General features: G+C 40.8%; 4 protein-coding genes and 1 long non-coding RNA gene across 55 annotated transcripts; 3 read left to right on the forward strand and 2 right to left on the reverse strand.

Annotated features, from left to right (window-relative positions):
* Window positions 1-334: 334 nt before the first annotated feature.
* On the forward strand, window positions 335-20,472 carry TRMT10B (tRNA methyltransferase 10B). Of its 6 annotated transcripts, none has more exons than XM_026506207.4 (9): window positions 335-411; window positions 11,037-11,239; window positions 11,669-11,777; window positions 12,374-12,498; window positions 13,799-13,951; window positions 15,088-15,166; window positions 15,805-15,872; window positions 19,273-19,396; window positions 19,974-20,472. In XM_026506207.4, exons 2-9 carry the CDS (start codon window positions 11,054-11,056, stop codon window positions 20,126-20,128), a joined length of 999 nt encoding a protein of 332 aa, XP_026361992.2. In that variant the 5' UTR covers window positions 335-411; window positions 11,037-11,053; the 3' UTR covers window positions 20,129-20,472. The 6 variants fall into 6 exon arrangements, with proteins under 6 accessions (XP_026361992.2, XP_048079105.1, XP_026361994.2 ...); XM_026506209.4 differs by having other exon boundaries at window positions 347-411; window positions 11,042-11,239; XM_026506208.4 differs by having other exon boundaries at window positions 383-760.
* A 1,460-nt stretch (window positions 20,473-21,932) lies between these two features.
* On the reverse strand, window positions 21,933-27,832 carry EXOSC3 (exosome component 3). Its single transcript, XM_026506213.4, has 4 exons — window positions 27,081-27,832; window positions 26,188-26,337; window positions 23,489-23,640; window positions 21,933-22,382 (listed from the first exon to the last, which is right to left on the reverse strand). The coding sequence occupies exons 1-4, from the start codon at window positions 27,402-27,404 to the stop codon at window positions 22,181-22,183; spliced, it is 828 nt and encodes a 275-aa protein (XP_026361998.1). The 5' UTR covers window positions 27,405-27,832; the 3' UTR covers window positions 21,933-22,180.
* An 8,505-nt stretch (window positions 27,833-36,337) lies between these two features.
* Window positions 36,338-44,310, forward strand: LOC130544035 (uncharacterized). The gene is made up of 2 exons (XR_008959915.1): window positions 36,338-36,852; window positions 41,531-44,310. It is a non-coding gene; the product is annotated as an uncharacterized LOC130544035 (long non-coding RNA).
* Window positions 44,311-46,153: 1,843 nt separating this feature from the next.
* DCAF10 (DDB1 and CUL4 associated factor 10) lies at window positions 46,154-90,238 on the forward strand. Its single transcript, XM_026506206.4, has 7 exons — window positions 46,154-46,780; window positions 57,126-57,239; window positions 68,219-68,416; window positions 77,054-77,256; window positions 79,699-79,812; window positions 82,703-82,848; window positions 83,839-90,238. The coding sequence occupies exons 1-7, from the start codon at window positions 46,230-46,232 to the stop codon at window positions 84,205-84,207; spliced, it is 1,695 nt and encodes a 564-aa protein (XP_026361991.1). The 5' UTR covers window positions 46,154-46,229; the 3' UTR covers window positions 84,208-90,238.
* Window positions 90,239-96,512: 6,274 nt separating this feature from the next.
* Window positions 96,513-114,877, reverse strand: SLC25A51 (solute carrier family 25 member 51). Of its 46 annotated transcripts, none has more exons than XR_007190927.2 (6): window positions 114,562-114,853; window positions 111,134-111,217; window positions 110,115-110,394; window positions 107,063-107,124; window positions 106,334-106,492; window positions 96,513-100,740 (listed from the first exon to the last, which is right to left on the reverse strand). XR_007190927.2 is itself a non-coding variant. In XM_044386802.3 (6 exons), exon 6 carries the CDS (start codon window positions 100,697-100,699, stop codon window positions 99,806-99,808), a length of 894 nt encoding a protein of 297 aa, XP_044242737.1. In that variant the 5' UTR covers window positions 100,700-100,740; window positions 106,334-106,492; window positions 107,063-107,124; window positions 110,243-110,394; window positions 111,134-111,217; window positions 114,562-114,670; the 3' UTR covers window positions 96,513-99,805. The 46 variants fall into 46 exon arrangements, 30 of the variants coding, with proteins under 30 accessions (XP_044242737.1, XP_057169590.1, XP_026361983.1 ...); XR_007190928.2 differs by having other exon boundaries at window positions 114,241-114,853; XR_007190931.2 differs by having other exon boundaries at window positions 106,334-106,495; window positions 110,271-110,394; window positions 114,241-114,850.
* Between the last annotated feature and the right edge of the window lie 4,203 nt (window positions 114,878-119,080).

Here is a 119,080-nt window from a genome sequence, read left to right on the forward strand (position 1 = left end):
GGCTCTGCTGCATGTAGGGGAGCCCAGGGGAGGGCAAGGCACCCAGGCTGTGAGATGAAGGGTGGTTCAAGACCGGTTTCAGCCCAGTTTCGCAATGTCCCTCGACAGCCATCAAAGTGCCCGGTTACCTGCCACAACCCCGAGAGGTCGGCAAGCGGCTGGGATTGTAATTCCCATCTCACAGCCGGGGAAACAGGCTTAGACAGGCGAAGCAATACCTGGGCGGTACGCGACTCCGTCATGCCAACGTGGGTGGAAGGCAAAGCCTCCCACTGGCCCCTGCTTGCCGAGCCGCCAGGCTGAGAACTACAACTCCCAGAATGCCATTCAGGGAGGGGGCAGGAACTGGAAGTGGTGCCGGAGGCGGGGCCCGATGTGCGCCGCCGAGGCTGCGTGAGTTGAGGGGTTCAGGTACGCCCGGGGCTAGTTGTGGGTCCGGCGTGGGGCTGGAGGGGTCTGGCTTGGGACTGCGGGCTCGTTCGGGGGCGGGACAGACGGCGGGAAGCGGCCCTCAGTCGTCGTGTGGCCTCGTGTCCTCCACCTTCTTGGTGGTTTCCCTTGCTGCCTCCCCTCACGCTAGCAGCCTGTGGGCCAGGCGGGGCCCACAGGCGGGGTACTTTCGGGCCTGGGGTCTGGGTGTTCTAGTGCTGAAGGTGCCAGAGGACTGGAGCCAGCTTCGGTGGACAAAATTTTAGAAAATGAGAGAAGCGTGCAAGCAGTGACTGGCCCATCACTTAGCGCCCAGGGATATGCTCATCAGGTGGGACTTGGGTTAGAAAACATCTGAGGCCTCTGTCAACTCAGAGGTGGGGGTGGGTGGGTGGAGAATTTATTAAATCCGCAAGTATTTATTGAGCGTCTGTTATGTACCAAGCCCTTTTCTAGACATATAGGGTAGTGGACAGAGCAGACAGAACACCTGCATTTAAGCAGGTGGAATGTAGGAATGGGGAAGTTCAGATAAAAGTAAGTAAAACATGTGCCATGTTGGATAGTGAAAATCAGAATAGAATGAGACAGGTAGTCATATAATTATCTAGGGAAAGAACACTGGAGGTAGTAATGACAGCAAGGGCCAAGGCCCCGTGGTGGGAATATCCTTGGTATGTTAGGAGCAGCAAGTAGACCAGAAAGTGCAGAGGACACTTGATGGGGGAGGGAGACCTTAATGATCAGTATAGGCCATTGTAAGGATTTCAGTTATGTGCTATAAGTGAAATGGAGAATATGGCATTGTTCTGAGCAGAAGGGTAACATAATTATCAAACATTTAAGATACTTTTATTCTGCAAGGCTCAGTACTGGGTACTGGGGGTGTGCATCTGAATTCTTTATCCTCTCTTCCCTGGAAGGGCTTATAATGTAGTGGGGAAACAGGCAGATCAGCTATCATGCAAGGCTGAGTCAGATAATTGGGGCCCTGTGAAGGCAGAATGGACATCAGTCTCAAATTCTCAGCATGTACTATTATGTTGGGTGCTTAAGTAACTGTTTGTTATATGATTAGTAATTAATTTAATAACCCCAGTATTCAGTACTGGGCCTGTAATGGAGGCTTAGAAAACATTTTTTTCTTTTTTTAAGATTTATTTATCTGTTTGAGAGAGAGAGAGAGGGAGCGTACACACACACACACACACACATACACACACACACACAAAAGCAGGGGGAAGAGGCAGAGGGAGAGAATCCCAAGCCTACTTCGAACCTGACATGGGGCTCAGTCCCAGGACCTTAAGATCATGACCTGAGCTGAAATCAAGAGTCAGCCCCTCAACCGATGGAGCCATCCAGGCGCCCCCAGAAAACACTTTTTAATGAAGAAATGAAATGCTAAATCTGGGCATAGATAACATCTCACACAGATTAAAAATATTTGTTTTTCTGTGATGCCTAATTTCACAGTTGCTTTCTGAGGATCAATGGGTGGCAAGCTTCTAATTCAATATTTACTGAGCTTCCATTTTTTGCAGACCCTTGTGCTGGCCACTAATGATACAAAGATGAAAAAGATGTGGTCCCTGCCCAATCTGCTATATTGTAGACTCTTATGGTAGTGGTTGGAATTGCCTTCATTTGATTTTCAATATTGCTATATCCCAGGTTCCTGAAAAACATCCTCAGAGATTATAGGAACTTGGAGAGATCTGAGATACAAGGAGGGGAATAGGAAGAAGGGAACGGGGGCAGTAGTGATAAAGTTCAGTTTAGTTCGACAAATATTTATTCAAACACTGCTGTTTGCAAGGTGGTACATTGTGAGCTGTTACAGTGTTTATGTAAATGTAAGTACACAGTCCCTCCTCAAAGGAATTCAGTTTGGTAGGAGAGAAAACAGGAGCACAGACCTTCGGGTGTTCTAAACAACAGTGGAAAACTCTGCAGCCCCTCCAGCTACTCCAACCCTAGCTCTCTTTTCTCCTTCTGAGCCACACTTCTCCAATGAGACATCTACATTCATTGCCTCCCAGTCATTCCCCCAAAAGGGTCTGACAAAGAGGAGGAGCTCAATGAGTATTTATTGACTGAATGAGTGGACAAACAATACAAAATGCTGTGGAGTTCAGGGGAGGGAAAGCACGTGGCTGTTAACAAACTGGCATTCATTTAACAAATTGATCCGTTTTCTTTACCCTAATAAAATGAGGTGGTTAGGTATTGGACCAGTTTATCTTAAAGTTTTTACTTTCTCTTTTTTTGAATGCCTAAATGTAGAAAAAAGTAGAAAAAAGGCACAGTAAGATTTGTGCAGTCATCTAAAGGAATGGGCATAACAGGTCTGGCTGTATTTTCTTTAAAAAAGGTATTTATAATCAACATCGCTGTTCATATGTGAACAATGCAGCACTTCTGAAATGTCTAAGAATAACTTGATATTTTCCTAGTTTCTCTAGAAATACTATATACTACTGAAGTTTGTGTATGCCATAAATTCATAGTGACACAGTGAATTGTATAAATAAATATATTAAAATTTGTACTGAGTATTAAAGAAAGGATTTCTGAGCGAAAGTAAACTTTAGCTTATATAAGAAAATGAACCAAATTTCTAATCTTTAACTTTGACAATCTAGAATGTAATTTACTTGGCCATCTTCAGGAATATATCTAGTGGTGATATGTTGTTCACATGATGTGTGATAAATACCTAAAACTGCTCAGAAGCTTACCTTTTTAGAAAAATTTAAAAAACAACACTGGAGGGGTTTAAACAACCTGTATGTCATGAGTAGTTAAATGAAATATGTCTACTTCTTTCAACAGTCCTGGGATGTAGTATTATCTCATCTCATAGAATCTGTGACCAAGAGTTAACAGTTTAGGCTCTTATCCCACTACTCACAGGTAGGAAGCTGAAAAGCATGGCTAAATCCTAAGACTGCTGTTTCCACTACAACAACCTGTCATGTCTAAATGAGAAACAAAACTAAAATTTGGCCTGATTTTGAGTGTTTGATGGAGTACAAGAAAACAGTATGAGCTCAACACTAAAAATGTTTGCTAGGAACAGGAACATCGGTCAAAACATTAGAGAACAGGGGCGCCTGGGTGGCTGTCGGTTAAGCATCCGACTCTTGGTTTAGGCTCAGGTCATGATCTCAGGGTCCTGAGATTGAGTTCCATGCTCAGTGGAGATTCTCTCCCTCTCTCTCTGCCCCTCCCCTTGCAAGCATGTGTGTGTGCATGCTCGCTCTCTCTCTCTCAAATAAAATAAATAAAAAAAAACACATTAGAGAACAAAAAATAATCTTCGGACACTACTTGGCTCTGGAGTGGGTAATATTTATACAGTTAATATAAATGCAGTTTATTGGTTTACAAATTTTAGAAATGACCAAGGGGGTAGACAAAGCCCAAAAGGATCAATTTTGGTAACACAAGGTAGAATCTCTCTTGAACATCTAAAATTAAAGCTTCAGCTTACCAAAATTGGAACATTGAAGGAAGAAGAGATATGGGGGGAAAGAAAAGGGTGTTTATGTTGAGAGCCTAACCTTGAGATTGTTGAATAAGAAGTAGAAGTTTAAAGATATTCTTTTTTTTTAAAGATTTTATTTATTTGACAGAGAGAGACAGCCAGCGAGAGAGGGAACACAAGCAGAGGGAGTGGGAGAGGAAGAAGCAGGCTCATAGCAGAGGAGCCTGATGTGGGGCTCGATCCCGGAACGCCGGGATCACGCCCTGAGCCGAAGGCAGACGCTTAACCGCTGTGCCACCCAGGCGCCCCTAAAGATATTCTTTTTTTTTTTTTTTTAATGATTTTTTATTATATTATGTTAGTCACCATACAGTACATCCCTGGTTTCCGATGTAAGGCTCAATGATTCATTAGTTGTGTATAACACCCAGTGCACCATGCAATACGTGCCCTCCTTACTACCCATCACCGGTCTATCCCATTCCCCCACCCCCTTCCCCTCTGAGGCCCTCAGTTTGTTTCTCATAGTCCGTAGTCTCTCATGTTTCATTCCCCCTTCTGATTACCCTCCTTTCTTTATCCCTTTCTTCCCCTACTGATCATCCTAGTTCTTATGTTCCATAGATGAGAGAAATCATATGATAGTTGTCTTTCTCTGCTTGACTTATTTCACTTAGCATTATCTCCTCCAGTGCCGTCCATATTGTAGCAAATGTTGAGAACTCGTTCTTTCTGATAGCTGAGTAATATTCCATTGTATATATGGACCACAACTTCTTTCTTTCTTTTCTTTCTTTCTTTCTTTCTTTCTTTCTTTCTTTCTTTCTTTCTTTCTTTCTCTCCTTCTTTTCTTTTTTCTTTTCTTTTCTTTTCTTTTCTTTTCTTTTCTTTTCTTTTCTTTTCTTTTCTTTCTTTCCACAGATAGAGACAGCCAGCGAGAGAGGGAACACAAGCAGGGGGAGTGGGAGAGGAAGAAGCAGGCTCATAGCGGAGGAGCCTGATGCGGGGCTCGATCCCATAACGCTGGGAACACGCCCTGAGCCGAAGGCAGATGCTTAACCGCTGTGCCACCCAGGTGCCCCAGGACCACAACTTCTTAATCCAGTCATCTGTTGAAGGGCATCTCGGCTCCTTCCACGATTTAGCTATTGTGGACATTGCTGCTATGAACATTGGGGTGCATATGGCCCTTCTCTTTACTACGTCTGTATCTTTGGGGTAAACACCCAGTAGTGCAATGGCTGGATCATAGGGTAGCTCAATTTTTAACTTTTTAAGGGACCTCCACACTGTTTTCCAGAGTGGCTGTACCAGCTTGCATTCCCACCAACAATGTAGGAGGGATCCCCTTTCTCCACATCCTCTCCAACAATTGTTGTTTCTTGCCTTGTCAATTTTTGCCATTCTAACTGGCATAAGGTGGTATCTCAGTGTGGTTTTGATTTGAATTTCCTTGATGGCTAATGATTTTGAACATTTTTTCATGTGTCTGTTAGCCATTTGTATGTCTTCATTGGAAAAGTGTCTGTTCATATCTTCTGTCCATTTTTTGATTTGTTTATTTGTTTCTCGTGTATTGAGTTTGAGAAGTTCTTTGTAGATCTTGGATACCAGTCCTTTATCTGTAGTGTCATTTGCAAATATATTCTCCCATTCCGTGGGCTGCCTCTTAGTTTTTCTGACTGTTTCCTTGGCTGTGCAGAAACTTTTAATCTTGATGAAGTCCCATAAATTCATTTTATCTTTTGTTTCTCTTGCCTTTGGGGATGTATCATGAAAAAGGTTGCTTTGGCCGATGTCGTAGAGGTTGCTGCCGATGTTCTCCTCTAGAATTTTGATGGATTCCTGTCTCACATCGAGGTCTTTCATCCATTTGGAGTTTATTTTTGTGTATGGTGTGAGATAGTGGTCAAGTTTCATTCTTTTGCATGTAGCTGTCCAATTTTCCCAGCACCATTTATTGAAGAGACTGTCTTTTTCCCACCGGATGTTTTTTCCTGCTTTATCAAATATTAGTTGCCCAAAGAGCCGAGGGTCCATTTCTGGGCTCTCTATTCTGTTCCATTGGTCATTGTGTCTGTTTTTGTGTCAGTACCATGCTGTCTTTGTGATCACAGCTTTGTAGTACAGCTCGAAATCTGGCATTGTGATGCCCCCAGCTTTGTTTTTCCTTTTCAGCAGTTCCTTGGAGATTCGGGGCCTTTTCTGTTTCCATACAAATTTAAGGACTATTTGTTCCAGTTCTTTGAAAAATGTCCTCAGTATTTTGATCGGGATAGCATTGAAAGTGTAGATTGCTCTGGGTAGCACGGACATTTTAACTATGTTAATTCTTCCGATCCATGAGCATGGAATATCTTTCCATCTTTTTATGTCTTCCTCAATGTCTTTCAAGAGTGATTTATAGTTTCTAGAATATAGGTCCTTTACGTCTCTGGTTAAGTTAATTCCAAGGTAACATATGGTTTTTGGTGCTATTGTAAATGGGATGGATTCCCTAATTTCTCTTTCTTCGGTCTCGTTATTTGTGTATAGAAATGCAACTGATTTCTGAGCATTGATTTTGTATCCCGCCACGTTACTGAATTGCTCTATAACTTCTAATAGTTTGGGAGTGGCTTCTTTTGGGTTTTCCATATAGAGTATCATGTCATCTGCGAAGAGAGACATTTTGACTTCTTCTTTGCCAATTTGAATACCTTTGATCCCTTTTTGTCGTCTGATTGCTGTTGCAAGGACTTCTAGTACTATGTTGAATAATAGTGGCGAGAGTGGGCATCCTTGTCGTGTTCCTGATCTTAAGGGAAAGGCTTCCAGCTTTTCCCCATTGAGAATAATATTTGCAGTAGGCTTTTCATAGATGGCTTTTATGAGATTGAGAAATGTACCTTCTATTCCTACACTCTGAAGGGTTTTAATCAGGAAAGGATGCTGTATTTTGTCAAATGCTTTTTCGGCATCGATTGAGAGGATCATATGGTTCCTGAGTCTTTTCTTGTTGATATGATGTATCACGCTGATTGATTTGCGAATATTGAACCACGCTTGCATCCCAGGTATGAATCCCACTTGATCGTGATGGATAATCCTTTTAATGTACTGTTGGATTCTATTAGCAAGTATCTTGTTGAGGATTTTGGTGTCCATATTCATTAGGGAAATCGGTCTGTAATTCTCCTTTTTGAGGGGGTCTTTGCCTGGTTTGGGGATCAAGGTAATTTGGCCTCATAGAATGAGTTTGGTAACTTTCCTTCTGTTTCTATTTTTTGAAATAGCTTTAGGAGAATAGGTATTTCTTCTTTGAATGTTTGGTAGAATTCCCCAGGAAAACCATCCGGGCCTGGAGTTTTGTTATTTGGAAGGTTGTTTATCACTGACTCAATTTCTTCATAATTAATTGGCCTGTTTAAGAAATCAGTTTCTTCCTGTTTCAATCTTGGTAGTTTATAGGTTTCCAGGAAGGATTCCATCTCTTCCAGATTGCTTAGTTTATTGGCATATAGCTGTTGATAAAAATTTCTAATAATCCTTCCAATTTCAATGGTGTTCGTCGTGACCTCTCCTTTTTCATTCATAATTTTAATAATCTGGGTCCTTTCTCTTTTCTTTTGGATAAGTCTTGCCAGTGGTCTGTCAATTTTATTGATTCTCTCAAAGAACCAGCTTCTAGTCCTGTTGATCTGCTCTACTGTACTTCTGGTTTCTGCTTGATTGATTTCAGCTCTAATTTTGGTCAACTGCTTCCTCGTGCGTGGATTAGGCCTGTCCCTCTGTTGCTGTTCCAGCTTCTTGAGGTGAGAATATAAAAACTGCATTTTAGATTTTTCTATTCTTTTGAGTGAGGCTTGGATGGCTATGTATTTCCCCCTTAGGACTGCCTTTGCAGTATCCCATAAGTTTTGGACTGTTGTATTTTCATTCTCATTGGTCTCCATAAATTGTTTAATTTGATTTTTGATTTCCTGGTTTATCGAGTCATTCCTGAGCAGGATCGTTCTTAGTCTCCAAGTGTTTGAGTTTCTTCCAAATTTTTCCTTGTGGTTGAGTTCCAATTTCAGAGCGTTGTGGTCTGAGAATATGCAGGGGATAATTTCAATCTTTTGGTATAGGTTGAGACCTGTTTTGTGTCCCAGAACATGGTCTATTCTTGAGAATGTTCCATGGGCATTAGAATAGAATGAGTATTCTTTGGTTCTGGGGTGTAGTGTTCTATATATATCTATGAGGTCCAACTCGTCGAGTATGGCATTCAAAGCCTTTGATTCTTTGCTTAGTTTTTGCCAGGGTGTTCTGTCTATTTCTGATAGTGGAGTGTTGAGGTCCCCTACTATTAATGTATTTTTATTTATATATCTCTTTATTCTGGTTAAGAGTTGTCTTGTGTTTCTTGCTGCTCCCCTGTTGGGGGCCCCTAAAGATATTCTTAAACATAGTAAAGATGTCTTCTGATAATTGTCATGACAGAGGTATGGGTATTGGACTTACGTTCCTAGGATTAAAAAAAAACAAAGCTGTAAAATTGGATTGTACGAAGAAACTGTTTTCAGGTATTGGACAATAGGCAGGACAAGACTGTTATCCTTGAGAGAAATGAGTGTGAGGTGGATTATAGGCCAAAATTATAAAGCTTCTAGAGAGGAACACAGACTATCTATGTGCTGTTAGGGTAGGCAAAGATTTCTTAGAGGACACAGAAAGCATTAACTATAAAAGAAAAGAATGATAAATTAGACAATTAAAATTTAAAATTTCTGCTCAACAAAAAGCAATGTTAAGAAAATGAATAGGCAGGCCACAGACTGGGAGAAAATATTCTCAGTACACATGTCTGAAAAAGGAGTTGTATCTAGAAATATGCTAAACTTCCACAGCTTAGTAATAAATAAAAAGATAATTTAAAGATGAGCAAAAGACTTGGTCAGAAATCTTACAAAGATATATTACAAATGACCAATAAATTGCCTGAAAAAGTGCTCAAAACCATGAACAATCAAAAAATGCAAATTAAAACACAACTAGGTTCCACTACACAAGAATGACTAAGAACTCTAACAACAGCAAATGTTGGTGATGATGCAGAGCATCTGGAAGTCTCCTTCATTGCTGACCGCACTGTGAAATGGTACAGTTACTTTGGGAAACTGATGGCAGTCTTCTATGAATTAAGTAGGCAACCATCCAATGCCCCATCAACTCTACTGTTAGGTACTTAGCCAACAGATATGAGAACATACGTCCACAAAAACACTTGTAAGAGAATGTTCATAGCAGCTTTATTCATAATAGTCCCAAATTGGAAAAATCTCCAATATTCATCAACAGGAGAATAAACATGGTGATACAGTCATACAATGGAATTCTGCTCAGCATTTAAAAGAAATAAGCTTACTAATACATGAAGCAACATGTGTGAGTCTCAAAACGTTGAGGGGGAAATGTCAACATCACTGGTTGAATCCATTTATATGATGTTTTATAATAGGCACAGTTAATCAATGGCTATAGAAAAAACAATGGTTGCTTTTGGCTGGTTGTGGGAATGGGACGGAGATTGACTTGGAAAGTGCAGAAGGCAAGGAACTTCTAGAGTGATGGAAATGTTCCATATCTTGATGAGGGTGTGAGTAACATAGGCCTATGCTTTTGTCAAAAATTCATTCGACTGGTCTATTTTCCCCTCACACACATTACTGAGCTATACCCTTAAAATCTTTGCATTTTACTATATGTAAATTATACCTCGAGAACATTTTAAAGGTCAGTGTAATTAATAGAAAAATAAAAAATAAAAGAGGTGATTTGAATTCTAGTGTTTCATAGGGAGTTGATAAAATTCAAAGTTGATTCAAGAAGTAATGGAAAGCGGGGCGCCTGGGTAGCGCAGTCGTTAAGCGTCTGCCTTCGGCTCAGGGCGTGATCCTGGCGTTCCGGGATCGAGTCCCAAATCGGGCTCCTCGGCTGGGAGCCTGCTTCTTCCTCTCCCTCTCCCCTGCTGTGTTCCCTCTCTCGCTGGCTGTCTCTCTGTCACATAAATAAATAAATAAAATCTTTAAAAAAATATATTAAAAAAAAAAAGAAGTAATGGAAAGCATATGATTTCAGGTTAAGGCGTGCATTACCAAATGAACTAAAAACACCTGGTTAATGGGTTGCCACTAGAGATGGGAAGGGTTGGAGTGAGGGTCATTACTTTTCATTATAAACAGTTTTGTTGTTTTTGTTTTTTTGTATGCATGGAATATATTACACGGATTTGCTTTTGCTGAGATCAACTTTTCCAAAGATGGCGGTAGCACACTGGACTCAGAGGAGCAGCTGCAAGCAGTGGACATAGCAGCGTCCTTTGCTGTGACACTTAGCTATAGACTAGAGCATTTTTTACTCACAGCCTTCCTGGGGATTTTGAACAGCACTTTGAAATGATGGCATTGGTTAAGTGTGCCATAGCGGTGGTTCTCCATATTTTCCTACTTCAGCACCTCTGATGGATATTAATATTCTCAATGGTGACTGTGGCTTTCAGCTGCGGTGATACTTAACTGAGTTGGGAGAAGGAATACATAGTTTGGAAAAGCAAATTGTGAAACATCACCAGCAACCTAGAAGTATTCTTGGTTGATTTTGGGTAACTGTTCACCATAGTTTTTGGCTAACTCTTACTCTCCTAGGATATTTCTAGTATTGGATTGTGCATACAGTAGGTGCTCAGTAAATGTTTGCTAGAGGAATAGTTTTGGATATAAACCGAAACGTAATGGAGGAGGTGGCTTTTGTCATTTCTGCCCAACTACTGCATGCATTTTGAAGAGCACAACAAATGGCTCGATTACCTGTGTCACTGCAGCAGTGAGTAACTGGTGATTGCTTGGAGTTGTCAGGAGTTGTGTTTGTCTTCCAAGAAGTGGATTTAGCTTCCTTAGTACTGAAACATTTCTGTGCTGACCCATTTCTCTGGAAGACGCAGATGCTTTTTTCTCCGTAAATCAGTGTTAATATTTTCCACACTTGTACTCCTTTAACAACACAGTACCACTATTTGACATTTGGACGTAGGGAAATACCTCTGTAAGGGAAATAATGTAACGTCTCACATCATTTCTCTAACCTGGGTGAAAAGGACAGAAGACTAAGCACATGGACTGGAAAGTGGAAGGGAGTGCTAAGAAAACAGACTCACGCGTGCTGCAGGAGCAAGAAGTCATCCTAGAGGATACAGGCGAAGATAGCATCTCCGAAAGCTTCCAGCTTCTACAGATCGATGTGGAATGCGAGCATCGGGAGGGAGAGACGCCGCCCACAGGTGGTGCAGTGTGGAGCTCAGTAAGTGCAGCAGGTTGCCCGGCCGTGGGCTCTGGGGTGATGCTGTGTCCCAGAGACCCCTTGTATAAGGGTAGGGCCTCATAACAAAAAGACTAGGAATGAGTTTGGTGTGTTCCAAAATTGGATGGATTTCCTGCTAACTGGTGTAAGGTTTCAGTTCCACTTGAGTTATAAGAAGAGTAAATCAAGTTCAAGAGGAATTCTTGATACACCTCAGAAGGGTCAGGAAATCTATTTTGGGCACGTTGTATCTCTTTCTTGGGGCTCCACTTTCTCTGAACATAATCCAGTCTATTTTTTTTTTTTACAGTAATATCCTTTTTCTCTCCTAACTTTAAATCTGATTTAAAAAAATAAGTAACTTTCGAATATTCGTTTTCCATTTTGGTGCTTACAAAGTTCTCAATTTTGTTTTCTGGATAACATAAGAAAAATGTCCAAAGAAAACAGAGACACTGGGAAAAGATAGTTGCAGCAAAGAAGAGCAAAAGAAAGCAAGAAAAAGAAAGAAGAAAGGCCAATCGTGTAGAAAATTCAGGTAACAATACATCAGATTGCTGGAGTAATCATAGTTATGTCTTAGTAGACTGGTACCTGCATGTTCCTAGGAGAATAGGAATATTGTTCGTAAGTAAAAACAAACATTTTGGATGTTTGTTCTATTTTGTTGGAAATCAGAGTATCAAAGAAAGCAAAATTTAAGGCTGCCTTTCACGTATCTAGTGCACCTATGTGTTTATAAGCTCAGAAGTAAAAGGAATGATAAAATTAGCTAGCATTTATTCTGTGTTTTGTGCTAGGTTCACTGCTAAGAATTTTATGTGTATTTCCCTAAAGAGTAGGTGCTTTTATTATCCCCATTTTGTAGGTAAAGAGACTGAGGCTCAGAAATTGAATAACGTGCCCAGGATCATATAGTAATAAATGAATGGACTGAACTCTGATTTAGACCCAGGAATGTGTTCCAGAGCCCACGCTCCACACCACTGTGCTGTACTCAAATGAGTGAATGCCTGGCATGAGTTTCAAGCTTCTCTTTATATGCAAAAAGTACTCACTTGGCTGGTGAGATTTCTTACTGAACGTATTCCTCTGTTTTCCCACTTTTATTCCTTTCTGATATTTCTACTCTAGGCATCTGCCCCCAGCACAGCAAACGTTTTCTGAGATCCTTAACCAAGGAGAGACTTTTGGAAGCCAAACACTCAGGACCAAGACTTTGTATTGATCTGAGTATGACCCACCACATGTCTAAGAAGGTACGACATCCATTAAGCTCTGAATTCCTGCTCATGTGAGGGAGGTCCAGAAGGGAGCAGCTTTGACAAAGAGCATGACCAGGTCCAGCCTCTGTAATTCTGTAGTAAACCAGCAAAATTGTTCAGTTTCGTACGCGTGGCTACTCAGTTCCAAGATCGTTGTTAAGAATCAGGAAGAGAATAGATATCCTCTGGTTTAGTTTGCAAAGTTTTATCTTCTGTTTCGAGCCCCACACCGTTACCTCTTGTTTATGGTGTCCGCAGTCTAGATGGGGCCTTTCATGTTCAGTTCTCCAGAGATGAAATCTGGTTTTCTACCGGGAAGAATACTTGCCTGGTTGCATGTTGTGAGGAGGTGACCTGGTGGGCCTTCTTCCGGCAACATATGTGTTTCAATCGTTTTCCTTTCACCCTCTTGTGAAGGAGGGATTCCACCCTGGGGTTCTAGGGATGGCTGAAGAATACACACTTGACATTGCATGCTAGGCAGGGCCATATGGGTTACACTGAGGAATAGAATGAACAACCAGGGACTGTGGGAGGCAGGCTTTGTAGTGTCACGAGGGTGGAGTACCCCTTGGTTCCTGCAGGAAGATGTGATTGATTTGCTGGGAATAACTCTGTGGGCTAGCAGGGAATCGAAACCCACTACTTGGGGAAAGCAGGAACTATGTTTGGTCCCTTTGATAGAAAGGATTGTTTAGGGAACCTTATCCAAGGGAGCAGAATTGGGAGAAGAACTTGCAGTTGGGTTTTTCAGGGCCCACCTGGTTTCACCAGATGTCTAGACAACACACGGTAGTGGACCTTCATTTTAGGCCTTACACCACAAAATGGATTTTTCTGTTTGCCAACATCTCTGTTGTATGTGCTGCTGTTCGCATGTTTTTCAGAGAAATTAGGAAGACTGAAGATCTGGGGTTCTTACATGGAACCTCTAAGTATAGCCCTCTGAAAAGGTTAACCAAGAATTTTCTACTGTTTATATTAATTGAGATATCAGATTAAATCAAACCCAAAGTGTTTTTTCTCTCCTGAAACAAATCAGGCCAGATTGTGAAACTACCTTTCTTTAGGGTTTGTCCCTGAATCAGGAAGGAAAGTTAAAACTTCTGACCCTAGTACATCTCCTAGAGTTAGGGAGAAGGTGCTAAGTTTATCTGATGAGTATAAAAAATGTCTGTATTCGTGAGATTTCCCAGAGTAGCACTCAGTGAACTTGCTGAGTAACCATTTGTTGATAATGAATTTAGAAGGCGTGTGCATGTTTCCAATCTAAGCTGTCCTAATTTCCTTGAAGGAACTAAGTAGACTGGCTGGACAGATCCGAAGGTTGTATGGTTCAAATAAAAAAGCCGACAGGCCATTTTGGATCTACCTCACTGGATTCACAACAGACAGTCCCCTGTATGAAGAGTGTTTGAGGATGAATGATGGATTTTCTAGTTATTTGGTAAGCCTCATTGTACATATTACTTGAAGTGTCCTTTGAAAAATATGTTGTGTGGCAGTGGTAAATTTTTTTTAACTTTTTCATATTTTGATATAAAAACATGTGAATTATTTTCACCATTGCAATCTAAAAAACTTTAGAACCTCTCATCAGTTCTTATATTTCTAAACTTTCATCCTTCCGCCACATTGGTAAACTAATATCACTAGTCTCTAGACTGTATTTTGTATCTTGTGTATTGTATGTTAGACCATATACTCTACGAGTGTTTTGGGGAAATGCCGTGACTCCTTTGTTGTTCACAGTAGTGCAGAATTAGGGAACATGAGTTGTGGGGGAAGAGAAAATCCTTATGGAAGTAATGTGGATTCAAGATGAGTTTTAGGGAATACTCACTCTTTCCCTCTTTCCCTAGGGGCTCATGAATGTAGTGATTGTAATACAGGCAACAGTCCAGATCACTTCCTAAGAAGTGCCACTAAAAATGTCCTGTGTGTTTGTGTGATGTAGCTGGGCCTGGGTGGTGTGAACTTTGCTAGGGAGGTCCACAGAGGCAGTGAGTGTGAGAGTACGCTGTGTGGTCCTGCACAATTAGTTGTGGTTGCTGTTACCGTCTTAATAGTCCGTCCTATAATACACCATTTCCAGCTTTTCTTCTCTATGTGTGTTTTATGATTCTTGTACGTGAGCCCGACAGACCCACTCTTAGGGCTATGGAGTTCCCTTGCTTTCCCATCATCATGCCTTTCTTTGGTGATTCTCCCCATTTTCAGTGCCTCCTCCTTTTGTATGTATCAGTCAATCTCACCTCTTTTCAGAAACCGAGTTCCAGCATTCCCTTCAGTAGAAGATCGTCCCTGGTATTGCCTCCCTCATCTGTTGTCCTGGGGCAGCCTTCCTGTACATCTGTTAGGGTCTCTTGTTACTCTCGGTCTCATTTTGTAGAGTTGAATGTCTGTCCTTTCTACTTGCCCTCCCCAGCTGAGCACTTTCTGAGAACAGATTGTCAGACATGTATCCCCTTGATGCACGTAGGGCCATGCCTAGTAGAGAATAGATGCCTGGTAACTAGTTGCTGCAGTGCGGGCTGCATCTTAACCTAGTTCACACTATATTGGATTATTTACATTTTTCAGCTAGACATAACAAAGGAAGACTGCTTTAGTTTATTTCCTCTGGAAACCCTTGTGTACCTGACTCCTGACTCAGAACACGGTATGTACTTTACTGCATGGATTCATGTAGCACTTTGTTCTTCGTCCTGTGTTTGATTACTCCCTGTGTTAGAACTTGTTAAAGCCATCCAAGGTGTATCAGAAAAAAAAAAAAGGGATGAACATTAATTGCACACCTCTTATGGATGGATACATCACTGTGCTTTCCATATGTGCTGCTGTGTGCACAGCTGTACAAATTTAGCGTCTCCAGCCTCGGCTGGGCCTTGTGAGCTGCCTGGCAATCTTTCCCAGTTTCCCCAGGCAGCTCCCTTCCTTGGCCTCTTGGATCAATGTTAGATACATATTTTTTCCAGAAAATCAACTATTTCACAGAATTTTCAAATTTATTGGTATCAAGTTGATCTTAGTATTCTTTTCTAATTATTTCACATTCCTCTGTCATTTTAATTTTGTCTCCTTTCTGAATCCTAATGTTGATCTGAATCAACTACCTTTTTTTCTTGATTAGATATGCCAGAGCTTTGTCTTTTCAGAGAATGAGCAAATCTGTTACCTTATGGTTTTCTATTTCATTAAATTTCTACTTTTATCATTAATAATTCTTTATTTTTACTTTCTTTGGATATAGAAATTATAAAACCAATTTCATCTCAATGGCCTTCATTTTTTCATTAGCTCTTGAAGATATTGATCTAAACAAAGTTTACATCCTTGGTGGACTTGTGGACGAAAGCATTCAGAAGGTAAATGTACATTTTAGACGTAACAACTATATTTTGAAAAGTGGGGCTTACTTTCAGAGGCAGCTGCCATATCATAATCTTATGCAAAAGGCCTAAAAACTCAGAGAATAGGAAGAAGGAGCCTATCCTGCCTAGGTTGGCCCTTCTACTTGTGAAGCTCCCTGTCCTCATCCATGTTAGCGATCCCCTGATCTGACAGTCCAGTCAGGAACTGGAATGGGGAGTGTTTGGTAATTCCATAAATAGCCATTGTTGAACTCCTTTCTTCTCTCCTCTCTTCAGTTCTGCAAGGGTGACTATGATCTTGACCAACGAAGCATTGACTCACAATTCTTACCAGCTCTTTGTTCTTTGTGAGAGAGGAGTTTGCTCCTTCTTAGGCCATCTTTTCTGCTGATGTAGGACTTATCCCATAATCTCAACATCAATAGGACTGTCCAGATTTCTTTTGTTGAATTGAAATTTTATTGGAATAATTGGAGTTTTTGAAATATGTTCCTATTATACACGTATTGAGATATTGTTTATATTACTAATTAACATATTGCCTACACAATAAATAATGATATAATAGTCAAAGTGTATAAAAAGAACTACAGTGAGGAATACGTCTCCCTCCCATCCTTGTCCTGCAGTGCCCCACACCTTGAGGTAACCACTGTTTTCTTTTTTTTTCTTTATATATATATATATATATATATATAAAATTTAAGATATTTATTTATTTGAGAAAGAGAGAGAGCGCACATAAGCAGGGGTGGGGGAGAGGGAGAAGGAGGCTCCCTGCAGGGAGCCTGTTGAGGGACTCAGTCCCAGGATCATGACCTGAGCCAAAGGTAGATGCTTAACGGACTGAGCCACCCAGGCGCCCCAACCACTGTTTTCTTGTGTATGCTTCTTGATATAGTCTGTGATCACACAAGTATTTGTTTGTGGATATATTATGTATATATATTTTTTCATATACATAAGTGTATTTTATATATTTTTTGCATATCTGTATGAGATATACACACAAATTTAATACAGATGATACTTAACTGAGCTGCACGTATTCTAAAAGGGTCAGTGTTCCACGACTCAGTAGTGATAATCTAAAAAATAGGTGGGGGGTGGAGGTAGAATTCTCTTAAGAATGCCAGCTATTAAACGAGAAATACATAATAGAATTTGAAAAATCGTTATTTTGTCACTCCCAGGGTAACCATTGATTCAGGGAACTGGTTGAATGGAAGGTTGTGGGGAACTGGCTCTTCACATGGTCTCAAAGTATCATCCCACAGATTACAAAGGCAAAAATGTACCATTACAGTGAAGCGATCTGGAGGTCACCATCTTACCAAATGTTCAAACTTAGAATCACCAGTAGTGACATTATGTGCTTCCTGATATGATGGAATCTCACTTGGGAAGTATTCTTACTGGAAAATGTTTAAACTACGTTTAATCATGAGGAAACTGAATGTGAGACATTCTGCAAGACAACTGGACTACACTTTCAAAAAAAGCCAACGTAATGAAAACTAAAATAGTTAGGGAGGCTGTTACAGATTAAAAGACATTAAAAAGACGTAACTGCCAAATGCAATCTCCCACAGCAGAGTGACTGCCCCTTTTTTGAGGCAAAGTCTAGAGGGTCAGTGAGCAGTGTATGATCAATAGATGTGCAGTTTTAACACATTGTCTCTCTCCAGCAGTATTTAAATTGAGAAATAATTGGCATAACGATTGGTATAGAACTTTTTGGTTGTTACTGGAGAGTTTGACTTTGTCACAGAAAATATGCTGAGCACATATCTTCAAGGGAAATTGTTTTATCTTTAAATGTTCAGAGAACAGAAACTAGGCTGTGAGTTCCTTCAGGGCAGCATCCAAGTCTCCTACTAACTTTGGATTCTTGTACTCCAGTTCAAAATGTTTGTAAAAGAATAGACTTTAAAAAAAAATCGTAGACCAAAAAATAAATAAAATCGTAGACCTTGTATGCAAAGGAGTGTTATCCTTCAAAGAAGTCCTTTGAGCAGCCGTACCTTTATCTTCTCTGAATTGCATCACTAACACATTTTGGAAGTTCTCTCCTGGAACTGTGTCTCACGTGAGTCTGAGCAGCAGGTAGGCCAGTGTTAGAACAGAGGTGCGAGGCCTGCTTCAGGCAGCTCCAGTTGGTTAGATCACACTAGTGGCAGTCAGTGATAGCACTGTAGCAAAGGACATCAGCAAGCTCGAACAAGTTCGGAAACGTTTGGCCTGAATGATGAAGAGACTCTAGACTAAGTTGTAGTCAAGGGAGAGGCGACAGAACTGAGACTACCGGAAGGGTGCACAGGGCATGACCACTGCTGTTGCGCACCTGAATGGCCTTCGTGTGGAAGAGCCCTTTTACTTGCTTGGTGTGGCCCTGGGGGAGATGGAACTAGGACAAATGAGTGGAACGCTCAGGGAAAACAGAAGATTTGGCTATCAAGAATTTCCATTTAACCCATACTGTCAAAATCGGAATAGGCTTCCCCAGGAAGCACGGAACTCCGTCACAAGGATTGTCCACTTAGGGACAGAGCCCACTTGGGAAGGAGGCCATGGAGGATAGACAAAGATTGGATGGATATTTGAAGTGGGATAGTTAACTGTTGAGGCCCCTTCCAAACCCAAGGATGTTAATTGTCCCAATAATCTAAACCTTTCTCTTTAATCCTGAAATTGTAAGTAGGTAGGTGATCTTTCCAAAGCTTCTTACAAGGTAGCAAATATAATTTAAACATCAGTTCGTGACTCAGGGACATCTTTAAAGGGATATTAGTTACTGTACTTCGATCCTAAATAGCCTCAGATTTTAGGGGTTTGTTGATTTCTTATGACTCCTTTCTGCAGTTTTCAGAGCCCTTCCTTTTAATTGGGCTGTGTGCTCTCACACCTCAGTGCTGTCTTGCTGCTTGTGGTGTATCTGACTTGAATCCTCTCTCGTCTCTAATTTGCTGCTGCCGAATGGCTATAAGCTGAAAACTCCATATATACAGAATTGTGACTTACTGAGTTAGGGTCAGGAGTGTTCTCCTCTGATTGATTAGACTGCTTGAACTTCTGGATACAGATTGTACCTGCCAATATGCCTCTCTTATTTCCTTCTTGGTTGTAAGTAGTAAATGGAAACTAGTGGATACATGACTCCCAAGTGAGATGTTTGCTGCACAAGCAAACGTGGAACAAGTAAATACTCTTCATTATCTGACGTTTCTTCCATTCTACCATAGGCCACTGATTTTTAATACACTTACCATTTAATTATGATTACAGATGGAAATTGGAGTGGTGGTAAATAGGGTCTGTCACAATTTATTATGCATAGTACAATGAGAATATCTTTGTCATTTTTAAAAGAAAAATCTTTAACTGTGATTCACAGAAGGTGACCTTTCAGAAAGCCCGAGAACATTCTGTCAAGACAGCCCGCTTGCCAATCCAGGAATACATGGTCAGATGCCAGAATGGGAAAAACTATCATTCAGAGATATTGGCCATCAATCAAGGTACTGCTGACATGGCCCACACTTTACATGTGTTAGTTCTGGTGCTACTTCTTTGCATTGTGTTTAAGTATAAACGGCCCTTGAAGCAGCCCCTGCCCCCCCCGCCCCGGGACTGATGTGCTCAGATTTTTTTGCGTGCCCTTTGTGACAGATACTCTGGCCTCTCAGAGGCATTTTTCATTTTCTTCTTAGATCCCAGCTATGTTAAAGATCGTGGAAATTTTTCCCTTGGCCTAAAGTGCCCTGTATTCAACCCATCATTGAACAGTGAATTCTTATTTGTCCTTCGGAATTCAGTCCAGGGGTATCTTTGCTGCTCCCTTCCACCTCTCAGCCATGTCAGGGCTCTCCTTTGTGTTCCCGTTGTACTGTTTTCCTCGCAGTGTGGCCTCACTGTCCGTTCACAGGCTCCTGTCTCTCCATGTAGGCTGAGGTCCTTGTGGGCAAGTCGGTCCATGTGTGGTGCAGAGTAGCTCTGTTGAATGAAATATTCCAGAACACCTTTTTCCTCATTAGTCCTTTACTAGTTCTTTTTCCTCACTATGGTCACTATGTTTTCTTTTTACCCTTCTAACAGTATTTGATATCCTGGCCACGTACTTTGAGACTCAAAGCTGGCCTGAAGCATTGAAGAAAGGAGTTTCTTCCAGAAAAGGCTACATTCTTCAGAACTCAGTGGATGATGGACAGCCTAAGGAGCTGCAGAAGGCAAAGGTGCTGGAGGTGCCTTGACTGAAAAGCAGAGAAGAGAGCACACACTTGCCTTTACTTGACATCTTGGATCTTCACTAGAATATAAGTTACTAATAACAGGGACCACATTTTATGCTCTTTTCTATCTCCCATAGTGCCTAGCTCACAGGAAGAGCCCAGATATATGTTGACTAAGTAAAAAGTTTACATAACAAGGAATTAGCCCTCAACTACATGGCTTTGGATGTATTAATTCATCTTTTATATACCTATTTGTGAAATACCTATTCTTTAGAGATAGCTAAAATAATTAAATAATTATTGTTGTATCAAAAGTTTAATTTTCACTCAACTGGCATCATAAAGTTGTAGCACTTTCTCCAGCCTCTTCTGATCATGTTGATTTTCCCCAACTCAGGAATACACTTTACATGTTTTGCAGGACCAGCCTGTTCTAACCTAGCCCTGCTTTAAGCCCCCATAGCACTTTGTTGCCACTTGTGGCTCCTACCCTGTCTCCCCTGCTGAGTATGGGAGTGGAGGGTTTCTCTCTTCCTTAGGGTAGCCTCCTAACAAGACACTTGGTGGGAGTATCTTTACATCCTTCTGAGCCTTGTACAAACTAGATTTTTCATATATACTTGTAACTGACAGGTCAAATTGAAAAACAAAAACAAAGTATTAAGTCTAACTTAAAAATAAGCAGAAAATACATTGCCTCTGACACAAGCATGTTGGATAACCTCTCATTACACAAATCTCAGTGATCCCTTTTCTCATATCTTAGTTACATACAGTTGTTTCAGTTGCTCTGACCAGTTTGGGTCAGTGAACTTGAAAGCTAAGCTGTTAGCAAATTCAGAAAATGTCATCTAGATCTCAAAAGAACCAAAACGTTACTTCTCTGCTCTGTCCCCTCCCCTTCAGAATTTAATCCTTCAGGAGCTATGATCACCTTACAAATTATAAGTGTCTTTTTATTAAAAGCAGCCCAGGCTTCAGGAAACATCTTTGGGAATATATAATGCTCTTTGGTCACCATATTGAATGAGTTCTATAATCTCTGTCATCCAAGAAGGGACCTCCTGTGGCTAGGCTTCAGGGGTGACTCATACTCTCAGGGAGGTCTCTACCCTCCAGAACACTCACCGAGATCATCACCTCTAAAGGCTTTGCTTAAAACCCCAAACAGCACAGAAGAATTTCCTCTCCAACTCTATCACCTCTACCATTTTCCCAAAACCTAGGCATGTAGTCTTGGACTTGGGTTCAGAGATCCTCATCAGTGTTATTTATAAAACAAAAAGCTGGACATACCCAAAATATCCTATAACATGAAAATGAAATATAACTTGCATTTTTTAATAGCAATCATGTAAGAAATACATTAAATGTTGTTTGAAGTGAACAGACTACATCACAAAGTAGTATATAAGGTGGAATCCTGTAATTCCAATTTGAAAAATACACTGTGTCTACAGTGTACTTGCTTCTTTATGTATTCTACATTTTCTGTGAACATGTTTTACTATTATCAGAAAATAACTTACTTTATTTTTTTTTTTAAAGATTTTATTTATTCGACAGGATAGAGACAGCCAGCGAGAGAGGGAACACAAGCAGGGGGAGTGGGAGAGGAAAAAGCAGGCTCATAGCGGAGGAGCCTGATGTGGGGCTCGATCCCAGAACGCCGGGATCACGCCCTGAGCCGAAGGCAGACGCTTAACTGCTGTGCCACCCAGGCGCCCCTAGAAAATAACTTACTTTAATGCTTACTTCCGGTTTATTATAAATGCTGCACTTTAGAAAAACTAAAGGAGTTAACACCAAATAAACTATAATACTTTTAGTAAACTTTATTGTAAAGAAAAAAATACATCATTATTTCATAATGATTTTTCTCACCCAGAAGAACATGGGTGGCAATTAGTAACATTTTTATAAAAATATTTTATTTAGGACTTTAATAAGACAATTTATGTACATTCACATTTTGTCTTCTGAACGTTTAATGGGGAGAGGTTCCCCTGAAAAATTTTTCCCCAGGAAACCCACTGTCTCTTGGGTCAAATGACCCGTTAAAAATTCCACCTAACTTTCTGCCAATCTGGAGAAGATCTGTTTTCTTTGATCTGCTGTCATGTGTTCACAAGCTTCTAAAATGTTTGCCAGAATTAAGGTCTGCTGAATGGTTTTTGCCTTAACCCATATTCTTCCATTCATCCCAAATACTATCTCCAGTGGGTAGAGTTTTCCCACTTCTTGTAGGATTTCACAGTCTGGAGCCAGAAGCCTGGTGAGGAGATGGAAAGTAAATTTAATAAAGTGGTAGGGTGTGACCTGACTCTCCTTTAAAAGAAGACTCCTAGTTTCTGGACAGTTCTCCATAGTTATTAAAAAACCTACCAACATCATCCAGGAACAAGGCACATGACATTTGCTGCCCCCTTTCATCCAAGCACGCTTAGCCATATACCACAGGTCACAACAGTGGGTTATATGCTCTACAAAGAAATAACTCCCTGTGTCACCAACTTTACAAAAAATGTATAAAGTTCTACCCCTTATACTGTCAGAGCACTTTATTCCTAGGCTTTAGAATCATAGTTTTTTTTTTTTGTTTTTTTTTTTATCTATGGTGGTAAAAGAACAGTTTAAGCTTATTTTCCTGACCATATAAATTATTCCCTGGTATTAAATTTAGTACTTGGAGAGAAGCATTGACTTTCAAACCACAAGGGTGCTGGTTGGTTAATAACATGTTTGTCTTCAACTAATAGTCCAAATCTGCAGAATAAGTAACAAGAGAGACATGCAACACCGAGCTCTGAGACTCAGGGGCTCTAGGAGTAAAGCTCTTTAACAGGCCACAGCTCTGGGTAGGTAAAGGTCTAAACACCTAACAGAATCTAACTCTGGAAACTATTAATTCTACCAGGACAGAATAGCAGGAGCCTTATGTGAATGTATTCATAAGCTTTTAGTGCACATCAGCCTACCTGCATTCGGCCCCCATTACTAGAAAAATCTGGTCATTTTGTACAATTGTAAATTGTATCTATATTCAAATGACTTAGAAGGAGGAAATGCCAGTTTTCATATTTGGATTTGAGTATATCAGCTACAAGGAACAGACTTTCTGGGAGAGAAGCCTAGATTCCATACATATCAACACAAAAACTACACCACCAGATACATGGTGAATTTACTGTATTCACATGAAGAGAGAATGGGACTAAATACATGAGTTTATAACTCTGCTAAAAATGGACACTGATTTTTAACTTTGAGGATATTCAGACATTGTTGCAAAGAATCCAAATCCCAGAGATGAGTCAGCTTTCCAAGAAGGTATAACTATAAAAGAAGATAGGTGAGCCAGAAGGCATCAGGACTTACTTTCTAATTAAGCCCAAAGTCACTTTAAAAAGCAGACCGTCCTGTCCGATCACCCCCATTCCACTGGCTCGTCCACAGCTGTCAATACAGACCATTTCTGGTTCCATATCTTTATTAGCAACCACAAATTGGCCATAGATGAGATCTCCAACCTAAAATGATAATTCAAAAACAGTTCATTTCAACAAATCATTCTTTTATTTTTTTAAGATTTTATTTATTTATTTTAGAGAGTGAGTGCATGAGCAGAGGGGAGAGGGAGAGGGAGAAGCAGACTCCCCACTGAGCAGGAGCCCGACGTGGGGCTCAATCCCAGGACCCTGGGATCATGACCTAAGCCAAAGGCGGACGCTTAACTGACTGAGCCACCCAGGTGCCCCTCAACAAATCATTCTATAGGTGCCTCCGGTTCTTTCTCATGGGCAGCAATGCCAGCCATCTATATTTCTGGGGCTAACAAACCAATTATCCTCCAGAATACCCACAGTCACTCTGGAGTTGAGTCTTTAAAAAGGCAACATTAAGGGACACCTGGCTGGCTCAGTCTGTTAAGCATGTGCCTTTGGCTCAGGTCATGATCATGGGGTTCTGGGATCGAGTCCCACATCGGGCTTCTCGCTCAGCAGGGAGCCTGCTTCTCCCTCTGCCTGCCACTCTTCCTGCTTGTGCTCGCTCTCTGACAAATAAAATCTTTAAAAAAAAAAAAGGCAACGTTAAGATGTGTACCCTCCTCAGACTGGGAGCTATCTCAAAGACAACATCCTCTAGGATTACACCATCTGATACACTAGCCATTACCCCCATGTAGTTATTTAAACTTAGAGTTAAATTAATTAAAGTTAGATATTTAAAATTCAGTTCCTCAATTGCAATAGCCATATTTCAAGTGGTCAACAGCTACATGTGGCTAGTGGCTACCATACTAGTCAGTGCGGATGTAAAACACCAGCATCATCACAGAAAGTTCTAGTAGACAGCACTATCCTAGGGAATTACAGAAGATTGGAAACTCTTGGCATGCAAATTATGCAAAGCAAAATGAACAATGGTACTTTACTGATACTTCATGCAAGACTTACTTAAAAACCTCAGATGGGGCACCAGTGGCTCAGTCAGTGAAATGTCCAACTCTTGATTTTGGTTCAAGTTATGATCTCAGGGTTGTGAGACTCCACCCTCAGTGTGGGGTCTGATTGAGATTCTCTTCCCCCCCCCCCAAATAAAGAAATCTTTAAAAAAAAAAAACAACTCAGAGTTGAACTTCAAAATGATGAAACAAAGGGAATGAGGAAAGAGAACTTGTTCTGTTGTGTATCTACTATTCCTTGATGACTAGCAACTAAAGAGAAACAAAAACATTCTTTGCATTTCAAGAGCATTTGGTCTTGGAGGGCAGTGGGGATGTACATATAAATAACAAAGTTCATTTAAGACTTTGTAGGTGCTAAAGTTACAAGAAAGGTGACTGTAGACGGATGGTTTGACAGAGGTGGTGGTGCTTAGCCTGGGTCTCAAAAAATGAGCATGTGTATCATAGGCTAAGGGGACAGAGCAATCCAGATAGAGGGGACAGCATGAGCAAAGATGCCAGGGCAGGGACTTATGAATTCAGTCGTACTACTGAATAGTTGGGGGGGGGGGGGGATTCAAGCATATAATTATAGATGAGGGAAGACTTCTGGAGTATAATGCCAATGAAATCTGTAGGCTCTAAAGATTTTTTTTTTTTTTTGAGAAAGGGGAGCATGTGAGGCTGTCAGCTCTCAAAAGCCCAGATGGAAGGACAAAAGTGTACAGGCAGGGATGTTAATGAGGAAGTCACTGACCAAGTCTGGTCAAAAGTAGCTAAGATCTGGGGGTGCCTGGGTGGCTCAGTCGGTTAAGCAGCTGCCTTTGGCTCAGGTCATGACCTCAGGGTCCTAGGATAGAGCCCCGCTTCGGGCTCCCGGCTCAGCAGGAAGTCTGCCTCTCCCCCTGCTCGTGCTCACACACACTCTCTCTCTGAAATAAATAAAATTAAAAAAAAAAAAGGAGGTAGCTAAGGTCTGAACTTGCAAAATGAAGATATACATGGATGAATGAGCAGAACATCTGAGATAGAAACAAACAGGATCAGTAAAGATTAAGCAACTAAAGACAAATGAAATGTTAGTGAGAAGGGGGAAAGAAACCACCAAATTTCTGGATGGACAAAGTGCGGCTACGCTACCTGAAAAGCCCAAATCGAAAACCTGAGGTAACAAGACTGCTCCTCTGTCAGCTCCAAGAAGAGATTGTTAGGAAACAGAGATGTGACTGAAGTTGTGAGATGCCAGTCCCAGGACTTAACAATCAGGCTGCATGGCTGGCTGATATGGCGATTTGCACTACTTACCCTTCCTTCCTCCCCAAACCTATGGCTTACTTCCTTGTCCAGTGGATACGGACATTACAGATAACAATAGAGAGAACAGATATAACCTTTCAACTCAGTAGAGATGAAACAGCCCCCAATATAGCAAATGTAAAGTAAGTATGTGACTCTGGCCCCAGAGCTGGAGCACTGGGAGGAACTCCTGGAGCCTGAAGTGATTACACAGATGCTGAGAGATTAACCCACCAAACTAAGAAAATAGGTCATGCTTAGGAGATTATTCAGGTAGTCTTCTGGATATTTTTATGCTTTTCTTATTTTTGAAACCAAAGGCTCCCACCATTACCTGCACATTTGGTCTGTTTCTTTTAGTTGCACCTTCAAATGCCAAGTAAGACAAAGATGCTGGCTCACTCCCTCCAACATCAACTTTGAATATATCTCCAGATTTAGCTGTCACTATGCCGATCACATGGTCTCCTTTCACTGGGACATACTACAAAAGAAAACAGAATGAAGCAATAGCCATAAATGACAATCATTTCCAAGATATCTTGGAAGATGTCTTCAGTAAGTCCTTAGTGGTTACTTTACTGTCATTAGAGTTTAGAAACTATTTTGAAATTCAAGTGTACAAATTAACACAAATCAACAAATTTGATCATATGTTACTCTCAGTAAAATAATCACATCATAAACTCTCTTTACAGCTTCTAATGGTCTGTTCATCTGAGTCAGTATCCATCCCATACATCTTGTATCCTTATCAGGAAGTCCCTAGAGCTTCTGCCGGCATAGTAAGTCCAAGGGTACAAGGGATCCTACAACCAAGGAAGGCTATTTCATTGTTAAGACAGTAAAGTCCTTACTTGTTCTAAGAAAAATTTAACTCCCTGGAACATCCACTCATTGAGCTTGGATTTCTGCCCTTTGGGACTCCAAACGATATGCCTAGTGCTCCCTGGCCTTTGAGATTTTGAAGGCAATTTAAGACTATGTCTTACAATCCTTAAACTCTCATACGTCAAGATTTCCAGTCTCCTTTCTCTCCTGGTCGCCCTTCTCAGGCCACGTTTCATTTGTTCACAGTGCTCTAAAGGGGATACAGAGGTTGGGCACAAGACTATGGTGGCTCTAGACTAGCATTAACAGAGGAGGTCCAGGGCCCCATCCCTGCCTCTTCCCAGAGCGAAGATTTCACTCTCACGGCCATATCACCTTTCCGGAGTCCCAACTCACCCGTTTCTGCTGTGAGTCCACCCAGTAAACGCCACCGCCGCTGCTGCCGCCGGGCTCCTTGTGACGGAGGCGGCCGCACTTGGTGACCAGCAGGCGGTCGCCACAGCGCCGCAAGCCCGGGCCGCACACAACGCGCCCCCGGGAGCGCGTCCCCGCATTCAGGCGCAGCGGTCGCTCCCCAGCACCTCCTGGGCCTTCAGCGTCCTCCTGCTCGGGCAGCAGCAGTTCCTCACCGGGGAGCACCACCTGATCTAGCACAGTGCGCGCCGCCCGCGCCCTGTCTCCCGCAAGGGATTCGGCCACAACACCCAACGCCTCAGCCATATCGGGAGCCACCAAACGCAATTTTCACCTTCCGCTTCCGGTTCCGCGTCCACTCGCCAGCCGGCACTAGGCTTTCCGTTTCCGGTAGTAGCGGTCTATTTGAATTGAACCTACGTCTATGAAACCTGATCACTGTGTTCTGGGGTCCTGCCAAGGTGGCTGTGATTATAACCCTCGCCCGTCACCCATCTTGCAATCTTTCTGCAGAACAGTAGGAAAAACACGGCTTAAGTCGATGGCAGATTCCTCACATTCGCTGTTTCGGGTTGCATCACAGGATACTAAGACGCTCCCACCTATGGTTCCGTGGGAACCTTGAGGACTGAGCAGAGGGGCTTCGGATTGATCCTCTCCTTCCGACTCCGCCCTCAAAGGGAAAAGTATTTTTCTTTTTCAAAATAAAACCTTTTTTGGTGGTAGCTAGAGAAGATATCTGTTCACATTGTGGGAAACAAAGAGAAGAGTACAAAGGAAATAAAACATATTAGTCTTTGGCCCCATTTGTCTCCTGCTAGGCTGTGAGCTAGTTCTCACTTTGTAGCCCAGGGTCTAGCACCTAGATAGGTAGTACCTGGTGGATGAATGCATAGTAACATTTTGGTGTGTGTTTCTTCCCTTTTCCCCCTGAAAATATACACATACACATGAGCATTTCCACATAATTGAGCTATCCCTACATGGCCTGGGGAAATCAGTAACCGCAATTAAATCCTTGCGGATACATTCCCTGAAGCACACTAGTTGCCCAGGTGAGAAGCAGCTGAATTCCAAATCCATAGCACATCAGGACTGCTCTTACTTGAAATCACTGTTTCCTCTGTACACCAGCATCTCCAGTTAGTGCTTGGTCAGATTCCCCAGAAAGGTTGGGTGCTTCTGGGGAATGGGAGGGCTTGGCTTTGCCTATCTCTTTGAGGCATTGGCTTCCAACTTGAATTTTTAGATTTGGGGGACGTTTTAAGATGGATCATCTCTAACTTACCTTCCAAATTTGGCAAAATGCTGGCGAGCCAACTGGGTAAAAGAGTCTTTTTTTTTTTTTTAATTTTACTTATTTATTTGACAGAGAGAGACAGCCAGCGAGAGAGGGAACACAAGCAGGGGGAGTGGGAGAGGAAGAAGCCAGCTCCCAGCGGAGGAGCCTGATGTGGGGCTTGATCCCAGGACTCTGGAATCACGCCCTGAGCTGAAGGCAGACGCTTAAGGACTGAGCCACCCAGGCGCCCCTGGGTAAAAGAGTCTTAAGAGGACAAATGAAATGTAGCTTTTGTTATTGTTGTTTTTAACAATTTTTAAAAGGATTTTATTTATTTATTTGAGACAGATACACAGAGAGTATGAGCAGGGGGAGAGGCAGAGAATGAGGGAGAAACAGACTCCCGGCTGCAGCAGGAGCCCAATGCGTGGCTCAATCCCAGGATGCTGGGATCATGACCTGAGCTGAAGGCAGGCGCTTAACCATCGAGCCACCCAGGCACCCCTAGCTTTTATTGTTTTGCAGTCAGATTGTTGCAGGAGTTTATCTTGATAAATTACCCCGGCAGGAAGGATGGTGCAGATTTTTTCCCCCTCCTCCCCACTCCCACCCAGCTCTAGAGGACCTGCAACCACTAGGTATTCAATGACCAAGACCGCCTGAATCGTGGCTGGCCCAAGGCCATGCCCAAAGAGTGCTCAATGGCCTCTGGTCTGGGCCAAGCAGAGAAAAGTCGGGAAATGATCCCAGGATTGTCCCTCGCGCACCACATGCTGATAGAGAAGTCTTTGGAAAAAAGTGGGCCCAAAGCTGGCTAAGGAGGCCTTTAAAGCCCACCACCTTTTGCGAGTGGCACGTGGGTACCTCCTGGCTCACTCCAAGTCGACAGAAAAAAACCAACGCCCAGGGGCGTGCAGACGCCTGAAGACCGGAAGCTGTGGCCGGAAGGGGCCGGCCTCAGCTCCTCGTGGGTGGGGCCCTCCCCAGGGGTGGGCCCAGGAGGCGGGGCGCGGGGGAAGACCTCCTTTACTTTGAGCCGCGTGCCCTCAAGTCAGTGCTTCGCCGCTTCGGTGCCCAGCGGCAGCTGGTGAGTAAAGCGCACCGCCGGGGTTGGCGTGGCGGGCAGGGCCTGGGGATTGCGGAGGTCCGCCAGCGTGCGGGTGAGTGGGGAGCCGAGGCCTCCGGCGAGTGTGTGGAGGCCTTAACGCTCCTTGCTGCGGCCATGGACTTCAGCGACATGCGGTTCAGCCTTGGGGTCAGCTTGGGTTGCGGTTATGAAGTTCGCGTTTCCAGACCGCACGTTCTGCCGTTTCTTGATGCAGAAGTGGCCGTGGGGCTGGGGAATGCAGAGGATGCTGGGCCCGGGCAGTTAATGCAGGCCTTCCTGGGTGAAGAGCAAGCTTAGCTGTCGGCCCCCCACCTCAGGGCTTCCCAGCAGGTCGGCCCAGGTGGAATAGGCCCATTCCTTGTTTGGGGGTGGCCCGCTTGGAGCCGGAGCTGTAAGGGTGGTTCTGCCCTCGATTGCTTGTGGCGTACACCTCCCCACTTCAGGATTTTCTTCCACAAAATTACCAAATTGATCTTTAGAAAGGTTGGGCCGGACCATAGCCTTCCAGATGATTTCCCAAAACTACTTCTTTAGAAATCTTGGCGACTTGAGAAGCTGGCAAAGTAGCATTTCATGGTTGCTTTTCTTTGTTGACTGGTGAAATTGGGCAGTTTTGTTTAGCTTTTGGGTCCACGCTGGGCGGTGGCTTGAACTAGATCCTGAGATCAAGACCTGAACCAAGGGTGCCTGGGTGGCTCAGTCGTTTAAGCCTCCAACTCTTGGTTGTGGCTTAGGTCATGATCTCGGGATCCTGTAATGGAACCCTGCCTAGAGCTCCCTGCTCAGCGGGGAGTCTGCTTCTCCTTCTGCCTCCCCCCACCCTGCCCTTACCCCCCTTCCCGCTAGTGCACGCTCTGTCTCTCAAATAAATAAATAAAATCTTAAAAAAAAAAAAAAAGACCTGAGTTGAGATTAAAGGTTGGGCACCCAATCTACTGAGCCACCGAGACGGGGTTGGGAGGGTTGCTTTTTCCTATCAATCAACAACTCTAGTTGAGCATTTGCTCTGAGCCAGGAAGTGAGCCGAGGAGTCAGCCGAATCATGGTCCCTGCCCTGGGGGAGTTTGCTGTCTCCACATGAAAATATCAAGGGTTAGGGTGGCTGTAGCAACCTGATTAGGGTGTCAGTCCTAAGGGTAGAGAGGATGAAATGGTTACCACTCTGTGGGGAGGAAGGCCTCAGGATAGGTGTCCCAAAGAATGTGATATTTGAGTGAACCTTTAAGATTTTTTTTAGTCTTTTTCAAATTACAAATGAATTACATGCTGATTTAGATACAGAAATTGAGAGGCCACGTAAGTATTGCTAGTGTCTTTATTCAAGTAAAGAATTTAAATGTAAATGCTTACAATTATCACTTACAAGTAAGTCTGCTTGCTACCAGTGTTTTTAATCACAAATAATCATGGCAAGTAAAAACTAAAGAGAGCTTTAAAGAGTATAAGAATAGCAGTTGTAGGGAACAGCCATGCCTAGTGGTGAGATAGCACATCTGAGGAAGTCTCTTCCTGCTGTCCAGGACTGACTGAGACCTTGTTGGAGAGGACATGGTCATGGCTCATTAAATAGTAAGAAGTCACTGGGAACCTGTGCCAGTGGAACTTGCTTAGAAATCCACCCTCCAGGGGCACCTGGGTGGCTCAGTTGATTAAGCGTGCGGCTCAGGTCATGATCTTGGGGTCCTGGGATCAGCCCCAAGTCCAGCTCTGCACTCAGCAGGGAGTCTGCTTCTCCCCTCTCTGTCTCTGCCCCTGCCCTCCCCCCCTCTTGTGCGTGCACTCTCGCTCTCTCGCTCTCTCTCTAAAATAAATAAATCTTGAAAAGAAATCCACTCTTCAGACCTTGCTGGCACTACTAGGGTTCTGGGGAAAGCTGTTCCTGGGGGAGTGTCTCCTGGAAGCCTCTGTTACAAAACTGCTTGATACGGTGCTAGGGAAAACTGCTGGCTGCTGGGTGCTTCTGGCCACCAAGATAAGCAGGAGCAGATGCTGGAGAAGCTGCCATGCTGCAGCAGCATACCAGAATGAACACTGGAACTGGTAAGCAAAACCGATTCCTCCTGAAATGCTTCTTCAGGGCCTTCTCCCTACAGAATTTGTCTTTATGTTAGATAGCAAAGAAAAAATGTTTTAAAGACCCAGATCCATTTTCTCAGAGCAGTAAGGGTGAGTTTAGAGCATTGTGTCAGTGCACTGGTAACCGGCTCATGGTCTCATGAAGTTGTGAGATCAACAGACTTGTCAGTAACAACAATAAGGTAGAGTCTGCCCAGGCCCAGATGGCTTCACTGACAAATTCTACCAAACATTTAAAGAATACCCATTCTTCAAAGATTCTTTCCAAAAAGAAAAAAAAAATAGAAGAGGAAGGAACACATACCAACTCATTCTGTATGAGGCCAGGATTACCCTGGTATCGAAACCAAAGATACCACTGGAAAAGAAAACTACAGATTAATATCCCTTATAAATATAGACACAAAATCCTCAACAAAATACAAGCAAACTGAATCCTGCCTTATATAAAAAGGATTACACACCATGACCAAATGGGATTTATTCTAGGAATAAACATTTGAAATCAATTAGCATACCATACCAAAGGACAAAAACCACATTATCATCTGAATAGATACAGAAAAAGTATTTTAAAAAGTTCAACACCCTGTCATGAGAAAACATTCAATAAACTAGGATTAGAAAGGAACCCCCTCAACCTAACAAAGAGCATCTACAAAAACCCACAGCTGACATCATACTGAGTGGTGAAAGACTGAAAGCTGTCTCCCTAAGATCAGGAAGACAAGGATGTCTGCTCTCCACTTCCGTTCAACATCGTACTGGAGGTTCTATCTGAAACAGTTCAGCAGAAAAAAAAACAAAAGGTATCCAGACTGGAAAGGAAGAAGTAAAACTATTTCTATTTGCAGGTGATATCCGGTATGTAGAAAACTGTAAGGAATCCATTAAAAAAAAGCTGTTAGAACTAACAGATGAGTTCGGCAAGGTTGCTACATTCAAGAACAATATACAAAAATCAATTGCATTTCTATATACTTGGACAACTGATATTAAGACAGTTCCATTTACAGTAGCATCAAGGAGAATAAAACATTTGGGAATAAATTTAACAAAAATACTAAACTTAAACTCTGGGAATTATAAAACATTGAAAGAAATTACATATCTTAATAATTGGAAAGGTACCTCATATTCATGGGTCAGAAGATTTAATATTGTTAGGATAATAGTACTCCCCAAATTAATATACAGATTCAAAGTAATTCCTGTCAAAATCCCTATTATCTTCATTGCAGAAATTGACAAACTGATCTTAAAATTAATATGGTATGGGCAGAAAATATGAACAGACACTTTTCCAATGAACACATACAAATGGCTAACAGACACATGAAAAAATGTTCAAAATCATTAGCCATCAGGGAAATTCAAATCAAAACCACATTGAGATACCACCTTATGCCAGTTAGAATGGCAACAATTGACAAGGCAGGAAACAACAAATGTTGGAGAGGATGTGGAGAAAGGGGATCCCTCTTACACTGTTGGTGGGAATGCAAGTTGGTACAACCACTTTGGAAAACAGTGTGAAGGTCCCTTAAAAAGTTAAAAATTGCGCTACTGGGTATTTACCCCAAAGATATAGACGTAGTGAAGAGAAGGGCCATATGCACCCCAATGTTCATAGCAGCATTGTCTACAGTAGCTAAATCATGGAAGGAGCCGAGATGCCCTTCAACAGATGACTGGATTAAGAAGACGTGGTCCATATATACAATGGAATATTACTCAGCCATCAAAAAGAACGATTTCTCAATATTTGCAGCAACATGGACGGGACTGGAGGAGATAATGCTAAGTGAAATAAGTCAAGCAGAGAAAGACATATGGTTTCACTCATTTATGGAACATAAGAAGTAGGAAGATCGGTAGGAGAAGAAAGGGAAGAAGAAAGGGGGGGGTAAACAGAAGGGGGAATGAACCATGAGAGACTATGGACTCCGGGAAACAAACTGAGGGCATCAGAGGGGAGGGTGCTGGGGGAATGGGATAGGCTGGTGATGGGTATTGAGGGGGGCATGTTTTGCATGGTGCACTGGGTGTTATACGCAAGTAATGAATCATGGAACTTTACATCAAAAACTAGGGGTGTACTGTATGGTGACTAACAATAAAAAATATTATTAAAAAAAATAAATAAAAAATAAAATAAAATTAATATGGAAATTCAAGAGATCCAGAATAGCAAAAACAAGTAAACAGACAAAAAACTTGAGAATCAGAACAAAGTTAGAGAACTTACACTTCTGATTTTAAATCCTACTATAAGGCATTTTAAATCCTACTATAAGGCTTTCAGTAATCAAGACAGTACTGGCATAAGGATAGACACAGATCAAGGAAAAAAATTCAGAACACAGATGTAAACCCTCACATTTGCGAGCAACTGATTTTTGATAAGGGTGCTGAGACAGTTCTGTGAGGAAAGAAAAATATTTCAACAAACGGTGTTGGGACAACTGGATATCCACATACATAATGATGAGTAAACTCTTAGAAGAAAACATATAAGTTTTTGTGACCTTGGATTTGGCAGTAGTTTCTTAGATATGTTACCACCAGAAGCACAAACACCCAAAGGAAAAAAAATTGGACTTTATTAACATTAGAAACTTGTGCTTCAAAGGCACCATTAAGAAAGTGAACACAGGGGCACCTGGGTGGTGCAGTTGGTTAAGTGTCCAGCTCTTGGTTTCAGCTCAGGTTGTGATTTGGGGACCTGGGATAGAGCCCCGCATTGGGCTCAGGGAGAAGTACTCGTAACTGCCTCTCGGTCTGCACCCCCAGCATGCTTCTCCCCTCACCTTAAAATAAATATTTTTTAAAAATTGAACAGAGAACCCACTGAATGGGAGAAAATATTTGAAAATAATGTATCTGATAAGGGATATGTATCTAGAATATATAAGCAACACCCGCAGCTCAATAATAGACAAGTGGCCCATTTTAAAAATGGGCAAAGGATCCAAACTGACATTTCTGCAGAGAAAATATATGAATGGCCAATAAGCACATGAAAAGGTGCTTCATGTTATTAGTCCAGGAAATGCAAACTAAAACCACAGTGATAGAGTATTTTGCCCCCACTAGGATGGCTATCATCAAAAAGATAATAACAAGTGGTGGTGGTGATGTGGAGAAATTAGAACCCTCACTGGTGGGAGTGTAAAATGATACAGGCACTTTGGAAAAGTTTGACAGCTCTTCAAAAAGTTAAACATAGAGGTACCATATAACATGACAGTTCACCACCAAGGATATACCCAAAAGAATTGAAAGCCTGTGTCTACACAAAAACTGTGTGTGAATGTTCATAGCAGAATTATTCGTAATAGCCAAAAAGCACAAAAAATGTAAATGACCATCAGCTGACAAATGGGGAAACAAAATCCCCATCTATTTAAGGGGATATTATTCAATCCCTAAAAAAGAACAAAAGGTATTGATAAGTGCTACAACTTGGTTGAACCTAGAACACAGTATGCTAACTGAAAGTAACCATGTACACTAAGGATTATATGAGTGTATGTTTTTTGTTTTATTTTTAAGTTTATATGGTAGGACCATTTCACTCCTGACTACATTGTTTTCTTTGAGTTACAGAAGGCTCCCTGACTGAAATGACACACTTACTTTCTTGGTTGTTCTCTCTGATTCTTCTTGTCAAAGCTCTGTCTCAAGTATTGGGAAACCAAGCAATCATGCCACATGGAAACTGAAACTGAGAGTTAGTCCTGGTGCTTCAGGGGACCTCTGCAGCAGGATTCTGGAAACTCTGCCATGGACAAGTCTCGGCTGCTCTTTTGTCCTTTTCTTTTTGTCTGTCTGCATCTCTCCCTACCACCAGCTTTATTCCTTACCCTCCACCCTGAATTTTTTCTCTCCCTCATGACTGCTTACTCATGATTTCTCTCTCACTCCTATGGTGTGCTCATGACCATCGTGACTCCGGCGGCCTTGCCTTGCTTCGCTTCGTACTTTTCAGCCCAAACTCTCCCTGCCAGCTAACTGACTTCTTATTTCTCAGTTCAACGCCCAAAGAGTATGAATCTATGTGTGGATAGAGCTTTTTGGCCTGGGAGCCTCATGGATCAGTGGCCCAATCCTAGTTAATGGGTGGGGGAAGCTGAAATTAAAAAGATACAAAAGCCTTTACCTTTCTCTTCAGCACGATGTACAGCGGTGAGGTGTCAGATGTGAAGGTCAGGCATGTGGGCTGCTACAGTAGACAGGACCCATCCAGGGTTCCTAAAAGGTGTGAGGGGAGTTGTCCAAAATTCTCTGTGGGTCTAGTATTGAATATGTAAGCAAATGTCAATTGATAGATTTGCAAGTGTACCCCAATATCCTTGAATCGCACCCTTATTTTAAACCTGTAACATCTCATTTAATATATAGTATATACTAAGAGCAAGGCTCTATTTTAAGAGCTTTATATGTATTAACTCATTAAATCCTTATAACAACTCTGTGAATTTGATATTCTTATTATCTATACTTTATAGATGAAGCTGGGGGACCTGCCTCTTCTCACACATTTGCTAAGTCGGGGTTGGACCCAGGCTGTCTGATTACACTATCTTTCATAGGTAACCTGACCGCACTGAGCTTTCAGAAAAGTACCCCTCTTAGAACTCTGTGTGGTAAAAGGCACGAAGGGGCTCCCCATTCAAATTTATGTGTTTGTTTCCCATTCTTCATTTAGAATATTGTTAGTTTTTGATATTTTTTAGTTAGTTTTTTTTTTCCCAAGAGACAGGACTACAAAGTAGGAAGAACACAGACTTTGGAATCAGACAGTTCTGAACTTCAATCCAGGCTCAAACATTTATCTGACCTATTATAGCAAATAATGTTACCTGGGCCACCATGCCCTCATGTTGCCTACCTACGTCAGACACTACCAGCTGATTACAGTATTGTTTCTTATTGAGCCCAGAATCCTTTTCATGATTGCTCAAGCCAGGGAGTTTGTAATCAGCGGGAATTGTGCCAGGAGGTGAAACCTATTTGCCATCTCTTTCCTTTAGGCCCAGGTGTACAGACTAGCCACCCAAGCCAGTCCTTCAGGAGCCCCCCAAACCTCTCTCTCTTTCCTTTCAGTCTCATCTTCACTTTGTGACAAATAGCTTTTGGGAAAAGTTGCCTTGGTGACCCTGAACTTGCGCCTTTATGAGATTCAGCAGGAAGAGAAGTCCAAACCCATCAGCCGTTACCCCATTCCCTACGAGAAGGACCTGCCTTTTGACATTGTAGAGCTCACAGAGGAGGTAGAAAAGAAGGTGAGATCGTCCCCTTATGCAGGGGGTCAGTCCATGCAGGCCGTGTCGGCTGCAGTGGAATCCCTGGAACTGGTTGCCCTAGTCTGCCCAAGATTTCCTGTGAACAGACCCTTCCTTTGGGGTCTCGTTGTATCCCAGTCAGAAGGACATGCTTTTTTCCTCTTAGGGACAGGCTCTTATGTTCTGGGACCCTTCCCTGTCACTCAGCCTTCTGCACACTTGTGAGGTTTGTTTCTAGTTTCCTTTAGCACTATAATATGGTGTGGAGATAGAACCACTGAGATACATGCTAGCTGCTTAAACAAGTGTGAGAGGTACCTTGCTTCTTCCTATAATTACGTGTTGGAAAATAAGAAAAATTAAGTGAGCAGAAAATTCAAAAATAATAATTATCTGATTCCACCTAGGTCAGGCAGTATAAGCATTTTGATGTGTTTTCTTCCTTATTTTCTTGTATACATATACATGTAACATTTTTTTAAGTTGATTTACTTAAGTAATCTCTACACCCAGTGTGGGCCTCGAACTCACAACCCCCAGATCAAGAGTCACATACTCTTACGACTGAGTCAGCCAGGCACCCCTATATGTGTAACTTTTTTTTTTTTAAAGATTTTATTTATTTATTTGACAGAGATAGAGACAGCCAGCGAGAGAGGGAACACAAGCAGGGGGAGTGGGAGAGGAAGAAGCAGGCTCATAGCGGAGGAGCCTGATGTGGGGCTTGATCCCAGAACGCCGGGATCACGCCCTGAGCCGAAGGCAGACGCTTAACCGCTGTGCCACCCAGGCGCCCCCATGTAACTTTTTTTTAATGAAATTGTGTTATCATGGACATTTTCCAGGTTAAAGCATCAATGTAATTAGTGACTGCGTAATATAGTATTGTATAATAGAGATATTTTAATTCATTTCAACACTCTCTCAATCTCAGACATTTAGAACTTGTAACAGATATCTGTACATTTATCTTTTTGAACATCCCTGAATTATTTCCTTGGGTACTTTCTAAAGCTGGTGCTCTAGGCTGCCAAATTATAAGACCCTTCTTTGAGCATAGACATTTGCTATAAGCTTTTGTTTTTCAAACTTGGTGGTAAACTTAAGACGATTTTTTTCCAAACAAAATCTTGAATGGAAATCCATTATATAAAAAAGATAAAAATCCAACTGCTCTGGTGGGAAAGGTTTGGAGCCCTCAGCCTCTCCCTCAGTGCCATTTTCACCTGTCCATACCTCTCCACTTCCCCACCACTTCCCTAATCCCTGCTCTTGGCTGATAGACATGGTTCTTTATGTCTTCTGGCCCAGTAATAAATTGTTAGCATCTGTTATCAGAGTGCTTTCAACTACAGGTAACAGAAAACCCAATCCAGTTCATGTAACTGTAAGGACAGTTCAGTGTCCCATATAACAGATCCAGAGACAGGGTGATTCCTGGGTTGTTTAATCCAGTGGCTAAGTGATACAACAGGATGAGGTTCTTAGCATCTTTTGGTTCTGTCTTTCTTGGTGTGATGACTCTGGGCTCACACTTGTCCCCTCCTGGTCACTAGATGGCTATAGCATCAGTAAACATCACATCCTTCCACAACTCTAGGAAGGGGTTAGGAGAGTGCACCTCTTCCTCGTATTCTTTCTGGAGAAGAAAGCCCCTAGCTGATTTCCCCTCCTTTCTTATTGGGCAGGATGGTGTCACATGACCATTCCTAGACCAATCACTAAGAATTGGAATAGAATAACCATAATTGGTTTAGACCAATCAGGATTCACCCACTAGGGTTGGAGAAGGACTTAACCTTCCCTGAAACAGGTGGCAATCTGATATCTGAACAATACCTAGGTGCTTTTGTCATGGGAGGAGGGGAGAAATGGCTGCTGGATAGCAGCCACTAGTTGTCTGCCATAACATCCCATTAGGAAATATACTGAAAACCCAAAGTCCTCTTACTTTTGGTATGGTCTTGTTCTAGTCATTCAGCCTCTCTGGGCCTTACTTTCGTTATTTGTAAACTGGGGATAGTGATATCTGCCTTAACTACCTTACAGAGTTGTGGAGAAGGATGTATGAAAGAACTTTACAAAGTACTTTACTAATATCAAGGCTTCTTCTTAATTTAATTCTTAGAAATAAATGAGCATCAGGTGCCTGGGTGGCTTAGTCGGTTAAGTGTCCGACTCTTAATCTTAACTCAGGTCTTGATCTTAGGGTCATGAGTTCAAGCCCCACGTTGGGCTCCATGCTGGGTGTGGAGCCTACTTTAAAAAAAGAAGAAGAAGGAAATGAGTACCACCAGGCCGTCTGTGTAAAGGTAGGAAATCAGTAAAACCTTAATTCTAAGAAGTGTCTTTTGATTTAGTTATAACATTCACTGTCTGAATTTCATAAAATGACTTCTCCAAAAAATTACACATACCTTTAGAAGTAACACTGTAAGTTAGTTGTAAATACCCTAAAAGGTGAAGAAGGTATGTGTGGGTTGTACTTCGACACCAAGGGTGTGGCCTTCCTATGATTGTATCTGGCATTCAGCTGACAGTATAGTGACTACCAGCTAATGATTACCTATTCCGCTTTTAATTTTCATTTTACATTTCCCTGGTGTTTCTTCTGCTCTGCAGACAGGATTTTTACCAAATGTATTTAAAGTGTTGTCTCACTGGCCATTGGAATTCAGAGCCTTCTTTGCTTATTACAATGCCATCTACACAAGGAAACAGGTAAATAGAAAAACAATGCTAAATCATTCTTGGATGGGCTCCAGATGCCTGCTTGCTAGAGTTCCTTCCCACATAGTTCGAGACTGTGGAGCTAGGGAGACGTTAAGAAAGAGTAGTTTGCTGAGACATCCTCTAGATTCTGAATTTAATTATATAATTATAGATACTGAACCGAAATAAATTAGGTAATGACCGTCGCTCATCTTTCTTACTTTGGGCTTAACAGCCCTCTGGCTCCATATAACCCCCTGAATAAAGTTCAGGGACTTCAGCCTGGCAATCATAGGTTTCTTACTTAGTATTCACGTTAGGTTGCTGTTTTCCAGACCCAAAGATACAATTGGTTTAAACGAGATATATATTTTTTCTCTTTCTCACCTAATAGTCCCCATGTGAGCTGCTAAGGGCCAGTTTAGTGTTGCTTACTGTCTGGGATTGCCCTTGCCGACGTGCTCATGCTAACTCGCCACTGCTCCCAGCAGAAAGAGAAGGAAGGGGCATTTGTGGGTACACATTCCTTTCCCTTAGGGTCATGACATGGAAGTCACACACATCACTTCTGTCTGCATCCCACTGGCCAGAATTTCATCACACTTAGCCGTAAGGGAAGCTGTGTGGCCACGTGCCTGGCTAAAATGAAGGGATTCTGGTACTGAAAAGGAGATAGGAGGTACTGGGAGACAGTGTGTCACAGCGACTCTCTTGTGGCCTGAGACCAGCCTGTCTTCCCAGCCTCATTTCCCTCAGCCCCTGTGTGTGCGTTGGAATCAAAGTGAATCAAATTTTACTCTGAAGCATTCAGGTCTCATGATTTACGCACTCTTTACCTTTGTTGTTCACCCTCTGCTATGCCCCTGAGATGCCTTTTCTCCTGTCCATGCTTTGTGAATCTGATTTTTCCTTCAAAGTCCATCTCACCTGCCTTAACTTAAAACGGACTCTTCCTCCCGTGACCTCCCACAGCATCCTTTATCCTTTTCCAGTGGCATCCAGAGTGCTGTCTGCCTTACCTTTCCACAGCTTCCACAGCTTCTCTGTCCTGGTGGGAAGAGACAGATCTCGTGTTCACATCTGAGTTGTGCCATAGGTGATGCATGTGAACAAAGTACTTAGATGTCTCAAAGCCTTGGATTCCTCACTAGTAAAATGGTATTTTTTTTAAAAAGATTTTATTTATTTATGTATTTATTTATTTGAAAGACAGAGAGAAGGAGCAGGGGGAGGGGGCGAGGGGAGAGGGAGAAGCAGGCTCCCCCACTGAGCAGGGAGCCTGATATGGGACTCAGTCCTAGAACCCTGGGATCGTGACCTGAGCTGAAGGCAGAGCTTAACCGACTGAGCCACCCAGGAGCCCCATAAAATGGTATTAACACCCACTCTGCAGTGCTGGTACAAGGTTGAAATAAGATTACATATGTAAAGTTCTCAGAATGGTACCAGGTTCCAAAATGAAATCCTTCCTCTCCTGCCTCTCCCAACGCTGTGTAGTATGTCCTCTGAGGTTAGGAAGTCTCTTTTCCCTCCTCTTTTGAAAGTGTTAGTCTAGTACCTGATGGGCCTCCGAAAATGTTTCTGGAACTTTAACTTTAGTAATATATTCAATACCTATTTTCTGAGCGACCACTGTATGTCAGGCACTCCTCTGGGGATATGATGCTGAACAAGTCAGAAAAATTTCTAGAGAGGAGAAATTTCTAGAGAGGAGACATTTTAGAGAGGAGAAAAGAACGAACAACTAAACAATAAAAGAATAGGTTAACTTCAGAAGTGTTAAGTATTATGAAGAAAATAAAATAGGGTAGTTGGTAGCAAGAGACTGGGAATGAATGCATAATGAAGGGATAGGTGAGAAGGTAGGCACCTCTGTTGCTAACGTATGGCTGAACTTGTCTTCTGAGGTTCTTCTGAGCTGCTATCCAAGGCTTATGGACAGGTCTCCTCTCTTCTTCCTCCGTAGGCCAGCTCCGCAGAGCTGCCAAGGAACTCACCATTGTGGTGACCAGCCTGGCCAACAGGTGCCCATACAGCATGGTTGTCCACAGTGCCCAGTACAGGGTCTACTCGAAGAACCCAGTGCTTTCTGACCAGGTTGGTGCCCACCTCCCCTGTGCCAATTTCAGGTTTTCTTCATACCTAAGGAAAGGGAAAGGTCCAAGCCGCTACATGGTGCAGGGAACACCTCCCTCTCCCTCTACAGCTCTTCCCATTGCTTGAGTTCCCTCCCATTCCCATCACTATGCCCACATGCTTCTGTGTGTACAAGATGTTTGGGACTAGGGGTTAGCTGAACAGCAGCTTTGTGCCACACCTGATCCTGGGTACATGGCATATATTCTCTCAAATGCATACAGCTTTCCCTCTAAGTTGAGCCTTATTAATAACCATTTTATCCTTGAGGTTCAGTCCCATTTTCAAAGCTTGCACTCTTTTCTGCTACATTATATTACTTGCATTTGCCAGTGTGACTTTAGCTACTAATTATTCATAATCGGCCCAAACCAGTTTCTTAGGTTTTCTTTTCTTTTTATTTTATTTCTTTTATTTCTTCCTTCTGGCCCCAAGCCTACACCTGTCTGCTCATTTCTAGAACTGCCTCCGTCTTCTCTTTCCCACCAAGACTGGTTGTGAAATGGGTCTCAGTCCCCCAGCCATCAGCCTACTATCTCCTTCATCCAAAGTCAGGCCCTTTGGGTGTCAGAGGTCATGGTAATTCTTCCCAGAGAAATGGATTAAGGGTAAAGACACAGCAAACACGGATTTGTCACCAACCTTACAAAGTCCTGCTGATCCCTACAGTGAAATCTCCGATCTGGGCTGGGGAACAGAAACATCCGTTCTCTGCATTTATTCCTGAGGTTGAGGGTCATCGGTCTTCCTACCCCCCAACTTACTCTCCTGATGCCACCTGAGTGGAGACCGTGCAAACTGTTCCTGAAGGGCCCCTTTTGCCACCCTTCAGGACAGGTACCTCCTCTCACCTTTGCTGTGCTGAGAGCCTCCTGCTAGTTGCCAGATCTTTGTTCATCCAAGATCATTCTCTAGGCATTGCTTCCCTGGTGGCCATAGTGTATGCTGTCACACCATGGCTTCCTGAACTGTTCTATTTTTAGGTGTTTAGTAGTTTTCAGTATTTTGCTTGAGCAAGGGTAATGATTGTAAGTATAGTCTTTGGAAGCAGATACACTTGGATTCACATCCCAGCTCTGCCACTTTCCAAATGTATGGCCTTGGGGAAGTCGCTTGACCTCTCTGAGCTTTGGTTTCTTTGCCAATAAAATGGGGGCAATAATAAAAATACTACTTCCTACGATTTTTATAAGAAATAAGATAATATGAAGCATTGAGCACATTCTTAGCCCAGAGTAATTGCTAAGTGTCAGCTATTAATTTTGCAAATATTGTGTCTCATTTGGGATTAATTGGGGACAAAGGGATAATTATCTGAGCTTCTCTTTACTCAGAAGAAGAAGTTTGGATTTGGGGTCCTTATGTACTTAGAGTCCCTTAGTTCTTGGTTCTGAGATTTTTGGTGCCATAAGTATTTAGAAGAGCAAGACGTGCTTGTAGTTGAGTGAGCAAAGAAGACTCCTTGGCAGAAGTGGGGCTCAGCCAGAGTTTCAGGTTTATAGTCCATTGGAAAGTTTATTTTGTCCTGATTTTGCCCCTTTATTCTAACCTTGGGTTTTTTTCATTTTGCTAAACCTTTTGTTTTATCAGCTATATCGTGATGAACAGAGATACTGCTTTAGACTGTTTTCTTGCAGGTCTGTGTGAACTGGAGAAAGTCTAATCTTCCTGCTTGGGAAAAGGCAATGCTGGAGTTTGCGCTTGCTATTTCCCGAGCTCATGATGTAACAGATGACTATTTCAAAAAGCTAGAGATGCATGACTTCAATCAAGAAGATGCTTGGAATATCGCTGTCATTTCAGCTTTTTTTTGCCACGTCCAACTGCCTTGCTCATTTTGTCAGTCTGGTTCCCAACAAAGATTTCTGTTTGATGGGCAAAACCAATGACGTCAAAGACATCAGGAGTCAATCTGCTGCTGCTCCCAAAGTATAAAAGCCTAAACAGAAAGGTCATTGCTTATATTTCAGGCACACTGCATTACTTGGGAAGTAATTTTTTAAGAACATCTAGTCATTGGATAGGGAAGAAAGTAAATGAATTTGCTCCCTGTCTCCTCAATGAGATAGATCCTAAAGTGTGTGGGGGGGATCCAGGGACATGTGATACCTGGGCCTAGGGGAAATGTTTGCCAATTGTTTCCTTGTGTTGTGATCTAAAAGGAACATCAGGGCAAAGAAGTTCAGAGGATGCTTTTCTGATGAACTGATATCTGTGAAGTTGAGCTGTTGAAATTGAAAATTTTTTAGCACACAATAATAGTGTTACATAGAAATTGGTCTATATAGACTGTGATTTGCAGTCAGTTCCTTGTTAACGTGACATGGTTTTATTTAAAGACTCAAAGGCAGTGGGTAAATAGGAGCAGTCACAGTTAATCTACCTTTAGTGCCTTCTCAGTGAACTTCCAGTAGATTATTTTATTTATTTATTTATTTGTTTGTTTGTTTATTTATTTATTTATTTTACTGATGGGTTGTAAAATCATGATCATCTCAATAGAATTTTAGTCCTTATGCAATTTATTATTTTAGCGTTTAGCAAAAAATATTTGATAAGTGAGGACTTACGTTTTAAATAAAAGCATAAGAAAGCAAAAAACCCTTGGCATTACTGAATGTCTTTTTCTGTGTTACAGCTGCTACTGCCTTTTTTGGTTATTTTCTCAAGAATCATTCTCATTATCTAACAGAGAGGTACATGCAAACCTACAAAATATTTTTCTTCCCATTTGGCTTCTCTAGATTCTTTAAATTGTTAGTGAACATTTCTTAATCAGTTTGGGGACTATACTGTGTTAATTTTGAATTGCCTGAACTGTGAAGTCTGATTATCTTGAGGCAGCACAAACTTTCATTGCAGAGCCTGTGTTTATCTGTTGAAATTATATATCTTAAATACCTTGGAATATGTAACCTTTTAAAATTGTTTTATTTTACCTATTAAAAATTAGTAATATTGGTGAATGGTCAGTGTTTTATAGACCGTAAAATTTTAGCCATTGGCTATAACTTAGGGGTCAAGCAGAGGGCCTCTATTAAGTATTTGTTGCAGCCAGAAGTTGGGGGTCTTTAAGGGACATTGTTTAATTACAAATTAGACCTGTACCCCTTCTGCTTTGTGGGAGCAGCATGGAGAATATCTCCAGAGGAATGGCTGCCTTATCTCTGAACTCAGGATGCTTGCTTCTTGCCCTATTTTCAATCAGCTCATGGACAAGAGAGCTGAACTACTAACTTTCCTGGTGTGAGGACCTACTGAATGTTCAGTCCTCTGAATCTCATTCCCTTACTATAGAGATCCTTCAGATATGTCCTCACAGGATAGCTCCTGCTGCAAAGACCCTCCAGGTTTATCCTCAGTTATCAAATGTGACTTTCTACAACATAGCTCTTGATCAAGGCCTAGAAGAGTTGTCAGTTCTTGTATCTACCTTTCATTATACCTCAAGCTTTCCTTTATTGAAGACTCTTTCGCTTCCCAAGAACCACCCCAGTTCCTGTTGAGTGTTTTTTACAAACGAGTTCTATATATTGATCTTTAACAGCAATGGTGAAGGCCTTGCATCTGTCATGCCCTCTGTGCCTTGCCTGGCACATATAAGCAGGATTTGACCTTGGGCTCTGGTGCTTGTAAGGTCTCCAGCTCCACTCGCTGACTCCTGCTGGATATATGCTCCTTCCTGAGGAGAAGACAACTTTAACCTTGATGAAATCTTGACCTGTTGGGCAGATATTCAGGGGGCACCAATAGACCTGGGCTTTATTTTTGCCCTTTATTTATTTATTTATTTATTTAAAGATTTTTTACTTATTTGAGAGAGAGAGAGAGCGCGCGCTCGCGAGCCTGGGGCGGGGGTAGGGCCGAGTAGGGGCAGAGAGAGAATCTAAAACCGACTCCCTGCTGAGCCCAGGGCCCAGGGAGGGGCTCTATCTCACCACCCTGAAATTGACTTCAGCTGAAATCAAGAGTCCCACACCTAACTGATTGAACCACCCAGTTGCCCCAGGCCTTGGCTTTTAGCATAATAGTGAACCTGAGTCCTTAGACTCCCAGTCTGGAGTAGGCAGTACCCCGTGCCACTTACTACGTGGGACCTGCGTATAATACGGTAATTTCTTCCCCTTTGATCTTAGCCTAAATTGGGGATAACAGTACATAATCATAGTCCACCCCTTTATTCAGGCCCACTCAGCCCCAGGCACACAGTCACGAGGACTAACAACTACCGACTGTCGCAGGGGTGCCCTGATGCTACCACTGCCCCATGCTGCCCGGGCCTTGGGTATTCTCACTTGCGCTCAAACACAATTGACAACGTTGCGGACCACGGTCCCTCCGGGATAAAGCACCCGCCGTGGGCGGTGTCCCCGCTTTCGCGGTCCCCAGCGGATGGTGGCCAAGGGCGGCGCGTGTTTCCCAGCCGGCGGGGTTAGGCGGTCGCACGCCGGAAGTGGCGGCTGGAGCGGGAGCGCTGAGGTGAAGGCCGGCGGGGCTGCGGCCGGGCGTGGGGGGCGGGTGCGTTGGTCATGTTTACCTTCGGGCCCGGTAGTCCCGAAGGGGATGGGACGGCCGGAACTGGGGCTGAAGAGCCGGCACCCCGTGCGGGGCAGGCGACAGCCGCCGGGCCGCTCCCCTCCCCGCCCGCGCCGCCGCAGCCCCGGGCTGACGCAGCCCCTCCCCCGTCGCCCTCCCGGAGCCCTCGCCGCCCCGGCGCCCCCTCGCTGCCCCTGGCCGCGCGCGCCGGGGAGCTCGGGCCGCCCGGAGCTTTGGACTCCTCGGCCTCTTCCGCCCAGGGAGAGCCGTCACCGCCCTCCCCGCCGCGCCGGCGACCCGGGCCAGACTGCAGGGCCGGGAGCCGGGGCCGCCACGGCCTCGGCGCCGGCCTGGGCGGCCCCGGCGCCCGGCTGTTCGGGTGGCTGAGAGAGCGCAGCCTGGGCCGCGGGCTGTTCGTGGACCCGGCGCGGGACAATTTCCGCACCATGACTAACCTCTATGGTTCCATCCATCCCGCGGACTCGGTGTACCTCAGCACCCGCACCCACGGCGCGGTCTTCAACCTCGAGTACTCGCCCGACGGGTAAGCGCGGCCCCTCGGAGGGCGGGTGCCCGCCTCCGCCTGCCTCTGCTGCCCGTGGGCGGCGGCCCGGGCTGGGGGCTGCCGGCACCCCGGCACTTTCTGCAGCGCTCTGTGGCTGTTGGAGCTCCCGGCCCGGCCCTTGGAGGTAGGCGGGCCCGGGGCCCATTTGTGCACCCGGGACGCGGAGCTCGCACCCGGGACGCGGAGCTCTGTGAAGCAGCAGTGCCTCGGGCCCGCCGCCCGGCACGGCTGCCGGAGCCAGGCCGGAGCTGGGGCTCTCTGGTACGCGGTACGTGCCCAGCAAATACATTTTGAGCAAGGACTCATTCTTTCCTTGTCATCGCAGGCTCGGGTTTTCTCACCGAAGCTTCTGGCAAGGGTAGGGAGCCTGCAGGCTCCATGTATTCTGCGCCTGACTTGCCTTGAGGGTCGACAGGTGTGCGTTCCGTTGCTCCTGAAGGGCACTAAGACACGGCACAGAGGTGTCTTATGATGTGGGGCATTTGTGAACTCCCCAGGCTAGACTACGTGCTTCTGTCAGGGGTGTCCAGCCTTTTTCCTGACAGAGTAAATATTTCATGTTTGGTCTCGGTTTATTTTGCTTTATGGGGAATTTTCAAAATATGTATTTTTAAAGCTTTGGTGAGTACACGAACAAGTTCAACAACAAGGGAAAAAATGTACACACAGTTCTACCCTGAGAAGACATAGTTATATAATATAACTCTTACCTGATCAAGGCCCTTGGATTCTGGTCATTTGCTTACTTGTTTATTCATTCCCTCGTTCCGCAGGTATTTGTTAAGCACTTCCTATGTTACAGATGCGGAGGTTGCAGTGGGGTGCAAAACCAGCTAAAGGCACCACTCTTATTAAGCTTGGGACTTAATTGGTTCAACTAGGTATCAATAACCATACTAAATATTTCATAATGTATATTTATAAATTGAGATAAAGGCTTGAAGGAACCGGTTGTACACTAGGGTGTTTGAGGTTTCCCTGAAGAAATGACATTTAACCAAGAACAGAAAAAATGAGAAGATGAATTAACCAAGATAGGGTGGGGGAGGGGATAGAAGTATTTCAGATGGAGGAAATGGTATATCAAAGGACCTATGGTTGAAGGGCCACTATGTCATGTTAGAGAAGCTGAAAAATGATGACTTAACAAAGCAAAATATTTTGCTAAAGAAAAGCCTAAAATATGCTGAGAAAGGAGGAAAGTAGCAGAATCTGGAATCATGGTGAGGAGATACATCATATTCAATTTCACTGATGCATATGCATCTTCCTAATTATACTTGGTGCTAGGCTCTTTGGGGTTTCTACTTATAGCAGTTGCGTGGAACCTGTAGCAATGAATGTGCACCTGAATGCAGGTAAGAGAGGAGAAACTACTGAAGTTTATTTATGTAACCTGCCCTCCCCAGTCCTCTCTCCAACAAAGCCAACAAAGCCCTGTTCCTAAAGCTTCCCCCAAATACCAAGAATCTGTTCCTCATAAACATTCGGCTCCTTTCTTCTCCATACCCCAACTCCTCTCCTCCCACCCTCCTACTTATTCTGTCAGGCTTTCAGAAATAGCTGTTTCCACTCTTCGGAAGTGAGATTTTAGGTACTTGGTGAGAGGGGTAGAATGAGTTTTGAAGAAGGAATTCCCATTGCCAGTGCTATTAGAATGAGGAATATATTACTGATAGTTCTGTTTGAATCCGGACAATATTGTCCCCTACAAACATTTTTGTAAAAAGTAGTTAGGTACTCTGGTACTTAAAATAGTTCAATAATGTAAATAATAGTAATAATAATTCAATAATGTTTAATTTGCAATTGATATATACTGATTCTAGAAAACCTTGGCAAAAAATGAGCAAAAAGAAGCTAAACATCACTTATAATCCCAGAGATTGAATGGCTATCCAAGGAATTTTTTTTGTGTGTATGTTTATTTTATTTATTTATTTATTCATATTTTAAAGGTTTTTATTTATTTTTTAAGTAATCTCTACACCCAGTGTGGGGCTCAAACTCATGATCCTGAGATCAAGTCACATGCTCTTCCAACTGACCCAGCCAGGCACCCCTGCATATGTTTATTTTAATGTAAACATGGAATCATATTATTTTGTTGCCTGCTTTTTTTCATATAATATATTGTGAATTACCTAAATGTTAGTGTATTTTTACGTTATTTAACATTTTTCATTAGTTTAAATAAAACCTCTATAAACAAAATTTTTAGATTTATGTCCTCATGATAATTCTCTAGAATGAGTGAAAGGTTATGAAGATTTTGGATACCTATTATTAAATTGCCCTCTTTGAGGATTTTACTAATTCTCATTCCTATCACACACATATGAAAGTACCTGTCTCCCCATACTTTTGCCAACATTGCACATTGCCGTTCTTTTTCATCTATGTCAAAGTGAGAGGTGAAAATAGTTAAGTGTTACAATTTTTTATTATTCTTACTACATATAATATGCTCCAGATTTTTATAGGACTTAATTTTATAGGAAAAAGACGTCTGTGTTAAATGAGATAATTTCTTATATCCTTCAGTTATATGGGTTAAATCAGCTTACTGGGTACCATTATCACTGTCATTTATAAGGACTTCTCAGTACAGAGAAGGAGAGGTGACACAGAAGGTAAGAATTAAAATTACGAATTTGGGGGCGCCTGGGTGGCTCAGTCATTAAGTGTCTGCCTTCGGCTCAGGGCGTGATCCCAGCGTTCTGGGATCGAGCCCCGTATCAGGCTCCGCTGGGAGCCTGCTTCTTCCTCTCCCACTCCCCCTGCTTGTGTTCCCTCTCTCACTGGCTGTCTCTCTCTCTCTGTCAAATAAATAAATAAAATCTTTTTAAAAAATTATGAATTTAATAGAGACCAGACTAGAAAAAATTTGGCACTAAAAAAGAAATAAAAGGATATATGGAGTAGAGGTCATTACTAAAGAATTCCAAAAATATATTACAGTAACAGCTTTCTCAAAATAAGTGTATTACCTCCTGATAACATTTTGAAAAATGAAATTTGATGTTAATAGATAAGAATATGTGGGACTTTGTCAGGCTGTCCTTTATGAAAACACATTAGGCACTGCTGTAGAGAGAAGTAGTGTATTAGAAAATAGAAATGAAGTTATCTAGAATGGAGACAAGAAAGATGCAGAGATTGAAAATATGAAGGAGGTTTAGTGACATGGAGCATAGAGAGAAAAGGCATACTATATATTTGGTCAGCTCCTGAAGAAAATGAGGTAGATAATGGGGCACAAAAAAAATTTTTTTTTGAAGAGATAGTAGCTGAGAACTTGAAGAACTGAAGAAAGTCACTAGACCATGATTTAAGATGCCCAGTAGACCCCAAGCAAGAATCCTTTCTAGACATACAGTGACTCCAGAACAACAAATATTAAAATCTTAAAAGCTAGAGAAAAAAAGATCTTAAAAGGGGTAATTATGAGAGTGATAGCCAATTAGTCATCAATAATAGTGCAAATCAGAGGAAAGTAATTATTTTCAGTACGCTGGGAAGAAAACTGCCAGTCTAGATGTCTACACGCATCAAAGATGGGTTCTTCATTTTTGTCAAGATTGAAGATGAAATAAATACATACACAAGCAAAGCCCAGTGGGTTTGCCACCAGACCTTCAATAATGGAATTCTACATTCGGAGAGAAGAGGTTTCAACTGGAAGGTCTGAGATGGTAGAAAGAATAAAGAAAGTGGGAAATATGTATGTGAAACTAGATCTAATTTTGGTTTTGTCTTTTGCAATTAACAAAGATGGAACTAAAATTGAAGAAAATAATAAATTATGAAGGGATGTTCTAAATTTGTTTTCTTCAGGTAGAATTTGACATATTAACTGTAGGTTTTAATGTTTGCATATTAAAATTTGCAAGACTAAAAGATGAGAAAGAATATATTATCTCCACCCTACTAGAGGAAAAAATAATGGAACAAGAAAAAAATATTCCAAGAGAAGAAAGGGAAAGAAAAAAAGTAGAAAAGGTATAATAAATAAAAAGCACAAAGAATGGCTGAAAATAAGTTCAAATATTACTAATTATAATAAAATAGTAATAAATGTTCAATAGGATAGACAATAATATATCAAACACATTCTAAACAAGAGCTGGTGAGCTATATTAATGTACAAACTAGGCTTTAAGGCAAAAATATTTAGAGATAGGTTACTTCATGCTGGTAAAAGTTTAATTCACGTGGAAGATAGAACAGTTTTGAACTTGAATGAGTTTTTTAGATTTAAATATATGTATCAAAAGCTGATAAGTTCAAGGAGAAAACAGACAAATTTATCATAGAGGAAGATTTTAACATACATTACAGTATGCCTCAATCAGGCAGACACAAAACAAGATAAAAACAACATCACTTAAAGTCTTGCTCTGAAGGGCAGTATACTGCATTCAGGCCTGATACTCAGCTAGTACACATTAGTTCAGCTGTACCAGTTGTTAAAATACTGATAAATGTCCATAGTGGTTACTGCTCCAAGCACGTTGAGTGTCTTCCATGGAACCTCCCAGAGGTTATATAACAACTACAGAGTTAAGAGCTGGCACTGCAAGCTGCTAACAAACATCTTACTTGACAGCTACAGCATCAGTGCTAATTGTTCCCTATCCATGCTAGACACCCTCCCCACCACAAAAATTTAGGCAAATGTCCAGTGACCATTTGGTTTCCCTTAGTGTGGGGCTGCCTGCCTTTCACAGGCACACTCCTGGTCATTCTCATATAGTCATTTGTGAGAACTGCAGCCTCTGGGGAGATCCAGAGAGATGAACAGGCAGTCAGATGAAAGTAATAACACTACTGCTGGCACCAAACATATTAATCTCTTGGCATAATGTGCACTCCCATGACAATAGAATCCACAGCAGATAAGTGGGGCCTAGAGGGATGATTTATGGATGTCCTCACTCCTGGGATGGAGATGGAGATCCCTAATTTTATCATTCCTATTGAGTTTCACCATTATTTAGTGGGATAAGTTTGCTAAAACCCACTAAATACCTGCCCATCATGGGTACAGTAATACTCATTTTATTTTTTAAGATTTTTATTTATTTATTTGTCAGAGAGAGCACAAGCAGGGGGAGCAACAGGCAGAGGGAGAAGCAGGCTCCCCACTGAGCAAGGAGCCTGATGGAGGACTCGATCCCAGGACCCTGGGATTATGACCTGAACCCAAGGCAGATGCTTAACGGACTGAGCCACCCAGGTGTGCCAACACTCATTTTATTAATGAAAATTACCACCAACATAAATCTCAGTACCAGGAACATTTAGTTGAGGAAACAGAACAGAAAGGTCATTAAACACAAAGGATTTGTACCCTGGCTTATGCTCTTAACTGCTGTATTACATGACTTCTCATCTGGGCTGAAGGATTAGGTCTGATATAATTAAACGTGATGAATCAACAGATTATTTTTGTGGCTTAATTATTAATATAATTGAATACATATTTAATATGCAAAATTAACAAGCATTATAAGTGCTAAAAAATTTTAATTATACTTACTTCAGCAAAAGCTAAAAAGAGGATTTAGCTCCATGAACAATATTATTGATGTTGAATAATTTTTTTACTTACGAAGACTCCAAGTTACTTACTGACTACCAATTAATGTGGACATTCTTGGAGGCGCTTTATGCAATTACCTATGTCTGTTCATGGTGCAGACAAGGTCATCTGAGTCAAAGAAAAGATTATGACTACTATTTCCAAAATTAATAAACAATGGAAACTAAGTTGACGAGCAACTTAATTAGAACTATCCCTTGGCGTACATAATCTGTAGGTTAGTTTATTTTGAAAGTGTTTTAAAATTTTTATTCATGTGTTAATTTATATTACTATTGAATGTTAAACATTTTTAAATATCACACTTGACTATATGTAATAGCTATCTCCTGCTTGCCTTTTTTTTCAAACAAAATGGAAGAGTTACAAAATTTTCACTTAAATGGCCACATTTCAAAAGGTTATCATGGAAGTACAGTTTCTCAGTACAATGTGATCATTTGAAATGAATTAACAAAAAGATAGCTAGAAAAACCTCATGTGTTTTGAAGTTGAGAAACATTTACAAATAACATATGGGCCAAATAAGAAATGATAATGGAAATTAGAAATATTTAACACTAAATGATAATGAAAGTACCATATGTCTCAAAACTTGTAGGATATAAGTAAAACAGTACTTACTAGGAAAATTATAGTCATTAATAAACTGGAAAGGAAGACGAGGAAAATTAATGAGCTAAATATCCGTCTCAAGAAATAGAAGAATAGTGAAGCTGTCTATAAATAATAGCAAAGTAAGTCTGAAGAAAGCAGAAGGAAGGAAATATAGTAACAAAGAGTAGAATTTCAATAAAAATACTCAACAGAGAAAATTTTGTCTTTGAAAGGACAAAAATGAAAAACATATTGATCAAGAGAATCCCCAGGGTACCTGGGTGACTCAGTCAGTTGAGTGTCCAACTCTCGATTTTGGCTCAGGTCATGATCTCGGGGTTGTGGGGAATCAAGTCCCACCTCAGGCTCTCTCGGTGCTGAATCTGCTTGTCTCTCCCCCTCTGCACTGCTCCCCACTTGCACATGCACTCTCTCTCAATACATAAAATCTTAGGGAAAAAAAAAAAAGAATCCTCAAGTAAACAATATTCAGAATGAAAAGGGGACATAACTTCAGATGCAAGAGGTAGAGATTGTAGCTTTCCCAAAGTAGTTAAGTAGGTGGTTTGGACCAACCCTTCAACAGAATAATTAGAAAAGCTAGAAAAAACATAATATATTTAATGTAAGGTATAAAAAGCTTACGTTTGACGAGATTGGAGAATTAAGGCAGTGAGTAAATTGCAGGGCCAAGATCTACAAAAGGAGAGAAGCCAGAAATGTGAGCCCACCATTTTAGCTGACTGAATTAAGCAATGTGGTAGAAATGAAAAGTGTAGAAAATAAAATAATGCAAATCGCTACATTAACATATTGGAAAAATATAGGGTAATTTCAATAAATGTTGGAAAACTGTTGTATGCAAATGAAAATATGTTAATGAAAAAACCCAGCAAATTTGAAGTAGAACTTCCTTAATCCAATAATAGGAAACTACCTCCCAAAAAAGAAAAACAAAACAAACTCCACAGCAAACATTGTACTTAATGATGAAATGGTGAATGTATTCTTGAAAATCAGGAATGAGAGGAGTGCCTGCTAATACTAACATTTCTATTTAACATTATGCTGAAAGTCCTAGCCAGTGTAGTAACAAAAAACGTATTAAAGAACAAAGCATTTGTTTGTATATGATATGATTATTGACAAAGAAAACCTAAAATAACCTACAGATAAATTATTACAATAGCAAGATTGATGGATAATGTTAAAATCAATTGCACTTCGTACACCCAACAACAAACAAAGCAAAATTTTAAAAAGGACATTTACAAAAGCATTGAAAAAGTGTCAGATACCCAGGAATAAATCTACGAAGATAGGCATGACCCAGCTGGAGAAAATCTCCATGGTAAATGGAAATACACTATGTACATAGATTGAAAGATTTTGTATTGTAATGATCTCAATTCTATGCAAACTTTTTTAAAAAAGATTTTATTTATTTATTTGAGAGACAGACCAAGAGAGCACAAGCAGGGGGATGGGCAGAGGGAAGAAGGAGAGGGACTGGAACAAACAGACTCCCCACTGAGCAGGGAACCTCAGTTGGGCTTGATCTCAGTGTCCTCGGATCAGGACCTGAGCCAGGGTCAGACACTTAACCCACTAAGCCACCCAGAGGCTCTTTATGCAAACTCTTCTATAGATTTATTATAGTCTCAAAATCAGTAGCTGGATTTGTATGTGAGTGTGTGTACATAACTTGATAAGTTGTTTCGAAATGTATAAGGATGTTCAAAGGTCCAAGAATTGCTAAGATACTCTTGCTGAGAAAATGTCGAATATGTGAGAAGGTAGACATGCTACTGATGGGATGATTCAATATTGAATGATATAAATTCTACCGAATTAATTTGCAAAATCAGTGCATCCCAGTAAAAATACTAACAAGATTTTTCAGTAGGATCTGACATGCCATATCTAAATTTCATTTGGAAGTCAAGGCATAATATTAGCTGCCCCCTGCCCAACATGTTCAGAAAACATTGAGAAAGCATAATATTAGCCCTCCCAAAAAAAAAGTTCATAAAGCAATGTTCATCTTGCTTTGCATATATAAAACCTTTTAGAAATTAAAATAGTATGGCGGTGTTGCATAGAATAGGATAGAATCCAAAAACATATATGGTAGAGATCACATTTCAAACCAATGAGAAAAATATAGGCTTTGATATTGGGACAAATGATACTCATTTTAAAAAAATTTACAAATCAGTCCATGTACCAAAATAGATTTTATTAAAACAAAGCAGTGACTATCAGTTTTATAAATCTCTTATTTACAATGTTTAAGATTAAGACTCTCCCAGAATCGCCAATTCATTTACCTTTTTTGTTTGATTGTTTTAGAGAGGGAGAGAGTAGAGGGTGGTGAGGGAGGGGCAGAGGGAGAGAGAGAATCTGAAGCAGGCTCCAGGCCCAGCACAGAGGAGCCTGCTCCTCCTGCTGTGGGACTTAATTTCACAACCCTGAGTCGAAAACAAGAGCTGGACACTTAACTGACTGAGCCACCGGCACCGCTGATTCATTTACTTTTATGCATAAAAAGGAGTAAAGTTCATCCCATGACTCTTGGGAGAAACAAAGAAATGGCTGTATGTTTATCTTCTAAAATTACAGATACTAATTTGAACATTTTTACTCATGCTGATCAACTAGCACAAAAATCCTTCAGATATTTAATTTTTGAAGTCCAGATATTTCAAAAAAGGGTTTATGCAGAGCAGACACCCTTTAAAGGACAATTTCATGACTACTAAATATGGAAAATACTTCAATTTAGATTTTTCCCCTCTCCTACTTTATCTAAGAAGTTTGTTCTGAACAGAAACTCTTGGCTATTTAAAATTCTGTCTTGGGGCACCTGGCTGGCTCAGTTGGTAGAGCATGTGACTCTTGCTTGATCTTAGGGTTGTGAGTTCGAGCCACACTTTGGGTATAGAGATTACTTAAAAAAAATTTTTTTTAATTCCGTCTCATTTTCATCTTAAATGTACAAATTCCATTTGTTATTGGAACTATAAATTGGGAAGGCCTGCAGTTTCCAAGATTCAGGATTTCATTTGCTAGATCTGAATCTGAAAGAGCAGTGCCCACAAAAAACTAGTAAATAAAATTAAAAAAAAAAAAGTAAATAAAAGACAGTTGATTTTCAGAAATCAAAATGGGGCTTATAAAGGTTTATAATAATATAACTTTGTAATAGGAAAGGGCTGAAACAAGAGACAGTACTAAAAACCATAAAGGAAAAGATTAAGTTTGAGTATATCTAAGTGGTTTGGTAGGATATATGCCAAACCTTTTTCAGTATATTTTAATAGATATTGATAAAGAAATACATAATTTGTCATATATGACTTTTTTTCCTAAGTTGCCTCATCTATTTTTTTTTTTTTTACAACCAGCTTTTCTCATTTAATAATATGTTTTGGGGGGTGCCAGGGCAGCTCAGTTGGTTAGGCATCTGACTCTTGCTTTCTGCCCAGGGTCATGAGATTGAGCCCTGCATTGGGCTCCACACTGAGCATGGAGCATGCTTGGGACTCTCTCTCTCCCTCTTCCTCTGCTCCTCCCCAACCCCACCCCCAGCTCTCTCTCACATATGTTCTCTCTCTCAAAAAAAAAAAAAAAAAAAGTATTGGAGTTCTTTAGTATCCATATGAAACTATCCCTATCTTTTTAAATGTTGTACCATATTGCAAGGTATTACATACCATGGCTTATATAATCAGTCATTCCTTTCATGTACATTTAGGTTACTTTCACTTTCTCATTATGGTGAGGTATATCTTTATATATGCTTCTTTGTATTTATAAATGATTATTTCTTTAGATTAAATTCCCAGAAAAAAATTGCTGAGTCAAAAGGTACACACATTTAAAAGTTTGATAGATGTGGGTACTCTCCAAACCTAAGCTGTACTAGTTTATGCTCCACCATAATGTTTGAGGTACTATTTCCAACTATTGCCAAGAACAGATAGTCTCAATCTTGTAACTATTTGCTTCTAACATGGGCAAAAGAAGTTATTCATTATAGTTTGTGTAATTATAAATAAGTGAATATCAATAATAAGAGAATGCTAGAAAACTAAAGGGAAATGTGTCCTTTGCTTTCAGGTCAGTGCTGACTGTTGCTTGTGAACAGACTGAAGTTCTGCTTTTTGACCCTATATCTTCAAAGCACATAAAAACACTTTCTGAAGCTCATGAAGACTGTGTAAATAATATCAGGTTAGTATTTTAGTGAAATAGTGAAGTTTATTAGTGTGACACAAAATATTCTAATTTGGAAGTTAATGAAAATTTGTAATGTCTTGTCCAACAGTGCTAGATATGCATTTGTGATTTGTGAATTTTATCCCTTATGAAACTTATCCCTTTAATTACAAAACTTGCTATTAACCATTTTGGATTAGAATCTTTCTGAAAAAGCATTTTTTACTTACATATGATTTTACCTTTTCTCTTCATATATCAGGGTCATCATTATGAACCTCAGCCATGTATTATGATAGTCCTACCATGTCTTTGGGCTAATGATCTGTGTAGAATTATGGCAGTCCCAATGCTAAGCCTCTCTCACCCCCATCCCCCAAATCCAAACTGTTGAGGGGAAAGAACACATATGCACAGAGAACCTCTTTCTAAAAGCATGTTGGAAGCACCTTAAATTCTCAATAATGTGGGAAGTAAATAACAGTTGAACAGCTTGGTGGATTAATATGCAGTCATTAAAATGATGGTCACAGGGACTACATATCAACATGGACAAATGCTTGGGACAATATATGTTAAAATCAAGATAAAAATTATTACAAATATGACATGATGCAGAAGATAAGGAAATATTTTTCAGTGCTAACATGGGATGTGCTAGAATGAATGGATTATGAGTAATTTTCTGTTCTCTTAACATTATGTAATAAGATTATATTCCTTTCATACTGAATACTTTTAATGTTCAAAAAAAAGAAATGGGGAAATTACTTCTAGTCACAGTGAATACTGAGTTTTGATATAACCTCTATGCTCCAAACTCATAGAACAATAGATTAAATAGCACAAAAGATATAGCCAGGCTTTAAAAGAACATAAACGTTTTTGTGGGCCAGAAATGGAACACAGACACAAGCTGTTATAGGGCTGAAACCACAAGCCCACTGAGTCTGGTACTGACATGTAGTAGTTTTAGTTCCTGTCAAGAATCAAAACTACTAAAGTGCTTCATATGAGGCATGAACCAGAACCAGAATTACTACACAATGCATTGGCTAGAATGCCTGTCCCATTTGTGAAAGGCTGAAAAAAGGAAAAAGCTATTCACTACCTCAGGCCATGGGTTTTGGCTGATTAAGACACAACCTCATGGCCAGGAATTGAATGAAGCGATTACTGAGGCAGTGATTGAATGTTTATGTGTGATAGCTCCAATATCATCATGAAACTGAAGGCCTTAATGTCATTATAAGGCCTAATATTATGTGGAGTAGGGGTTCAGAAATCCAAGTGGGGGCAATTATAAAACCATTAAATAGGAAAGAGAGGAAAAAATAATTAATAATCTTTCTTACTTAAAATAAGCCTATAACCAAAATTCTAAAACTCATGAAGACTTCTAATATTAGTATCATAACAAATTCAGCAACTAAAACAAGCATATTTTCTGGATGAAATTAATTATATGGAGTAGTCCAACAAAGACTTTATTTTTAAAAATAAATTATTTATTTTTTTTTGACTAGGTAATACATGCACGTGGTACAAAATTCAAAGGTACAAAAGGGTAAACAGTGAAAAGTAAGTCTATCTCCCACCTCTGTCCCCTAGCCACCCAGTTCCCCTCCCCAGAGGCAACCACTATTACCAATTTCTTGCTATCCTTTCGAGATAGTCTATGCATGTACAAGCATATACACACACACATATGTACACTTTTATATAAATGGTAGCATTCTACACACACAAATAACCTTGGCTTTTCCATTTAATGACATATTTAGAGATCATTCCATATTGGTACCCATGGGATGATCTTATTCTTTTTAACGGCTGCATAGTATTCCATTGATTGGAAGAAACTTTAAGCATTTTTAGGATGCTCAAAGAAATAAGTTAACTGATACTTTCCATTTAAAGAGAACTCAAAATTATGAAACAAAAGAGATGAAACAAGAGCAGGTTAATGTGGAAAAGAACCAACTACAACTCTTAGAAATTAAAAATGTACTTAGTATATAAAAAACTTTGAAGATGTAATAAATTTTATCCTTTTATACCACTGATGAGAGAATTAATGGGTTCAAAAATACTAAGAGTACTTAAAAGATATAGAGGATTAATTGAGAGACTCCAGTGTATATGTAATAAGAATTAAAGAAAAAGAAGATGCAGAGATTGATGGAGAATTAATTTTTGAAGACAAAGGTGGAGAATTTTTAGCACTAAAGAAGATCCTGAATCCTTGAATCAAAAGTAAACTCTAGAATGTTGGGTAGGTTAAATAAAGGTAAATCTGCATTTAGACAGGTTGTAGTAAAACTCTAGAATATCAGAGCTAAAGAGAAAATCTTAAAAGCCACCAAAGTTAGAAGCCAGATTACCTACAGAGGTATAATTCAACATTATAACAGAAGGTTTCTCATCAGCAACAGTTGATGCTAGGAGATTATGAAGTAGTATCTTAACTACTAAGGGAAAATAATGCCCAGTGCCATATCATACCCAGATTAACTGTTATCCCATAATGAAGAATTTAATTAGGTGAAATGATAAATGTTATTAATTATTAATAGCACAAAGATAATAATTTAGATCTTTGGGGGGAGTACATTTAAAACAAAGTTAAAACTAAAGTCTAGATTTATTTTCTGGTAGTAACATTAAAAAGGAGAAAACATGAAATTAATTTTTAGTAGTGTTTTATTTATCCCAGTAGGACTAAAATATTATCATTTCAACATGTAATCATTAAAAAATTTATTGAGATATTTCAGTTTCATTTTTTAATGTTAAATTTTCAAAATCCAGTATTTTACTCTTAGAGCACAACCCAGTTCAAACTGGCCACATATCAAGGATTGAAAAGCCGCATATAGCTAATGGCTACCAAACCGGACAGTGTCTCTTTAGACAGTAACAACAGATAGGTTGTGTGTAATATGATAAGGTTTGTGTCACGTTCAGGAAGAAGATAGAAATATTAAGTAATTTCAGACTCTTTCAGAACAATATATAATTAAATATATACAATGAAAAAAATGCTAAATTAAAGGTAGCTAAAATAGTAGACATACAGTGTATAGCTAGCTTCCAAAGCAGCAGAAGTGTTGGGAGAGGGAATATTGAAAACATGATCAGTTTGGTGGAAGACGGGAAAGCTTAAAAAAGTAACAAAATAAACAAAGGAAAGGGATGATAGTAGAAAACAGGAAATAGAAATAGACCCAGTGTATGAGTAGTTCACAGTAAGTATAAATGAATTGATCTTTATTAAAACACACAGAGGCAGCAATTTGAATAAAAATCAAAATCATCTATATATTCATTATTGAGATACAAAACTAAAACTGCCCAAAAATAGGAAAAGAAAACTAATGTAGATTATCATTGGACAGATAGAAGACTAAAGGTTTTAATAAGGGTAAAGTGCAACAGTACATATTAATAAAAGGAAAAATCAACTAAGAACATATAATAATGATGAACTTTTATATATGATTTGAAATTTGTATATTTAAAAAAACAAAAACAAAGCAGATAAGGAATTACAAGTCTATAATCATAGTGAGAGATTTTAGTACACTTCCATCCCAAACTAGTAAATCAAATAGATAAAAATTAAGCTATAGAAGATTTTAAAATATCTTGGACACCTTTCTACTAAAAATAGAAATGCAGGATAAGATTTTTAAAATATATTTTTTAAATGTATAGTTGAGCTGATAAGAAAGAAAGGAATTCTAGGGCCAAAAATGAAGTAGATGCTAGAATGCAAAGAAATAAACAGGTATACAGGTATTCAGCTGGCTTTTACCCTGGAGGCGTCTGCCAAATGCAGGTGACCTTGAGCTTCTCTTTAATATGTATAAGGAGTTACAGTGGACAGGAGAGTTAATTCTATGGCCAGTTGAAGATGAGGAGTCTAGTAGAAAACTCTGCATAAGGCTGGGACTCGCAAGAGGTATACTTACAGAAACATACCACCTGTTCATGTAGACTGTGAGTAGAGGGGTGTCAGAAAATCTCCTCAGTGAATGTCTAACCGCAAGTCAGTCTTCATGCATGTGTGGGGCCCAAATTCACACTACCATATGTTCCAAAACCATCTAGCCAGCAATTTTAAATTGGATCCAGGTTGATAGTACTGCCAGGTACCTGCAAAAACAAATGCAAATCTTCTCTGGGGAAGAAAACTCAGTATCATAAAGAAGTCAGTTCTTTCCAAATTACTCTATAAATTTAGTGCAGTTTTAATCAAAATACCAACAGGGTTTTTTTTTTAACTTGACTTAAAAATTCATATTAAACAGCGAAGTGCCAAGAATATCAGACAATTTTGAAGGAGACTAAGATGGTAGTCTTCCAGATATCAAACGCAGTCTTAGGGCAGGGATAGATCAAGTGCCTAATGAAATGGAGTAGACCTTCCAGAAACAGACCCATGCATATATGGAAATTTGATATATGACTGCAGGGGTGTTACAAATCAGTGGCGGGGAAAATGGAAAAGAGAGTATTGGTTATATATATGAAGAAACTGCAAGTTAAAGACCCAATTATGAAAGCAAACCTTTAAAGCTTTAGAAGAGATATAGACTATATTTATGTTCTAAGTATGAGAAAGGATTTTTTAAGATACAAAAAGCACAGGTCATTAAAGGATTGCTAAGTTCAACTGCATTAAAATTGAAAACTTCATTCTAACCAAAGACATAACAGTGTGAAAAGATAAGCTATAGGTGGGTGGGAGAAGATATTTTCAGTGCATATAGCCAGAGAAGGATTAGTATGCAGAATATGTAAGACAATTACCCTGGAGCAAAATAGGCAGAGAATCATGTAAGAGAAGCTAAAATGAGCAATAAATATGGAAAAATTTTCAAGCTTCCTAGTTATCATGAAAATGCAAATAAAAATAAACAGTGAAGAAGTAGTATTGGCAAAGATGTTGAGAAGTAGAAACTCTTGGACATTGATGGAGTATAATTGGTAAAATTATTTTGAAGAGCAATTCAGCAATATCTGGTAAAATGGAAGATCAAACAGATTTTTTAAGAAATTAAAGCACATGTAAATAAGGAGATGTGTAAAGAAGGTTCATTATAGCATCATTAGTAATACAAGTTGGAATCAAATCTCCATCAAGAGGAAGATAAATTCCAGTATACTTGTACAATGGAATACTATACATCAGTTAAAATAAATGAACTAGAGGCATCTGAGATACATCTCAGAAATTCAAGGTTGAGCCAGAAAAGCAAATCATAGAATGTGCTATACAGTGTGATACCATTTATATAAAGTCTGAAAATATACAAACATAAGTTTGATGAGGGCATGTATTTGTCTATTTGTTCTCTGCTCTTTTCCCAGCACCTAGAACTGTGCCTAGCACATACCGGGTGCTAATTAAATATTTATGGAATAAATTGAATGCAAAACAAATCTATACATTGTTTATGGATACATACTTAGGATCTCATGGTATTAAAAACTTGCATGGGGAGTGACAAACAAATTTTGGATAGTGGTTCCCTCTGGAGAGGGAGGGAGGGGAATGGGATTGGGGAGGGATATTCAGGGTGCTTCAGTTGTGTTTGTAATGTTCAGAAGAATCTGAAAGATAACAAAATGTTCAAATTTGATAAAGCTGGGTGGTGGATATCACAGATTTTTTTTATATTCTTCCTAGTTTTCTCTATGTTTTTAATATTTTACAATTTAAAATTTTTCTTACCTCAAAAAGAAAAGATGTGTTGAGTTGTTCGCCCCTACTCAGAATGATCTCTGACTAATCTGCTGTTAGAATTTGTTCTTTATCAATGTCAGCTCTCATTTGCTGCTATCAGTGTGTCTGCTTTAGTACCCCACACCTACAAATTTGAATTTGCTTATCTGTTGGTTAGAAAACCAGGTTTTGAAGCTTTTTTAGAAGTACATATCACTTAAGAGTTTTGCGTGAGGATCTGAGGGGTCCTCTGGCATGAGCTTAAGTGTGCGTTACTTATTAATAATATTAACTTCCATTTTTTTGAGTGCCTACCATGTGCCAAACCTTCTGTGAAGCACTTTTCACACAATGTTAGTTCTCAGAGTATCCTGATGTGAAACAGATATTGAACCCATTTTAAGAAATGAAGAAATTGCAGCTCAGATAAAGAGATTTGCCCAATATCTTTAATATGTAGCAAGTGATAGAGCTGGCATTCATGCTCAGTTCAATTAGACCACCTCACTGACTGTTCAGAGATGTGGGCATGCATTTCCTAGGTAGTGATTTTACATTTACCCATTTTAAGAAATGAAGAAATTGCAGCTCAGATAAAGAGATTTGCCCAATATCTTTAATATGTAGCAAGTGATAGAGCTGGCATTCATGCTCAGTTCAATTAGACCACCTCACTGACTGTTCAGAGATGTGGGCATGCATTTCCTAGGTAGTGATTTTACACATGCTTAGTAACGTCTTCTAGTTCATTTCTTAGTTTTTAAGGTTTGCTTATCTTGTAAAATAAAAATATTGATAGTAGTGAGGAGTATTTTCTGTTGCTTCATACTTAGGGAAAGTAAGGGAAAATACGTAATTTAAATTCTTAAGCCCATTATACACATTTACTTCTCAAGTTATGAGGGTTTTGTATATGGATTTAAGAGTCCATTTAATAATCAAGGTCCCCTAGGTATGAGTTTACAAGGGCAGTTGAGATTATCATAAGAATATTCATTTAGCGGTATGGCAGTTAAAAAATCAGTGCCTATTTAAATATTCCAGGATCTACTTTTCCCTCCCACTGTCTTTGTTGGTCTTTTCCTGATTGGTATATTTCAAACACTATAATGTAAATGCAGTGCTCATCACTGGTAACATGAAGTTTCTTATCTTGCAAAGGATGTAGAATTTCACAAAACCGCGAGAATGATATTAGAAAACTTGTCAGTTACATATAAAATCATTGGCAAATAAGGATCTGATGGAGTTAGACTAGTTATCAATTAAAGAAAAGGAAATGACAGAAATGAGGACATGATAGATCAGAGAATTATGTGACTATCTTATGGGACTAAGGAAAGGCCCTTGAAGGTTATGTAGACTTTTTATAAGACTTTCTTCTTAAATTATAGTACAAAACTCAAATATGAAGTAAGGGTATTATATTTTGCTGTCATAATTTCATTGGAAAGATTTATGCAGAAAAACCCAAACATTTAATTTATTCTTATTCTAAGAATTTGCATATAGTTACATAAATGTAAAATAAATGTTAAACATTTTTATGACTTTTAGTTTTTAGACAAAGACAACACTTTCTTTCCATTGTACAATGAAATGTTGGTACCTGTTTTAAGGAAATTCTTTTTGATTGCTGTTATCCTTCACCAGTTATCCTCTGATAATGAAGACTTCGATTTATCCAGATGTCCAGTTTATCCAGGACTATTATAGTCATATTTTGGGGTTTGATGGGAACATAAGGAACAGTTTTATAATTCATAAACTCATAGATTTCAGTGTGTATGGAGTATCTCCTGTTTATTAGAGACTATAGAGTTAAAAACACTTTACAATTATTAACTTATTAAGCTAGACTGAGTTTTAATTTGAGAAGATTGAGCCAGATCTCCAAGGATTTGTCTAACACTTTACATTCTCTGCATCTGCTTGCTTTAGGATAAGAATTGTGGGTACTTTAACTGGTCTCCTAATCTACATTCTTAGTTTTCTACAATGATTTTTCAATACCAAGATTTTAAACAGGTAAAGCTTTTAGGCAAAATGAGAAGACTAAAGTCAAAGTGTTGAATTTTTCATTAAGGTAAATTTATTCAATTTGAATTACTAGCTTTTATTCCAAGATTATATTCTTTGTACATTAGTGGTATTAAAATATTTTCCATGCAACAATGGTAATTTTTCAGTGGTCTTATTGACAAAAATTTTAAAACTGATCCCCCACTTCATTTTATTTTTTATGAAAATCCTAGAGTTTTGGAAACTAGCTACCTCAGAAATCTTTTTGAAACTCTTAACTAATCATGCCATTCTCTTGCCTAAAGCCTTCAGAGTGGACCACTGTGGCCTAAGGTGGTATAATGCCACTGGGGTTTTGAATCCATATGTGGATTAAGTAATTTCTATAGACTAAATAAAATATCTTATTTTTTCCCTAAATTTTTTAAATGTAAGAAGATGCTCTATTTTGATGATCAGTTTATTTTAAAAGTTTGACTTTCCAGTAGCCTTTGTCATTGTGTGTTTTTTTTCAGTTGTTTAATTCCTGTCAGGAAGTCATTAAAATACTTTGACTTTAAAAAGCCTAATCAGTAAAGATAAAACCATAGGGGAAAAAATGGACTTGACAATATAATAATTAAAATTTTGATATAATAAGATAAAAGTATATGTGGAAAATATATTCAGCATACTTTTTTTTCAACATACTGTCTTTGAAAAACTGAGGTATATTATCTTTAATATAAAGAGAATTTATAACTCCAATAAAAATAATACAGCAGTAGGAAGATCAGCAAGGAACATGAATAGCGATTCACAAGAGAAAATAATCTTCTAATTAATATGAAAAATGTTCAACTTTACTAAAAATAGAAGTTTCAACTTAAGATTTTTTTCCCCCTGGCACTTAGCAGAATTAAAAAATATCTGTGTGACAAGGTTTGGAGAAGTGGACATTCCTAACTGCTGGTAGAACTACATATTGGTATGTTCTTTTGAGGAGAGTTTGGCTGTATGTATCAAAAGCCTTACATTTTTTAAAATCCCTTTTTACTTAGCAATACATTTTTCTGGGAATGTACTTAGAAAAATAACTAGGAATGTGATTAATATTTAGCTGTTAGGTTGTTCATCATAGTGTTTTTTAGTGTAAACTTTTTAACACTGCATAAATTTTTACACTAAATAAAACCATTTTATGGTTTTAGTGTAAACCATAGTAAAAAATCGGAAGCAATATAAACATCCAATTGCTTGTTAAACTAACAAATTGCTTTTTTAAACTAAAAAAGAAAAAAGATATGGTTCATTCATACAGTGAATCTATTCAGCCATTAAGAGTGACTGTCAATAAATCTTTAATAACATGGTAAAATATTTATGACATGACATTTATTATTGAAATATAAGAATTAGGCTAACTATCAATAGTGGTTATTTTTATAGTGGACTTTATTCCATTTAAAAAATATTTTCAGGGATGCCTGGGTGACTTAGTTAAGCATCTGCCTTTGGCTCAGGTCATGATCCCAGGGTCTTGGGATTGAGTCTCACGTCCGGCTCTTTGGTCAGTAGGGAGTCTGCTTCGCCCTCTGCCTCTGACCCTCCCCCAACTTGTGCTCTCTCTTGATCACTGTCTTTCTCAAATAAATAAAATCTTTAAAAAAAAATGCAAAGACGTTTAAAAAAAAAAAAGTTACTGGGAATCACTATAGAATAAATCCATGATATAGTCTCCTCTTGTCTCTACTTTTCAACACACAGTCCTCCTGACTACTGTTGCCTCTCAGAGTAGACCATCCCCTTACATTCCTCTGTACCTTTGCTTATCCCTTGGTCACTTAGGGAGTGCCTGCCTCATCTTTTAAAATCAGTTCAAAGGACATCACCATGAAGTCTTTCCTGACCACCCTATTCTTTGCTTATTCCACGCAGTTATTTTGTACAATTATGTATTTGTAATTTCTTCTCCACTAGGCAGTGAACTCCTATCTCATTCATGCATAATAAATATTTGTGGATGCTTATTATGTGCCTGGCACTGTGTGTGTTGGGTACTACAGATCTAACAATGAACTATGCAGACAGTTCCTCCTGTCTTCAAGGAGTTTATAGCCTTATGAAGTTATTCCTTACACTGTATCTTGTTATGATAGAAGTGTAGAGTACTTTGGGAGATTAGAAGATTGGTAAATCTACCCCAGGCTGGATAGAGAAGGAAGTCTTCCTGGAGGGGATGAAAGCTGAATAATAAAAAGAAAGGAAGTGTTAGGTCGAGGGGTAGGGGGAAGCCGGTTTCAAGTAGTAGAAACAGCTTGTACAACAGCCTAGAATTTTAAAACTGTTAAGTTTTAGGAAGGTTGTTATGGTATTTATGGATACTGAGGTTGATTTCTGATAAAAGAATAATTCAGTACAATTTATCTCAGAAGAAGTTCCAGAATTCATTTCTTCTCTCTGTAAGAGATTAGGAAGTGATATATAACAGCATATGTTAGAGAAAGCATCCTAATGTTGAATTAGGTAGAAATCCAAGTGTGGAAAAAGAAATAAAAGAAATTCAAGTGTGATTGGTAGGTTTGTTATTTTTTAAGTATTTGTATAAAATATATTCTTACGAAGGATTGAGAAAGTAGTGTAAAATAATTAAAAGTCTGAATTATAGAGTATTTTATTGGTGTATTTTGTAATCCTAACTGGTCCTAATAAAATATTGCTAAGTATGATTATTTGGGAGAATGCCTTTGAAGTAATAGATTAAAAATATGGCATTTTATTAGCGATTTTTATATGTGAATGTGTTCTAAATATAAAGACATTACTTGTAGCAGAGTAAATATTTCTTATAATTATGAACCCTTTATGCTTAACATATCTCCCTCTGCAATCAAGTCTTCAAAATCTTCTCTGTCTTCTATTAAATTGTCTCTCACCGTTTGTGTTTCCTATACAGATTCTAAAGTTCTTCTTTCTCTCTAGCATTGTTCTCCAAACATCCACCCCTATATCCAGTTCCAAATAAAAATCAATAATTAAAAGCAAATGGATAAAATTACATTGTGGTCCTCATTAAATCATAGTGTCCTTCCCTGTGATTATGTGAATTATGCTTACTATTTATTTGATATCTGTATCACTGGGTTCATACAGTCAGTTTGTAGTCCTTTTTTGTTTTCTTGATTAGGTAATATAGAAACTGTTTCTCAAGTTTTCTTTAACAAGAGATTAAATAAACCAGTTTTTCTTTTCTGCTTTGTAGATTTCTTGATAACCGGCTGTTTGCTACCTGCTCTGATGACACTACAATAGCACTCTGGGATCTGAGAAAACTGAACACCAAAGTATGCACTTTACATGGTCACACTAGCTGGGTGAAGAACATCGAATATGATACTAATACAAGACTCTTAGTAACATCAGGATTTGATGGAAATGTCATTATTTGGGACACCAACAGGTTTGTGAATAGGAGACCATGTTAGGATTGTGAACAACAAAAATTTATTCTTAAAGATTTCTTTATTTGACAGAGAAAGGGAAAGAGAGCGAGCATGTGAAGGGTGGGTGGCAGAGGGAGAGGGAGAGAAAATCTCAAGCAGACTCCCTGCTGAGCACAGAGCCTGGTGTGGGGCTCAGTCTCATAACCCTGAGATCATGACCTGAGAAATCAAAAGTTGGATGCTTAACTGACTGAGCCACCCACGTGCCTCCCCAACATAATTGTTTAAAATGGTAAACAAATTCAGTGTTCTGTCTTAGCTTTCATATCTCTAGGAGAAAAAACCTGACTTTGTGAAAAATAATAAAAAATGATTCCATTTTTTGTTACTTGCTCTTAGTCATATACTGCAACCAAAAAATTTGGAGAAAACTATATGGAAAGGAGACCAAGTAGTATGTATAGTTAATGATGAAAACTGGTTTATGAGTTTCCTAAATTTAAGGAATTTAAGGAAAAATATTTTTGTTATTTCCTCTGTGGAACAGAAATGTTTTTCATTCTTACTCCTTCAATTTTAAACCTATTTATTTTGTAATTTTTGTACTTTTTTTTCCATGCATTAAAATAATAGTTTCTCAGTGGGAATGTTTAGAAATAACGTGTGGTGCAGTTTTAGTTGTCACTGTGGGAGGAGAAGAGAGGATTTCTACTGGCATTTAGTCAACAGGGATCAGAGTTTCTAAACATCCTGCATGGAACATTTTGCACAGTAGACTAGTCCTACGTAAAATGTCAGTAATGCCTCTGTTGTGAAACACTTCAATGAAATGTCTCATAGAGAAATTGATTATTTAAAGAGTGGAAGTTTGGGGCACCTGGGTGGTTCAGTTGGTTAAGCATCTCTCAGGTCTTGAACTCAGGGTTTTTAGTTCAAGCCCTGCATTAGGCTCCATTTTGGGTGTGGTGCCTACATAAAAATAAGAATAATCAAGAAAAATGAAGGGTTGAAGTTTGAGAAATAATTAAAATATACCTGTTGCTAGTTATGGTGAAGTGACAGTACAGTAATACACCATTTCTGAAATATTCTTTTCAGAGGTCATATGTAAAAAGAGAGGGGGTATTCTTAAAGATTTCTAACTATGCATATTGTTTGAGCAGAGGATATACAGATCTCTTTAGACTAAGACAAGCATACTGTTAGAATTTAGAAGTTTATTTTTTTTAATTTAGAAATAAAATTCGAATAGGAATATGAATGGTAACTTCCAAATTAATGGTCAAAAGCTAGTAAAACGTGATCAATCCAATAGAGGCAGAGAAGGGGAAAAATCATTTTTAAAGAAGTAAATTGGGAAGCACAAAAATATGGTAGGCAGAAAATCCAGATATCAGTAATCAAAATAAATACATATGGACTAATGTAGCCAGTTAAAAGATAGGGTTAGGTTGGATTAAAAAAGAAAACCAAACTATGTTCTTTATAAGGAATATACCCAAAACACGCAAACGAGAAAGTCTGAAAGTAAAAGCATGGGGAAAAAATAACAGGCAAATTCAAATCAAAGAAAAACAGTTGTATCTATGTTAATAGCAGACAAAATAGAGTTTAAGGCATAAAGCATTATTAGTGGTAAAAAAAGCTACTATACTAAAAGGTTTATTTCACTAGAACATAAAAGAATTCTTATCTTAAATGTACCTAATAACATAGCTTCAAACTATAAAAAGCAAAAATGGACAGAATCACAAGTAAAAAGTAAGAATTCCCATCTCAGTGGAAAATATTAACATTATTCTCTCATTTACTAATAGATGAAATAGACCAAAAAATTAGTATGACCATAGGAGATCTTACTGTAAGAAACTTGATTTATTAGGCATATTTAGAATTCTCCCAATAAATAATACATCATCTGAAGCAAACTTAAAATACGTACAAAAGTAGAGCATGTACTAGATTACAAAGTAAGTTTGAACCAATATCAAAGACTTGTTGTCACACAAATGATTTTTCCTCAGTATAATCAACACAGGTAACTAAAAATTCCCATGTTTGGAGGTTTATAAACTCGCTTCCTAAATAATTCATGGATTAAAGAAGAAATCGTAGGGAAATCAATAGACTAAAAATTAGTGACCTAAGCATTTTACTCAAAACCTGGAAAGAGATAAAAAAGAGTAAACCCAATGAAAGACTATGGAAATAATAAAGATAAAAGCAGAAATTAGTGAAATTGGAAATGAATGTACAGTAACTTTTTTTTAAAAGCCTGCTTTTTAATAAAGCTAATTGAATATGCAGTTGTCTGGTAAGATTCATCCATAGAAATAAGACAAAAGAATAATCTTAATAAAAAGACAACAAAAAATATATAGTATGGTAATAAGATCACTTTTATGCCAGTATACTTGAAAGCTTTGATGAAATAGTTTATTCAAAAAATACACCTTAGCAAAACTGATCAAGAGAGAAATAGAAAACCTAAAATACACCTATTACCTGGACTGATATTTAACCAATATGCAGTGATTTAGCTGAAGTAGTTGTTAAAATATTAAACTACTTCTGTAGTTAATACAGAAGTTAAATGTTGTAACTGTAGTTAAATGATAAATAGCCACTATCCTGAATCATCCCCAGGTGGTCATATCCTGGCACCCTCTGGTTACCCAGGCCCTTCTTTTAGGGATACGTCCCTCAATGCCTCAAGATCTTGCTATGATCTAGTAGCTAAAGTCCCCCCTTAAACTACGCCCTCCCTTGTTTTGGGGGGGGGTTGTTCAGCATCTCATTTAATTCTGAGAACAGCCTCATGAGTTAGATAACTATTATTATCCCATTTTAGAGCTAAGGAAACCAAGGTCAGAGAGGTTGGGTAACTTGCCCACATGACTGCCAATAAGACAGTAAAATATGAGCCAAGAGTCAAACCCCTGGTTTATAGACTCCTGAGAGGCACCCTTTGCTGATGGGAGTTTTAGGATCTTACAGTAGAGTAATTCCAAGACCCAGTTCCAGCACTGCCAACTGCATCAATTCTGACTGGCTCGTTTTCATGCATTGCTGGTTATTTAAATAGTCTAAACATGGCCTGTGCGTAGCCATTAAAGAAATGGAAAATATCAATTTATCTAATAAAACAGCAGTCCTGTCAGTTTTACAGGTAACTTTGGTAAGATAGTACAAGAAGCAGAACATTCCAATTTTATTAAGTTGTTCACATTCCAGAAAAAAGGGGAATTCTCCTTACCTCATGTATGAAGCTAGTATAACTTTAATATATAAACTCAACAAAGATAATATTAGAAGAGAAAAATTGAAAGGTCAGCCTGTAATGTGAATGTTAGATACAAATATTCTAAATAGAAGGAAACTGAAACTTTAAGATATTAATCAAAATATCATGACGAAGTTGGCTTTTTCAAGGAATGATAAGATGATATATCTGGGGCGCCTGGCTGGTTCAGTCAGAAGAGCATGCAACTCTTGATCTTGGGGTTGTGAGTTTGAGCCCCATGTTAGGTGTAGAGGTCACTTAAAATCTTAAAAAAATATGTAGCAATAGAAATTTTTTTTTTTAATTTATTTTATTTGACAGAAAGAGTGCACAAGCTGGGGGAGCAGCAGGCAGAGGGAGAGGGAGAAGCAGGCTCCGTGCTCAGTAGGGAGCCCGACTCAGGGTTCGATATCAGGACTCTGGGATCATGACCTGAGCCGAAGGCAGACGCTTAACCGACTGAGCCACCCAGGCGCCCGTCAGTAGAAATTCTGTTAATATAACTTATCACATTAACAGATTAAACAGAAAGTCCATATGATTGCTTTAATCCAGGAATAAAATTCAACATTCAATCATAATTAAAAACAAAAGGGGGGACATTATCACCAGAGATTAAAAGGATTATAAAGGGATACAATGAACAACTTTATGACAACAAATCGGACAACTTAGATAAACAAATACCTGAAGAGTCGCAAATTACTTAAACTGATTCAAGAACAGATAGAAAACCCATAGACCTACAGACCTAAAGCAAGTAAAAAATTAAGCTGGATCATCTCAAGAAAGGCAGAAAAGCACTTGACAAAATCTTATAACCATTTGTAATAAAACTGGGAACAATAGGGAATTTTATTCCCTAGACATCTGATAAAGGACATCTATGAGAAATTTATGGCTAACATCATTTTTGTAAAGATTTTTTTTATTAGAGCACACTAGTGGGGGGGTGTAGGGGCAGAGGGAGAGGGACAAGCAGACTCCCCACTGAGCAGGGAGCCTGACAACACGAAGCTCGATCCCAGGACCCTGAGATCATACCTGAGCTGAAGGCAGATGCTTAACCAACAGAGCCATCCAGGTACCCCTGGCTAAAATCATCTTAATGTTGAAAGACTGAATACATTCACCTTAAGATTGGGAACAAGGCAAGGAAGTCTGCTCCCATGGACACTCTTATTCAGTATTGTATTAGAGGTACAATTGCACTGGAAGTGCAGTCAGGCAAGAAAAAGAAATAATAGGCATCCAGATTGGAAAGGAAGAAGTAATCTTCATATGCAGATATGATCTTATATATAGAAAATCTTAACGATTTCACAAAAATACTAGAACTAATAAGTTCAGCAAAGTCACAAGATATACAAGATAACTATACACAAATCAGTTGTATTTCTACTTATAAGCAATGAACAATCCAAAAATGAAGAAAATTCCATTCATAGTAGCATCTAAAGAAACAAGATACTTAGGAATGTATTTAACAAAAGATTTGTACACTGAGAGCTATAAAAACATTGCTGAAAGAAATGTAAGATGTAAATGAATGGAGAGACATTCCATCTTCATCAGTTGGAAGACTCAGCATCATTAAGATGGTAATTCTTGGGGTGCCTGGATGGCTCAGTCAGGAGAACATGTGACTCTTGATCTTGGGGTTATGAGTTCAAGCCTAGGTGCCAAGGTAATTAAGTGGTTCAGAAAAGGATAGTCTTTTCAATAAATGATACTTGAGCAACTAGATATCCACAGGCAAAAAGATGAATTTAGACCCTTATCTTACATTGGAAAAAAAGAACTCAAAATGGATTTAAACCTGAGGGTAAGAGATAAAATTATGTAATTCATAGAAGAAAACATGGGAGTAAATTTTCGTGCAAACCAAAGCACAAGTGATTTAAAAAAATTGATAAAATGGACTTCATTAAAATTAAAAAATTTTGTGTATCAGGTGATACCATTAAGAAAGTGAAAAGAAAAACTACAGGATGGGAGAAAATGTTTGTAAATTATATCTGATAAAGGATTTGTGCCCAGAATATATAAAGAACTCTCGCAACTCACTTTATATATACACAAATAATCCAGTTTAAAAATGGGCAAAATATCTGCATAGAATTTACCAAGGAGGATAATAAAAATGATTAATAGTGAATAATTATGATTCAATAATTGATTCAATAAATATGACTCAATAGTGAATAATTATAATGAATTAATAATGTGAAAAGATGTTCAACATCATTAGTCATAAGGAAAATGCAAGTCAAAACCAAAATGAGAAACCATTTCATATCCACTAAGATGGCTTTAATTTAAAAAGACACTACAAGTATTGGCGAGAATGTGAAGAAACTGGATCCTCATACATTGCTGGTAGGGATGTAAAATGGTACAGCCACTTTAGAAAAGTTTGGTCGTTTCTTAAAAAGTTAAACATAGAGTCATCACCTACCAGCCATTCCGCTCCTAGGTATCTATCCAAGAGAAATGAACACCTATCACCACACAAAGATTTGTACATGAATGCTTATAACAGTATTATTCATAATATCCCCAAAATGGAACCAGTGCATGTATCAATTGGTAAATGAATAAACAAAATGTGGTATAGCTACACAATAGAATACTATTTGGTAATGAAAAGGAACAGAGTACTAATATGTGTTACAACATGGATGAACCTCAAAAAACAGTATGCTAAGTGAAAAGAGCCAAACCAAAAGACCACTTGTGTATTCTGTTCATATTAAATGTCCACAATAAGCGGATATATAGAGACTCTAGGAGATTAGTGGCAGCCTGTGACTGGGAGTAGGAACAGGGAAAGACTGCTAGTGGGAAGCGGGGATTTTTTAGGATGATGAAAATGTTCTAAAATTGGATTGATGATTGCACAACTCTAAATTTACTAAAAATCACTTGTTACTTAAAATGAGTGAATTTTGTGATATATAAATTATATCTCAATAAAGCTGTTAAACTTAAAAATAGAAGGGAACTCATCAGAAGTGTACACTAAAACCTACAGGACATTTTTAAATGTTGAAATTTCCAGAAGTTTTCTCTATAGGGGTACCTGGCTGGCTCAGTCAGTAGAGCATGTGACTCTTGATCTCAAGGTCGTGAGTTCAAGCCCCATGTTGAGTATAGAGCTTACTTAAAAAAAAAAAAAAAAAAAAAAGTTTATAAAATCAGGAAGGGAGAACATGTCTGCTTTTACTACTACTGTTTACCACTGTTTTGGGGTGGCAGAAGACAGGGTCCCAGCTGGTGCAGGAAAATATTTAAGAATTGGAAAGGAAAAAAAATGAAAAAATAGCATTCACAGATGATACGATTGTCTATATGAAGGGTTGGCAAATTTTCTGTAAAGGACTGTGTAATAAATATTTTAGGCTTTGTGTGCTGTATAGTCTCTGAGCAGCCATTGACAGTACATAAATGGATATTGCTGTGTTCCAACCAACTTTCTATATAAAAAACAGGCAATAATCCAGACTTGGTCTATAGACCAGTTTTGTGACTGGTCTATATAGAAAATCTTAGAAATTCTGCTGATAAATTATCAGAATTAATAAGAGTTAACCAAGATTGCTAGACATAAGATCAAAATGTGAAAATCAGTAGTGTTCATAAGTATCACAAGAAACAATTTAAAAATTTTAAAAGTATATAATTTTTAGTAATTAAGAAATTTTTAGGGGCGCCTGGGTGGCTCAGTCATTAAGCGTCTGCCTTCGGCTCAGGGCGTGATCCCAGAGTTCTGGGATCAAGCCCCACATCAGGCTCCTCTGCTGGCAGCCTGCTTCTACCTCTCCCACTCCCCCTGCTTGTGTTCCCTCTCTTGCTGGCTGTCTCTCTCTCTGTTAAATAAATAAATAAAATCTTTAAAAAAAAAATTTTTTTTAAAACCCAGGATGGATCAAGTAGCAGATTAGACATAACTTTAAAAAATAGATTGGGGGGCGCCTGGGTGGCACAGCGGTTGGGCGTCTGCCTTCGGCTCAGGGCGTGATCCCGGCGCTATGGGATCGAGCCCCACATCAGGCTCCTCCGGTGGGAGCCTGCTTCTTCCTCTCTCACTCCCCCTGCTTGTGTTCCCTCTCTCGCTGGCTGTCTCTATCTCTGTCGAATAAATTAATAATTTTAAAAAATAGATTGGAAGCTAGATATTAAAAATTATCTAGAATGTAACAGAAATGAGGAGATAGAATATAAGAAAGAGCAGCTATGAGACAAGGAGAATCAAATGTGAATGTTTCAAACATCTATTTGGAGCTCCAAAAGGAAAGAGAAAATGGGTGAGAGGCAATATTGGAATAATGATGGAGAATTTCCCAGAATATCTGAATAATATGAATCTTAAGATTTAGAAAGTCAAATGAATCCCAATAAAGTAGAAAGAAATCCAAATTTAAACAGAGTGAAACTGCAGTACTCCAAAGGCAAAGAGAAGATTAGTCAAAGGGAAAAAAAAAAAAAAGATAAATTGTCCAAAGTAACAATTGCACTGATAACAGATTTAAAAACAGCTGGGGGCGCCTGGGTGGCACAGCGGTTAAGCGCCTGCCTTCGGCTCAGGGCGTGATCCCGGAGTTACGGGATCGAGCCCCACATCGAGCCCCACATCGAGCCCCACATCGAGCCCCACATCGAGCCCCACATCGGGCTCCTCCGCTATGAGCCTCCTTCTTCCTCTCCCACTCCCCCTGCTTGTGTTCCCTCTCTCGCTGGCTGTCTCTATCTCTGTCAAATAAATAAATAAAATCTTTAAAAAAATAAATAAATAAATAAAAACAGCAACAATGGAAGCCTCACACAACCAAGAAGGGGAATAGTTGGGCTTCAAGCCTGAGCCTTCCCACAGCATTCTTTTTTTTTTTTTTTTTTTTTTTTAAAGATTTTATTTAGTTATTCGACAGAGATAGAGACAGCCAGTGAGAGAGGGAACACAAGCAGGGGGAGTGGGAGAGGAAGAAGCAGGCTCATAGTGGAGGAGCCTGATGTGGGGCTCGATCCCATAACGCCAGGATCACGCCCTGAGCCGAAGGCAGGCGCTTAACCGCTGTGCCACCCAGGCGCCCCGCTCAGCAAATTTTTAATCAGAGTGAAATAAAGATTTTTCAGAACAACATAAAGTGACAGTTTACTTCAACAAAATCCTACTTAAACATGTATATTTCAGAAAGAATAAAATGGGAAGTTGGAGGTGAAAGAAGGAATGGTGAGCAAAAAAAAAAGGTTTATCATGTATATAAGGCTAAGCATACATTGACTGCAAATTTGTTTGAAGGTCAAAAATATGACTATTACCGAATCCTTATATTTATGATAATTCTGGGTTTTGTTTTGATTTCTTCTGTAGGTGTACAGAAGATGGGTGTCCACATAAGAAATTCTTTCACACACGTTTTCTCATGCGAATGCGGTTAACACCAGATTGTTCCAAAATGTTGATCTCAACGTCCTCTGGATATCTCTTGATTTTGCATGACCTTGACTTAACCAAGTCTTTAGAAGTAGGCAGCTATCCCATTTTGAGAGCAAGAAGAACTACATCAAGTTCAGGTAAGCTTTTCTTTTTTGATTAAAGAAAGTTTTCCAGAGTCTCACACAAAGGGATAGTATATGTTTCCATTCTGAGAATGATAGGAGGGAAGGAAATTAGAAGACATTTTTGGAAAGCTCATTGAGAGCTTTTTTCCCAAGTTAGTATGACCTATATGAATCTCTGACAAAGCATTAATTTGTGCTTCTGTATCACCAATGATCTAGGAAGAACTGTTAACTATAAAAATATTTTCTTTTAGCGCTCTCTGCTATCCAGAAAATCTTTTATCAGTATTTCTAAATCATCACTATGTCAAAAATTAGTAGTGGCCCGAGGTAGTATCCATCTTTTTAAGTGCTTCTGAAACCCAGCAGAGCTTTATTTTTAGTTTTAGTTTAGTTTTTAGTTTAGTTTTATTTTACAACCCTGAGATCAAGACCTGTGCTGCGATCAGGAGTCGGATGCTGAACTCACTGAGCCACCCAGGCATCCCACCTAGTAGAGCTTTTAAGATGTATTCAATACAGAGCTTTACTTTTAAGTCTGTATTGCATCCTAGACTTCCAGATGTCTGTACCCAGGGAGCTGGTGCCATCCTATTTCACAACCCCTAAACATCCTCTTGCTAAAGCTGTATTCTTTTTTTTTTTTAATTAAGATTTATGTATTTATTTGAGAGAGAGAGCGGGGGAGGGGCAGTGAGAGAGACACTGCTGAAGCAGACTTCCCGCTGATTGGGGAACACAGTGGGGGGGCTCAGTCCCAGGACCCTGAGATTATGACCCAAGCTGAAACCAAGAATCAACCGCTTAACTGACTAAGCCACCTAGGTGCCCCTAAAACTGTATTCTTTTTCCTGCTGCTGATTTCATTAGACTTCAATGAAATTGAGGCTCAAAAAAACTTATGCACTATAATTTATCTACATTATGTGATAGAGACTATATTTCATCACCTTTGGGAAAAAGGTATGTTCCTACCTATTTATAATTTTGCACTTATGAACGAGAACCCAGAAAAAAAACACTTAAGCATTTGGAGCACATAATGTTTATAAATTGCTTTTTAAAATCAGCTTCAGGGTGCCTCGGTGGCTCATTCAGTTAGGCATCTGCCTTCGGCTTTCATGATCCCAGAGTCCTGGGATCGAGTCCCACATTGGACTCCCTGCAGGGAGTCCGCTTCTCCCTCACGTTCTGCTGCCTCCTCCCTGCTCGTGCACTCTCTCTCAGATTTTTTAAAAATCTTTTTTTTTTTTTTTTTTTTTTTTTTTAAGATTTTATTTATTTATTCGACTGAGATAGAGACAACCAGCGAGAGAGGGAACACAAGCAGGGGGAGTGGGAGAGGAAGAAGCAGGCCCATAGCGGAAGAGCCTGACGTGGGGCTCGATCCCAGATCGCCGGGACCACGCCCTGAGCCGAAGGCAGACGCCCAACCGCTATGCCACCCAGGCGCCCCAGATTTTTTAAAAATCTTAAAAAAAAAAAAAAAAAAAAAAAAAAATCAGTTTCAGATGGTTGGACTCTTTCTCCTGTATGCATAGGGCTACTTCTGAAGACTCCCTTTGGGAAAGTACAGGCCCCATTGTAATTGCATTTGCCCAATTTCACTGCTAAAAGTAGAAATTTAAGTTTTACCAACTTATTCCCAATTACCAACATATTTCATAAATATGTGAGTATAATCCTTTTACATTCAGAAATTTATTTTTAGGTTAAACATTAATAATCAACTTAAGCTTAGTAAGAGGTAGTGACTTAGAAGGTAGTTGGTATTTTTTAATTCAAAAACCAAGAACATTTTGTCTTCTATTATTACATTTGTAATAATATCAAAGGGAATTAGACGAAGAAATCCTCATAAAAGTGTGGAGCCACTAGAAGAGTGAGATGAAATAGAGATGGCTGTTTGGAGTAATACACCAAACCCGACTATCTGATACTCAATTTTTGTTTTTGTACAGATTTCTGTATAAAGTTTGTATTGCATTTCAAAGATGGTATTCACATAATTTCATGAATGGTAACAGAATTGTTTGGCATGCTTAAGAAGGTTCATTTAATGTTCTCAGTAATGGACCACCTGGTATTTGGACCCTATCCTAAGATTAAATGGGCTGATGAACAGTGCAGTGTTCATGTTCACTGAATTTTCTTGTTCCATTTTACTACAGAAGTGTTGGGGAACCCAAAGATGCTCCTATGTTTATTTGGTTTGTCATTTTTATTTCACTTAAGCAGCTCTTTGGTAGAAGAGATTTTAGAAAGGGCCCAGGCCTTAGAACACTTCAAAGAGCTGACCTACCTACCTCGGTCTTAGTTGTAGGCCAGTTTTAAGTGGGCGTGTACTTGCCACGTTTCAGGTGTGTTTTAACAGTATGCTTCAAGTAGATGATTAAAAAGAGACACTACTAGAGTTTTGCTAAGTTTATTGTCAGAACTTTTTGCATTTTCAAGATCTGACTACTTCATCAAGTTCATCTGGTCCTCGAGTTTCTGGTTCACCTTGTCATCATAGTGATTCTAATTCATCTTCTGAGAAACACGTGTCACGAGCCTCACAAAGAGAAGGTAGGTTAAAAGTGGACTTTTATAATCTTGCAACAACAGAGTCTACTGAGTAGCTTTCTTTGGTTTAGTTTTAATCCATACAAATAAAAGTCAATAAAGAAGAGGCAATTCTTTGACCCTCAGTCATTTTCAAAAGCTAACTAGTTTCTAGGGCTGGATATCTTGGGTTTCCATCTTTGTTGGAATTTGAGCTTTGGTTTTATTTACTGAACTGAGTTTGGTCTAGATTGGAGAAAAAGTAGTTAGGACACATAGATTCCAATAAAGGTGGTTCTGGAAATTAAATGAGATATGTATGTGATGGTGCGGTATAAAGTGATGTTTGTCAGGTGCTTGTGAGAGTCACCCGGTCCCAGCCTGGTAGGCATTTTGCTCTGCCATTTCTTTATCTGAGCAATGCCTGACAGCCTTAGAGGGGTTGTAGGATAAAGTAGGCTACGATGGCCGTATTCTGCTTTTGCCCGTTTTCCCCCACTGCTCTGCCAGATCTAGCTGTTTAGCCTATTCTTTCCACCCCCTAAATGAGATGCTTTTTACCTATGCAGATTTCACCTACTTCTCCATACCACTGCACATCTAAGCACTTTTTGTTTGTCCTCATCTTTGTGGAATGATGGCCAGATGTGGGTCCTTTTGTAATTTTGGGTCACCTTTTGGAAATGAGCATGGCTCCTACCTGGATCTTTAGGGGAGGGACTATCCATTAGACTTCTAATTTATGTTTTTCCTGGGTGGCATCACCTGGTAAGTGCTTGATAATTGCATATTTGATTATTTTGCATGACTACTTACGTTTGTAGAGTGGTTTGAGAGCCCTTCCTAACCTACAGCCTATCTACTTTCCTCTGGATATTCAAGACTATGACATTTAAGGTTAAAAATTACTCCTATTAAATTTAGAGATTTATGCCCAGATATGCAACATTTTTCCTTTGATTTGTAGCAGAAACTTTTTATAGATTCTGCCTGTTCTACTTTGGCTACCGAAAATAAGACAATGCTCTTAGTTATCATTGAGAAAAATCTTTATTGAACTAAACCATCCAGGAGGGCGGGGGGGAAACCGTTAAGAATAGTTAACTGCTTGTGCCAGTGGTAAACCCCAAAACCACACTACACAGCAGTAGAGTTGGGAATAGGAGAAGAGACGATGTATGGAGAGCCTAGGCAGGGTATAGAGAAGGTGGGGCTCATACATACATAGGGTTGTTCTGAATATTGGCAATCCTGGGTCTTTGGGGTGTCAGAATGCTAACACCATACTTTGACAGATACAGTAGATAGAGCTGAGGCTTATCAAACTCATTTCAGGATTAGAACTTTTTTTTTTAAGTGATGTCTACACCCAACATGGGGCTCAAACTCCAGACCCTGAGATCAAGTGTCAGATGCTCCACGGACTGAGCCAGCCAGATGCCCCTAGAACTCTTTTTTGACATGAAGTCTGCTGTGGATTGTAGCAGATAAAGTACAAAAACTCTGGTTTAAGTGAAATTAGGGAGTTCCTTGACCGGTCTTCCTTACCCCATCCCCATGTGGTTCCCTCCTTTTGCCAGCTCTGGAGGAACCTCCAAGGAGCACAGCTCAAAAACCACTACTTACTTATTTAGATGGGTTTCTTTTCTGCTTTTGTTCGATTTTCAGAATTCTTGAAATAGCTGTTTTTATCTAAAATTGTTTTTAAAGTTCAGTCACATGTGAAATCATTATTTAGGTATAGTTTGGTTGTAACAATGGAATTTAGAGCTTCACAGGTTTGCATCAATGCTGTAGTAATCTAAAGGGAATCTTTTAAAGAAGATAACACATCTATTTGAGAAACAATTCACAAAAGGTCTGACAGAGGGAGCTCATAATCTTCAAAGCAACTCCTTCCACAGGTAGAGAAGTGTTGAAATATTTCTCTTGATATTACATTTCTAAACTGCTTCTTTATAATGTCTGTGAAAGTGGTTCTCCACATATCTGTGGGATAGGACATAACTCCTAGTAGTAACGGCTTGCTGTAGCAGTCACTTTCGTGGGGGGCTAGAAAGGAGGATGGGATGGGCCCTAACAGAGTACCAGGCATATGTATGATAGGCAGTGTCTCCTAACCCCTCGTTTTGACATAACACTATATGCGAAATATCCTCCCTTGCCTCCGAAATTATAGATCTGTTTATCATTTATAGTATTGTCCTGGGGGGTCATAAGTCCTGCTCCTTGTGCACATAATAGCCTTTTATTGGTAATAAAGGCAGTCTGCCTGGCTTCCAAGTATTTCCTTCTCTGGACTAGAGAGCACCAGGTCCCCTGAGATGAGATTTATCTTTTACTTTTCCAGATTCATTTCATATAACTTTGGTTCTTAGAGTTTTCTGAGATGTAAATCCTAATCAAAAAGGTCCCTAGTCTACTTTAATGCCTTAGTCTTAGGTTACTGGGATTCCTGCTGCAGGAACTTGGGATTCTTTAGTTCTAGTCATAACCTTTCCCCATACCCGCACCCCAAAAGACAGGCACACCAAACATCAAGAGGCACCATAGGTTTTTTTATGTATGTGGATTTTTTCTTTCTTTTTTTAAGATTTATTTTAGAGAGCAAGCACGAGTGGGAGGTGCAGAGGGAGAGAGAGAGAATCTGAAGTGGACTCCATGCTGTGTGTGGAGCCTGATGCAGGGCTTGATCTCACAACCCTGAGATCACGACCTGAGCCGAAACCAAGAATTGGCTGCTTAACCGGTGGTGCCCCCAGGCGCACCCAGTTTTTCTTTTTACATGTGGTAGCACAAGGGGCTGACGAAGGAATGAAGGCTGGGGGTGGGGGTGACTGCCAGAAATCAAAGCTTTGATGAGCTGCCTTAGTCCTTTGATAATACAAACCTCACATCCTAATTTTCTTACCAGGAGTTTCACCACGAAATAGTCTTGAAGTCTTAACCCCTGAAGTTCCTGGTGAGAGAGATCGTGGAAACTGCATCACATCGTTACAGCTGCACCCAAAAGGCTGGGCCACTCTCCTTCGGTGCTCAAGCAACACTGATGATCAGGAGGTAGGAGCGGCAGCCCTCCACCTTCAGCGGGGCTGACTGAACATACAGCCATTGCCCGGTGTGCTCATGGCATCTTTATCCCTCGAACCCCTCCTTCCTCTCCAGCCTCCTCCAGTGTGGCAAACTGGGAAATACTTTAAACCAGTATCAGCTCAGATTGTGCCCAGCTTCTTAATTCTTGCCTCCTTCATCTCACCACATGACCTTTATATGGTAAACTTTAGATGGAGATGCTTCAGCCAAGCTGGCTCAATGTAAGGTTTTGGTAAGCCAATTGAGTATTAGAATTCGCTCTTTTTAAAAACCAGGGGAGGGGCGCCTGGGTCGTTCAGTTGGTTAAGCGTCTGCCTTCAGCTCAGGTCGTGATCCCAGGGTCCAGGGATCAAGCCCTGTGTTGTGCTCCCTGCTCAGCAGGGAGTCTGCTTCTTCCTCTCTCTCTGCCCCTCCCTGCTGCTCGTGCTCTCTCAAATAAATAAAATCTTTTAGGTAAATAAATAAAACCAGGGGAAGCCAGGGAAAGACTAAACTGATGACTAGGGGAAAGGACCTTATATGACCTCGTGTCTCTCGTCACTCTGGAAAGCAGGAGTCTTTTGAGGATATCACTAGCTCTAGAAGTCATAACTGAAAAGAGAGAAGAGCCTTTGAAGTGTAGGAGAGGTATTTTAGGACTTAGATATCTAAACTTCAGAATATTTTAAGTATCAAGATTGTTGTTACTTTCACAAAAGGGAATTATTACCACAGAAGTCACAGCAGCCTGAGGGAATAAAAGGCTTTAGTCATAGTACGTCACAGTACACAGAATAACCTTGGCTTATGAAGATAAGAAGGTATGGGGCCTGCATTTTAGTAGATGGGAGAGGGGTAGCAGTCATCTGATTTCTTGCAACAATTCTGTGGCTTTGGCAGTCTGTTGAGCTTTTTACAAAAAGACGTATCTAGCATTATTTGGGGCTTTGTAACTTTATCTCTCTTCTCTCCCCTTAGTGGACTTGTGTCTATGAATTCCAAGAAGGAGCTCCCGTGCGACCTGTCTCACCTCGCTGTTCTCTACGACTAACTCATTACATTGAAGAAGCCAATGTAGGCAGGGGTTATATCAAAGAACTTTGCTTCAGCCCTGATGGGCGAATGATCTCTTCCCCACATGGCTACGGGATTCGCTTATTGGGATTTGACAAACAGTGCAGTGAACTTATAGACTGTTTGCCCAAAGAAGCCAGTCCCCTGCGGGTGATCCGTTCTCTGTACTCTCATAATGATGTGGTACTGACAACAAAGTTCTCTCCAACACATTGTCAGATTGCCTCAGGGTGCCTTAGTGGACGGGTTTCTTTGTATCAGCCAAAGTTTTAGGCACAACTTACATCAAATAAGGAACTCTTCTGGTGTTTGACTTATAAATTACTTCAATTTAGGTGAAGTATTTCCTTTTTAGAAGATCTTAAAAGTTTGGGTCAAGATCCCAGTTCTTATGGGTCCACGAACACACCTATGACCTGAGGACTTGGCCGTCGGGCATCGTAGGGGCCTCACCAAGTTAGACTCTACGCAGCAGCAGCTCTTGCCGCATTCCTCTGCTCCTGCTCATCTGTGCCACCTGAACTTCGGTTCTTCTGGTTATTTTGCATGGTAGCTCTTGTCAAGTTTCTTTCTTTTCCTATTTCTTGATTTTGGTGTGAATTTTGTGGACGTCTGGCAGGAGTTTTGGCTGAGTTAGGAGAAACCCTTGACACTAGTATTGAATAAAACCCAGAAGTTCGATGTCAGCATACTGGTCATTGAAAAAGAAATTTCATCTTCACTTATCAGTATACTGGGCCTTTTAAAGTTGCTGTTACGTTTCTCTGTAATGAGCACAGATAATGGCATTATTCTCATAACTGTTAGTCTTACAACAAAAATGTCTTTTAAGTTTCCTGTTAAAATTATACATATTTTTTCACCATGAGGGGAATTTTGTTGTAAAACTCTAGAAAAAATAATTACCACATCTCTTTGTAATTTACTTGTATGAATTTAAAAATCTCTAGCATGTGTCCGTACTTGGTATTTTGTTCTTGTCAGCAGCATTTAGAAAGGAAAAGAGAAGGAATGGGCTTTGGTCATTTCTGTTATGTAGAAGAGGATTCATTAAGCTAGTACACTATCTGGTCAGAGGGATGAAAACGATGTGGTTTCGAGTTTCTGTTTTCTCTGCCAGACTATTTGACTCACACAGGGTGACGTGTTACGGTATTAGGGTGGAGGGGGATTGAGAGTGACGAGGCTGTGTTTTCCTCATCTTTACTGCTTGAGCCAGGTGGCACAAGCTCGACCCTTAGCATTAGGGAAGGGAGAACTGCAGTCCTCTTCTAGCTGTGACCTAACTACAGTAGTCAGCGACTTGGATGTCAAGACAAAGAGCTGATGTGAAGACCTCTTAATATTTTGTTATGGAACACAGCAAGTAAAAAAACATCAAGCAGGGGTCAGTCACAGGGCTGACGGGCCTGCTGAAGTAAACAGCTTTTTTCTAGTCTCCACCTGGAATGGTTTTATATTTACAAGGGATCCACCAGAGGCTGGAGTAATTTAAGCCACACGCTAGCTCGTTCCCTCTCAGATCACATTCTCTTAGGCCAATGGTTCTCAAATATTAGGGTGCATTACAATCATTGAGGAGCTTATGGAAAACACAAAAACCTGGCCCTCACCTTAGGAGGTTTTCATTCATCCAGGGAGAGGAAAGGAATCTGTTTTTAATAGGAACCTCAAGTAATCTTTATTCAGGTGGTCCCTGGATCAGAGTTTGAAAAACACTACACCTTAAACATCAGTAAGTACTTCTGTACCTATCAGGTGCTTAACTCCCAGAAGGTGTTTTAATTATTAAAAAAAAATAGTAAATGAAACCTATTTTAGAGGTAGAAAATGTGATCAATCTCATTATCTGATGAATGAGAAAAGTTAAGTGACTTGCCTAAAGTCATCTTACAAAATTAGTGGCAGAGCCAGAACTTGAATTCAAGTCTCCTAATTCCTTGCTCAGGGCAATTTCTACTGTATTATGCTGGCTGTTAAAACAATGATTTCTGAACACTTTATCTTGTCTTTAAGTTGTATTATTGTGACTGCTCTTAAACTGGCCAATAAGTTGAAAAAGGCATGGGAGTAGATGCTGAGAATTCCAGCCTAAGAAGAAAAGAAGTTTAAATCTTATAGAAATGTTTAAGCAACCCAAATACATGAATAAAAATAACATTTCTTTGTAGAACCTACCAGCCAGCCATTCACACATATGTGCAGAAGTTACATCTCACTTGGAACAATCTTGGCTCTAGGACAAATTTTAAAAATTAGATTATTTTACCACGGATGTCAAAAAAAGATTGGAAATTTTTTAGCCATCAAAATTACCACAAAGTATAATGAAAACACAGGTTTGCCATAAATTTTTTTAAAAACCCCAGATATTTAAAGGAACATAAAGTTTCGGAGGCAAAAGCACCCAATCTTAACATTCAAAATAAGCTACTAAGTACAATAATTATATTGATTTAAAAAAGGTTCCATATATTGCATCCCCTTTGGAGAGAGTTGCATGTCAGATGCTGGGCCCACGTGTCGCCCGACTCTGAATTTCAGTTCGTGATTCTTCAACCATTATAGAGTTTCTACGCTGTCAAATAATCTACACACTTGACTACTAACCCTCACAAAATACCTTGCAAGGTAGGTAACGTGAGCACCAGTTTACTTCGGAGGAAATGGAGGGTCTGACAGGTTAGGTGATTTGCCGTAAGTCACAGAGCTGCGGGAGGGCAACACTGGGATTCAAGCCTAGCTGCTCTAGCCCAAAGCCTGTGTGCTTACTACTCTACCACTTTGCTCTTTTTTATAAAGGACAGGAAACTGGCCTGTTAATTAGTTTAGCATCCTCTGTAAATTCGGTATTACAGAGCTGGCTTACCTTCTGTACCATGCAAGAGAACATTCACAAGCTTGAAAATGCCCAGTAGAATTAGTACCATAAACTGCAGGGCGTACATACAGTCCGTTCCTAACAAAGACTTCAAGCAGGATTAAGTAGCTGTAAAGAAAAATGTGGGATAAATAGCTCTGTATAAAAATAGAGCCACACAGATGAGAATTAAAAATTAACAAACTCAACAAAACCACTTTTATTCTCTTTTTGAGGTACGGTCATGGTCAAAACATCATGAGCGGGATATTAATCCAGGAATTACAGGGCATCAGGAATGCTAGACTCTTGGAGGAAACTGCATCTTATAATTTCAAGGTCTCATTTCACCTAAGAGCATAAAATCTAATCTGGTGTTTTTTTACTCTAAACTTTCTTTAGTCATTTTTATTCACGATAATTGGTGAATGTATTATAAATGGTAATGTGGTATAGTTGTTGGTAAATGTAGTGTAAATTATACTTGTTTTAAAAAACTTCCTACAGGGACGCCTGGCTGGCTCAGTCAGTAGAGCATGCTGCTCTTGATCTTGGGGTCATGAGTTTAAGCCCCACCTTGAGGGGTAGATTGTACTTAAAAAAAAAATCTTGAAAAAACTTTCTACAGAAATGCTATGTTAAATAAGTTTAGGAACATCAAATATTTAGTACTTCCTTATCTTTAATTGTGAAAATGAAGTGGCTAAAGCAGACAAGACCCTCTCTTAATCTTTTGAAAATGTATGTGATCTTTTTTCTCAGAAGCCCAAAGAACATGTATATTGTTATTTCTCCTTGTTACATCCAAGATGAGGCTATACCAAAAATTTTAGGAAAACAAGCAAGGAAAAGGTTCCCAACTCCTGTCTAGAACCACGATCACATTATATTGTGGTTAAAGTTTTGTTTTCTACAAAGTGCAATATAGGAAAAACACCCTGAGAATCTTTTAGAGGTCTAGTGTTTCCCGTATTAGTCAGAATATATGGTACTGGCATCCGTAAGTATCTGTTCAAGCTTGTGTTTAGCAGGAGAAACTGATGACAATCATCCCCATTGAAAATGACCAGCAGCCACGGAGAGCTATGAAAATTCACTCAGTAATACCTAGTGTTGGTCATGAAAGAAAGCATATATATGGATTTTTGGATAACTAATGCATATCTCTTAAGTGCCAAAATTTAAAACTTGTAAATTATTTTTCATGCAAGTCTTTCAGATATGTTCGTATTCCTCCCTGCCTTCTTAAACAGCATGCTCGGTATAATTCACTTTTTCACGATGAAAAGTAAAAGTTACATTCATGTGTTATTACAAATACCCAATGAGCTCTGATGTATGTAAAATACTTCATAAAATGTAAAGGGCTATAACAAATACAAGTTAATATCAATTATTATAAAGTGATTCCCTCAGCCCTGAGGTATATATAATCCTTTGCCTCAGGTTGCTTGGATTTGGGGATTTTTTTATTTAAAAATTTTTCTATCTGCTAAGTAGTTTGTTCTGTCTCTTACCACAGTATCCACATGCCTGCCTTTAACAGGCTCTTTATCGTATGTGCTGTGTTCATCTGTTATGAGCTGGGGCATGGAGAACCCAGCCGGCTCAGTGTCTAAAGAGCCGCACAAGCCCTGCTGCACAGTCTCTGAGACCACTAGGTTTTTGAAAGGTTCACAGGTAACCATCTGGATAACAGAAGTACCGGTAAAGCCTAGGCTAGTGATTTTTTCAGTTGCCACTAAGTAAAAGACTATAGACGAAGGATGCTGCTAGATTAAGGAATAAACAGCAATGTACCAAAGTATAGCCAAGTAACAACAGAGGCTCTGTATTAGCACAGGGATCCTTCCTGGGTTTTTTTTCCCCCTTAAAAGAAGAATCTGGGGGGGGAAACAATGAAAATAAACTCCAGATAGACTTGAGCATTTTTGATGCCATTAAACTTGGTCAATAGCCATTAAAATACACGTTTAAATTATCACATATTGTTACAGTTTTAGTCTCATTGCAGAATAAGATTATACCGAAATTTATACCCTAAAGATGATTCCCAAGAATTTCTCCCGTTCAAATGACAACAGAAATTATCAAAAGGAAAGTCTCAAATTTACCTGTATGCTGCTGCTTTAGTTGTAAATGAATTAGTAATGGAAATATGGGTTTTATCAAAAGCTCCAAGGAACACATCTCACATATGCACATCTCGTATATGTATACTAATGTTACTATAAATGAAATGTCATCCAGAGACAATAAAATAATTTTAAAATTTAAGTCTTGTTCATAGTATTTAAAATGGAATTTTTTCAGCTTTCCTAAGCTGCTTATTTCAATCTCATATTTTCTACATTGAAGTTTGGATATTTGATTTTCTTTTAAATTTCACTGCATCCTCCATTTCTAAAGTGTGCTTTCTGGTAAATTTTAGATTCATATTTTTAGGAAAGTTGGGAATGTTCCACATAATATCCTAGACACCAGAAAGTAATTTCACTAGGTTCTGAGGTACTGTTAAGTTCTTACGCTAGACTGTAAGCTCCTTGTGGGCAGGGACTGTCTTACTTTTCTTGTATCCCCTGTGCCCAGTACAGGATGTGACAGAGTAGTTGTTCAATACATTATTTTTTGTAGGAATCAAATGAATCTTAGCCATATGTGGCCTCAGATTTCCATGAAGCCAGAATGTGATGTGGAAATAGAGAAACCTTCATCAGAGTAAGATTTTTTCTGACCACAGGTCAGAAAAACTAAGCATTTCTCATTGATTTGGAAAACAGCAAAACTCAATTTTCATCCACCAAACATTTGAATCTCTACTATATGCCTTGTGCAGTACCAGGGACTCAAGGGACAAAGATAACTAAGGCGGTAGCCCTGGCTTCATGCACGTGTGACCAGTGCAGTCATACAGGGCCCTGCAGTGAGAAAAGGTCCAGGCTTGCTTTAGGTTCTGCTGAAGCCATCTTAAAATTCTTCATTTTTTGAACAAGGGGCCCGTATTTCTATTTTGCACTGGGCTTCCAAATATATAGCTGGTCCTGCTTCAATATTACCATGTTGACACGGTGGGAACAATAAGAATTACAGTATCTTTTATCTACTGTCCAGTAAAGATATTCACACTCATTAAAAACTAGCCATAAAGTGAATGATTTAGTAAAATAACTTCTAAAATTAAAACTTCCTCCCACACTTTTTTTCACAGATCTTCATTTCAGAATTAAGAAAGCTTTCTAAAACTGTAATTGGCTTTTACTGTTTCAACTGAATTCTCTTGAGATTTTTATATGGATGTAGAGTTGTAGGTGATTTTATCTACATACCTACATGCAATATTAAGGTTTCAGTAAAGCTTTTATTAATATATGCACTGGATGTTTTGGTGTAAGTCTACCTCATAATGTGCTTTTAAAAAAATAAATGCTACTTTGAAACATTTAACACACTTTTTCTGTGGTTAACCTGTTTGAAAGGTTGATGGCAAGCTTGCAATTAGCAGTATTTTGAAATTTTTGTTTCAATTGCTTAGATGTTTATTTTTAGACCAGAATCAAGCATAACGCTATGACAGCAGCAGTAGCTTGGTGATTCTTGTAGTGGTATTCTAAACTTTTAAATCCTATAACCCCTACCCGAAATAAATTAGAGCATACGCTCCAAATTTTGATGTTTTATATATATTTTGTATACATATATAAAATATTGTACTGCTCTACTGTGTAAATTATGAAACACGTACAGAGAGAAAGGAAATTTTAAAAGGATAAGAGTTTTAAAAATCAAAGTTCTACATTACCTCCTGCATTTCCAGGGATCGCCTTACACTCCCACAGGTACATGCACATTTCATTTTGTTAAGTCCACCATTCTAAAACATAGAATTGGCATTTTACACTGAAAAACACATTTACTAAGATTTGATTCATTCACATCTGTTCACTAATGTTCTGGACATTTACAAGTTTACTAAATATGAATCATGTTTTATAGAGTTTTATAAATTAGTTATTTATTCGGTGAAAATTGTATTCATATCAATAGGAAGCACAGTGCATAAATTTTTGTCAAGCTGCACACTGGTTTCTTTTCATAGGTACACTTAGAACGTGCTATTTTTCACAGTGCTCCCTTGACTGACATTTGCTTATTATTTAACAGTGTGATGGTTCATTTTACAATACTGTTTTAATTCACTATAAAAACGACAATCATATTTGGGACACTTTTGTAAAATAAGTCACTGAAGAGAAAATCAGAGTGAGTCCCTTTCAATTCAGATTATTTTGTGAAATTATTTAGATAAACTAATTTAGCTAACCATAGCACTAATTACCACTATTTCAGTTATTCCTCGGACAGGTATGTTTTGGGCTAAAGTTTTTTTTTTTTTTTTTTTAAGGAAACAATGATTTGGCATGCTTAAATGCTAATAAATTAATGATTTGTATTAGTTTCCTGTAACTGATGTAACAAATTACCTACCAGAAATTTAGTGTTTAAAACAACACAATTTTGGGGTGCCTGTCTGGCTCAGTTTGTACAGCAGGCGGCTCTTGATCCGGGGTCATGAGTTTCAACCCCATGTTGGACAGAGAGCTTACTTAAAAAATAAAACACAAATTCGTGTCCACTGAGTTTTCCTCCAGGCCCTTCCTTTCTGGCCCAGGACATGAAGAGTGGTGCTCTAACTCCAACATGTGCTGGGATCACCTGGAGGGCTTCTTAAAACACAGATGCTGGTTCTACACCCGGAGTTTCTGATTTCATAGGTCTAGGGTGGGAGCCCCATCTTGCACAATCAGTTCCTAGCTGATGCTGTATGTCTGTACACCACGATCTGAGACCTACGAATACAGAAAATGCAGTTAGGGGCACCTGGGTGCCTCAGTCAGTTGAGCGGCTGACTCTTGGTTTCAGCTCAGGTCATGATCTCACGGTGGTGAGACTGAGCCCGGCCTTGGGCTCCCGCACGGAATGTGGAACCTGCTTGGGATTCTCTCTCTCCCTCTGCCCCTTCCCCACCCTTGCGTGTATGCACACACTCTCTCACTTAAAAAAAAAAGCAAAAAAAAGAAAATGCAGTTAGGGTTTAATTTTTCACAGATGACAGATCCTAGGGATCTCTATGTAGATAAATGAAGCCAATTTAGAGGACATATTTTTTTTTTCAGAGAACATCTTAACTCTGGAGGTTACTACAGATGGACAACAGTTGGTCCGTCAGCACGCCGTTCTCAGTACACTGAGACTCCCCCAGTTCAACACGATATGTAAGTTAGTGGGCAGTAAGTTGAGTAAGACCATCTTACCTTCTCCAGGCATAGACTTGGTGCTGTGTGGCTTCTAACTCAGAAAGAGGAGCGCCGCCACCAGAGAACCACACTCTCTGGTGTGAGCCGTAGATAGGTGCAACTGTTGCTCACAATAAACCCAGAAAAGGAACACCTGAAACTTCTACCAGGGCATACACAACTCAAAACATTTTTTAAAACCTTTTCTGGGGACACAGTGGTTTCCACTGAAAGCCATCTAAATTATGGGTGTGCTGGACTGCTGTGTTGACATTAATTCACAAAAGCCCTTCACGATTATAAAAGATTAGGTTTCGGGTAAAATGAAGGATCCAACTTTCATTGTGAGAGGATTACTTTTTAAAAGTTAAATACAAAGTATCGGATCTGTTCTGAAAACGCTCTATTTATTCTTAAGCAGTTATTACCTAGTCTTTTGTGTGTGTGCACATGCGTGCAAGCACTTAATGTGTGTAATTAAAGGATTTCCTGCCGTGTATTGGAATTTGCAGTTCACTGGCAGGAAAATCATGATCCCTCCCCTCGTCCCTTCAAGGGGCAGGTCGACAGACCCCCGGTCTCTGGGGCAGTCTTATTGAAGCTGATTAGCCCTGTCACAATCTGTGGGTGGTGGAGGTGGCCATACTCATCAGTGGGAAACGCCGCAGGCTGGTGTTCCCTTCTAGCAAGGATTTCTGTAGCATCCCATGACTTCACGAAGCCTAAGAAGAACACCCTGAAAGAATCAAACCGGGTGCACGTGGGTGGCTCAGTTGGTTAAGTGTCCGCTTTTGGTTCAGGTCATGATCCCAGGGTCCTGGGATCAAGCCCCGAGTCAGGCTCCCTGCTCAGTGGGAAGTCTGCTTCTCCCTCTGCCCTTGCCTGCGGCTCCCTCTGCTTGTGCTGTCAAATAAATAAAATCTTTAAAAAATAAATTAAAAAATAAATTAAAGAAACTGAGTCAATACAATGTGGACAGCAGATACTGCGATAAACTCCCTAATGATTTCTCTCAGCATTTTATTATGAAAATGTTCAACATACAGCAAAGTTGAAAGAATTTTACAGTGAACATCTGTTGACTAGGATTCTACCATTATTGTTTTCCTGTTTTATCACATATCTAATACTCCATCCATCAATCCATCTTAATTTTTGATATATTTTTAATAAATTGCAGATAGCTATAGCCATCCTCCTAAAAATCTCAGCAATACAGATCATTAAAGTTCACTATCTTGTTTTAAATTTTCCACATGAAGTCCACAAGTATAAATGGTATGTTTGCTAAGTTTAGACAAACGTACACACCCAAGCTACCCAAACCCCCATCAAGACATAAATTACTACCATCACCCCAGAAAGTTCCCTCATACCCCTTCCAGGCTCCTTCCCCTCCCTCCCAGAGGCAACCAGTTTTTTCCCCCAGCACAGATTTATTTGCCTCTTCTGGAAATTCACATAAATGGAATCATACAGTATGTATTATTCACCGTGAAGGTTCTAAAAAGACATTCCTAAGAAATTCAAACTGTCTCTGAAACAGGGAGAGAAACAGTGATAAAGACAACATCTGGGATCAGATTATGACTCATTCACTGAACAGGTATTTATTAGGAGAACCTCTAGTCTAAGGATACGAAGATGGAGTCCCTGCCTTCAGTGAGCTCGCACTGTCCTGAAGGCTGCAGCACAAACATCACAGAGAGCGCGCGAGGGCTGAGGCAGCCACCACATGCCACAGAAGCCCACCGACCGCATCCAGCCTGGGAGCCGGCAGGGAATCAAGGGAAGTTGACATTTTTACTTCGGCATTTGTCTCAGGCGGCCAGTGCTCTGTATTTTCCACAAGCCTACAGTCTTCTAATTTAAAATTACTGTCCGTAAAAGGGCAGCTTTCCAGTACGGAGCGAATGGATGTATGGCAAATTTGCTGAACAAAATAAACCAGGAAAAACTGTAAAAGGCACAAACTGAAATTAGTAGCGATTCTGTTTTTCTCTCGTTGGAGTTAACACCAACTCAGGTACGTGTAGTACTGCCCTCAAACACAAAACCAGCATGCTTTTCTGCTCCTGGCCCGCAAGCGGCAGGGGCTTCGAAGCGCTCCAGACGTCAACAGCAAACCTCTGACCTTGGGCTTCACCTTCGCTTCCTCGGGGCCTCTCACACCTGGACCCCTGCCAGCGTTTCACTCTTCACCGTCCCCGTTTACACACAAATCCCACATGAGAAGTCCTTGGCTCCCATACTTTTTCCTACTCTCTGTCCTTCTCAAAACTCTATGGCTATTTCTTAGGAGGGAGTGAGAAGCCCAAGAAAACCTGGAAATTTCTTGTTCAATTCCTTTTTGCCTAGAAAAGTGTGAGAGCAGTAAGAGACGTTCCAGAGCGGCTCTCGCCCACGGGAAGGCAGGAGGCTGTACACCGGGAGCCCCAGCACTGCCGAGACGACGACCCTGGAAAGGGAAGCTGGTCTCATCTTCCTAGTGCCACAGGGACAGGACGCCTCTCCACGGAACTCAGCGCGGTCCCCATTTTTTGGTGCGCTGCCTGACCCACAAGGACCTGCTGACTAATCATGGCCGGTTCCCCAAAGAGAGGAGTGCCTGAGCCGCTGGCGGTGCAGGGGAGCGACCAGAGGAGCAGTCGGCTTGCACAGCGAACCTAGTGGCTGCCTTCGGCACGCTTCTAGTTAGCACGGCGGCGGTCGACGGCACTGATTATCTTAAGGAAATACCGTTAGGCTCATCAGGCACTAGGCTCAGCCATGCTACGGACTGAACGTTTGTGTCCCCTCCGAAAGTCTGTGGGGAAGGCCTACCCCCCATGGGAGGGCGTGTGCAGGTGGGGCCTTGGGGACGGGAGGAGGGCTAGATGAGGTCCCGAGGCCCTTTGCGCCATGTAGGGACTCGGCGAGAAGTCTGCACACCAAGCAGAGGCCTCTCACCAGGAACCAAATCGGCCGGCACCCGGATCTTGCCCTTCCTAGCTTCCAGAAGCGTGTGAGAAATACATGTCTGTCGGGGAAGCCACTTAGCCTCGGCTACTTCACCACGGCAGCCCAAGCAGTGTGTTTTCCTGACACTACCTGCACGAGCCATCGCGATGGCGCCGCCAGATAGTCCCGAACGCCCGGTTCCTGAACCTCCACACGTCCCCCACTCTCCTGACCCCTGGGGCCGCCCTGGTGTCAGGCCCGGGGCAGGCACGTGGAGGGGTGCTCCGGCACAGCCCCTGCCTCGAGGAGCTGGCGTGCAAACCGGGCAGGAAACAGCGAATCCCCAGAGTCCAATTCAAACGGGAAGTGCTGCGAAGAACAGGAATGCGGAGGCCTAAGAACGTCCAAGAGGGGAACCTGACCTAGCCCTGGAAGTGCGAGCGGGCTTCCCGGGAAAGGGACGCTGAGGGCCTCCGCAGGGCGACGAAGGGAAGGGGGGCGGGAGAGTGCCGAGCCCAGGGCAGGGGGACTCGGCCGGGCAGGCCGGGGGGGCAGGCGGCAGAGCCCCGAGGTGCCCGCGGCTGAGGGCGGTGACTGAGCAGGGCCCGATCGCGTGTCTACAGAATTACTCTTACAGCGATACGCAGCATGGAGCGCAGAGGATTTAGAGAAATCCTATTTTATCCTCAATTTCTATTTCAAAATCAGCTATGCTCACTGGAGAAAAGCTCCCCCTTGGAAACTTCAGAAGCTAAATGAAGTTGGGCACCCGCCTCTGGGAGATCCGGAGCACCCCGCAGCAGTGCGGGGCTCCCCTGGGCCCGCGCCCCGTCACACCCGGCGCTCCGCGACAGACAGCAGGCAGCAGACGACACGTACGACACCCTCTCATCAATTCTGAAGTTCAGGACAATCACTTGCATGATGGACCCCAACCCGACACCGGAGCGTTAGCAGCATGACGGCGATCGCTCCTCCCTACCGGTCCGCGTCAGACGGCTGGGCGGCCCTGAGACAGGGAGCACCTCGAATGGAGCGTGTGAACAAGAGTGTGTAGCTCACAGAATTCCAGTCTCCTAACAGAAACAAGTAGCCGCGAAGTTAAAAGCACGTATTAAAAAACTGCACAAACACCCAGATCACTTAGCTTGGGGGTAAACACGACCTGAAGGTACTCTATACCACAGCAATTATTGATGAACAGAAAATACTGAGTTTATACTCAGTAGGGAAAAGTTTACTTCGAGAAAAACCATTAAAAGACAAAATACTTTGCAGTTAAGCTATCTGGAAAATTAACTTATCTGGGACTGCTGACTAAATAAGGTGGGTAAGTGAAGGACTGTTCTACCCACAAAGTTACCAGGTGAAGGCGCTGAAGAGTCAGAGTAGTTCGCTAAGTGTTTTCTCAGCAGAAAGACCGAAACCACAAAAAAGCGCTAGTAACCCTAGCCAACCGCAAGAGAAGACCAAACAGAATGGACTTAAAACAAACAAACAAACAACTTTATTCCAAACAGAATAACCAAAAGAATGTTAACGGACATATTTAACAGGTTTCATTTAAACTCAGTCACAAAACTCAAAAAATATTAAACAAAAACAGCTTTGTGTGCTTAACCACTTTTAATAATGAAACTTAAAAAAAAAACAAAACCCACCATGTAGACTCCCCCACAATCTGGGAGCCATTTAGGCAAGCAAATACTTACTATTAAGCAAAAAGACAGCATTAAAAATGAAAAATCCTCAAATTTAAGGAGAACTGTTAAGTCTTTGATCTGCATTTATACACACAAGAAAACAAAGAGTATTTTAATTGAAAGGAGATCAAGTCCGAGTGCTCACCCTTCCTTCACATGTGATCTCCTGTCTCGCTCCAGAACTTCCTCCGCACTGACCTGCCGTTTCCCACACGGCACGATCGGCTGCCCCCGAATCCCTCCAGGTCCCATTCCGCACATCCTGTCTGCCGCCCATGATTCTATGTTTGCAGAGCATGAGAACGGATTACCACTGTAATCGAGCTAGGAAATTTCAGGTCTCCAAAGATGATTCTAGATACACAATTCTGTTTTATTGCACAGTTTACAATATATAGCAGGTGATTACATAACCAACCATAAGGTAAGATGAATATTGACTGAGACAAAAAACATCAACTGTCTCCAAGCACAAATGAAGCGAAGACACACAAATCTGCCCCATTAGAGGCTGTGTTTAACTGTGATGCAGTCCTGAGGGCTCACACCACCCCAAGCGTGTTCACTATAGACTCCAGAACACATCTCTGGTGGCATCAGAGACGAAGCATGGGAGGCAGGGCCGGCGCGCCCTGTGCTCATAAACCAGCTGTCCCGAGTATGTAACAGAAAGGCCACTTTTAAAGCTCTTCAGATAAAGTTATTCAATCATGTTTGCCTTTTCAAAATTATTTCTAGTTCATACTGAAAGTAAAAACAAGTGGTTAGAATCTCATTAATAACACATTTTGACTTCTTTTAAGGTTCAGACAAAGCTGTTGGCTACCACAAGCAAGTTCTGTTGAATTTTTTGTCAAATTTAAGAAGTCTATAGGACAACACAAAACCATCCCTGGTCATGTATTTACAGTTTGGTCTCCAAAAGCTGTAAAAAGTGACAAAGAAATCCAAATATATTATGAGTTAAAAACATTAAAAATATTTGTTTTAAAATGCCACAAGTTTGAGATTGCAGAAACCAAAGGATCCCCTTTCAAATTCTCACTTGTATTCCACAAAAGTGCTTTAGAACTTAGGTATCTGTCACCTCACAGGAGTGTATAAGACAAAAGGAAGCCCCTCCCCAGGGCAGGACCCCAGGCTAAGTCACCTGCCACAAGGTGTGGTGGCTGTGGGACCGAGCCACCACCACTGGCCCCGGCGCCTCCATCATTCATTTCCCCGAAACTCAACCCCCTTCAGAGCCAGACTCTATTCAGTCAGCCAAAGGATGTTACTCACGTTTATTTGGTGTCAAATCCTTGTTTTCTGAAATCCTCACCTCTGCACCTTGGTTTCCAAAGTAAACTGCGTTCCCAACACAACATTTTCAAACAGGGCTGTTGTAAAGCTACTGAGCCTCATTTCCACCTGGCAAGTGCTCGATAAAGCTTCCCAATCCTTTCTGGTTGGAAGGATGCTTATTTGACCAGCCATATCGCATTTAGAGGTAAACGTATCTTTTGGACTATCTGCCCAGAAACTGAGTAAACTACCATCTGAGACCCTGATTTTATTTTGGTCAGTGTGCGCACATACTCACATGCAATTACCCAGAATGATGACAAACTGGTAATAAAAACCTAACTACTCTGCCATGTCAGATGCTGGCAAGCGATCTTAACTACATATTTACAGATGTGGATTTTTAATAGATTGATAAACTACTTTTCTAGGATGTTTCAAGTTTTATTAATTACTCAGTTGGTAAAGAGACACATTTTGCTTCACTGATCTGGAAAACATATTTTAAAATCTCATTCCTTCGACAAGTAAGTTTTTCTCTGTCACGTAACTGAATATTCTATGCAGCTATCACAAACTAGGAGCATTTAAAATTAACCCTTCAAATATCTTTATTTAGATCTTATCTCAAACTGTCTGTTTTAATGATAAAATGATAAAACTGGGTTCCCAGAATGTAAAAATCCTAATAGAAGCCTCTATTTCCAAGAGTCAAATAAAAAAGCTAACACTGGGGTGAAAGCTATCCTGAGATTTGTTTTTTCCCCTTCTGTAATGCTTAGAAACCAGGGGAGAGAAATCTATAATCCTGTTAATAGACTTCCCAAACACAATATTATGGAAGTGTTTTTTTTTTTTTTAAAGGAGAGTTTTAAGAAAACAGGATACTTCAATATGACAAACTACGACTCAAAGAAAAAACACTCCCCAAACTCCCAAAGCTCTTCGCAAAGGTGGCAACAATTAATCAAAGAAACTGAATTAACCAGAGTTTGCAATTAACACGCAATTTCTTCACAGGAGGAAACACCTATATGGAAATGTAAGTCTCCCCATGTTTTGGCAATGAAACAAGTTATACATTAACATAAGGACATTTGGGAAGGATTTAAGGTCACATTCAGAACTAAATACAAAACCTTCCAACCTAGACAGCAAAATGGGAGCTTTGACTAGATGCTTGGTTCTGCCACACGTCTGAATAGTCTTGATAATGACTGTTCCAACAGGTACTTAGTTTCAAAACTAATACAAGCAATTTATCATAAAAAGCCTACACCTAATAAGCTGTTCTTCTCCTCTGTTCTCTGTCCTACATGTATATGCGTATGTTTAACGAAGACTACCCTTTGAAACTCCTAAAAGCAGAGAAGCAAGAAATGGAGTAAGAGAAGGAAGCCTGAGAATTCACAGGACTCTAAGAGCCTTTTCTCTGGCTGGTCATGGCCACTGACATTTCAATACAGAAGATTTAAAGACTTGTGGGGAAAAGAATCATACCTTGGCCATTAGTTTTCCTTGTCAAAAGCAGTCACATAGACAGCTCTTAACCAGGCAGCCTAAAGTTCTCAGATAATAATGAAAAAAACAAAACAAAAAACCCCTTAAATTTTCCTACAAGAAGCTTTTATTCTGAATTTGTTGGTGCTTCAAGAAAACAGCTTTGCCCATAATTCACTGTGCCCTGAACTTATGACACAAACTTGTATTTGGCCAATTAGGAACAAGGCCAAACTGTATTCTTTTTAGGTCTATTCAGCTAATAAATGGCACTTAACTGATGGTTTCTTTCATATAATCTTTAACAAGAACTCGTAAGTTGCATTGATTATGCCCCAAGAGATGAGAGACCGATGGTAATTCAGGTGAGCACCTCTGAAAAGATTCGTCAGCTTCCTGTCCCGCTCTAGCCAGATTTTCTGGAAAACCTTGGGAAAAGACTGAAACTCCCCACCAATCTGAGACTGCATGCGAGTTTTCACAACATTAACTGGGAAAAACAAGATTCCCAACATGGCACCCAACAGACCTCCACAGATAAAATCATTGACCAAATGAGCGCTGTGAGTCGTTGCGGTCGGCAGATGCTCCTTAATGGGACCTCGAAGGCCAAAGAAAAGGACGTTGCTGACTCCATTACGGAAAAGAACAGGTACCAAGCCTCGATAATACTCTCTAATTCCATGGCATTTAAGTGCCTTGAAAGCGTGGTAAGTGTTTGTAAATTTGTCATGATGCTTGTGGTCTTGAAGCAATGTCTGAACTCTTTCCAATGGAGTGAAAATTGCTTCTGTTGTCCCCGCAAGTACTGCGGCCACACTGCGGGTCGCAAACTCAGGGGTACTGATGTGCTTTCGGAGAAGGCACGATAAGTCCTCGTACAGCCCAAACATAAGCGCCAGCGTGGTGGTCTTCTGCAGCAGTGGGGGAAGGATTCCGCGGTACAAGTTTCGAAAGCCGTCCCTCCGCAGCTGAAGCACCGCGTCCCGGGTCTTGATTCCATACAGCTGCTGCCGGAAGAGCACCTTCTGGATGGGAAACGTGATCGCTACGTTGTTGAAAGCTGCACAGCAGCCGCACAAGTAATGCTTCATTTCACCAACATTTGCGATATGAGGCGACAGATCTTGTTTTGAAGATGTTAGGATGGGCGGCCTCTTTTCATGAGCTTCTGAATCCACCATGTTGCTTAAGGTCTTTCTTCTTCATGAAGGATATTTTTAACCTACAAATTAACGAAATGACAGTAGGTAAGCCACTATATATAGGGATAAACACATAGAATTTTTCCCAATTTCCTTAACCCTTTAATTTCTGGACACTATTACATTTTCCCTTCACTACATCAGTAGTTGTTACAGTATTTTCAGAGGGCCCCTCGAGGTCCCTGAGACCCTTGCAGGGGTCCAGGAGGTCCTTCCTCTTCCAGCCACGTACCTGTGTGAAGCTGCATTTTCTGCATCTACTTTAACCAGAACTTCTCACCACAGACACAATGCAGATAGGCAACTCCACCTATCTTTTATGCCACACATTACACAGACCCGCAAAACTGGAAAACACGCCCTTCTCATTCATTTTTTGGAAAATAGATATTTTTCCTGAAAACGTGTTGTCTATGTTAACATGTTATTTTAAAGCAAATAAGGGGCGCCTGGTGGCTCAGTCAGCAGAGCGGGTTAAGCGTCTGACTACTGATTTTGGTTCATGTCACGATCTCAGGGTTGTGGAGTCAGGCCCTGCATCCAGCTCTGCGTTCAGGGTGGAATCTGCTTGTCCCTCTCCCTCCACACATGCAATTTATCTTTAAAATAAATATACAAGTAAAGTGAATTAATATATTAACATTTTGATTTCTAAGACCATAAATACTAATCCATATAAAGAAAGGCTCATTAGGGTCCACAATAATTTTTAAGTATAAAGGGGTCCTGAGACCAAAAAATTTGAGAACTACTGGACTAGTTCATACGTACCATGCTACGTAACGGTATATACCAATATCCTTCCGAAAAAGATTCAAAGTCCTGCATAGCAAAACCTGCATTCATTCATTCTGTTCACTAACACTTACTTAGCCTCTACTCTGGACTAGGCCCTTTGCTAAGTGCTAGAGATTCAAAAGCAAGGTACTCACAGGGCACCTGGGTGGCTCAGTCAGTTAAGCGTCTGCCTTCAGCTCAGGTCATGATCCTGACATCCCAGGATCGAGCCCCACATCGGGCTCCCTGCTCAGTGGGGAGTCTGCTTCTCCCTTTCCCTCTGCCCTTCACCCCCACTTGTGCTCTCTAATCTTTTTTTTTTTTTTCTGTAAGATTTTATTTATTCATTTGAGAGAGAGACAGCACAAGCAGCAGGGAGAGGCGGAGGCAGAGGGAGAAGCAGACTCCCTGCTGAGCCAGAAGCCTGATGTGGGGCTCAATCCCAGGACCTGGAGATCACGACCCAAGCTAAAGGCAGATGCTCAACCATCTGAGTCACCTAGGCGCCCCTCAAATAAAAATCTTAAAAAAAAAAAAAAAAAAGGCAAGGAACTCACAATTTTAACAGGAGACTGCCAAGGCAAACAAATACACCGCAGTGTAAATACCTTGTATGATAAAGCTATGCTACGGATACAGGACACTGAGCACGCACTTCGGGAGGCAGAGACTGGAAGAACAGGGTCAAGAGAGGCCTGCAGGTACGTACTATACACTACATTTTCACATACTTAGTTCTCAAAACAACTCCATCAAATAAATATTATTTTCCCAGTTTTACCAATGAGAAAACCAATACTCTCCTTTGTCTGAGGTACAGAAAGTAACTGGTGGAGCTGGCATCGTAGTGTCTGACTGCAGGGTGCATGTTCCGGCGATCATACCCAAGGATGGCAGGGGCTTTGGGAGGCTGCCCTGGACAAAGTGGCTGCATCAGACTATTGAAGATTTGAAGTCCCCCCCCCCCCCCGCCCCGGAACACACCTGCCTCCTTAAAATGGCAAGGATACCCCTTGTTGGGCATCTAAGTCTGGCAAAGGATCCAAATAGTTGGATCATCCAGAACAATCCTACGGCCCAAAAATAACCTTTACTGGGGGACTACATGGCAATTTTGTTATGTCTTAAATATAACAGGCTAAATATTTTTTTAAAGATTTTTTTTAAGGGATCTCTACACCTAACATGGCACTCAAACTCACAACCCCAAAATCAAGAGTCACACGTTCCACCAACTGAGCCAGTTAGGTGCCCCAATAGGCTAAATATTTTTAAGCTGATTTTAATTCCTCAATGTACAACACATTTATGATACCACTAAAAAAAAATTAAATAATCCAATTAAAAAATGAACAAAGGACCTAACAGCCATTTCTCCAAAGGAGATATACAAGATATGGGACTCCACCCATCTTTTATGCGAGACATGAAAGAAACCTACAAAACTGTAAAACAGGGAGGTCTGGCTGCCTTCAGCTCAGGTCACAAAGGTCACGATCCTGGGGTCCTAGGATCCCACATCATAATGGGTTCCCTGCTCAGTGGGGAGGCTGCTTCTCCCTCCCCCACCCTGTTTGTGCTTTCTCTCCCTATCTCTCTCAAATAAGTGAAATCTAAAACAAAAACCTCCAAAACACTGCAAAACACACTCAGATGCCAACAAGCATATGAAAAGATGCTCGACATCAATCAACAGAGAAATGCAAATCGAAACCACAATGAGATCGTCTCATCCATAAGGTTAGTTACTATTAAAAAAAAAAACACCCAAAAAACAGAAAATAACTGCTGGTGGAGATGTGGAGAAGTTCAGAGTAAGAATGTAAAATGGTGCAGCCACTAAAACAGAAATGGCGGTTCTACAAAAACTTAACAGAACATACGATTCAGCAGTCCCACTTCTAGGTACGTATCTGTTAAGAACTGAGAGCAGGGTCTCAAGAGGCACGTGCACGTCCACATCCACGGGAGCCCAGAGGTGGAAGCAACACAAAGGCCCGCCGGTGGATGAATGGCTCAACCAGACGTGGTGCGCACACACACAACGGAATGCTGTGCGGCCTTAAAAGGAAATCCTGTCACATGCTAGGACATGGGGGAACCTGAGGACACTAAGTAAAATAAGCCAGTCATAAAAGGACAAGTACTGTATAATTTCACTTATATAAAGTAAAGTAGTCAAATTCATAGAGACAGAAAGCAGAATGGCAGTTGCCAGGGGCTTGGGGAAGGGGGAACAGGGAGTTATTACTGAATGGGTATAGTTTCACACTGCTATAAACTGCTGAGCATTCAGGACAAGATGTTAAAATGTAATCACTACAAAGAGCAGTGCAGAGCTGAAGCACAGAAAAGAAACAAAGAATCAGTTCCTGGGGCGCTTGTATCTACAGGAGCCACAGATGTATGTAACATCAGATATGTATTATCAAATATGGAACACACACCCGCAACAATAATTTCCCTTCTAGAAGTACAGCCTAGGGAAATAGTTATTCATACAAGATGTACACAAATATTCAACTACAAGACAGTCATGACCATGCTCTTGAGCGGTAATGCATGAAAATGAAATGCTCAACAGTACGGGGCCCACTGAATAAATGAAGATGTATCCACCTGATGGAATATCATATAGATATTAAAAATAAAAGAGTATTGGGGCGCCTGGGTGGCTCAGCCATTAAGCGTTTGCCTTCAGCTCAGGTCATGATCCCGAGGTCCTAGGATCAAACCCCACATCAGGCTCCCCGCTGCCTCTCCCTCCTCTCCCTGCTGCTCCCCCTACTTGTGTTGTCAAATAAAATCTTTAAAAAAATAAAAAAAGAGTATTTTAGGTTCAGTACAGTTTGAATTTTTAAAGATGTTAATGAAATTTTAGGCAGCAGTTGAGTCTTTTTTTGATCAGTAAATGGTGTAAAAAGAAAGCTTTTAAAATTTTTACTTATTTGAAAGAGTGCATGAGAGAGAGAGAGCACAAGCCCAGGGTGGGGAGGGAGGGCAGAGGGTGAGGGAGAAGCAGGCGCCCCACTGAGCAGAGAGCCTGTCACAGGGCCTGAGTCCAGGACCCTGAGATCATGACCTAAGCCAAAGGCAGATGCTTAACCGACTGGGCCACCCAGATGCCCCAAAAAGAATACTTTTTACTGACATGGCACAATCCTATTTTTTATCTGTGTGTATAAAAAAGCTAAAGGGCAGGTTATATTTTCTCATTTCATAATAATGTTTTCCTTTTCTATATTTTTCCAATTAAATTTATGTCAATCTAGTCAACTCTTGTTCTCCAAAGTTGGAAATGATGACAATAAATGAAGGTCTAATGAGGATGACAAAAGGCCGACAGTGACAGATCAATGAGACACAGTTTCAAAGTAAGCAAAGGCCAATCGCTGTTCCTCTCTGAGGCTCAGTTTCCACACTTAGAACCAAGGCCAATGCCATCCACCGTGCACAACCGAAGTGAAAGTCAGCTGAAGAGTCTTAACAACAACGCTGGGAGCAAGGCAGTCAGGGTCCGCTCAACAAACATCAGCCTTCCCCCAGTGGTTTCCCTCTTAAGTTTTTAATGTTTTTTTCTGGGGCGCCTGGGTGGCTCTGTCGGTTAAGTGTCTTCCTTCGGCTCAGGTCACGATCCCAGGGTCCTGGGATAGAGCCCCATGTCAAGCTTCCTGCTCAGTGGGGAGTCTGCTTCTCCCTCTCCCTCAGCTCCTCCCCCGCTCATGTACTCTCTCTCCCAAATTAGTAAAATCTTGAAAAAAATGTGTTTTCTGTTTCATTCAGACTTATAGGATAACACTGTCAAGGCAACCTTCCTTTACTGTTGTTGGGGATTTCTTCCTCTTCGCCTGCTTTTACACTGGCTTCTTAGCACACTAAAAAATTTAATTCAACCAACTTATTCAAAGGCACTGCCCTACATGTCAGAGATTAGAGATATAGGAGAACCCTGGCCTCAGGGGAGATAAGACATGCAAACAATTAGACTACAGAGCGATAAATGCAAGCACAGAAATATGCACAAGGTGTATAAAGGCCCCGCAGAGAAAGGGGTCATTAACTAGCTATCTGGAAACAATTACAGGGCAGGATATGACATGTGGGCAAATAGGGTGAAGCACATTCAGCTAAAGGCTAAGGTGTAGGTCCGTGTCAGAGCAGCAGCAGGATCGCGTTCTCAAGGAATTATTCTAGTATGTTCTGCTACCGCAGAATGTGGGTGGAAGACTGGAGGATGGCAGAGGGGGGAAGCAGGCTTGGACTGGCGTTACGAGACCCTCAGGAAGATCCCAAGACCCTCTGACACTACTATATACTATTTTTTTTTTTTCCTTTCTCAGGTGAAGCAAATGGAAATAAGCTATTTTCCTTAAGTATGTCACACCAGGGTCTGTGTGTCCTCTTCCCACAAGATAGACCACACTAAGAAAATGTAACATTGAACACTTCCGCCCAAAGTCTCTTTGTTTTGTTGGAGTTCCAGCTGGCTTGCTCCATGTTTCTATGAGAAAAGATAAACTTGCCTTCAGCTGAGAAAAACTTTAACTGGAAACCACTGCAGGCCCAAACTCTGCCAGAACGGAGGTCCTGAAAGGGGCCAGGCAACTTTCCTCGCCACTAAGTCACCCGGTTACCCGGCCAGAACTGGACAGTGCCGGGGTGCCATCTTGCACTGTCCGCCCCCACAAGCAGGGCAGCCACACCACCTCCGGGCGCCACTCTGTTCATGAAGAACATGCTGTCCCCTTCGGCAGAGCGCAGGGAGCAGCGGGACTCATAGCTCAGTGCTGCTCGGCACTACCGTGAATCGGTCTAAAAGGGCAGGAAAAATCGTACCTGGTGTTCGGAAAGCGCGCCCCTCTGCAACGTAAATAATCCAAGGAAGGCCTGGCTCAGAGACAGGAATTATTTCTAATCCTGGCAGGTATTAGAACAGCTAGATTATGAAGTCACCTGGATGCTCAACCCAGAGATACCAGCTTCCTTGGAGTTGGGCTGCTTATAGATCCAATAAAACAAGAAATGAGTCATTTCAATGAAAATTCACAAAAGAAACGTATTACTTTTTTAGGAAAAAAATTGACACATTCAAAATAAACATTTTAAAAAGATGGTGTTTTTTAAAAGAAAACAAAGTTGTAAATCAATACGCAGATATCTCCCCATTCCAGGCTCACTGCGCTGGCTCAGGGCTCTCGGTGTCTAGCCTGTCTGTGGGAAAGCCTCTTTACCAGTCAGCCTGCCACTAGTGACACTCACACTGCATTCTGGAATCTTCCAATAACAGCATGGAGATACCCCAGAATTTTGAATGACTGTATTCTAACAATTGGACATATTATATGTAATTTGGTCTCTGTTTTGGTCTCTGTTTTTTGTTTAGGTTCGGTTTTTTCTTTTTTTTTTAAAGAATGCTGCATTGGGCAACCTTGTACCTACACCTTGCTTGGGTGAACTCTTTCAAGTTTAAATCTCACAAGGATAAATCTTTAGAATGGCATTGCTGGCTCAAGAGTAATACATTTTAATTTGATAGCTACTCCAAACTGCCCCCCGAAAACTTACGAGGATTTATACTTCCATTACGTGTATGCCAGTACCAGGTCCCCCACCATTTCCGGCGCCATCTGATGGGTTAAAAAAAAAAAAATCATTTTGTTATTGAAAAATTTTGATTAAACTACAGCATTTTGGGGGACCTGGGTGGCTCAGTTTTAAGCATCTGGCTTCAGCTCAGGTCATGATCCCAGGATCCTGGGATTAAGCCCCATGTCAGGCTCCTTGCTCAGTGGAGGGGCCCGCTTAAAAAAAAAAACAAAAAAACAGGGGCGCCTGGGTGGCTCAGTCGTTGAGCGTCTGCCTTCAGCTCAGGGCCTGATCCCGGGGTCCTGGGATCGAGCCCCACATCGTGCTCCCTGCTCTGCTGGGAGCCTGCTTCTTCCTCTCCCACCCCCCCTGCTTGTGTTCCCTCTCTCTCTTTCACTGTCTGTCAAATAAATAAAATCTTAAAACAAAAACAGAAAAACAAAAACAAAACTACAGCATTTTTTTTTTAAAGATTTTATTTATTTAAGAGAGCGAGAACGTGCACAAAGGGGAGCGGCAGGCAGAGGGGGAAGCAGGCTCCCTACTGAACAAGGAGCCTGATGCGGGGCTCGATCCCAGGACTTGGGATCATGACCTGAGCCGAAGGCAGACACTTAACCAACCAAGCCACCCAGGCATCTCAGCATTTTTTCACTTTTGACCACTTGAATTTCTCTCACTACAAATTTTCACGTTACCCATTATTTCTAATAGGCAGAAAAAACTTTCCTGGTTTGTAAAATTTCTTCATATATGAAGAAAATTATTCCTGGTTCTACTAACCAAATTGAGGCAAATTCTTTCGCTACTTTATCATTTTTGTGTTACTGAAGTTAATTTGGATAGCTATGATCTTGACTTCTAGGCTTTATAATGTCCTCAGAAGGCCTTCATTACTCTAAAAGTATGAACAAGTAATCCATGCCTCCCTCTACAACCTTCATGGTTTCCTTTACCAGCCATACTGTAATCTCTCTGGAATTTCAGTGTACGGAGTGAGGCAAAGAGAAGAGCTTGCCTATGGAAGGGACTGGCAAGCAGCATCCAAATGTCTGTGGGCGTGTGCACGTGTGTCTGCACGCGCTCTGCTCCGCCAGCGGCCCAGCACTTCAGCACCAACCTGCTCTGACCCGCTACGGTGGGGGGATGCCTGGCACCATGTACTAGGGCTTCCCCACACTCTTCTCAGAATGAGTGGTCTTCCTGGCTCTCACGCTTCTCCTGGTAAACTTTAGCGTATCTCTGTCATATTCCTCCCAAAAATCTTGTTGGTATCTTACAGAAAAAGTGACTGTAAACTGTAAATGTAAAGACCTGTCACTTTTCCAAAATTAAACCATACGTTACAGGAATATGATGTCTTCCTATTTACTTGTGTCTTTTTATAAACCTTAGTAGCATTTTAATTTACTTGTGTCTTTTTATAAACCTTAGTAGCATTTTAAAAAATGTGCATACAAATCTTAAATATTTCTTCTTCAAGATTCGAGAGGGAGGGAGGGAGTGAGAGTGTGCAGCACCGGCAAGGGGAGCGGGCAGAGGGAGGAGGAGGAAGGAGACTCCCCACTGAGCCGAGAGTCCTAGACAGGGCAGGATCCCAGGACTCTGAGAACATGACCTGAGCAGCAATCAAGAGACAGAGGCTTAACTGACTGAGCCATCCAGGCGCCCCCAGATCTTGAATATTTCATGTGTCTGGGTATTTTATCTTTTCGGTTGCTATTATGAATGGACTGTTTCCTTCCAACTCATTTTCGAACTGCTTTTTGTCTGCATACGAAAAAGCTACCAATTCCTGTGTATTAAGGTTAGAACCAGCCAACTTACCAAATCCTCTTGCAATGTCTCAGTTTTTTGGACTGGTTTGCTTTAGCTTCTACTATATAAAATACCACAAATAATTCTGACTTCTCCACTATAGCATGTATCTTTCTTCTATCTTATTAGATTAGCAAATATTTACTGAACAAAATTAAATTTAGTAATAGTGAATAGCCTTTTATTTTTCTTGACATTTATGGGAACTTTGCTAGGAATTACTATTAAGCATGACACTGGCTTTTGATGTAACAGGAAGCTGTCATCAAAGTATTTATAATCCAAGTCCTAGCAGTTTCAAGTTTACATACGGAAATAGATCATCATGACACAAAAATGTTTCCTGAACTGGCCCCTACAAAATCTGTACCCACTCAAGCAACCTTCCCTGTTCACCATCTATTCCTACCCACCTTTAAGATTGTGCTGCAAATGCAAAGCAAAGCCTGTCTTTCCACCGCTATCACATAACTTTACTGAATAAGTTACATTAAAAACCCAAAACTTCACTCTGCATTCAATCTAAGAATTAGTATATCTTCAATTATAATGTAGCCCCTTCCCCCAGCTATTTACTAGGAAATTATGTTTAATGTTTCCCATTAAAACTGCATTCCATTTTTCTATACTAATGATCAACTGACAAGGGCTTAGAGAGTTTTCAAACATGGGAAGGAAAAACAAATTCATTCCCGTTTTACTGAAATTCAACCACCTTCAACCTCCCACCATCACTAAATCAGGAACTTTGGTCAAATGCTTTTACAGAGCTACTGAGATGACCACATGAATACTGAGACAGAACCAGTGTAATATTTACAAGCTGGAGCTTACAGCCTCAATTCAAATCCTGGCTCTACCAGGTATCCACTGTGTGACCTTCATCAAGTTCCTCAATGTCTCTATGGCTTAATTTCCTCATTTATAAAATAAGGATGTTACCTACCTCATAGGTTGGCTCAGTTATTTGAGTTACTACTTGTAAAGCATCCGGGAGAGTATCTAGAGCACTAGAGGTGCTCAACAAGATGACCTATTATTATTATTACTCTCTAGTATTTGGTGTATACATTAGCATTATTTCTTGTTAATTACTTGTTCTTATAATATGGGTATGAATCCTCCTTGGCCATGACAAAATATTTTTTTGAATGTATCACTAGATACCATTTGCTAATATTTTATTTTAAAATTTCACATCACTAGAACATACCTAATTTTCAGTTTTAGTACTATCTTCATGCCAAGTTCAGGTGTCAATGTTCCACTGGCTTTGTAAAAAACAATCTGTCACTTTTTCTTCCCGATGCTGGTGAACAATTTGAACCTTATCAAAATTACCTTTTCCTTCAAAGTTAAAGGAATTCACCTGTAACACCATCTGGACCTGGTGTTTTGGGGGATGGTAGCTTTTTGATAACTTTCTCAATTTCTTCCATCGTTATTGGTCTGTTAGTTTCTTTCTTCTGCAGTCAATTTTGATACTGGATTTCCTTTAAAAAAGAAAAGTTCTGGTTTATTTATATAGTACTAGCTGTTTTAAAAAAATACTTCTAGTTTTGTGTGCTTATGTTTCCTTTTTTCTTGAGCAGTGTAGTCAATTCATCAAATTTACATTCCTCCCATCCCGGGGCCGGGGGGGAATCTCCGCTCTTGAAGTTACCAATTTCACTATTTTCAGTTTTTAAATTTGTTTTTCCTCTTTATCTCGTTTCTCCTGTTTTGTCTAGGTTTATTGTATTCTAATTTCTTGAGTTAGATGCTTATTTTTATTTATTCTGTTTCATAATTTTGAGTGTTTATGGTGATGTATCTTCCTTTCAGCAAAACTTTTTAGTATTACTTTTTAAGATACTCTGGAGAATTTTGGTCTTATTGATGGTTGCTTCATGCTCTGCATCTTCTCCTATTTCTCTGACACAGTGGCTTTGGTTTGGGATTATATGTGCCCACCTCCAGAATCCAAACCTGTTTTGGCTTTGTGTGTCTTATCATATCCTTTATTTATGCTCAGGAGAAGACCATCCTTCTCATGGCCCACAGGAAGATCACAGAAGGATGGATCCTAAGATTTGGCAACTGTCCTCCAGTCTCAAAAGATCTGACGATAAATACAGCCCGAAGCTGACCTTCATTAGCGGGAGAATAGAGCAGCAGCGGCAAGCCAAGTACACTAAGTCCATTACTAAGTTTTTTGACCACAACAGGACAATGGTAAGAGAGCATACAAACCTGAAATATCCAGGCACCATGACAGTCTTGCCACAGAAAGAAAAATAAAATAGCCAATGGCAGCCATCTTTCTGCTAGATCATGCTGAAATGCAGGGGAAGGGGAAAGAAGCAGAGAACTTTAAATGTATAAGGAAATGTTTTTTTAACAGTCCCTGTTTTGTCCTGAAATTTTAGTCCACTCTGGATAAATGAGAAGATATGAGAAGCCATAGTTCTGCTATCTAGCTATAGCCTCCGTGATCTGGTGATTGTTTTGCTTTGCTTTTCTGGAAAAGCATTTCTGCTAAAAGCTGTACAAACTTCCTCCTTCCTACGTAGCAGTATTTCAGTAGTTTATATAGTATAGCATCGTGCCATGCAGCATTTGAAGACTCAATTATTAAGATTTTTTTAAGTAATCGCTACACCCAACATGAAGCTCAAACCCACAACCCCACAACCCCAAGATCAAGAGTTGCACGCTCCACTGAGTGAGCCAGGCACCCTGAAGACTCAATTTTTAAAACTGTTAACCTGTTGCTGACTTTATTACGTGAATTCCTGTTTCAACAGCAGTTTCCCTTAATTCAGGATACACTTCTTGTGTATGACAGCTTTCTTTTGCCCATCATTTTTGTGGGGATGTATTTATCTGACTTGGGGAGAATGGGAGGGGGAACCACCCACAGCTTTTTAATTTGTTTAAAACACACCTTCTGCCTGTTACATTTTGTGCTCTTAACCAGTTAAAGAAACCAATGGCATTTTATTTTTTTTGCCAATGGCATTTTTCCTTTAAAAAAAAAAAAAAAGCAGCTTGAAGATGCTTGAAAAGAAGTTTGCCAGGGCAGAGTTTGATAATTATTAATCAGTTCTACACCCTTTACTTCTTGCTATTTCAGCTGATGGACATGAATTTAAGAACTCTTATTAGAACTACACTTGCCAATCTAAGATTAACCAACATTTTAAAAACACCTTAGCATACAAATGCTTTTTATCTATGTAATGCTTTGCTCTTCTTCGGAGTCTCAGGACTAAAAAATGATAAAATCAAGAAGAATACTCTGATTAATATTTATATGATTATATGATATCATGTGATAATTTATGACTAAGAAATTTCATTTACATACTGAATACATAATACATTTTAAATTCTAAAGTTACCACCTGCAAACTGTTTTAACAATCTATTGTTTCTTGATAATACAAACTAAGTTATCTGTACACCCGACAGACCAAATTTTGTCCATGTTCACTTTTAATTTTTACTGGAATGATTTACTTCCCCAAATTTTACAAATTAAAGTTACTTCAACTAGTTTGTCATGGCTGTTTGTAATAATGGAGACTGTTATTAAACAGAAAACTATGGCTAACAGAAGTTAGCCGTTTATTGACCCCTGTATTTAATTATTTTAAGATATTTTAAGAACATCACTGTACGGCTGTCTGGGTGGCTCAGCGGGTTGGGCAGCTCCCTTTGGGTCCTGGGATGGAGCCAGGCACTGGGTGGCTGGTAGTCAGGGAGACTACCTTCTCCCTCTCCCTCTGCACCGCCCCCCCATGCACGATCGTTGTCAAATAATTAAAAAAAAAAAAAAAAGAATATCACTGTACATTTAGAGTCTCAAATTTTAAAAAATAGGCCTGGGCATAGAAAAAGGAAGGTAATGAAACCCTCCTAGACTTCACAGATTTTAAACCTTCCCTCTAAATTTTAACCTCCTGAGACTTGTGCCGTCTTCAAAGAAACCACCGATGTACATGTGAAAAAAAATAAATAAAGCTTTCACTCTAGTTTCATCCTACACACCAGGATGGTATGAATAGATTCTTATTTTGGCAACAGATGCAAGGACAGTGTGCACAGTATTCTGTGGCAATGGAGTTTTGAATTTTACATGTTTATGTTTGAACACAGTTAAGTTTCTTTACTATACTGATCTCTATTTAAATTCCTTAACAGGAATAATTCTTTGCTATTGCAAAATTTATTTACCATAATTTTAAACTGCTTGCTACCTAAAACACTCAAGCTATCTGAACAATAAGCAGCACAGTTATAAGGCTGACTTTCAAGCAACTACAAGTATCAAACTTTTGTGGCATAATTGAACAGTGTAAAGTCTAACTACTCACTGTAATTTACTGCCCACATGGATAAGCAAGACCTAGATGCGATCCCAGCACAAAGGTCTTTGTGCAAAAACTGGGGGTAAGGCAAATATAATTCTCCAAGGATGTGAACAAGGCAGCAGGTCTGAGTCAGCAATCAGAACAAGGTCAGTCCGGGTTCCAGTCCTAGTTATGACACATCTTGCTACTACAGTCAAAGCAATGTCCCTAATTTGAAAATCCAATTCTCTGGGTTTACTTTAATCTATCAAAGGAGAAACCAGATACCTCCACTCAAAGGTAATAGCTTATGATTTTTTGTTTAGATGCACTAAGGGTGACTCCAGATCCAAAGTGCCTAACCTGTGCTGTGGAACCACTAGGGGACCCACCTGACCAGTTCTAGCATCTTTTGATTTTATTGAATCCTTTCCAAGCAGGCAGGGGCGGAGAAGGTTCGAACTGGCAAGGTTATTACCCATTACTTTCAGGGCTTCTATTTCATTGCTTACAGGTAGAGAAACAGAGGGTGGGAATTACGACCAGCTGAGTATAGCTGACGGGGCAAAATAAAGGTTATGCCCAAAGGGTAAATACAGCTGAGGCATCGACATGATCTAGCCACCCTCAGTGCTAAATAATCAGTACAGAGATTTACAATGAACACCGCCCGCCTGCCCGCTCCCCAAAAGCCTTGTACAATTTAGTTTCCCACAACCCGATGCAACATGGTGTCGCAGAATAAGCACTGCCGGGCTGTGGGGGGACTTACCGCCCTCCGGGCGTCCATTTCCCCAACCTGGGATAAGACGGCCGGGGGGTTGGGTAGGATCACCAAGGCCCATTCTGTTTCCGACAGTGAACAGTCTCAAGGGGCCCGGAATCCCAGGGGAAGCGGGGGGGGGGGGGGAGCAGGGGCCCTTCCGCCGCCCCAGCACCGCCCGCCCCCGGGCGCAGCCAAAGCCCGGCCTTCCCCGCCCTCCAGTTCGTGCGCGCGGGAGGTACCTCCCCAGCAGGGGCGCGTCCAAATGAACGCGCCGTCTTCGCCGGAAAGGCTCGCCCCAGCAGCCAGACGGCACCCAGCGAAGCCCCGCGGCTAGCGGGAGAACCGGAAGCCGCGGGCGCGTCGTCCCCCGCGGCTCCCGCAGCTGTGGGCCCCACCCGGAGGGCGCGCGCGGCAGCAGTCGAGCGCGCGGAGAGGGATGGGCCCCAGCGGCTGCGCCAGAGGGCCGGGGCAGGGCGGCCTCCTCAGCCCTCCTTCGTGCTTCCACTCCTTCAACGTACAGGCCGCGAGGAAAGCCCGTGCCGCCAGCCCGCCGCACTCACCCATTGCAGCGGCCGCCCCGGTCCACGCCCGGTAGCCGCCAGCCCGCAGGTCGCAGAGCCGGCGAGCAGCGGCCGCGCAGGCGCAGACCTTGACCGACCCGGTGCGCGGGGCGTAGCGTAACGCGCTCGACGCCGCCCGAGCCGGATCACGTGAGGCAGACGCCGCCGCGCCGCTTCTCCTTAAACCCGCAGAGTCAGGTGACCCCAATCAAGAGTTTTTGGCCCCGGCGGGGCAGGTGCAGGGTCACCCACCACACCTGTTGTGAGGCACTGGGGCTCCACTAACCAGAACACCTTTCCCTTGGAGCCATACGGTGGCCTTGCCGTGCCACAAGTAGTCAACGCGTTCTCCAGCGTGCAGCCCGAGGGAGTGCCAGTGGAAATTAACAATTGTGGATGGGGAGCGCCGAAAACCTGAAAGTGCCCCGCCTGGCTCCCCTTTGTAGCCTGGGTTAGATCTCATCAAACCCTCAGTGAGGCGTTTTGTCAGCTCCCGGTATCGCAGGCCACAGAGAAACACCTGTGTACGCTTTAGGACCTACAAATCACTTTTAAAGTCTCTTTCCTTTCAACCTCAATTTGCAGGTCTTGGACTCGTTGCACTGGGAAATGGAAGGCTTAGGTGGAGTAGTAGCTCAGACGCTTCTGCGAGTGACCTTGGGCAGGTCACTGGTTCCTAAGCCCCAAATCCCTGTCTGAAAAATACTGCCTGCCTTGCATGCATCCTTTGGCCCTTGTAAGCATCACTAGGAATAATGATCTGACTCTAACTCATAAAGTGAAAGGCACACAACAACAGGTGTGAGGGGTTGAAGGAAACAGAAGGGTCTGTCTGGAGAGGAGAAGCTCTTCAGGAAGCTGGTGAAACACGTGTGAAGGATATGCACCTCACTTGGGGTTAGTCCAAGAGACAGGAGTCAGGGATTAGCTCTAGGTAGGTGGCTTTCCCTGTCCACTTGCCCTGACAGCACATTATAGATATAGACTCCAAAATTTGGTCTGCTTGAGCTGCCTGTTTAATTGCTGCTTGGGATGTGGGAGACCATGCCACCTAATTTCAGCTAATTCTCCTGAGGTACCTGTTGTGTGCTGTTGTTCATGCCCAAGCTCCCCTGGGGGATCTTAGAGTCTAATGAAGGATATAAAAACAGAAGATTCTGGAAATTCAGAAGCATGAGGGGCCTTGCCCCTTGACAGGGAACCAGGGATGGCTTCATAGGGTAAGAGGAGTTTGAACAGGGCCTTGGTTGAATGACTGGAATTTGGACCAGGGGAGAAAGTCATAGTAGCAGGAGATAAGACTGTAAAGGTCAGGTGGTGGTGGGGTCTGATAGTGCAAATCTCAACTGTCAGACAGAAGCACTTGGCATCTATTTAGTGTGCAGGGATAGATTCGGGGCTCCACAGGTTGATGACAAGGCCACACAGTGGTTTGGAATGATAAACTGGGCGACAGTTGGGGAAGGGCATTCAACTCAAAATTATGTTTGTCCTGTGTGAATTCCTCTTCAGATGTACTATTTGAAAAATAAATCAAGCAGGCATCCAGAGTGTTCAGATGCATAAATAATTCATTCCAGATTAGAATGGACTTAGTCTCCCGTGGTAAAACCCGAAGAGGAAGAAAATATTGAAATTAAATATACGGTTGAGGCACAACAGACTCAGAGGAGCGAGGAACTCTCAGGCCAACAGGAACAGGGGTATTTGGAGCTGCGTCAGTCTGTTTCTCTCATGCGGCAGGGCACAGTGGAGGCCTCAGCCCCTCCAGCTCTTAGTTCCTGGTCAGAAACCCCAGGCCCTTAACTGGCTCTTCTTGGACTATGAAGGTTGGAACTCAAAACTTTCTCTTTTCTGATACAGGATTCATCATCAAGTTAGCCTTTCATTTTTCTGTCCTCACCTACCAATTCTTTTGTTCTTCAGCCTCTTAAACTGTTCTCCATGCCTCCAGCCTCCACATCAGCTGTCAGATAAGATCCTAGAGGATATTAGAACCTACCTTTGATCATCTCACTCCTCAGGTTAAAAACATCCAGTGGTTTCCTCTTGCCTCCCCAATCAATCTAAACTTAACCTGGTACGAGGGCTGATCTGTGTCCTGGCCCCTCTGCCTGTTTGTCTACCTCATGACCGATGACATTCCGTGCTTCAGCCATGTGCAGTCTCTCAGTGTTTTGCAAATCCTTGGTTCCTTAAGCCTCTTCCCCCCTTTCACCATTGACTGTTCACCAATTTTTTGAAAAGATTTAGTTATTGGGACACTCAGTCAGTTAAGTGTCTGCCTTCAGCTCAGGTCATCATCTCAGGGTCCTGGAATCGAGTCCCAGGTTGGGCTCCTAGCTCAGCAGGGAGCCTGCTTCTCCCTGTCTGCTGCTCTCCCTACTTGTGCATGCTCGCTTGCTCGCTCTCTGACAAATAAATAAATAAAATCTTTAAATTTTCTTTTAAAAATAAAATAAGAAAATAAAGATTTATTTATTTATTTGAGAGAGGAGACGGAGGGGGAGAATCTTAAGCAGGCTCCGCATCCAGCGCAGAGCTCCACACAGGGCTCCATTTCACCACCCTGAGATCATGACCTGAGCCGAAATCAAGATTGGATGCTTAACCGACTGAGCCACCCAGGTGCCTCAACTCTTCACCAATTAAACATGTTAACCCTTCTTGGAAGAGCCTTCTCTGACCAACCCAGGCAAAACTGATGGCTCTTGCCTTTGCCTTCCCATAGCACAAAGTTTGGGGCAGTTCCAAGCCCCTGCCTGATGTTATAGTCATTCGTGAGGGTGAATCCCTTCCCACTGCCAGCTCACTAGGGTAGGGCTGTCTGCCTTGTTTCCAGCCCTCCAACTCAGTGCTTGGCAAAAAGGGTGTTTGCTCAAGAGGGTCTGGGGTCTTGGGAAAAGGGACATAGGAATGTTGCTGATGGATCTTTGCTTAAGCACCCTCTACTCCCCCCCACCCCACTCCTGCCAAATGCTTTCTAGAAAGTTGTCTAGTGCCCTCAGGCTCCATGGGCCCTTACGTTCACAAAAAAAGCTTTACACAGTCTATCAGTGGCGTCTAAGCTACTGTGAGCCAAGATAAAGTCACCTGGGGTCATTCCCTAGCAAGGGGTCAGTGACCTTCCTTTCTCTTCAGCTCGCATTCTCCAGGCCCCTGCAATCGTTGGGGCCTATCTCTGCCACTCCCCCTCACGCCCCCAGGCTCCAGACACAGGGCCAACCGCTGCTAGTTCCCTTCCCTGAACCTGCTGTGTTCTTTCACACACCTCCAAACTGCATACTTTTTGTCCTCTGTGCTTCGAAGGCCCTGCCTGCTTCGTGACAAAGTCCTGTTCACTCTTCGCTGCTCAGCTCACGCAGAGGCTTCTTGCCTCTTTCCTGACTGTGACCTCACTGCCTGATGCTGCAGAGCTCCCCCACTGTGCTGTCAGTCCCAGGGTGGTGGGGTGGGGGCTGGGGAGCCAGGGTGTCCCTGAATTCCTTCAGTCTCTCTGTCCCCATGGCTGGTTATGACTCCAGGACGTGCTCGCTTCTCCACTCATTTTCAGACCCACATTCACGTAGCAACTCACAGACGGTGCACATAATCGAGTCAGTTCCTAGCCCACAAGTCCATGGGATGGTCTATTCCATTACATTTATTCATTAATTTAGTTCTGTGCTGGTGGGGATCCACGAAATCCGGGAGTCTCAACACCTGAGCATTCGAAATTTTGAAAACCAAACCAAAAAACCTGATCTGATTTAAATTGGTCTGTAGTGGGACCTGGACCTTAGCATAGTTTGTGGGGTTTTTTTGGTTTGTTTTGTTTTTTTGATCTTAGTATGTTTTAAAAGCTCCCCGGGTTTATTGAGGTTGAGAACAGCACCAACCCCTGGCTTCTCCAGCAGCCTCAAGATAAGAATTACCTGAACTTGGCTAAGTGCCTGTGATCCGGAACCCACAGCTGCGGCATCACCCCACAGGCTGGTTCGAAATTGTTCTTCCTGGCCTGCCCCAGACTTAGGACACGAGGATCTGTATTACTGAGATCAAGTGATTTGTATGCACTTGACTGATTGAAAAGCTAGATTCTAGGGCCTGGAAGGTTGGTAAATACATCCCCAGTCCCAAGTCAGACCTACTCTGAAATCAGAATCTCGAAGGGAGAGGCCAATTGGCCCAGGTACATTTAACACAGTCCCAGGCGATTCTTCTTAATTTCGGGGAACAACAGCTCTTCATTGATATCCAGACCCATAACAGTGACCTAAAGTTTGAAACACGGGGGCCCGCAGGGCTCAAGAAGTTGTGAGTGAAAGACCATGCAGCCTGGAGAGGAAACTGGGGTCTGGCCCTAAGGAGAAACACTCAGCACTTGAGACTGGCACATACCAAGTTCTGTGAGTGTCCATAGGAGAACGAAAATGCACTAGCTGCAATCAGGGAAAGCTACCTGGGAGAGGTGACTAGAATTTAAATAAAGTAGCCTCCAGAATAAACGCAGGATGGGAAGGAGAGTATAAGGAAAGAG

Source organism: Ursus arctos, unplaced genomic scaffold, assembly GCF_023065955.2.
Source record: "Ursus arctos isolate Adak ecotype North America unplaced genomic scaffold, UrsArc2.0 scaffold_18, whole genome shotgun sequence".
Taxonomy (NCBI): domain Eukaryota; kingdom Metazoa; phylum Chordata; class Mammalia; order Carnivora; family Ursidae; genus Ursus; species Ursus arctos.

What these genes read in the sequence shown, in the direction of transcription:
- TRMT10B (XM_026506207.4), top strand. Translation starts at nt 11,054, where the DNA reads ATGGACTGGAAAGTGGAAGGGAGTGCTAAGAAAACAGACTCACGCGTG. An exon ending in CCCACCACATGTCTAAGAAG is followed by an intron (nt 12,499 to 13,798) that starts GTACGACATCCA and finishes ATTTCCTTGAAG; the next exon opens with GAACTAAGTAGACTGGCTGG. An exon ending in GACTCCTGACTCAGAACACG is followed by an intron (nt 15,167 to 15,804) that starts GTATGTACTTTA and finishes TTTTTTCATTAG; the next exon opens with CTCTTGAAGATATTGATCTA.
- EXOSC3 (XM_026506213.4), bottom strand. Translation starts at nt 27,404, where the DNA reads ATGGCTGAGGCGTTGGGTGTTGTGGCCGAATCCCTTGCGGGAGACAGG. An exon ending in TGGACTCACAGCAGAAACGG is followed by an intron (nt 26,338 to 27,080) that starts GTGAGTTGGGAC and finishes TTTCTTTTGTAG; the next exon opens with TATGTCCCAGTGAAAGGAGA. An exon ending in ACTTTGGGCTTAATTAGAAA is followed by an intron (nt 22,383 to 23,488) that starts GTAAGTCCTGAT and finishes TCTCCTCACCAG; the next exon opens with GCTTCTGGCTCCAGACTGTG.
- DCAF10 (XM_026506206.4), top strand. Translation starts at nt 46,230, where the DNA reads ATGTTTACCTTCGGGCCCGGTAGTCCCGAAGGGGATGGGACGGCCGGA. An exon ending in GACTGTGTAAATAATATCAG is followed by an intron (nt 57,240 to 68,218) that starts GTTAGTATTTTA and finishes TCTGCTTTGTAG; the next exon opens with ATTTCTTGATAACCGGCTGT. An exon ending in ATTATTTGGGACACCAACAG is followed by an intron (nt 68,417 to 77,053) that starts GTTTGTGAATAG and finishes TTTCTTCTGTAG; the next exon opens with GTGTACAGAAGATGGGTGTC.
- SLC25A51 (XM_026506205.4), bottom strand. Translation starts at nt 100,699, where the DNA reads ATGGTGGATTCAGAAGCTCATGAAAAGAGGCCGCCCATCCTAACATCT.